Source organism: Oreochromis niloticus, linkage group LG5 (assembly GCF_001858045.2).
Source record: "Oreochromis niloticus isolate F11D_XX linkage group LG5, O_niloticus_UMD_NMBU, whole genome shotgun sequence".
Lineage (NCBI taxonomy): Eukaryota > Metazoa > Chordata > Actinopteri > Cichliformes > Cichlidae > Oreochromis > Oreochromis niloticus.
In genome coordinates, this window is record NC_031970.2 from 17,161,461 (window position 1) to 17,302,331 (window position 140,871).

General features: G+C 39.9%; 11 protein-coding genes across 24 annotated transcripts in view; 4 read left to right on the top strand and 7 right to left on the bottom strand.

Annotated features, from left to right (window-relative positions):
* The first annotated feature begins 3,170 nt into the window (after positions 1–3,170).
* On the top strand, positions 3,171–49,553 carry sema3fa (sema domain, immunoglobulin domain (Ig), short basic domain, secreted, (semaphorin) 3Fa). The gene is made up of 19 exons (XM_005453518.4): positions 3,171–3,500; positions 4,911–5,064; positions 30,418–30,578; positions 30,664–30,726; positions 32,990–33,109; positions 34,487–34,576; positions 35,564–35,657; positions 36,949–37,068; positions 38,432–38,571; positions 39,561–39,675; positions 44,164–44,233; positions 45,061–45,205; positions 45,298–45,520; positions 45,812–45,900; positions 46,034–46,075; positions 46,498–46,655; positions 46,836–46,897; positions 47,003–47,136; positions 47,226–49,553. Exons 1-19 carry the CDS (start codon positions 3,297–3,299, stop codon positions 47,652–47,654), a joined length of 2,613 nt encoding a protein of 870 aa, XP_005453575.1. The 5' UTR covers positions 3,171–3,296; the 3' UTR covers positions 47,655–49,553.
* A 1,984-nt stretch (positions 49,554–51,537) lies between these two features.
* Positions 51,538–55,323, top strand: gnat1 (guanine nucleotide binding protein (G protein), alpha transducing activity polypeptide 1). Its single transcript, XM_003448327.2, has 9 exons — positions 51,538–51,804; positions 52,842–52,884; positions 52,974–53,115; positions 53,211–53,368; positions 53,469–53,597; positions 53,704–53,833; positions 53,924–54,077; positions 54,162–54,378; positions 54,475–55,323. Exons 1-8 carry the CDS (start codon positions 51,699–51,701, stop codon positions 54,350–54,352), a joined length of 1,053 nt encoding a protein of 350 aa, XP_003448375.1. The 5' UTR covers positions 51,538–51,698; the 3' UTR covers positions 54,353–54,378; positions 54,475–55,323.
* Positions 55,324–57,521: 2,198 nt separating this feature from the next.
* edem1 (ER degradation enhancer, mannosidase alpha-like 1) lies at positions 57,522–68,741 on the bottom strand. Its single transcript, XM_003448326.4, has 12 exons — positions 68,131–68,741; positions 64,776–64,848; positions 63,997–64,100; positions 63,636–63,807; positions 63,303–63,486; positions 62,992–63,166; positions 62,447–62,567; positions 61,743–61,913; positions 61,579–61,652; positions 61,341–61,437; positions 59,035–59,220; positions 57,522–58,944 (listed from the first exon to the last, which is right to left on the bottom strand). The coding sequence occupies exons 1-12, from the start codon at positions 68,592–68,594 to the stop codon at positions 58,855–58,857; spliced, it is 1,911 nt and encodes a 636-aa protein (XP_003448374.1). The 5' UTR covers positions 68,595–68,741; the 3' UTR covers positions 57,522–58,854.
* Positions 68,742–74,048: 5,307 nt separating this feature from the next.
* arl8ba (ADP-ribosylation factor-like 8Ba) lies at positions 74,049–79,644 on the bottom strand. The gene is made up of 7 exons (XM_003448325.5): positions 79,387–79,644; positions 76,218–76,298; positions 76,045–76,118; positions 75,857–75,950; positions 75,660–75,727; positions 75,091–75,161; positions 74,049–75,000 (listed from the first exon to the last, which is right to left on the bottom strand). Exons 1-7 carry the CDS (start codon positions 79,507–79,509, stop codon positions 74,951–74,953), a joined length of 561 nt encoding a protein of 186 aa, XP_003448373.1. The 5' UTR covers positions 79,510–79,644; the 3' UTR covers positions 74,049–74,950.
* Positions 79,645–80,157: 513 nt separating this feature from the next.
* Positions 80,158–85,686, bottom strand: tnfrsf18 (tumor necrosis factor receptor superfamily, member 18). 2 transcript variants are annotated; one of them, XM_005453517.4, is made up of 7 exons: positions 85,387–85,671; positions 85,067–85,189; positions 84,840–84,971; positions 84,216–84,324; positions 84,057–84,127; positions 83,777–83,899; positions 80,158–80,785 (listed from the first exon to the last, which is right to left on the bottom strand). In XM_005453517.4, exons 1-7 carry the CDS (start codon positions 85,517–85,519, stop codon positions 80,649–80,651), a joined length of 828 nt encoding a protein of 275 aa, XP_005453574.2. In that variant the 5' UTR covers positions 85,520–85,671; the 3' UTR covers positions 80,158–80,648. The 2 variants fall into 2 exon arrangements, with proteins under 2 accessions (XP_005453574.2, XP_019214771.2); XM_019359226.2 differs by lacking the exon at positions 83,777–83,899 and having other exon boundaries at positions 85,387–85,686.
* Positions 85,687–91,783: 6,097 nt separating this feature from the next.
* si:ch73-361p23.3 (tumor necrosis factor receptor superfamily member 4) lies at positions 91,784–108,047 on the bottom strand. 10 transcript variants are annotated; one of them, XR_003220114.1, is made up of 9 exons: positions 103,093–103,246; positions 102,493–102,570; positions 102,264–102,353; positions 102,021–102,131; positions 94,838–94,969; positions 94,680–94,749; positions 94,320–94,564; positions 94,136–94,240; positions 91,784–93,767 (listed from the first exon to the last, which is right to left on the bottom strand). XR_003220114.1 is itself a non-coding variant. In XM_019359231.2 (9 exons), the coding sequence occupies exons 4-9, from the start codon at positions 102,111–102,113 to the stop codon at positions 93,682–93,684; spliced, it is 720 nt and encodes a 239-aa protein (XP_019214776.1). In that variant the 5' UTR covers positions 102,114–102,131; positions 102,264–102,353; positions 102,493–102,570; positions 107,991–108,047; the 3' UTR covers positions 91,784–93,681. The 10 variants fall into 10 exon arrangements, 7 of the variants coding, with proteins under 7 accessions (XP_019214776.1, XP_019214775.1, XP_019214777.1 ...); XM_019359231.2 differs by lacking the exon at positions 103,093–103,246 and adding an exon at positions 107,991–108,047 and having other exon boundaries at positions 102,032–102,131; XM_019359230.2 differs by having other exon boundaries at positions 102,032–102,131; positions 103,093–103,251.
* Positions 108,048–111,445: 3,398 nt separating this feature from the next.
* ddi2 (DNA-damage inducible protein 2) lies at positions 111,446–121,824 on the top strand. 2 transcript variants are annotated; one of them, XM_013273268.3, is made up of 10 exons: positions 111,446–111,582; positions 111,737–111,908; positions 113,547–113,676; positions 113,848–114,114; positions 114,200–114,326; positions 114,502–114,629; positions 115,313–115,441; positions 115,821–115,924; positions 116,130–116,322; positions 119,233–121,824. In XM_013273268.3, exons 2-10 carry the CDS (start codon positions 111,771–111,773, stop codon positions 120,729–120,731), a joined length of 2,715 nt encoding a protein of 904 aa, XP_013128722.1. In that variant the 5' UTR covers positions 111,446–111,582; positions 111,737–111,770; the 3' UTR covers positions 120,732–121,824. The 2 variants fall into 2 exon arrangements, with proteins under 2 accessions (XP_013128722.1, XP_025763008.1); XM_025907223.1 differs by lacking the exon at positions 111,446–111,582 and adding an exon at positions 118,827–118,875 and having other exon boundaries at positions 111,771–111,908; positions 119,233–119,326.
* A 441-nt stretch (positions 121,825–122,265) lies between these two features.
* On the top strand, positions 122,266–127,071 carry si:ch73-15b2.5 (rho guanine nucleotide exchange factor 19). The gene is made up of 12 exons (XM_005453514.4): positions 122,266–122,597; positions 122,878–123,048; positions 123,125–123,189; positions 123,306–123,580; positions 125,001–125,161; positions 125,250–125,402; positions 125,485–125,614; positions 125,693–125,767; positions 125,996–126,088; positions 126,175–126,323; positions 126,480–126,644; positions 126,734–127,071. The coding sequence occupies exons 1-12, from the start codon at positions 122,467–122,469 to the stop codon at positions 126,777–126,779; spliced, it is 1,614 nt and encodes a 537-aa protein (XP_005453571.1). The 5' UTR covers positions 122,266–122,466; the 3' UTR covers positions 126,780–127,071.
* Positions 127,072–127,195: 124 nt separating this feature from the next.
* Positions 127,196–129,878, bottom strand: cplane2 (ciliogenesis and planar polarity effector 2). 2 transcript variants are annotated; one of them, XM_003448392.4, is made up of 5 exons: positions 129,516–129,878; positions 128,287–128,439; positions 128,003–128,127; positions 127,765–127,904; positions 127,196–127,567 (listed from the first exon to the last, which is right to left on the bottom strand). In XM_003448392.4, exons 1-5 carry the CDS (start codon positions 129,625–129,627, stop codon positions 127,345–127,347), a joined length of 753 nt encoding a protein of 250 aa, XP_003448440.1. In that variant the 5' UTR covers positions 129,628–129,878; the 3' UTR covers positions 127,196–127,344. The 2 variants fall into 2 exon arrangements, with proteins under 2 accessions (XP_003448440.1, XP_005453570.1); XM_005453513.4 differs by lacking the exon at positions 129,516–129,878 and adding an exon at positions 128,941–129,077.
* Positions 129,879–130,243: 365 nt separating this feature from the next.
* LOC100705503 (heat shock protein beta-7-like) lies at positions 130,244–131,165 on the bottom strand. Its single transcript, XM_003448324.1, has 3 exons — positions 131,070–131,165; positions 130,772–130,905; positions 130,244–130,422 (listed from the first exon to the last, which is right to left on the bottom strand). Exons 1-3 carry the CDS (start codon positions 131,146–131,148, stop codon positions 130,288–130,290), a joined length of 348 nt encoding a protein of 115 aa, XP_003448372.1. The 5' UTR covers positions 131,149–131,165; the 3' UTR covers positions 130,244–130,287.
* A 2,393-nt stretch (positions 131,166–133,558) lies between these two features.
* epha2a (eph receptor A2 a) overlaps positions 133,559–140,871 on the bottom strand; it is a 13,043-nt gene continuing 5,730 nt past the window's right edge. The window contains exons 4-17 of one of the 2 annotated variants that reach the window (XM_003448391.5): positions 139,767–139,922; positions 139,333–139,665; positions 138,811–138,938; positions 138,508–138,685; positions 138,288–138,390; positions 137,963–138,015; positions 137,748–137,873; positions 137,461–137,646; positions 137,312–137,373; positions 136,697–136,906; positions 136,368–136,517; positions 135,929–136,122; positions 134,914–135,069; positions 133,559–134,379 (exon numbers count right to left, since the gene is read on the bottom strand). In XM_003448391.5, coding sequence (XP_003448439.1) covers positions 134,271–134,379; positions 134,914–135,069; positions 135,929–136,122; positions 136,368–136,517; positions 136,697–136,906; positions 137,312–137,373; positions 137,461–137,646; positions 137,748–137,873; positions 137,963–138,015; positions 138,288–138,390; positions 138,508–138,685; positions 138,811–138,938; positions 139,333–139,665; positions 139,767–139,922 — 2,144 coding nt within the window. In that variant the 3' untranslated portion in view covers positions 133,559–134,270. Of the gene's footprint in view, positions 134,380–134,913; positions 135,070–135,928; positions 136,123–136,367; positions 136,518–136,696; positions 136,907–137,311; positions 137,647–137,747; positions 137,874–137,962; positions 138,016–138,287; positions 138,391–138,507; positions 138,686–138,810; positions 138,939–139,332; positions 139,666–139,766; positions 139,923–140,871 lie in introns of both variants that reach the window. The other variant, XM_005453512.4, reaches the window with a different exon arrangement.

The window sequence follows — 140,871 nt, forward strand, 5'->3', positions numbered from 1 at the left end:
TCCCGGTGAGGTGGAGGGATGAGTACATGTTCCCTCATTAAATTCTACACAATCGATGCATCCCTCAGAGTGTGCCGAGGGCCAGTCTCCGTGTCTTCGGCTGCGCGTGTGTGTATTGCTAGGATAGGGTTAACGGTCAATTGTGTGAGGATATGCGGCACACACATCTGTCTGTGCCATTTAGACGTGTGAGTGTGTGTGTGGTGTAAATGCAGATGTGCACAGCAGTGTGGGGCTGCACTTGTTTCTTCACCTCATCAGTAATGAACAGCTGTTAATTTGCCGAAGCCAGAGGACCGAGGTTGAGGTTGTCGCGGCCTGTTAATAATTACTTTTCATGAATGATGAAGTCATTGGTGGCAAAAGGTTAGAGGAAGAATTCAGTAAATATAATGAAACTCATATTAGAAAATGACCTCTGCTCTCATGCTGTCTGGATTTCTAGTCTCTACGGGCACCTGTTTCCATTAAAACCTCCACTGTAAATGTTAATGTAGTTTCAGTTTCTTTTCCTGCTATTTATCATAATTTTGCAGTGGATAAATAAATGCACAGTGTTTTGTTATTAAAAACAAAAAGCTCAGAGAACCCTGAAAGAGTGATAGCATTAATCTATGCAGTGTTGCTTTCATGTCCTCCAGGAAAATGACAACATTTTTAAATAGATGTGTGTGTTCAACTCAGTGTCAGAGTGAAGAGCGGCAAAATTAGCGTTTGCTGTTATTGTTCTTTAACAGGGATATTTAAAAAAACAGCCAACAAGTGAAGTGATGTAATAGCTGTAACAAAACTTCTTAAGAGTTTCCCACAGTGCAGCATTCAAATTCACATTATTAAACCTGGTTTCTCCCCATGCTGAACAAAAGACTTTTAACATCTCATTTCAGAAAGCCCCTCTAAGTGTTTCACTTCTGCGGTCTGGCACCTAATGCTGATGTTTGGTTTCAACTTTGTCGCATTTTACTCCTCAGATAGCTGCAACAGAAAACTGGATGAAAAACTGGAAAGCATGAGGGACTTTTCATGAAGGCGGGCGCTGCTCAAAGCCAGGATTCAATAATTGCTTTCTTCTTGTCTCACGCATGTGACAGATGGTGAGGCCACCAGAGGCCTGAAGATGGGAATAATGTTGTTGATTAAAAAGAAATATAGGAAACAACATGCAGCTGTTGGCTTTAGGACAGAAGAGTAAAGAAAGAACAAAAAGAGAAAAAAATAGTAGATCAATTTGGGAATAAAAGACAAAAGTAGTAATGACACAATTAAACTTGGCTGGGCCACACACATTTCACTGGAGGTCGTTTGAACTTCTTATATGTGAGCCTTAGAGAAAGTTTTTTTTTTCCTACTGATTTATTCAAAGTGGGTCTTATGGGAGTTGAAGTTTTCTTCCAGATATCTATAAAAGTTGTTATTTATTTGGTGTCTCCAGCCTTCAAACACAAATAGCCACCTGTACATGTTAAGCTGTGGGCTTCACTGTGTTATATCCGTGAGAACGAGAGTCTGATGGTCTTTCAAGACTGCACAAGATTCAGACGGACTGAAACGTATCAGTATCACCCACCCTATGCGCACAAGCTCGTGAGTGTGGGGGTAATTGTTTCTCAGAGCTTTTTGCACATATCAGGGGAAATTTAACACTTCTAATGGCAAATGCTGATGCAGAGCACTCCTTTCTCTGCTTTGAGCATCAAAGCCAAGAGGCACACTATGAAGCCTCTTTTGCATAGCCTGATGCAGTGATTGTCTTTCCAAGACATCTTTCAGAGGACGGAAAACTCAAAAATCTCACCCAGAGAGTCAGTGTAGTTTTTTGAGGTTTTTTTTTAAAAATGGAAATATTTTATCATCCTTACATCGTATTAATATGTTAACAAACACATAGCAAATGACAAGCCAAGTCTAGAGCTGTAACTAAATGAAAACTGACGTTTTGTACCCTCTATGTTCCTGTATTATTCTACAGCGACTGCTCTGTCAAGCAATTGCAATATCCCTAACATTGCATGAAACCTAAGCTACTGCATGTAGCATTTATGGAATAATAAGCATGTACACTGGGCATCAGCTGCATTGTGTGTTGACTGAATAAGAAGCAAAATAAGCCAGTGTGATCAGGGTGGGAGATCAAGTGAGATTAAAAGATTTAAGGCTCCATTTGCCCATGAATATCTGATGCCTGTCTGAGGCGAGAGCCAGGGATCCACTGTCAGGTCGCCAAGGTGTTTGGGGAAATCTACCTCATCTGCATCTGGCCACAGTTTCTCATGTGAATAATGTGAGCAATGCTCTCATCTCAACTGTTCTGTTTCTTTCTTATCTGCCTGAGTCAAAATAGCAAGTGAGTGATTCATGCGGCATTCAAAAAGAGGAAGTCCCATTCCGTACAACGACACTGCCAGGACAAGACAACTGGACACGCAGGATGTGCAGTACTATAGCTCTAAAGAGCTGTGTGACTATGATTGCTGCAGTTTGGACAGCCCATTCATACAGTCGTCATCACATTATCACAGGTTCCCTGCATTCAGTGTTAAATTCTATATGTGCTTATTATTATGAAATCAAGTCTTGTGGTGTTGAATTAGAATTATTAAGCTAGTGTGAGAGCTTCAAAGGAACTTTTGTTTTCGTTTTGATCTACCGCAAACTTTAACTTAATTTTCCCTGTTGTCACACAGATAAATGCTTACAGATATGAAAACACTGAGTGAACTTTGTGAATAAAACTAAATCTCACTAGGTCGTGAACTCAGCATTATTCATGCTCTATTATTAACACTTAAAATTCCAGAAGATTCTGAATATATGGAAAATGTGATATGTTTATTACAGGCAGTGGGAATGCAGATGTTCCCTGATGCAAGTCATTGAAGGTAAAAACTGATTCTTCTGTGAGGCTTCGTCAGTGGTTGTGACAGTTGTAGCAGAGGATGCGCGACAACTCTTCTATGCAATGTTGAAAGTAACATGAAAACTCACTAACTTGTAGGCGTCATGCTTTCTTTTGAGTAAGTTTACCATTGTAGCCACCTGGAGTGTATGAAGGTGCAGAGCAGAGACGTTTTCTCTTCAATTTTGAGCAGGGACGACGCACACGGATGCTAAAGGTAGGTTCCCTCCCCCATGGGTGTGTCCACAGCCGGGAGACCTCAGCTTATCCACCTGCAAAAGCCGCTTCCCGGCACTACACACTTGAGCGCCGCTGCGCACGGTCGAAGCTCTTCCCTACTTCGCACCAGGAACAATTCTTTCTTGGTCACCTTCTTGACTGGAAAATACAGATTCTGTTAATGCGATTTAGAGATCACTTCAAGTTAAAGCGGCCGCTTCAAGTTGATTTAAACCCAAGCTTTGTTTGGCTCTGGGATAATCGTGTGGGATCTGCGGCGGATACACTGATACTCCTGCCTGCGGACAGAGGAGCTCAAACAATCTGTGGATGGTTTTCAGTGCTGACCAGCTATATCATAATAGCCACTGGACGTCACCATAAGGTAGGTCATAATCTAAGTGCTTTTCAGCTACATGACAAGTTAAAGTAAGTATTTATTATGTGACAGATGCGCTCTTAAATCAATAGGAAGCCACATTTAATGGAATCGAGTAAGAAGAATGTCACCGCTACATGTGCAAGATAGAATCTGTAATAAATAGAAGATGTATTTAAAATGTCTGTAAAATAAATTTGTCTTGAATATTAGAAATGGTTCGTGTTTAGCAGCACAAGCTTGCGCATATTTATATTTTGGTGTGGCTCTCCGGCGCATGTGGGAGGTCGTTTTTAATGAGCGATACTCTGAAATACTGTTTTGAAATATTGCAACAGCCAAGAGCAGAGAGTGTTTAATCGCCAGTGCGAGTTTCTTTTAAAGACCTTAAAAGTTCTGACTTCGTGTGATGTCGTACCTTCAGAGGAAACGTATGTGCAGTTCTCAGCGGATTCTTTTTGACCGCTTACAATCCCCGTTAACGTTATAAATGACACGTGGTTCATGTTCGTGTCCTCATAACTCAAAAGCCAAGTCAGCCTTTATTTTGGTTAACGGTCGGCTTTGGAGTTCTGCCTTCGGGGCTTAATGTGGAACTTGATCTTAAACCCTGACTGACAGTTTGACCTCATGCTCGGATCCGCGCTTACAACATCTGTGGCATGCGCAGACAATTACAGCAAAACACCTTCGCTAAAATTGTTTTTTTTTTTTTATTGTTTCCAAATCTGGCGCTTCAGATGCCATTTCTCATGACTTTTTGCGCTGGCGTTACGCGCATTTGTGCCACCTGGTCCACACGCGGATACCTCTTCAGATTCTTTTATGAGGACATTATCTTCAGCTCTCTTTGTGGCGGATAACAGCATGTTGATGCGCTTTGTGATTTAATCTGTGAGCACTGCCGGTGCGCGCCAGGCGTAAGGGGGCAGCTCCGTGTACAACCGGTGAAACGAAACTCTCGTTGTAAAATAGTAGTTACAGTTTTTAAACTCTTAAACGTTTATTTTTACGCACGTTTCATTGCACTGTTTCGAAAAGTGAAGATCTGCAGAGAGTGGCGAGGGGCGGGCAGCGGTATTTGCAGCTGGAAGGAGATTCCATCCTATTCCCAGCTTAATAACATGAAATGGTCAAGTTGCGATTCCACATAGGCAACCAATTTGAAAAGAAAAAAAACTACATTAATTCCTATCCATTTTTTTTTTTTTTTTTTGCCATGTATCTCACTCATTGCTTTGTGTTCTGTGTGGTCTGACTTTAATGAAGGCAAAAGTAGCTGCATAATGCAGCAATGATTGCAAGGAAACAACCAAATTACTTTAGTTTAGTAACTACGAGTTGGTTACTGTACGAGTTTTGTGAATTGAAAGGGCTTTGCTCATTGTTTGATGGTCATCCCTGTCTGTCCCTCAGCTCCTGGATTCTCCTTTGTCCCTGTTAACAAACAGAGGAACAATGTTGTGGGACAAACTGTGCTGGTTGCTGGCCCTACTAGCTTTATCATCTGGGGGGCTGCCCCCTCCCAGCGAGCCCCTGTCTGCTCCCAGAATTTTCCTGTCCTTCAAAGGTAAGACATTCAAAATAATGCTGTGTCTGTGACCTAGTTGGTGTAGTTCTGTGTTTCTCTTGAGACATGCAGATTTGATTGCCACTTCGGTCAGCACTCTTTGATTTCTTGGGTTAACTGCTGGCACTGACTGAATTCAGGTCTTGGCAAGCCTGGCGTTTGTCCCTTCAGTGGTTAACACTGAGTTTGATTGTGTGATTGTGTGAGAGAGGCTTGATGAGCGGGATGAGGAGATGCGCTGCTGATTGTCCTGACTATTCAGGGTAAGAGAATATGTCTTCATCCAATCGCCTGGATGCAGTTTGTTCCCTAAACAGGCCTTTGTGTGACCTCGGCTCTCTTCTGAAATCAAGTCAGATTTAACACTTGGCTGAGCACAAACTCAGGGTACACATCCAGCATGTTATGAATGTTAGCCAGTGCCACATGAGACCCTGTGTGTGTTGATCTGTCCCGTTAAAAGGCCTCAGTGGCAGTGTGTCGAGTGCTTTGTCATTCCATTGTTGGAATAGTCATTGCATCCATAACTGTTCTTGACAGGTTATAGTACTTGTCCCTAAAAACACTTTAATAATTCTCAGATGAGTTCAGATCCTGGTCGGTTTGTCAGATTACTGCACTTCAAATCTCATCTTTGTATTAGAAATTTGCCTAAATGTGATCATCTAGATTTCATTTTCCTGAAAATCAAATCACAGATATCTCAGATAAATACCTTATGTTACATGTCAAGTGTTTTTACAGCACTCTGTCAAAAAATGGTCAGTGTAGGTAGTCCTGGATTATCGGTTTATTGTGTTTGCTTCAATTTCAGTTGTGTTACTTGATATTGCAATCTTTATGCTAAGCTGATTTTAAAAAGCTCCAGGGGCTTTTCCAATTCTCGGGTTTTTCTCTTCAGATATTTTGTTTATCTGTTTGTTTTTCTTCATCCCTCGAATCCCATCTCCTTCTCTTTGTCTTTAATCAAGTTGGATTTCACACACTAATGGTCGCACATTTACTTGGTAGAAAAGAGTTCATTTATTTTCCACTTCTTTTAATGAGTTCCTTTTTGTTTTTAATTAGTTTTCGAGGTTACTTTATGCCTCACAGGGCAACTTCAGATAACTGAAGACTAGAAATGCACCTAAGCTCTGCATTCCCTAATTGTATTGGTTTTGCACAGTACCGCTGGGAATACTTGTGTAATGTGCTTTTATTAATGTTTTTTTTAACTCGTCAGTGTATCACACTAGTGCTACCATGCAAATATGTTCACTTTAAATATTCTCCATATGATAACATCCAGCTATTTTAACAAGCATCTCAATTTTGGAGTTAAAATAAAACAAAGAGATACTAATGTAGGCTGCAAGTGTTCCCAGCTGTTTTTTTGTACTACAATGCTGAATTTGCTCATTATGACCCAGCTTCACATATTTATCCACAAAGGTTAGACAGTATCGCTTTCTACTGATTATTTGCATTTTGTGAAGAGAAGATTTTGCTGCGTTTGGCTAAAATCCAAGTTTGTTACAAAAAAACTCCACAGTTTGTCTTTGCCTTTCAAATGTTTGCTCCCTATCAAAGCAAAAGACTGTGGGCCATACACATAGCTACACACAGTTGTGCATAATAAATATTACAATGAGATACACATACAGCTTTAGTACTGCGTTTTATCCATTTACTTACTTTCCTTCAAACCCATTCTACATGCACTTCTACATATACTTTATTAATGATGAAATTTAACTGTCTTTTATATTGAGATGTTTGCATGTCGATTCTCTTGGGACTGCAAAGAAAAAAAGTCCTACACTATTACTGCCTGACTCTGGGCTTTTTTACTCGACCTTCTAATTTTTAATTTTGTTTTTTTGTGTTGTTTTGTTTTTTTTAACTGTATGGATTGGTTCATAATTTCACTTTCGCTCTCTCCGTCACATAAAATAAACAAAGGTTTGCGGTGTAAACCACCACTATGAACCTAAGCTGATAATTCTGACTAAAGCAGCTACTGAGTATGTTAGGGCAGGCTGAGTTATTAACTGTGATAAGGGCCAAGTGTGCAAACAGAGGCTAAGACCAAAGGAATGTCCATTCAAAGCAGAACATCAACCCAGACTTCAAAAGAGCTGACAAACACATGCAGACACACACACAGCATGCATCACTCTGTCAAGCCGCACATAAAGTCCCCCTGGATCCTGTACTCTCCTTGTAACTGTAAAAAACATGTGAAGTTTTAATACTCTCATCTAATGATAGTACAAAAAAAAGTCACATTTATGCAGTTATGTACATGCATTCTTTGTCATAAAGACTGAGCGAGGCTGGGTTAAATCAGCTGCTGAGAACTCCTATATTTACTTTTAAACAAGGCCTATAATCACGTGCTATTTTAGTGTGCATGGCTCTGAGAGGTTGTGACCCTGCAAACAGAAGCCAGTCACACCCGAGGTTAACTGCCCTCAAACTGTGGGAGAATGGCACCATATTAACAAGTAATAGCTTGTTAGGCTAATCCTCAGGCACATTTGAAAATGTTTAACTTTGTTTTTCTTCAGCCTCTGAACACCTGGGTGCAAGGTTACTTCTGAGAAGAAAGCAGCAGAGAAACAAAGACGAAGCCAGGCGGTCCTGTAATTGGACTAACTCTCGGGGACAGTCCTAATGTGGCTTCAGTCTTTGTACTCTCCCTCCCAAACAGACTTTTTGTCCCATCTAATGAGTCGATGATTGTCACGCCTGAACAAAGACTTCACTATCTGCTCATCTCTCCCAGCAGTTTTCAGAGTGAAGATCAGAAATACTGGCATGTCCCTCATGTCTTTAATCTATGGATAATTGGAATTTTGCTGCTTGTTCTATTTCTGACTACACAAATGGAGTCCTTTCACTGACTCTTGTGACTATAGGTACATTTATATAGTACATGTCAAGAAAAATTTGTCCTACATACATTATCATGACATTCCTCTTTAAGACAATGGCATCTTTTTGACTCCTGTGTTTCAAGTAAGCATTTTAATAATAACCCTTGCTTCACCATGAGATACCACATCCTTTTCAACAGATTATCAAAGGGACACTAATGAAACCCTTTTCCCCTTGCACCTCTTCCAACCTGCTTGCTTCTTATGTAATTTTGACACTGGAGACAGAGCTAAGAGCCTCGGCCAAACCTGCCTGCAATCAAGTCTTAGCAATCAATGAGCTGCTAAAAGCTTATCCACAGCTAACCTGCATGCTTGCACATGATCCTTGGTTGCTCAGGGTGGATATTAAGCCTGGGAATATGTTTTTGCCTGATTCATTTCAGTAGATGTTTAAAAAAAGCACGTGCAACCTCCTTCAATTGTCTTGTTCGGTCTCCTTTAATCAAACGCAAAGAGGCTGCACCAAACCACCGTGTTATACTAGCAAATCACCGGGGAGATGGCAAATGCATTCAGCCAGCGAGTTTATAATTCTAAATCTTCTTGCTGTTCAGCTACAAAACTAATGCCTTTAATTAGCTTTCTCATCAGATCACATTGCACATTACATTGGATGTTATTGTATTACATGCAGCATCAACGGAGATGTTAAACATAATTGATCACACAGAGAAGCGTACAGTGTACATTACCACAATACAATCATTAATTTAGCATTGAATAAATAAAGTGGGCATGATTATCAGTGATAGTGAGGGGTGCTTATGTTATTGCTTTTCCTAGTGATGAATTATTTTGTGTGTGGAGCTATCTTACTCGCCTAAAGGTGGAGGGAGCTGAGAGTGTTGCACTAAAGGGATAATTCAATTGATCTGAATGTGAAAGTTTTGTACAGAATCTTTAGTTCAGTGTGCTGCTCCAGGGTGACTCACCTGGTTTGTTGTTTCACTCTTTCAGATAGTTTTAAGTATTCACATCCTTTGAACCAGAAAAGTTTTACGCTTTCCTTCTACATTTTTTTTTTTGCCCAATATAATGAATAAGTGAAAATTTAGAATTAAATCATTTGTATTTTTAAAGATAAGTGAAAATATTAGGCAATGTTGAAATTGCGAAGCTGATTAATGCTTTTGGAAAGAAAGTGCAAATAGAAGCAACATTTTTGTCAAGCAACTGATGTTTGTTTTTGAGACACTAACTTGTAGTAGAAGAAGAGGAAGTAGTTTTTGACAAACACAAATACACTTTTTGTCCCAACTAAAGTTCACCGTGGAGCATTTACGCTGCTCTAATAGTATACAGCGTTATCAAATTCAACCCTGTGTGCAACTCTGCCTTCCAGCTGTGCATGTTTGCTTCTTTCCCAGCACAACGTCACTGGTACCTGAGGTTAACACGCTTAGCACAACCCTTCACTTCCCCAGCCAACATGAAAGCAAATTCTGAGAGAAGATGGAGGATGGAGGGTTCAGGGCTTTTTTTTTTTTTTTTTATAAATGTCCCAAATTCATATTACTATTTAGTTAGCTGAACTACTCTAATACACTCCACTCACTTTATGCATCCATGCAAGACTGCACCTGTTGGCAGTTTGTAGTCTTAAACTGGTTTTTCCTAGTATCTCCATTACAGAATGTCATGGTATCAAAGAATGTTTCCAGAATGTAATATGTGCTGACTGTGGCACGCAAGCCCTCAGCAATTATTACTACACTTTGCTACTTTCTCTCAAGAGACGATGTTTGTGGAGGAGGGGAGGGATGTGCATCCCAGCAACCTCTGCTCTGCAGGATACATTCTGTCAAACTATGATTATTCAGGAGAGAAAAACAGAAGGCGACAGCTCCAGTGCTAAATATAGTGTCCTTCCTGTCGGTTTCTTTCTCTTTTTATCTTCCTCTCCTCCTCTGCCTCGTCATCCTCCTCCTCTGCCTTTACTCTACACTCACACCCTCTCTCTACTTGCCTGTTGATAAGACTGGCAGTGTGAGCAGCGGGAGGAGATCACCCCATGTGCAACCCACAGCAGGGGCATGCCGTTTTAGCACATGCAAAAACGCAAAAAAGGGGCAGCTGTTTTGCCCAGACTTTACTTAAGAAGAAGCTACAACGGTGAGCCAGCAAGTGAATGTGTAAGTGGGGAGTGGGTGGACATCTGAAGGCTAAAGAAGGTTTCACGTACCAGCTCAACTAACATGCAGTAAGTGCTGAAGCTTGAAAGGAAATTATATGTGTGCATTATGTAGCCCTTTTATAGTAATTTTCACTCTGTAAATTACTGGCTCCCCACTCTTTAATGATGCCACAGAGACTAATACACACACACATCATTGCTCTCAATGAAAGGCACCGCATTGAAAACATTTTCCCTCAATTTAAATATTTCTTCTGAGCGAGCATGCAGAACCCCCTGTCCCCCTGTGGTGATAAAAATGCTCAACATTCAAATGAAACTGTAATCACCCTGCTATTTATGATTCCTACTTTTAGGCATTTTAATCATAGTTTTAATTATTTGTAGAGGGGAGGAGCAGATATGATCATCTAGTTCCATCAGGATAAGCTTTTAGAGCAGATGCGACTAAAAATGAACATGCAGGGCACCCGGGCTATATCTCTATGGTGTTTTTGATCACAGTTGAAACTTTTTGAGTTACCGACTTGAGTTTTGCTATAGGTGCAGACAATGCCCTCCCTAACTATAAATTCACATATCTTAACCTCAATTTGGGTCTATCTATTTTCACTCCCTACGTCTGGGTTTTGTTTACTTTTCCCTCCCCTTCACCTTGCACTGACAGCTTTATGACGATGAAAATTTGTGCTTTGATAAATGTATGTTTTTGTGTGCATGTGCAAAGTTTTCTCTCTCTAAAACTGGTGACCCACAAAGTACACGTTAGACTATATTATAGTTAGAACTACATTGTAGGAGAGAGGCCTCGAGTTTAGGATTTTTTTTATTAACACTGTTGGCATTTTCATTGTTTTCTTTTAAAAAGAATCGCTCAGTTTGACCAGTAAAAAGTTTTATGGCAGCTTTATGAAAGGTTTATACATCTAATATCAACATGTATTTATTATATTAGATGCAATAGTTTGGTTAGTGTCTGTGTGCTACAGCTGATTGGTGCAAAATTGATACCATGATGAATTCAAGTTGCCCAGATTTTAGTCTTTCCACTAGACAATATTGACCTGACTGCAACACTAATTTAAATTGCAAAACTGGTATCATCATACTATGAATCATAATCATTAGCTTTTGCACAATATCACTTTTGTACACATTCAACCTTTAAGCTTCGTGTTTGGATATTTCTAACTAAAGATGCTCCATGGCTGATGTACTTAACTTGTTCGGCATGCAGGGGATGCATTAACAGCCGTTACAGTTTCGTGAGTTGTGTAAAGGGGGCAACACTCAGCAGGGACAGAAAGACAGTCACACTATGATGGATGCACCTCCATGTGGACGGATGCGTAGGGGAGTGATAGAAAGTCTGAGCATGTGTACATCCTGGTGTTTGTGTTTCAGGTCCCTGCTGCACTCTCTTTTTTTTTAATCGAAAAAGTGGCAGACAAGATAAAAATAGATGTCAGACATATGCTTTTTTACTCCTTCATGTCAGAGAGACATATTGAAGAAAATTAGTTATTGTAGCCTTTGTAAGGGATAGTTCAATAATAAGTCGATAATTCTTGAGGTGTGATTTTAATCCTTATTAAAGGCAGATTATTTAGCAGGCTGTGATGAAACTCACCACCTGCAGAAGGGGCAGGAGGGCGAGGGAACGGAGGAGGAAGAGTGCTTAGAGATGGAGTTAGAGAGGATGCTGCAGTTTTCTTAAGATTCAGAGTGACAGGGAGGAATGGGAGAGTCTTCTAATATTCATTTTAAGTCCATGCGGTTATGTCTGCATTGTTTGTTTGTGTGTGCATGTGTGTGTGTGTGCATATGTGTGTGTGGGTGCTCACATGCTTGCAGAGCTTCCTCTGTAAAGAGCTGCTATCTATGACACCGCTTTGGTTTGGTTGCCATAGCAGCATCTACCTGTCACTCCTCACAAACTGAATCGGGTTCAAATGATTCTCTCCACAGAGATGAGGTGGGATGCAATCACAGCTTTGTGCTTATTTCCCCAGATGTCTGCTGTCTCGTCTACTCTCAGGCAACCCTGAGGTAAAGCAGCAGCATCAAGTCTTCAAGGCTCAGTTAAGACAAATGAGACAATACATTTGTTAAAACAATAGACTTTGATGAGGTTGTGGTGTGATCTTCTGGAAAAATGGAGAGTTGGGCAGCGAATAAATTAAGGATTTAGTTCTGTGCGGAGGCTCCACCGGGACTAGACTTGCTCTCCAGATGTGACTGAGGTGTGGGAGTCTTCACGGGTTCACAACTCAGACTGAAATTAAGGAGACAGGGGGTCAAGGGCACCTTTCTACTTGTTTATCTTAGACAGCTATCATTCATTTTTATTTGTCTGTCAGTGTTTGGGTCTAGTTACTGCAGTGCCAGTGACCTCATTCCTATGGTGCCCATTTTGAAAATATTAGATGGTATACTTTTCAGGTTACATACATTACTGTCTTATATGGCTATATATGTATGTGTCTGTGTTACTAAATATAAACTACCTTGAATAGCAACGTAATGTTGCTTCATTTTTACTTTGGAAGGCTTTCAAACATTTAATATCCATCCATTCATTTTCTCTCGCTTATCCAATTCAGGGTTGTGGTGGGGGTGGAGCCTATTCCAGCTGTCACAAAGCAATGGGCGGGGTACAGCTTGGGCAGGTCAACAGTCTGCTGCAGGGCTAACTGAGAAAGACAAGCATTCACTTTCACATTGACACCTAATTCAGAATCACAAATTAACCTAACATGCATGTGTTTGGGCTGTGGGAGGTTGATAGAGTGCCCAGAGGGAGCCCAAAGAGGCCCTGGGAGAACAAGCAAACTCCACACAGGAAGACCTGAGTAACCATAGATCTGATGAATAGTTTTTCCAGTACAAATAACACATAAATTAAGCCTTTCAGATGTGAGTGAAATTTCCCCAAACTTATTATCACTTGAATTAGAAATTGGCAACTTCAATGTATCCCAAGCAATCATTAATCAACCAAAAATACTAAACTTTTGCTAAAAGAAGCGTTCCAAGTGCAAGGATTTGTGGTTGTTCTCGCTTTTATCAATAGTATCGGTTATGGCTGAAACAGTAATATTTATAATCAGAACATATTTTCTCCAAAATCACTATCCAGTGTTTTGTTTGAGACGTGTACATTTATCTGCATAGTACATTCTGCAGGCAACATTTATAATCGGCTAGATTGGTCAAGCAACACTTCCACTGTGCTGTTTGTCGAGTGTTCAAACCATTGCAACTTACAGAAAGGATTGATCTATATGGATTAGAAGACATAAAATCTTGGAGTCTTCATCCTTTTGGGGGGCTTTTCCTGTCAGCCTGGTCCTATCTGCAATAACAGGTCTGTTTGAGAGTGACTTTGCATTAGAAGCGATGATGTGCAGAAGAGTTATCAGTGGTATCATGTGTCTAAGAGGATTTTCTGCAGCTGCATCACTCTAGCATCATCTGAATCTGACTTGAACTGTGATAGGCTCGGTTCCTGTGAACAGGTACGGATATGTTCAACTTTAATTAAATCCAGTTAAAAAAGAAAAACTTTAAAACTTCATTTAAGTACATAACAGATATCAGTATGTATAACACAGCACTGTAGTTGCATACACAAGATAGTGACAAATAAAAGTTGAAAAGCTGAAATACTAAAATCAAAAAGTATAAAGCACATAATAACGACTGTAAATGCTATAAAAGCCTTTTGAACTTGCCTTGCTCCAACTCAGATATCTAGGAGGACATACAGAATGACAGAGAATGTCAGATAAGGGTTGAGAGAGAAATGAGGATTGTTGGGAAGACAGGCTGAGAGGAGGAAAAGGTGAAGGGAGCACCAGAGCTGATTCAGAGAAGGCTCTAAGAGTGCTAATGGACTACAGGGCATCAGTGTCAGGTTTGCTATCTCAGCCCGAGCAGAGTGGATAAATGGAGGGATTTGAGAATGAAAAGGAGGAGAGGAGCGTGGGTGCGCAAAAGGCATACTCGGGTCGAATTTTGTGTCTGCTTCCCATTAGTTGTATATGAGTGTTGGATGAGATGGTTTACTTCAGCTTGTGCCTTCATGGACAGCCTCCACAGGTCAGTCCTGTGCCAATGCCCTGGCTGTAACCTTGTGCTGCAAAGCCTAATGTTGGAATCCATAAAAACTGCTGTGTGTTTATTCACATGCACATATTGTCATACAGATTGGCTTAGGAGTGCTCTAAGAAATCTGGACTAAAGCCCCAAGTGTGTCACACATCTCTTCACCAGCAACACAAAATGTTTTGAAAGCAAAGTACAAACTTGTACAAATATTTCACAACCATCACACATCGCCAAGTTGGTTTTATGGGAAATGCTTGCTTTCCTAAGTGATGGGCCAAAGCTGACTTTGGGGAGAAAGCCGAATAACATCAAATACCTGTAATCGTATGATTATTATTTTTTTTATTTTTTGCAGGTGTGGGAGATGTAGTCTGTTAAAGTCTCTGAGTATACGCACTGGATAACTACCAAGTAGCTGTCTATGTGATTGCGGCAGAAATGAGGCCTATGGTTGAGTCTGACCATGAGTCTGTGGGAGGCTGCAGCAGTCTCACTATTGGATTAAAAAAAGCAAGAACATTCCTCCTCCTCCTCCTGCCTCCTGTCAGAGTTGTATTTCATCATTTAGTTACTAACCTCTCCCTTCATATGCTCTACATACATTCTCTCTGCATGATGCATAACTGGTGAAAACCGAGCCTCTGTCAGATGCTAACATCATTACCGAACCCACCTTCAAAGTTTGAGATGTAAATGCTCAGTAAATAGCAAAGCTTTCCTTGTCAGATTGATTTCGCTTGAATCGGATTTGTATTTCCTATATTCCATTAGCTGCTTTGGCTTCAGGCAAGGAATGACTGAGTTTCAAGGTCAGAGCTTTGAGTGAGATCACGCTTGTGTGGCCGAGAACCCCCTGAACCCATTTAGTCCTGGAAGAGCAACAGAGAGGAACTGGGCACAATAGGAAGGGCAGAATGGGGTAGAACATGAGTTTTCCAAGCTGTGTTTTCTGGGTTTATACACTGATGTGCTTCCTGATAATGTGCTGATTGTGGACGGGAGGATATGGCCTCTCATCCGTAATCATTGTAGCGGTTGCATTGACGCGATGCCAAGATTTTTCTCCATGCCTGCCCTATTTACGCCCCTTTGCCTCTAGCTTTGTTAGTCAGCCCTGTTCTCAGGAACCTTCTCTAGGTGTCCTTAATGGTATGTTGGCAGTGTTGTTCATGGTGTATGCGCCATATGTGTGTGCCTGTGTTACTGCATACATATGTATGAATGAGAAATGGGAGTAAGGGCCTCCTATGTTGCTGTTGTTATTGTTGTTGTTGGTGTCGACGCCTCACTCATCCCCGTGAATGGACTGCTTGGTCTCAATAGAAGAGGGGCGTTCATGTGGGTTGGGTCCATCATTCATTTACTTCATTCATGTCCCCAGGGAGGCAGAGGGGGAGTGGCATACAATATTGGCATGGCATTAACTCTCAAAGCATCTCTGTCTGTCCTTTGCCTCCCTCTGCTCACTCTCCCTCTGCCTCTCATCATTCTCATCTCTCACTTTTTCTCCTCTTGGCACAAATGGCAAAACAGTCATTACTCAAAGCTTGGCTATGATCCTGGGCTTTCATGTTCTGTAGGATTTCATGTTAGATGGATTGATGCTCCTCTGGATCTTGTGCTTCACCACACTACAATGATGGAAGACCACAGACAGCCTTTCAGGAACCTTAGAAGAGGCAGCACCTCTTGGCACAAACACAGAGGCACGAACTATTTTCCATGGCTGACAGATTTAGTTTTAATGTGGTCAGTTCAGCTGAGAATCAGACAGAGGAAACAAAAAGTATGATCTCCAATCCAAATGACGCTTCGTTCAAGTGTTATCGTATTTAGAAAGCATGAGATGCTTAGAATTCATTCGCCTGTGGCTCTGATTACACGAGTGCCATTAACAAACAGGATTGGTGCACAGTGTGAAATTTACCATTTCACTACCGTGGCGAGATTACACCGTCCTATTAAACCTTCTGTTCATGAGTATTCACAAATCATTGCAAGACATTATGAGCAAATTAGACCCTAAAAGCAACAGGATCCGTGTTTGCTTTTCAACATTTTTTTAATCTCCTATACTACAATGCATGGTTTGGTTTTTAACTGAATTATGTTTATTTTTGTAGTGAAAACTAAATGGTAAATAGATACTGGCGCTTATATAGTACTTTTCTGCTCAATTTAAGCTCTCAAAATGATTTGTTACTATAAGCCTCATGCAGACACACATTCTATGCTTTTTTTCACTACCTTCAATTTTTTTAACCTAACATTCACAGACTTACTGAATCCAGAGTTGCCCATGATGAATCCACGTCTTGCCCACAGATACTTTGACATGCAAGTTGAAGGATCTAACCACCGACCTTTTGATTAGTAGACGATCCACTCTACATCCCGAGTCACAACTGCCCCAAAACTACTGCTGTATGTGTAGTCAAGCTGATAGCCAAAATGTTGCAAGTGTAGCACATGGCAGCAGCAGATCCCTGGGTTGAAAACTTGCTGTCTTGCTCTTTTCCTCAGCGCCTGTCCTTTCGAAATAAAGGCTCAAATACCCCACAAAATTACAGTGCGTCAGTTCCACAGAGGAGCCCAGTATTTTTACAAACACACAGGGTTGTCCAACAGGAAGTTAAGCCTAGTGGGTGTTGTTGACAGCAAAATGAAATTTCTGTGTAGTAGACAAGATATAAATAATACAGTATGGAGTGCCTGAGAAGTGTAATTTTTCCCTTAGGATGATGTTATGTTATAGCTTCCTCATGCTCCAGTGCTTCAAGGATTTTAAGTGTTAAGATTGCTTAATATAACCTGAGTGAGTTATTTTTTTTATCTGAAAGTGATAATGTTTTGTAAAGGTTATCTCAACGCTAAAGGTAATTGGAAAGGTCATTGGAAAAAAAGCACTAAGAATATTTCCTCAGTTATGAAAACACATAAATTGTTAAGATAAGAATGTAGCTGCGGGGATTATGTATTGCCTCGCCTACCAAATATGAGATAAACTGCGCAGCATACACTTATTGCATCGCAGTAGTCTCTTGACAGCCTATTTTCAGATTCAGTTTAAATATCTTTGTTGCAAAATATTTTTCTATTGCAGGACCCAGTTGCATGACAATCAAAAGACTATTCCTCAGCTCTCCCAGCTCTATCATGTGTGAGTGCTGCGAATGATTCACTAGTTCTTCAGATGATCATAACCAGACTGCTGGAAAAGCTACAAGAGAAAATATGGCAAGCTGCAAACAAACAAATCCCAGGCACAGAAAAAAAAGAAAGAAATTTGTCTGCCGTTCAGATCTGATGAATGAAAAAATGATAACGAAGACAGGAGATGGGAGTGTGAGTGGGTGAGAGGGGCCACTCATAAAGGAAAAAAGTCTCTCTCCATTCCTGATGTAGAATAGTCTGTGTTTGGGTTCCTTATCAGTGCAGAGCGGATGGCTAAGCACTGATTTATGACAAGGTATGACAGTGCTAGATAAGAGCATTTTTAGCCTCTATGTGTCTGTGCAATCATTGGCCTCTTTCAGCACCCCATGCAAGGAGGGATGGAGGGTGACTGTGACCAGCATTTCCCACTGTCACGCAAGGTGCCTCCTTCCAACTGATAAGCGCCCTACCTTCCTCTCATTCTGTGTTGCTCTTCGTGTTTCGCTATCTGTCGTCATCGTTCTCCTATCAAAACATGTGCTTCCAGCTAATACTTTCTTTTGTTAAACATGATGGATTTAAAAGTGCAGACGTATGTATGCTGCGACATATGAGTCTAAACCCAAATAGCTACGAACCACTGAATTTTAAAGCACAATGTAATGTGCTGGTGGAGGCTTAACTGTCAGGACTGCTTAACTGCTGAAAAGGTCATTTCAACATTTCTTATCTACCTCCACTGCATACTAAATCTCACAGAGCAGAACTGCCAACAATAACATACCAGAAAATTCTTCACCATTTTCTGATCCGTTGCATCCAGAGTTTTGTTCCACATGGTGTATGTAATTGATAAAGCTTGCAGTTTGAACACGGGCCAATCTCACTTGCCCATTTCATGCCTGGAGTGCAGTAATTGCTGCACGGCATTGACACGAAGGTCTTATGTGACAGGCCTTGATGTGGGCTGTGTAGGGCAGACAAGTTATCTTGTATCTGTTTTTTCTATGATTTTATCCATCTGTTCTCCATTCCTCACTTTGAACTCTGCCAATTTTGATACCTCTGCCTCTTATATCTGCGAAAAATCTCACCATTCAGTATCGCAGTTTCACTTGGGAAACTTCGAATGAATTTGAACCTAACCATAGCTATTCACACATTGTTTGAGCTCTGTTCTTAAACAGACACCCCCTGGATGCTGACCCTCGTGGTCATGGGTGGGAAAAAAGGCCACAAGGGTCACAAGGTAGGATGTCCCAGCTGTCTATCAAACATAAAAGCTGCCAAATTACCAAGTACTGGTGTTTTAAAATTTCAGAGTGTGTGCGCCAGTCCGCAAGAGAAGCAGAAAGGATCGTGAATTACACAGACAGACAGTAATCTATAGGTCTGTCAGCCTGTCACTCAGCCTGACCTTGGATAGCTTTACTTTAATTGCAGGGTGGTATGAGAGAGTGGGGCCCACCTTCAGCAGAAAATTCACTTTATCCATTAAAGATATAATGGCTGCCGACGTGTTTCGTCTTGAAAGACATTTTCTGCTTTTTAACCTGCTGGAATGTAAATGATCATTTTTAGCCTGTAATTATTTTCTGCAAGGCCCCTTCATTTTTAAATAATCCAGGTCTTTCACTTCAGAGCTTAATATTTCTGTAGTCACATGTGGAAGTTGATACTGCTTGTCAGAAAAAGGTAAAACTAAAGCTTATGGCATTGAAATTCACTGTTTGTCTGTGAGATTATAGTTCCACCTGTAGTCCCTGCTGCAACTGTGAGATGTATTTTTGCACTTTAAAGTTAGGATTAGCTCTCCTGTCACTGTGTCATTATATTGTCTTTGCAGAGACCCTTTGTAAACCACGGATGCAAAACAAGCGTGCATTAATAGATCTCAAAGATATCCCGAAATCGAGTTATTTCTAAACCTTCTGTGGTTCTACGTTTCTTTCAGTCACCCCTCCCCCCCTTTCTGCTCCTACTCCCCTCTCCCCAACTCCCACATTCTTACTATAGCCTATGTCCATCATACAGGCGCTAAGAAAATATGAATACCCCTGACTGATGGTCATCATTTCCCACTTTGTTTTCCCCACTCATCTCCTCCTATTTATGCCAGATAGACTGACAGACAGCAAGTAGACAGTTAACATGGATGCTCTTTCACTCACAGCACCCAGTCAGCTAATTCTCACCAGTTGGCCTTCCCTACTTTCTTTTCTTCCCGCAGCTCTCACCAAACTTTCCCGCTGATCTCATTCAATGTCAGAATCAAACCCCCGTGTGCACGCATGTGTTTGTGTTGATGTGAGCCTGCATTGAATCTCTCTAATGCTTGCAAATGTACTAAAATCCAAAAAGGGTTAGTGTTTAAAGGGTGACGAACAAAAGATGATTGATGAAAGGAGGCAGTGGGATGCTAGACTCAGTGATAACTGCTGTTGTCTGTAGACAGAATATAAGTTTGTCTGAAGTGTCAGTCCTTGCATAAAAGCCACAAAACATAAAAGAATCACAAAAGTGAAGGCTGCTGGACTTGGTAGACACACAGAATCAGACGCACAGAGATATAGTTGCTGCCTCATTTTGGTCTTTTTCTCAGGGGGATTTAGTTATAGGAGATATTTGGTGTAAGCAGCTTAAATCAAAGAAATGAAACGCTTTAAAACAACATCTGGCATTAGTGGGGCTCAACTACTCTCGCCTCGGCCATAAGAAGAAGCATAATATTGGTTCTGGGCTGCTCCTGAGTAAGAGAAGCTCGGGTATTACCTATAAAAACTTTTCAGGGAATATATGTGTATGTTTGAGTATATGTTCAACTTTCAAGAGAATTTTTGCAGGTTAATTAGCTTTTTTTAGCCAGTTTTGTTGTTTCAGTACTTGGAGGCAGAGTTTTGTTTTTGTTTGTTTTCTTGCCTCTGAATGTAATTATCTTTACAGTCATCTTGTGGGATCAATGCCATTGATCTGCTGGTTGACCAGTGCACAGTCTGGCCTCTAATGGAGTGGATTACTGGAGGAATGTTATATTTGATTCGTCTGGGAAAGATCATCTCTTGAGGGAGTGTTTTGAAGAATCTTGACCTTCAGTCAATAATTGCTTGTAGTGGCAGCCCATAAATATTTATATTTATGGGAATATCTTTGTAATATATCTCAATGTAAATAAATGATCATTTATCAATGTACTCCAATTCTAAATGAGACATGAATGTCAACCGAATTCTAGGACAATGCAGCTATTATCTGCTGAAATAACTATTAGAGAAAAATTCAGGAAGATCCCCAGATGTCACTGGTGCTCATCCTCTTGGGGATGTGTGGAAATTTCTAGAAAATTCAAGGAGTATTTCATCCAAAGTTGATATATTTCATGCTGAAAGTGACTGGCCAATAGAATACCATTGCCATACCCAATGCCATTCTGCTACTGTCAAATAAATGTTGTCAGTAGTCTGTCAAGAATGTGACAGTGCAACAGATGGTGCAGGAAACATTTGGAATTATATTTCCTTTAATTGGGCCCTTTAAGCTGCCTTCAAAAGGACACTGAGGTCTTATGGGCTTCCATGCCTGCTTCTGTCATTGCACCAAGGCGTAACTCTACAGTTTCTGAGAACAAAGCCTGTCAGACAACTGAGGAGGTCCAAACTACAGCAGCCCATCGGACAACCACACCACACTGCTCAACAACCAGCCGCATGATTGTCGAGAATTATCTGGTTGTCTTTTGCCTGTCATGCAGCATTAGTGCACAAGGCTTAACTGGGGATCTGTGGTGACACGTACCTGGTCGGGGGTAACCCCGCTATTGTGTAGCTGTGACGTGGGGTCAAGTGGATGTATGCAGCAGCAGGGTATGCGGCATAATGTCAACTGAGCTGACTCAGATGGGCTTCTGGCACTTCCACATCAGTGGGTTGTAGAATGATACAACAGAGATTTTGGTGGCCTTGAAGCTTAGCCTGTCTGATCATTGGGGTGTAATGGCAGTGTTATGTTAATATTACAAAGCTTCACTGATCATCTTATTTTACACAATAAAATATCATAGTTGGTAAGCAGCAATAAAAATAAATTTTATGTTCTTTTTTCTTTTTTTCTTTTGTTTTTATAATAAATTTTCTCAAAACTTGTTCAAAAGGCCTGCTCTTATTAGACATGCCACTTGAGAACCCTCTTTATTCATCTACTTTAAATGGGTGAAGAACAAGAGTGACAGCAGGAGCAAAATACATCTTCACTGAACACATTTCCCGCATTTCTCTACCTTTTCCACCTGCGGCATGCTGGGTGCCAAAGAAAAGAGAAAAAGACTCGGCAGAAAAAAGGCATTTGTTATCTCAGTGGGCTGGTATGCAGACAGAGGCTAGTGGATACTAGCAGGATCAGACAAGCCAAAGAATATGAGGTGTCTGAGGAAGCTTGTTGATAAATGAAAATGGCGTTAAGCAGGCATGATTTAATGTAAATAGGGGTGGTATAGCTGCTATAATATTTGCTAGAGCTGTATGCATATATCTTTAAAGAATTCCCACATTGTTCCGAGTGGTGGGCAAGGCTGATGGAAATGTTTAGTGTGAAGAAATTGTTGCTGGATAGGAAAGTGATAAATGATCTTGAGATATTTGTTTACATGTCGCTCCTCTCTGGGAAAGGATTTGGTTTCATATTGTAAATTAAAGGAATGATTCAAAAGTCATTTTCTTAAAAATATGAATTTAAAAATTCATTTGTTTTGATCCCAGCTGATATAAATTATTGAATTGTTTATTGGCTTATCTGGACTTGAATTAAGAGTTTTTCTAATTAGACAATACTACAATGCTTGATTAATGCACAAAACCATTTTTTCAGATTTGGAATGATAGTTGTGGTGTTACAAAAGACCGTCAGTTCAGAACCTCAAATAAGCAGTGGTTTCCTGTGACCCCCAAATCTGTCTGACCACCTTCCTCTGTGGACTGTGTGGTTTTTAAACAATGCAACACTATTTTCTCCATTCCCCCTGAGAGACAAGAGTCCCAATTTCTACAGCTACTAGACATTTTTGTCACTTACAATAAACCTTTAGGAGGATTTGCTGAAAAAAACGTATGCCTCCACCTTCCCACATATGGCTGCCTGTGGAGTGAACTGGATTTCCAGAAGAGAAGAAGAATAAAGTCTCCAGTTTCTGTCCAAGATATTAGAGTTGGACTACATCAGACTGCGTGACCAGTTCCTCTGATGAGGCTGATATCAAGGACCATCACACCAAGGGATTGTTCACCAATACACTGTTTAAGCCATAGTTTCTTAGATGCAAAATAAATAAATAAAGGAAATGCTAAAATGAGTCTCCATAAACAAAAACGTAAACACAGACTTTACCTGGGCAATGAAGGAATACACTGATCTGTTGACCTTATGTTGCCACAACAGCTGTGATGTGTCCAAACCCGTAGGAGGGTCTTGCACTTTGACGCTGGCAGTGAATCTTTTTGCTCCTTCGAGTTGTGAGTTAGGGCCTCCATGGATCATTCTTGTTCAGGTGCATCTCGTGGTCAATCAGATAGGGATCTCGGGAGCTTGGAGGCCTGTCTGCCATAAAGGAGTGTGTTTATTTTGCATCAGTGTTTACGTGGGTGATACCTACCTAGAAGTAGACCCCACATGAATGCCAGGACCCAAAGGTTCCCATCAGAACATTGCATGCAAGATGATTAATGTTAATCACTTCTAAGCTATTCACTTAGCCGTCAGTGTTTTTGTTGTTGTGGCTGATCTCTGTGTATTTGTGCTGTTTGTATATTGTTGATGAAGATCGTACTTGCTCATTACTTTGTTGACTTTTAAGTCTCTCTTCCGTCTCTTGTTTTTAACTAACCTGGCAGCTGAGGTCCTAATCAGTGTTTGTGTGTAGCTGGGCAGACAATCAGGGTGTTTTCGTCCTCACTCCAACTCATGATTAGAATTGAAGAGCCTCAGTGTGCCTTTGTGAGCTTTGTTTTTGGCCCTCAAGCAGCTCTAGAGGAGTCTCAGCCTCTCTGCCTTGGCCGTACAGAGGAGCTTTCATAGAGTTTGACTCAGAGTTTCTATGGCTCTCTCCTGCCTGCTTTGATAAATGGAAGTTCTTAGGTTCGCTGTCAGCCTCCTCTACCCTCGGGACTCCTCCTTCCATTCTCACTCCTCTACCGCAACATTTGCTGTTGTGGGTGAAAAATCACCATAGGGAATAGAGTAGATTCTCAGTGCTTGACTGAGAGTGGAACACCCAGAGAAGGTAGAGGTGGCAGTTGTCCCCAGTAGACCCTGAGTCAACACTTGCTGCTAATGGTCTCTCTAAATTTACCTTCTAATTACCCTCCTCTTATTGCCCCCAGCTAACAGCATACTGGCAATGACCTTGCAACACAAGGAAGCCAAAAGACATGCTGGAAATTACACTTTGTTCAGTTCTGGCTAAAGTCAGCAGGAAGAGAACCGCTCCACTGACAACTTGGCTTGAGAAAGATGCAAATTTTCCTAATCAAATCAAGAATCAGGAAAAAACTATAAATAGGAATGAGAAGATTCCTTTGAGAGATCTTTATACATCTGGCTCTGTGTTAGTGCAGCTGACAAAGAGGGAGAGTATTTATTCTAAGTGCCAGGCCAAAGGTCAGCAGGGGAGAGGAGGATTTTTCACTCATTCACACCCGCTCTGTCTCATTATTCAGCCCTCTCCATAATCCTTCTAAACTAGGTTGTCACCACTGACCACTGCCGCCATCCCGACCAGCCCGCTGCAAGCGATGGCACAGCTACAACAACAAACAGCTTCATCACAGCATAAACACCATCCCAGCCATACGTATACACAAACATTTGTGCCTACAGCAGCCAGCCACAAGAGCGCACAATGCTATGGCATAAAACCGAAACCAAAGTAAGGAACAACCACTCATTTTCTTTAAAATCTAGAGATTAGCGTTATAGAGGAAGAGAGACAGCCAGATCTGAAGTGCAGACCCTTAAGGTGTAGCAGCTCAGCACAAATATGAATCTTTTGTTTTTTGGCTAGAAGCAGACTTTTTGTCAACCAACATTTTGAAATCGAGAGGTTTTCTGCTGTAGTTGGCTAATATCCATTCATCTTTCTGCTAGACTAAACTAAGAAAGCCAGACACTACTGATATAATCGCAGGGTTTTCTGTTCTCAACTAATCAATTAATAAACCTATAATGAATAATTCTTGACAAAATTGTGCCCTCCCCCATTCAGACTTTTCAATATCCCACCTCTCACCGGTCCCATCCTCTTTAAGCGCCCCACCCAAACGTCATCATGACCACCCAGCTCTGCTGAATGTAAGGAGGCCACTGTGAGCTTTCACCACAGAACCCTCATGTCCTTTAACCTTTCACCCTCACCTCTGCTGAGGACAGCTGTCTGTGGCACTGTGTACAGAGAGAAAAGCCAGCATTCTGGGCCGTGAACCGCCTCGAGTGTTTGCATTGGTTCTTTAAATATGTTTAAATCAAAACCCTTGCACTGTGTTTAAAAAAAGCCTGAAGTTTCTTTTTGCTTTTTGACCTTTTGTAAAAAAAAAAAAAAAAAAAAAAAATCAACAGTAATAACTGATTAATGTTTGTTGTTCTGTCTGAAGGTTCAAAAGCCATAAGGCAAGTCAATCCTCTTCAGTCTCTGGATGTAGTTGCTCTTGTTTCTGATCACGTCATATAGAGATCATATATTGCAACTTTAACAAAGGTCAGGTTTGTGGGCCAGATACAGAGAAACTGCATGACCTTTGCTGTCAGCTGAACCAGGGATCTTCTTCTCCCATGTGCTTTAATTAACCTTTTCTGTCATCTGTAACAGCAGAAATAGATTTGTTATAATCTCTCATTTCCACTCAGGAAGTGAACTTAAATCAATCTTTCCCTGCCTTCGATTTGTGCAGTGGGAGACAGGTGTCTCTGATTTGATGTGAGGATCAGAGAGCTCTACCTCTTTCTCTGTGAGCACACACACACACACACACCTACACACACACACACACACTAATACCGTGTATCAGTAGCAGACAAGCATGAAGAGCATCTGAGTGACAGCATCCGGAAGCTCTAAGATAAGATGTAATCTGGTGCCAATTATTTCTCCTTGACAGGCGCAGGTAAGCAGCAATCAGCTCCAGTGACATGTGTTGTGAGTCAATAGACCTTACCCCAAAGGGTGGTGAGAGGCTGATTATGAGGTTCTGAACTGAGGCAAACACGAAAGACAAACACCGAGTCGGGTTGAGCTGATAAGCATTCCCACCGCTGTTCAGATGCTCTTTTATCCCCAATGACCTCTCCATTCTTTGCTAACACACAAAGATACACTGGCCCCAGACATTCAATATTCACTTGAGAGATGCACTGAATGAAAGAAAGTCCTAGACTGCATGCATCTTCAAGCAGATTAAAGTCTTTGAACCTAAATGGCAAGTGTGTCAGTGTTTTCCAAAGAAACTCGGCTAATCCACAGCAAATTTTTATTTATTTTAGAACTAGATATTTTTTTTAAAGGTAAGTTTGCTCAAAAAATATTGACACTCCTTCTATCATATCTGTGTGTCACACGGGCAGCAGATGAGTTTAGCTTAGTGAAACGGCCTGAATTCCAGTATGTTTATAATGTGGCTATAAGCTCACAAATAAACATGCTGTCGTTGTTTGTTTAATTTGTGCTCAAACAGCAACACAGAATTTTTTTGTTTTCCTGGAAGTTGTTTGCTATAATTTGATGTCGAGTAGTGGCTATGTACAGTGTATTCCTCCTTTTAAAACCACTTTTTGTTTATACGGCGATAAGGTGAAGTGAGTATATGTGGACATTTAGTGGTACATCGTGTTGTCATCTTCTCCTAAATGTGGTAGCTCTTGGATGCCTTATGGGAATTTCCTCAGATTTAGCATAAACATCCACTTGGACTCAAAGATGAAGAAATCATAATTTGGTGGTCAAAGGTCGGTATGACTTCATAGTATGTGATTGGCTTGTGCTAAATTTACACAAATATAAAAAGGTTGCAAAAAAAAGTTGGCTTAAACAAAAAAAAGTTGCATCCAATGTTCAAAGGTCATGTCTTAACAAAATTTAAGACATGGTTGAGATTTACAACCACACCACACTAATTCTAGTGGAACATTTGACGGTCACAGACTAGCTAGTTTCCTTGCTTGCAGTCATTATGCTTAATTACTATCACCACACTTAACAAATGCTTACCAATGAAGCTGATCATCCTATTGGGACTCTAAACAGATAAAAGTGAAAGAGCGTAGCCTTGCACAACTTGGATTGTCGATATGGTTACAGCAAAGCAAGTTCAGCTGTTTATAGGGGATTAATTACAGCGCTAGTCAAGGAAGTTTTACAGACAGTCTTATATATAAAGTTACTTTTAGGGACACATCCTTGCATGCTTGGCTGCAGACAAGCTGCAACAAGGTAGAACCACACCTTTACTTTTGGAGAATGTGAACATAAGTAAATTTGGAAATTTAGACCACATGCCGGGAATGCCTGGGCAGGTATGCGGGATTTTCTGTTGCCTGCTACCTCGTACTAAGTGCAGATTGATTGTGAGGAAGGGGCTTAAGCTGAAAGAGGCATTAAAGAAGCAGTAGTGGTGTCTGTGTGGTACGTGTTGCATTATCTCTTTATAGATACAAAACAGGGGTCATTTATGTCCTTTTGAGGGTTGATCCAGGAACAACACACCATGGTACAAATCCTGGCCTATAAAAATATAAAGTATATAAAAGCCTATATACCTTAGCTTCAGAGCAGAGCAGAGGGATCACATCAGTAGGTGACTAACTAAAGGTTGACTAGCCTGTGTTATTCGCATTTCTGCAGAGTCAATTGAGTTTTGTTCAACAAACTGAAGACAATTAGAGAAAGGTCATAGAGAAAGAAAAAGACAATGTTGTTCTGCCTGCCTGACTGTCTGGTAGTGATTACAAAGACCTTGCTGGGAAGTTGGGTGATATACACGAGGTTCTGTGGTCTTTTAAAAAACCGCAGGACCTGGTGCACTATCATTGCACTTGTGCCCTATCATTGCTGAATGTACCAGCTGGTGGTAAATTCAGCCATTTAAGTCCATGTTAAATGTCTGTTTTTGGTTGTTTTTTGGAGCGTTTTTCTTTGCTTCAAAGGACCATTTAGTCTGAGCTCCTTAACACACAGGAATGCTTTTTGAGAAGATGAATTTGTGCTGACAATAGAGTGTATGTGTGGTTCGAGGTGGACTGTTACCATACTTCACCACTAATCTCACCACACCTCAGGCATTATTTCAAGGTAAATGTGTTTTAGCGTGTCTCACCTTGCAGGGATGTAATGTTTCTTCTTTGTGAAAGCTTGCCACGTCATTTGCACCGACTAAAATGTCAGGATGAGAGGAGCCAGTATGATTTAGAAATCTGACAGGCATCGTATTTTGAGTTGAGCTGAGTTCATTCACAAGCTCAAAAGAGAGAAACAAAATAAACATGACGACGTTAAACTGATCTACTGAACTGGCCATTATCACAAAAGGTAATCACGTATTGCTTTGAACATAATTCTCATATTTTCAAGTCAAACAGATCATGGAGTTTTACTAACGGAGTTCAGATTGTGTGATATCTTGAACCCACCTTGTGTGCTGTCCTAATTGTTGTTAAGGGTTTTAAATTGATGTCATATACTTTACCCCATAGTTTAGCACAATAACTGAGATATGCCAGAATTTAAAAAAGAGAATACTGTAATTTAAGAGTGTTTTAGGCCTGCGAGTTTTAACTTCATGCAATATAGATATCTTATATCTAATTTCCAAGAGTTTATTATTACAAAAGAAGTGATTTCATCCACCATTTCAATCTGAAGGAGCTGTAGTTCTTATGTAGACAAACATCCACAGCACATGGAATGAGTCTGATGTGCTGTAGATGTTGGGAAATTCATGCTGGTGATGTGTGAATGACATATAATCTTGGACAGGTACGTCAGTTAATATCTGTTAAATCATGGTTCCCATATTAATACCTGTTCAGTTTTCCCAGTGCAGCTTTTTTAGTATACAATTGACTGGTCATTTTCCCCACATCTGGATTAATTAGGTCACTTCTGACAGGATGAAATTTGATTTGCTTTGGGGTGAAACACATCGATCCAGTGATCCTGGATGGGAGATTCACAAGAGAGAAAGATGACAGGCTGTCAGATACTTGAAGCTGGTTGCTATTAACAGGTGATATGTTTAGTCGAATGTTTACTTGTAATGTAGTAGGTTGTCTGTCTGTCTGCCCGTCTAGTCTAGTTTGCAGTGACCTAACTGTCTGATTTATTGCAGCCGGTCCTCTCCCTTTCTGATGCCCGTGCGTGTAGATCTGAGTGCAGAGGTGATAAATGTGGGGTCACGGCTGAAGTTCCAGTATCGTTTGACTGCTGGGCTTGCCACAGCAGATAACAGGCTGTGTTTAGTTGACTAGCAGACGAGGATGGAAGATGTTTATAGAACAAGTCTGGTGCTTGACTGTCTTAGGATGCTATCTATGTGTTTGTGAGTGCGACTTTTGCATGAATACAGTAATCCTGGATTACACATGGCAGTGTTTCCTGGAAACCCTCAAATACACTGAAAAAATCAAACCTCAGAAAATATTCTTCTTATTTCTGATTTAATGCTTTTTCAGGATTCGGGGAACAGAATAGACTTAAAAATAAAATCCCTGACGTGTAATTTCACCACAGCATGGCGAAATTGCATATCGGGGTTACTATTAAACTGTTTAATGTGTTTGGAGGCATCTTATGAGAATTACACGGGTGACAGGCACGTCTGTTTCTGTTTACTACCTGCGTACCATGATGCTGCACCGTGACTGCAGCATTTCACAGTTTCTGAAGGAGCTCAGCAAACCAACAGCGAAGAAGCTCTCTAGGAGAGGATTCATGTCAGTATTTCCACATGTCCCGTGCAGGTGGAGAACTTCATGCTGTCTTTTATTTCCCTAAGTAAGACTTTCTTCCTCGGTCGGGTTAAGGAAAGTCGTTATAGCTGCCATATGGAGTCTTTTTCATCTCCAGTGACTCTTAGATTTGGCTACACAGAGCATAAGAGCATTTGTACGGTCCCATTAAAGTGGAACCTGAACAGGCCTTCCATGGGATCCTTGGGCTTTCTCTACAAACAGAACGGCACAAATGCAATCTCAGCTTTCCCAAGCAAAGTCTGAAAGACAAGAGAAACAGATACACTTATCAGAGGTGCTCCAAAGATAATAAGAGGACCGGGGGAGAAATCTGCTTTTTGTACAGCAGCACTGAAACTCACATTTTCACACCACTGAGCCTCCCCGTGCAGTGTGTGAGCCATCAGTTTCATTTCAAAATAGATTTAACAGCGATATGGAGGAAAGTATGCTGCGGTGTTTTGCTTCCCAGGGAGCACATCGGTTCATTCGTGGCTAATTCACCAGGGGAGATTGTTACAAAGTCTATCATCCCCTTCACAGCTTGTTAGAACTGAGGTTCAGACTCCATGGCCCTGAATATTATCAACCATGTGGCCTGTTGTAATAAACAGCGTGGTATTTGACTTCTTACTGTTCCCATAACTTGTGACTGATCTTTTGCGTCTCTGTTGCCATTCATTTAGGATTCCCGTGAGTTATTTTTTGTCTGCTTGCTTTAGTCAAGCCCGCCATACCCATATTTAGTCTGACCATAACCCCATTATGGCAGGATGTAATTGGGGGGTAAAAACATAATCTGTAAATTAATCTAGGATAGTTTGATGGTAGGCTTGGCATCATTAGTATGTTGCCATGTCTTTAACAATAGCATACTTTGTGTGTTTGTGTGTATGTGTGCCAGAAAAAGGCAGCCTACACACAATTCCTGAGACTATGTCTGTGGTTTGGGTTTTCCAGTTTTATTGTGTGTTTTTCTACTACAGTAATTGCAGGTTCAGTATGAACAAAAACATTTATTTTTGCACTTTTTTTGCCCCTTTATAGAGCTGAAGTCTACCGGCACTGCTCACCACTTCTCCTTTTTGCTGAATTCAACCGACTATCGGATCCTTCGCATGGACGAGGACCATGACCGCATGTATGTGGGCAGCAAAGATTATATACTCTCTCTGGATCTACATGACATCAACAAGGAGCCTCTCATAGTAAGAAAGTTTCTACATAAACACTGAACTGCCCAAGCTCGGCATGGGTTTACAGCTAACCAGCTTGTGTATTTTTCACTGTCAGATCCACTGGCCTGTTGCCCCCCAAAGGAAGACTGAATGTGTTTTGTCAGGGAAAGACATCAATGTAAGTATTTAAAAGAAAAAGCAATTCTGACGAATCAAAAATCCCAAACATTTTCTGGTTTCATTTATAAAAACTTACTATTGTTAATTGATTTTCATCTAAATACTTAATTTTTGGTTGTTGCAAGTTTTCAAATCAATCATTAGCGCGGAAGGCACACTAGCGTAGTATAAGTGATAGCTTCTGGAGACACCATGCTACAATTATCCTTATAATGCATTTAATGTGGTTATTCAGTAGCACTCAGATTTCAGCTGGACTTCAACCTGAAATTTAAAAAGTGTCTAAAACTAAAAGAAATTCAGATCCTACACTCAGTTTATAAAGATAGCTGTACGGGTATCACACTTTGTTTCCAGGGTTACCCCTGTTCAAATTTAACAGTGTGTTTTAATCCTGTCTTTTTTGGTGATGCTCCCGATTTTAATGTTGGACTGGGGTTAACAGAGGACATTTTCAAGCTCCTCCAAATGTGTGACTAGTTATGAAGCTCTTATTTACTGCCTCTGAATCCCTGATAGCTAATTGCATACAGATGCCACCAATTTAGCTGAAGCAGGAACTTGAATCTTGCAAAAAAATAGCCATCCTTCAATGCACCAGTCTAGAAATGCCAAATTATTATTATTATTATTATCCTTTCTTTCCACACCGTAATCATTTTACCTTTTGTTGTTCAGACAAGCTTCCAAAATGAATCGGTCACTGGAAGCCTCAGACCCGTATGAAGTCTTAAAAGGGTTCAGAGACATTCAGACATCTCCTTGCACCTCCTGTGCAGCCCCCACAACGCAGGGATGGAAACTCATCATTGAAATTCATTTAAAAACCAGATTCCTCTCCTTTGATTTCGTTCACACGTTGCTCCTCCTCCTACCCTCAAACACACACATATGCACTTGTTTTATCCATGCTAGGGGTGAGAGACGGCACAGTCAGTGTGCACCAACAGTTTGATGAGGCTGTGGATAATAATCCTTCTCTTCCTGCTGGTATAAAGCTCAGGCAGCTGTTTATCCTACTAGAATGTTCATTTATGCACGTCTGGTGACCCACGCCTCCCAGCGCCTCTGGCTACATTGGCCTACGTATGTTCATATGCGCCTGTATCAGCGTCTGTGTATGTGTGTGAGGGGATGGGTTCGAAATTTCATCAGTAGAATAAGAGAATAAGAGATAAGACCGGCTACTGCAAGACATCGCAGCAGTCTTGGCCGCTCTTTAGTGAATGACAAATGATGACAATTCAGAAGCAATTCAGAGGGGATGTTGGTTCAGGCAGGAGGTCAAAGGCAATCAGCCCCACTGTGCTCTCTGTGGGGGAGCACAACTGTGCCCTGAATGATACACACAGGCCCACATGCGTAAACACACACGCGCACAAAAACACATCCTCTGAAACCTCTGACTTGTGCATCTGTCATGCTGTTAAAATCTGCCAAAATGGCTCATCCCCCATCCTGCATACAATCTTTTTTATCTACTTGGTTCATCCTTTCTTTTTCACCAGCTGTCACTAGCAGAAAACATGACAGACAAATCTGAACAGAGCTTATCGGCTTGAACATTTCTGTAGTTCGAATTTTGATTTGGTGGATTGTGACCAGGAAGGCAGACAGCTGGTCAGGCAAACAGATTGGAAAAAAACCTAGAAAGCACAGAGCTGTGCTCACTGAGAGCACCTCTTTGTCTTTAGTCCAAAAAAGGAAAACATTGGCATTGCTTGAATTTCGCCACTAAGAAATTAAAATTCTAAATTCAGGCCCATCAGTGTTGAGCTTTTCACATTTTTGGCTTTATGGTTTGTCTAAAAAAACAAGAAAAGTTAATTGGATTTCAAAACCTTTTCATTTATTCCCATTTTTTCATTCAAGCACTCTTATTTGCTCTAACCAAAATCTTTCCCATTTGTCAAATTTGACAGAACACTGAATTGGGTTTAACCTCAATCCCTGAAGCAACCACACTTAACATCTCAGAGGCGCTGCTTTCCTTGGTTTCAGCCACACACTTAAATGGTGTTTGGAAACATTTTCCCTGTGAGAGTGTGGTCCGATTGGAAGCTAGAGCCAGCCTGACACAGAGAGCGGAACAGCGCTGCCAAACAAAAGCCAGCCAGCAGAGGAAGTGATAGATGTGATGTTTTGAAGGCAGACAGAGGAGTTATTAACCACCAATAGGGCACTATATATTAAGCATCTCCCTTTATCTACTGCATTTTCATTATCTCGTGCTGTCTGTGTTTTGTTTTGCTGTGTCTCAGGGGGAATGTGGTAACTTCATCCGTCTGATTGAGCCCTGGAACCGGACCCACCTGTATGTGTGTGGGACAGGCGCCTACAACCCCATCTGCACCTATGTCGACCGAGGACGCAGGTCACAGGTAACCAAAGACACAGCCAGGCATCCATGGAGACATTTTGACCTCTACTCTCTCGCTCTTAAAGAACCATATCAGTCGATCAGTCTCAGGTCAGAGACGCTCCTCCTGCTCTCGCGCTTTAGTTTCATGGTCTTTGCTTCTCTTCCATCATTTTCTGCGTATTAGTTTTCATCGATTTGCACTCTTTCACGGTCTGGAGGACTCAAAGAAAAAAGCTCATGGTTAGTCCTCTTCAGATCACCATTAATATTACAAACTTGAAGTTAGTAAGGCAGCTAAGTGCTGCTGCGTAGGGGCCATTGAGGCTATAAGCTTCTCTTGCCATTGTGAATATCATGATGACACTATATCTATAGAAAATACCTCTGCTTGTGGTCCTCCATCCCCACCCTCACCTCTTTATACACAGCGGCCCTGTGGCCTGTCTTGCTGTCTTGCTGAAAACCTCTGAAAGGCAATCATTACTGATGGAGCCTCTCATCCATCATCAGCCTTGTAGCTCACCCCTCCCTCTGTCCCTTCCTCCATCCCTCCCTCACTCGATGGCCACGCAGAGCTGCGGCAGCTGTCTACCCAGTTATAGTCGACACACTTGCATTCACCGCTCTGCCTGTTTAGTCTCACTGTTCAAATGGAGGGTTTCAGATTTCAATGTAAAGGTCAGTCTGTCTGTTGTCATTCAGTTTCTCCCCTAAGGCCCAAACGCTATGTTACTTCACACTGTAAAGATTTTTCTCAGTAACAGTAGATGTAAACAAAAACCAGTTGTTCAGAAATTCTTCCCCGTCTTATACAAAGGGCTTCACACCTTTTTTAATCCCCAGTTCATGCCCAAACTTTGTTTCGTAACTGCAAACGTTTTCCTTTAACTGCATCAGCATTTGTGACTTTTTGAGGCTGCTTCACAGCTTTCTCTGCAGCCTGACGAGCTCCACATCAAAAAGTGTAAAAAACCCTGAACATTTAGTTTGGTTGCTAATAACAGTTATACCGTGGACATGCGTACACATATTTTCTCATATGTTGATGTGATTATATTCAGTGTATATGTTGTTTGCTATTTAATGTGTTCTGTATAACCTGCATGCTTTACAGCTGCGTTTGCATGTCTCTGAGTCTAATCGCACATGGGTATCAAATGATCACTGCCACTCATCAGGCTCTCTTCGATCACCTTTGACCTCCACTTTGACCCACTCACATTTGTATTTCCATCTTTAAGAGCTACTTTTCTTTCATTCGACTTCTTTTGTCCAATCCTTTTTGCTCTGACATATTTACTCTTCTTTTTATGTCATGGTCGGCATCAGTTGACTTTAATCTGGGATGTTGTACATCGGTAATGAGATGGCCATTGTGCCATGTCTCTGTTTTTAGGGGTTCCACTACCAACAGGCATCCCAATCTGGAGGGAGAACAAGTCGAGCAGCAGACTACAGCGCTACATCACAGCCTTTGGAGGCGAAGGTGGGCTGAAAGTTTTGTAGAGTTTTATGCCCACCTGGAGTACTTTTTTATTACAGTTGGGGGAAATAATACGGGGAAAGCATAACTACAAAGAGATTTCTTCTTTTAAATATCTTGGGTTATCGAGGCAGCTTGCTGAACTACTGAGCCTCCAATCAACTCTGCTTTCAAAACTGAACTGTGAGAACAAAAACGTTCTGCATCCTGTTAATGACTAGTATTTTTTTTCAGACCTTTATCTGCAGTATTAAGCAGCAAATGTACACAAACAAAACATGCGGGAAAAAAATGCTCATTTTTCACTAAAGTTTTCAGACAAATGCACAAAATCGTTGACCCAAACCACGGTTGTCATCTTCGTTGATTTACACAAATGGTAGCGTTTTCATCACCACACACATATTTATGAGTCATACTGTATCTTGTTACTAAAGAACAATATCCAAGCTCAGGTTACAAACACAGCTTCACATCTTTTTTTTCCTTACATATTTCCTACCTGTCAGACATCATCAGTGAGCTTTGAAGTGCCTGAATAACCTCCATGTAGACACGTACCCAGTGTTGACACAGATGTTACAACATGTCCTCTTGCACTGTGGAATAATGAATTCTTGTTTGAGCCACTAACATGAGAAGCATGGTGGATGAGTTTTGAACTGCTGTCAGCGTTTTCCTCCACCTCGCCATCGACTGATAACCGCTTTTGTGCACTATTTGTTCCCATTAGCAGAGCCATTTAAGCTGCCTATAGGGTCACCACTCACACTTAATCATTATTACCAACTTAACCAACTGATCACATTAGTTTGATGATGCCTTTGCCTTTTTTTTCAACTTCTAAGTCTTCCAAAGTAAATGATATAGCCAAACTGCCCCCCCCCCCCCCCCCCCCCCCCTCAACACACACACGCACTCAAAGTTCCTTAAACATAATAAATCTGTTACCATGTGGTTAATGTTTTTCTTCACCTTTTACCATTACAGGAATACATTTTCCGCCTTGAACCTGGTAAAGTGGATTCTGGGAAAGGAAAATGTCCCTTTGACCCTAAGCTGAACAGCGTCTCGGCTTTGATCAGTAAGTATCAGCTTTTGTTTTTCCTTCCAACGACGTGTGCAGGCGTGAAAGACATAAAAGATCTGCAGTTTGTGTTTGGTTTGTATTGCTGAATGGGACTGCTGGTGATCACTTTGACACTGCAGCGCTGTGTTACTGAATTTAAAGGAGACTTTTGACGGTTGTGCATGATGATAAACTCTTCTTTTAATTAGTTAATTGTTCATTTAAAAAAAAGGGCAAATAAAGAGAGCTTTCGGATTTTTTTCTTTAAATTGTGTTGAAGTTAACCAGTATTTCAAAACTAAACACTGAAAGTCGATAAATGATCACATGTACACAAGTAAATTAATTTACTGATAACCATCTCAGTCATTAGTCAGTCAGCTGTTTCAAGTCTAAGCAGGTCTGCAGATACGTCAGTGTGGTCATTTAGCTGGTCAGATGGACGTGTGCGCTCTCATGTCACTGGGTGGTCTTTTGTTATCAGCTGCTTACAGGTGGTTAGACATGGCTCCAGGTCAGTGACCTCCTGCCCTGTGTGTGTGCATGTGCTCAAGCGTGCATACGTATGCGTGAAGGACTAAGGCGGAGAGCGTCTCTCTCTCTTTTGCTGTGCCATGTCAGCTCAGTTACAGCTGACCCAAGCAAAACTGTAACACCAAAAAAATCATCTAAATGTCGTCTCACATAGTTGGCAGGGCAGAGGCATACCGCACTGACACAACAGGAAGGTGGAATTTCCCTGGTGCAAGATTTAGGATTTTTTTTACACTACTGTTTCACAAGCTATGCCTCCACTTCGCTCCTCATAAGGTTCACAGTATAGAAAGCAAATGCTCCGAGTTTCTGCTTTTTTTTTTCTAGGTGCTGCACAGAAAGTTTCTGTTTACGCCAAACATGTCAAACCTGACTGGCTTTCCTTGATCTCTAACCTATACGCCATGAATCTGTCTGATGTGAAGCTGACTTTGTAATTGCAGCTGTTCTATCAAATTACACTGATTAGCCCAATAAGCACGAGTACAGTAATTATGAGAATAGCATTTTTGTCTGAAGCGTGACACAGACACCTGTGAGCTGAGTTTAATCAGACTGAACGTGTTTTAATTTGGCACTGTCCTGAGTTAAAATTCCTGCCTTTGAATGGCCACAGCTGCCGTGCGTGCTATCAGTCAGATGCTGGTGAAATCTAGAGGGATGGCGTCACTTTTTAATGAAGTTCTGGCATGGTAGATAGCATGTTCTGTATAACATGAAAATGTTTTCATCCATCATGCCTTCACCTTGGCATTTCATCTGTGATTGACAGATGGAGAGCTGTATGCAGGAGTGTACATTGATTTCATGGGAACAGACTCGGCGATCTTCCGTACACTGGGGAAGCAGACAGCCATGAGGACTGATCAGTACAACTCCAGATGGTTGAATGGTAATGTCTCAACTCACAGCTTGTTCTGCATCCAGGATTTACTTCCTTGACTCATTTTGCTGTAGACCAGTTTTTATTTACTCCTCAGTTTCTTAAGATCATTACTGTAATGTTTTAGGTTACCAAGTTAAGCCTTGGGGTTAAATACCATCCTGCAGATAGTCAAATCCTATATGTCTTTTCAGAAAGTTTGCTTTCCAGTCAGTTTCAGTTGACTCAGTGATCAATTGACTCAAAGCATGCCATTCACTACACTAACTGTTCACTGCATGCCTGCGGAGTCTGACAACAGGGTCAATAGTGTAGTTGCAGGAGAAAATTAGCGCAAGTCAATAATGACTCAGAGTAGCCTTTGCTTTGTGAATGAACTGTGATTGGCTCAGTGACATAAATGCTGTTCGAGAGCTTTCATTTGATATGGCCAAATCAGTCACAGCATCCCCCCCACCCCCCCGAATCCTGCAGGCTCCCAGATTTTCCTCTGACCCTGTTGCCCTGACAACAATCCCCTGGCAGTGGTTCACTGAATCGGGACACCTGAGTCCTGCTAATCAGCCATGTGAGATGTCACAGATATCCCCCTCCCCATTACATGGTTCCTGGTTATCCCCCCTCCGCTTGGTTTGGTTTGTCCTCATTTGGGACCCTGGTCTGTCACAGTGGGGAGGGGCACTCTGTGTTGCGTGTCCAGTGTTGACCCAGTGAATCAGCCAGCGGGAGCACACTGTGATGCCATATTGAGCATTGTCACTAGGAAGAAATAAAGGGGCAAGTTTAGAGTGTCAAAGTGCTGTTTAGTCTTTAGGCTGCTGTTATTTTGCCCATAACAGTATTAATAAAAATAAATAAATAAAAGCATTTTATTTCAAAGGGTTAAGATGCTAAATGAAACAAGATTTTCAAGATCTCGAGTATTTTTCTTTTTCTTGATAATTGACAGTTTTCCTTGTTTATCTTAAAACAATGGTCAGGTACCCATGTGTAAACTAAAGAATACAAAGTCAACATACAGCCATGGTCAGAGGCAATTTTGTGTGTGTTCAGGATGTCCCTCTTCTTTTCTCTTGAATGCTATTAGGAAGCTTTTTGACATTTGGCACAAAGGTTCACGAGGACCGAAGGAACAACTGATTTGATTTGGTGGTCAAAGGTCACTGTGACCTCACACGGCACGTTTGGCCACAACTCTAAAATCCGCACGTGATTTCACAAAATGTTTAATGGGAGGCTACTTTCAGTGTGACATTAGGACATTTTGAAAAACACTTTTGTGGCTGTAAAGAGGTTTTAAATATGTTGTCTGCACACGTAATGTATTTTCCAAGACTCCCATTGAACATTTTCTTTCCTTTTTTGTCTACAGATCCCACATTTGTTCATGCACACCTCATTCCAGACAGTGCTGAAAAGAATGACGATAAACTCTACTTCTTCTTCCGCGAGAAAGCATCTGAGATGGGCCAGAGTCCCATGACGCAGTCCAGGATAGGGCGGATCTGCCTGGTGAGTTATCACACCAGTCATCAAATTTAATGTTTATGTGTCTCCGTAATGGTTAGTTATCCTCTGCTGGCAGTTTGAGGCCCATAAAGGAAGTCCCCCATGATCATCAGAAACTGTTTTCTGACTAATAATTACTATGTACAACAGAGTGATGCTTAGCAAAGTATTTGTCATTTGCCTCAAAGGCTAAGTTTGAGATCCTTTATTTCTTTTCCTCAGGGTGAAAGGTTTGAAGAGCAGGGTTGACTTTAATCCACGTCTGTAGGCATACAGAGACATCTTTGCAAAGCCTGTGTTTAATTAGCATTGTAGTGTTGTAGACACACAAACAATTGAGCTGTGTTCAAAACTTTCAAAGCATCTGCACGTAGACTTCAGAAAAATGCCTCTCTGAAGGGTTCTGTGTTTGCAAGCTGCATCCCTTAAGTGTGTAATTCAAAAGAGATGAAAAAACAAGACAGTCTAGCTGTTCTAGGAGGCTTAGAGCTAAATGCTACTTTCAGCATCCTTACAGTCTCACAGTGGTTGGTTATTTTTTCTCTAAAAAGTTGCTGTGTTTTTCTCACATCTTGTGTGTTAACAGTCTTGAATATTTTAAAGGTTAAATAAAGTATATATCCTCCAAAAAGATTAAAGTCAAGTTTCTGGACAATATTAATTTAATATTTAAAAGCTCACAAGAAACTTGGAAACCTTTTTTTTTCCTTGTAACTGTCAGTAGATAAAAACTAACATTAAATTTTATTCTTCTAACCCACAAATCATTCTGACTGTGAAATGCGCTGATTTCATGTATCATCCCAGTTCTTTACCTCAGTAGCAAAGGTTTTCTGACCGCCTTGTGAAGACTGGCCAAGCTAAAACATAAAGTCTTTATTTATACAGACCAGTTGTTCCAAACAGCTGTTGGTCAGATATTGCTCAAGCTCATCCCGTTGAGTAATTTTTGGACAGTGTGAGAATGACTCCTGTGTGTCTCTGCTTTTCAGAACGATGACGGTGGACACTGCTGTCTGGTGAACAAGTGGAGCACATTTCTAAAGGCTCGTCTCATCTGCTCAGTGCCCGGAGCTGATGGCATTGAGACACACTTTGATGAACTAAGTAAGTTGAATTATTTCCCAGCATCCCTGACCCTTTTAGAGCTTCTATAATGCTCCCTTTCATCTCTGAATTTACCGCATCGCATCACCGGTAGTCACTCTAAACCTAAAATTTAAGTTTGCATATTTAAAAGAGAAATGAACCATTTTCTTTCAAAACGTGTTGCATGTTGCATTTTACAGCTCAGTTAACACAAGTCAGGGACCGTATAGTGCATTTGGTAGGAGTTAATGTAAAGCACATAATGAATGCATCGCTGACCTCACAGAAAACCTGGCAGATGGAAAGTGAGAATTCTTAAATGGCTGCGTAACCGCGACTATTCAAAACAAGGCCCTGCAGATGGACTTGTTGTTGACAGATTCCGTATCAACAACTTCATCATTTGTAGAGTTCTCTTCACATTTGCTTTGCATACTTTCTCCATGATGTTAATCCACATGTACTCGGCATTTGGTGCGGTGCGTGTGGGCCAGCAGCTTACTGTACTGTAGCCCAGGCGACACACATCCAACAGCATTTAGCACATCTCTTCTTACGTGCTGCAATAGCAGGAAGAATCCCCGTGAAGCTGCAGCTTTAGATTAAGGTATCACTGACTCATACATGTTAATCTTGACATGTATATTCCTTTGAACCTCTTGTAAAGTAGGTGTCATCCTAAAAAGGTAATGTCCATAATGTCAGAATGTAATCGGCCTGCTTTCAAGCACCATCAGTGTCTCACAGCCTTGTTTTTAGAAAAAGGAACCATATAGACACACATACAGAGTAATCAAAGTAATGAGCAGCAGAAATCAGTCCAGCACATTGTGGATCATCACAGCCTCACATGACTGACGGGATTAAGGAGGGATTTGTAGTATCCTTAACATTGTAATGACAGGTGGAATGAGCAGCACTTACATTTTATTTTACTACATTGACTAGCTTCTGCTTGCTGGGAACTTATTTTCACAGTAATGAAAAACATATTTCACTACAGTGCAAAAACAAATTCTATAATCGCCTTTATGCCATGTGTGCATACAGTCTGAATTGCCTTGTGAGTGCCCCCAGTGAAACAGGAAGTTCTGATAGTCCAAGTTTGCACCTATCCAATATTATTACTAAGTAGGTACAAACTACAGACTGTTTTTGCCAGGCCTGCTGTTCGCTTAGCTTATGTATGAAAACACAGACATGTATGTTAATTTATAATTTATCAAGAGATGACAAAAATTCCTGTTCATAAACATGGAAAAAAAATGGACAATAAGGACATATATTTATTGTTCTTCTTCTTTGTGAGCTACATATTATAAATTACAGGCACTATTAACATCATGTTTGTGGAACACTTATTTACAGATATGCATCGCAACACATCCCAGTGACCCGCAAAGTGCCACTGCACTAAAAAGTTAAGCAAAATGTACACATACACATAATGTGCATGTAATGTGCCATGCGTTTTAGGATTAGCTACTACACATAATGTATATAATTTGTAAGGACTGCTGTGTCCTAAATACCTAGACAGATGTTGATAACCCTGGTACCCTAGATAGTTTATAAAGTTTCATGGAAATCGATTAATGAGATATGCTCATACATTATGATCATTATAGTAAGATTATTATTACTATTATTACCTGATACAGTACTTAAAATGAATTTACAGAAAACCCTGAATAACCAACTCTTTAAAGTGTCTTTTAGTACAGTGCTGAACAAGGCAAAACAACACTTAGAATTTTAAGCCTTAACTCAATTATACAGCTTTCCCTGCAGTTGTGATAAGGGAAAATGCCAAAACATTTAGCAGTAGATGTGTTTATTTATGTCTTAGAGTTGTGCAATTTGACATGGGGGTCTATAGGGATTGATTATCTGTTTTAGCTTCCCTTTCAGGAACGCCAGTTTTTGGAACGTAGCATTGGCTTCAAACTTTAAGCACCAGAGGGTGCATTTTCTGTAACCAATTACAACTCAGATAATGGCCTTGATGTGTAAAGTCTGCAGGCTTGCGTTCAGCAACATAAAGCACCACCAACAAAACACCCTTCTTCATGCCTGAGTCTTTCAAAACCCGGCTTTGTACACCGTTTGAACTGATTATATTTGTACTTTGCCTGAGTTCAACATCTAAGCCGGTCCACGGTAAATTTTGACAGTAGTATTAAACATTTCATCCAGCGACGGTGCAGGTATGAGCTGAATCTATAGTAGGCCTATCTTGTGCGGTGATGAGGCTTTGCAGATGTTAGTTGTGTGTTAAGAGCACTCAGTGTCTGTGACAGAAAAGCACTCTTTTGTCAGTGTTGCTGTACTTTTAGCGGTCCATCCACTGTACGGCATGTCAGTTGTAGCCTCGGTGCAGATGAGCACTCGTGATGAGGTCATTCTGAGTCCTGAGGTGCAATGTAACATCCCACAGCTCTGTGGTCGCTCTTCCCACAACCACAGACAGTCTGGTAAAAATGTATTCTGTCTCCAGTCCTGCTGGTCCTGATGGAGCCCAGCAGAGGCATCGGAGTGGTTGTATGAGGACTCGGGGGAGAGAGTGGAGTAGATTCAGATGGTGAGGCTAACAGAAGAGAAAGCTTTCAGTGTTTTGCCGAGAGGAGGGAGAAGAGGAATATAAAAGCAGAGAGAAAGAGGCACATAGACATGAGTGATGAAAAATGTCTGCCAGACAAAAAGGAGAATTAATTTGTGACCTATAAGGTTTTATTGCCTTTTTCCAAAATGTAATTATGGAGAGAAATATTCTTTTTTGTTTTCTTCAGTTAAATCTATTTTTTTTTAGTGACTGAACTCCATAAAACAACCTCACTCTTCATGTATTTTTTTGGAGGAGGGGGAGGGTGGTTGTTTTTAAATTTCCCCAGCAATCATTTCGACTGGACATTCTAAGAACACATTTTAGGTGCACATCTTTCAGAGTGGGTATTAGGGAGATAATAATATACAATCTGTCTTTATTTGACAGTCTTTCTTCCCCACAGTGACTGTTTACTGAGTGCATAATTCACCTGCACTTTTATTTTTACTGCACAGCACCTTATTTAGCCCAGCCCTTTGTGTTCTTTCTGCGCTTACAGCAATTAAAGATGTTTCTCTGCTAATGTGATGCTGAGAGCGCCTCAGAGACTCTGTCTGATCTGACACATCAGAAACAAAAGTTTGAATTATGCAACTTGTTCCAGTTCGTCGCCGATTTATGACTTTTCTCTTTTTTACTGCACTCGTTCTATAGCCAGGAGGTCTGTCAAACTGGCGTCGGACGGGTTATGAATTTCTGCAGTGTTTGCCAAAAGTTAATTTTTTGCTTAAGTGGGGAGCCATTACCTGTCATTTTCATACCTTGGCATGTAAGGAGATTTTTTTTTATGTTTGAAAAGATTTTAAACTCCTGATCAAAAGGGAGTTTGTTTATTAAGGAGCTCTGCAGAGTCAGGAATGATGTTTTTATGCAAGCCATGTGGATTTAAGCTTCTTCTTGTTTATCCAATGCACGCTGAGTAAAGTTGAGGGTACAGAGATTAAAGCGTGTGTTATTACATTTCACCTTCAGTTCCACATGCATAACTTTCTTTTCGCTCTTTAAAATGCTGCTTCTTACTTTCAGTCAGTTGATATTTGAGCGAGAAATCTGAGCAGGCGGATCCACACTCTTATTGTTGCTTGTTTTCAGCTTTTCAGATAACTATGGGTTATAAAAAGAAAGGCTAGGATTTCATGGCTATTCACTGAAATTGGTATTTTCTAAAGACTTTTGACTATAGGGTATTTTTTTGTCCAAGGCCTTTTCAAACAAGTGATTTGAGAACTTGTTTCTTCTTTTCCATTGATGAAAAACCATGAAATGGAACTGGGTGTTTTCCTGCTCTACCTGTCTGCATTAAATTTATTTCAGTTTTCCTTCTTATTGTTTTTCCTTGCACTTTTCTCTAATGAAACCATCAGAGGATATGTAGGGCTCAAAACCGCCTCAGTCCCACAGTCACTGGATCCATATGGCTCCTATTAAAGCCATGTTTCACCCGAGATCTCTATTTCACATATATTCCCTGCTGAGGCTCAGGAACTGTAGTTTCAGCTTTGGAAGAGTTTAGATTCAGGATTTCATTGAGACTCTCATAACCGCAATTCATGATGAGCTCACAACGAAGGAAGAAACAGTCTCAGTGTCACAAGTATCATTACTTTGGGTTAGTTAGGTTCATTTTAACAGTTTTATTTTTTTCAGATTTAAACAGGTCAGAGTAGGGAGGAGTATCACAGGAGTAAAATTGTGCATTTGCACTCATTACATGGCCATTTTGTGCATAGTGGTTCTGTCTACTTTTCATGTATTTTTGCCAGCAAACCTGCAGAATGTCTACTAATGCGATATCATTTAACTGTTGCAATCGACTTAGGGATCCAAGTACTTCGTCATGCACTGCCTGTTATGGTTTATGACTCTGACTAATTGCTATAAATCTTTTCATTATCTCGTAGGAGACGTGTATATCCAGCCAACTCAAGACACAAAGAATCCTGTCATCTATGGCGTCTTCTCAGTTTCAGGGTAAGCGTGTGATGGCTTTTTCAAACTCTCTAACTTTGATGCAGTTTTGGATAGAAAGTGTGTTTTGGTTCCCTCCTGTGGTTTTTATTCCTTTTCGCTGAGCCCGAAGGTTGTCTGCTCTGTCTGATGTTGAAATGCGGCGTTGCATTTGTGTGGGCCGTCACATTCAGGATGCAAAGACGAGACAGAAAGTGAATGTGGAGCCCAGAGGGAGTAGCATTCCTCTGGGAGGCTGACTGAGCCTATAAGTTCCTCAGAGGTCAGGTTTGATAGCAGGTTGTCATTCAGCACACAGCATTAAAATTCAAGTCAACCAACCAGACGTGTAAACTGAGATTCTGACGGCACACAAAGCAGGAGGAGGTGCGCGCAGAGTCATAATAAACATGTCCTGATTAATGTATTTGAGAAACAAATACTGTTATTGTTTCCATCTTCTCTTTAGGCATCAGGCATGTTTAAACCCAGCTGATAAAAACACATGTGGTGCTAATGACAGGGGCCCATGACAGAAGTTACAAACATAGTACACCCACCACACAGCGGCGAGAGCCTGTACTCTGGCGATTCTCTGCAGTATGTGGGTGTTTGTATGTCAGTGTGTCAGACAGCTTGACTCTACTTGAGTCAGTTTGAGTGTGTGTTTGTGCGTCATAATGTTTCAGTGTGTTCCTGTAAGTATGTGAGTACGTGGGAAGGAAGTAGATTCTAGCAGCCACGGAGAGCTATCGCACTAATTATCCCAGGGAGTGAGAAAATCTGAATTCTCGAGCTGCTGTCTTTATGTGTTCACCTTTTTTTCTTCTTTTCCTCCTGCCCTCCTCCAGATCTGTGTTTAAAGGCTCGGCAGTGTGTGTGTACTCTATGGCTGACATCCGGATGGTCTTTAATGGGCCATTTGCCCATAAGGAAGGCCCTAACTATCAATGGGTGCCATACACTGGGAAAATACCCTACCCTCGACCTGGCACTGTGAGTTAAAACATATAATATATATGTTACTAGAACCATGAATAAGATAAACAAGTAAATTGCTCAACAGAAATTTTTTGTTTTCTTACTAGTGTCCTGGAGGCACTTTTACCCCCAACCTGAAATCCACAAAGGATTACCCAGATGAGGTTATCAACTTCATGAGAAACCACCCCACTATGTACAACGCTGTATACCCAGTGCACAAGCGCCCCCTGGTGGTCAGAACCAACGTGGACTACGAGTTCACCACAATTGCCGTCGATCAAGTGACAGCTGCTGATGGGAGCTACGAGGTGCTATTCTTGGGCACAGGTAAGTGTTTTAAGAACAAAACTGGGCATTGTCTGATGATTGCACAGTAATCTTACACTCATATCATTGTGCACTGTTAAGTTCTGTGGCCTTGGCTTTATCTGGGAGGTTTGCACGCACATGTTGAAACAATCTGTCTCTTAAACATTAATGAGTCATAGTGTGGGTTTCCAAAAACCAGTTCTCTGTTGCACATATTTTAGAATAACAATGAAGAAACCAAGGTCAAGGTATTAATAGCCAAATAAATCAACAGAGCTCAGCCAAAGTTACTTCTTCCCACTCTTTCAGATCGAGGCACAGTCCAGAAAGTGATTGTCCTGCCAAGAGATGACTTGCAGACCGAGGAGCTGGTGTTAGAGGAAGTGGAGGTGTTCAAGGTCAGTCTTGCAGCCTTAGTCACTTTGCTACTAATCTTTTTGCCCTACTCTACATTTATATATGCCATGTTTGTAATCTGTGATACAAAATAACAAATCCAGCGTTCACATTCTTTTAATTATGTCACTTCAGGTTCCCACTCCAATCACTACTATGAAGATTTCATCAAAAAGGGTAAGTTAGTGTAATTTGATTCAGACCAAATAGTTCAGCTAACAGCAATCAGACAGGAACACAGTCATCAAATTCAATCTAAGAAAAAAATGCATGATTAAATACAAAACATTGTAGTACACAACCAAGACCTGATATCCAACTATACATTTTGTGTAATTTGGTGCAGCTTATACTGAAAACAGACACAGGACTCGAGGGTAGCTTAGAGTATAGCCTAACCCGGAGCCTTCTTATGTCAGTTTGAGGATGATGAAGAAACTCAACGCAAGTAGCTTCAATCAATTATTCATTCTTTAAATATAAATCTATAATTCTTCCTTGAAGCATTAGAGATGTCCAGAATTGTAAAATAAATGGCCTTTGCTCTAAAGTATGTTGCTGTTTTAATTTCTAATTTGTATTTATTTTTCTTTTAACAGCAACAGTTGTATGTCGGATCAGTCCTGGGTGTGACCCACTTGGCTCTCCATCGATGCGATGTGTACGGGGAGGTCTGCGCTGACTGCTGTCTCGCCAGGGACCCGTACTGTGCCTGGGATGGCAAATCCTGCTCCAGATATTCTGCCTCACAGAAGAGGTGAGGGTCAGGATTGTGTAGACAGGGAATATATAAATGCAGCAGACGAAGTGCAGCAACAAAGTATTTGCACTTCATTACTTCCCATCTCTGCAGTTGGAGTATTTATGCAGATGTCTTATTTTTCAAGTGTGTTTCAGTTAAATTTTATATCTGTGGCTTTTGATTTGACCCCTCTAGGCGGAGTCGTCGGCAAGATGTGAAGTATGGAAATCCTATCCGCCAGTGCAGAGGTTATAGCAGTGAGTGTCGCGTTGTACTAAGACTATAGAATACACCAGCATTTTTTCACTCCAGAGCTATCTCACAAATAAAATTGCAACTGTACATCATGTGTTGTTTTGTAGCCAATAAGAACCCTCTGGAGACAGTTCAGTACGGGGTGGAGGGAAGCACTACATTCTTGGAGTGCCAGGCCAGGTCTCCTCATATGTCTCTCAAGTGGCATGTGCAGAAGGAAAACAGTGACCGCAGGAAAGAGGTGAGTATAGCTCTTATATTAAACCTTCTATAATCTTTGTTTATTTTTTTTTTAACTTAAAATCTTTACTGGCCTTCTGTTTGTCCCAGATTCGCTCAGAGGGTCGCATGCTGAAAACAGATCAAGGACTTCTGATCCGCTCTCTACAGTCCTCTGACGGCGGCATCTACCAGTGTACGTCCACAGAGAAAAACTTCAAGCACACTCTTGTGAAACTGCAACTGGTGGTCCTTTCTAGTCGCACAGTCAACAACATTTTGGTGGAGACAGGCAGCCCGGCTCTTCCTCCGCTTCAGTCCAGTGCCTGGACTCCAAGTGCCAGTCAGTATAAGGACCTGCTAACTATCCTCAGCCAGCCAGAGATGGGGCTGATCAACCAGTACTGCCAGGATTACTGGCAACTGGGAGACAGCAGCTTCGGGAACAACAAAGGCAAAAGCCTGAAAGAGCTGAAAGAACAAAAGAAACCTCGTAACCGCCGGCATCATGAAGAGCAGACAACTCCAGCTGAGACATGAGAAGCTTGATGTACATCGTATTCAAACAACCCCCTGTCTACCTTTACACACAACCTCCTAAACATTGCAACCCTCCATTTAGGGGAATGACTCCAGTCAGATAGAAAACTCAAATTCTCATCAAAGACAAGACAGAAACTGCAGAAACACAACGCAACAGCATCAAACAGTTTCTATGTAACTGCTGGGGATGGGGGGGAGGGGGAAATACACAATATTTATTGTAGGTTGTAAAAAGTAATTATTTGTACCTATCTAGCAACCCTGTTTTTTGTGAATAGATCAATCTGTGCAAATATTGTGGTTATTATATTATTATTATTAGTGTTATTGTTTATTAAGATGTGTTATTTTGTTGAGAATATCTTTATGTTTGGTGTTTTTAAGAAACAGCGACACTAAACCCAGACATTGGGAGTATCCATACATGGACAAGAACTGATGGACATGTATTCAGAAACTGCTAAGTGGAGACCATGTTGGATCCTTTGACTGCTGGCAGTATTCAGTGTCTAAGCTGAAAGAGGAGTCGGGATGTCCGCGAACGTCTCGTAAATCTCTGAACTTCTTCACCAGATCTATGTACTGTATATTGGACAGTTTGTTTTGTTTTTTTACTGCAAAGTACAAGCTGTTGACAGAAAAAACAATGAAAATGGCATTTCACAGGACATGCACGGATAATGGAAATGCCCAGAGACTGCAGCTGTGACATCACGGTCGTACAGTTATATGTGAATGAAGAGCCCTCTGTGGCAGGTAGAACGTCTTTCCTTTCACGATGTGGTCCATTTGGGCCTCAAGTAGAGCTGTTACTCATCTTCTTCCAAAATCGTTGCTGCCAAGTGTTTGTTTTGTTTATATGTGAATATCACATCTCAGTGTCGTATCCTTAACGTGATCTTTGTGATAAGCTGTTTTCTTTTGGGGGGGAAAGAGTCTTTTAATGACACAAAAGCTGATAACATAACATTGCCTTCTCTTTTCTCTCTTTGGGAAAAGATATTCCAGCAGGCAGCTATGTGTGAGTTTGTAACAGTTTGTGATTATAAAATGAACAAAGCACCTTCTGTTGTTGAACTGGTCATTTCAAAAATATTAAATACTTCCCCAATATCTGTGGCATTTTACATAGTGTATTCATATAAGGCAAAGCATTCAGTTTGTAGGCTTAACAATTTCTTTTTAGCTCTCTTAATCCATTCCTGACATTTCTATGCTCAATATCAGTTCTCACTAGGTGAATATGTAAAAATGTAATCGGTCTACAAAAACTGGGCTGATGTTCAGAGCTTTGGAGAGTAATGTTTCCGATTAGGGATGTGCTTAATGTATCAACTACTTACCAACAACGATGTTTGCCAGTATGGTTCCGCCACAGACGTCATATAAAAGCACGAAAAAGATTAAATTCTACAAGGTGTCACAAATACAAACACTAGCAAAGCTGATTGCCACCAAACCTGAAGAGAAACCTTTCCCAAAATCTTTAGAAGGTGGCTTTTCATTGTGCATGACATGTACAGTGTATGTATGTGGTATTTGTCTAAAATTCTACATTGCTGTGGATGTCAGTGAATGTCTTTCTTGTTGTGGGAATATGGAAATGTTATGGATGTGGTCACACCTTTTTATGGTGGGAAAGTCTGGAAGGCAAGATTGTGATTTTTATTCTCTCTCTCTCTCTCTCTCTCTCTCTCTCTCTCTCTCTCTCTCTCTCTCTCTCTTCCTATTCTCTTTTGCTCTCAAAAAAATCAGAAAAGCAAATGATTTGCAGACTTTGAGGTAAAGTTATGTATGCACAGTTGGTGTTATTGTAATGACTTGTAAAAAATTATTACCTTTTCTTCCTTATCATTGTTGCTGACTAATAAATTAAAGCTCTATATTTTATAATAACACATGTTCTCTTCTGTTTGCCAATGTTGGCACATAGTACGATATGCTTCCTACCATGCAGGCACTTCTTTCTTCCTAACAGCCTTACAACCATACGTAAGTAAATACAGATGTGGTTGGCACTGTTCTAAAACAATCTCAAAAAGCCCCATGCTCCTTACACTTCAATCATAGTAGCACCAAAAAACGTCTGCACTGGCTTTCCCACCTACTCTGTTACTTTTCAAATGAGTGAAAGTTTTTACTTTAATAGCAGATAATGCCTGGTTCTGCTGTAAAGATCTAGTGGAAATGGTAGTATGAAGAGCTAACCACGCAGTACAAATACTCAGTGAAGTTGTAAAATTAGCAGATAAGTAGACCAACAGCAACATGCTGAAAACACTTCTGAAGATAGCCTTGTAATAGGCCTATACTGTGAGTGTTTGAGAGCTTAGACTATGATATTATATCAGGGACAGCATTGGCAGTCATTGGAACATGAATACATTAATTTTGTGTCACTTTACCTAAAATGTTTCCATAATCTAAACGAGAGAGATAAAAGACCCAAGCTTGAAGCAAGTTTGTGTTGTACCTTGTATCTTGCAACTAATCAAGATCATGTGTCTTTTTTTCCATTTGCAATCTGAGTCCATATGCATGAATACAATGTCAGTCTCTTACTGCCCAAACAAAACAAAAGCTGTATGGATAGCTTAACCACAGTGCCGGTAGCTATTTTCCTAAAAGAGGGAAAAGACCCCCCCAAAAAAAGTTAATAAGGCCAAATTGACCATGTTAACATGGCTAAATGCACTGGGTTAGTGCTCTGGGACTGAGTGATAGATATTTCCATTAACACAATAGTTAACAGGTGTACCTAATAAAGTAGTGGTCAATGTATATCAATAATATTAATCATATTAATAAATAGTACTTTATTTAAGCGTGGTAGTTGATCAGGTATCTTATTCTTTTTATTAATCTTGTGCACTCTTTAGTCAATTAATATAAATTTTGGTAACTAGTATCTGTGGGTGGCAAATAAACCCAACGGAGTAAAAAGTACAAGGATTACTCTAAAATGCTGCAAACCCGAAGTGTAAAGTGGCTAAAAATGTAAAGAAGTGATTAATAAATTTCACTTACCGGTATACTAAAGTAGAGCTCTTGAGTAAATTATCTCATTGTGCTGATTTGCTACAGTGTATTCATTCACAGTGAGTTTATTGTTTTGAGCTCCTCATAAGAGCACAGTAAGATTGCTTTATTGAATTTTTAAGGAAAATGTATTTCATCCGTAACACATCAGTGCACATGCTGTACATACAAGCATGCATAGACAACTGAACGTGAGTAGATTAGGATCCTTAACCAGCTTCAGATTGAGGTCAATGAGATCTGTCGGGTGAAACCCTAAAGCCCTTTAAGCACTTCAGAACTCACCCTTCAGTCTGTAGTATGTAATAAGAAATGTCAGTATTTCATATTTGGACCTGGAGCTGAGCGTCTGGTTGTGTATTTAATTGGCTAATTGATTAAATACAATTGTGTCTTTGTTTGTCTGTTTAAAAACAAATTACAAAACCTTTATCTATCTTTAGTCCCTTAAAAGCACTAAGCACACAACATGCAAACATACACTCATTATCTTCCCAGATTTAATAATTTAACTTACTGCTAATGTGGAATGGATTTCGTTTGGTTAACCAAAACTGCACTTATATAAAACACCTAGCATCACAAATATTTAGCCTCACATGGTCCTGTTTGAAGGCACCTAAAAACAACACAGAGAGATAAGCACTTGAGCCGCTGTTCATCTTCCGCTGAGCACAGCAAAATCCCCATAAAGGTTAGATAGGTTAGATCCTACACTGATGTATGCCCGAGTCTTCCCCTGCACCTTTCGCTCTGCCCTAAAAGCACTCCTGTCCTTGTGCTCTATTGGTCACCACTGATCAGGTGGGTAGAGGATGCCCAAAATCCTTTCCTAAGTCAGGAAAATGCTCAAACATTCTCCAGTGTTTGCAGCACGCAGTTGACTCATCAGCTGCACAGTTGAAGGCTCCGGTCACATTGTTGACGAGCAGCTAGGACCTGCCTCCATTTTTCTTGGCACTTGGCCTTTGAGCAAAGGGGGCCCAAGCCGGGTAAAGTAGGATGGGAGCTGGAGCCAGCGCTGAGGAAAAACGCTCCAGGGAGCTGGAGAAGAAACTGAAGGAGGATGCCGACAAGGATGCAAGAACTGTCAAGCTGCTGCTGCTAGGTAAAGACAGGAGAGCTGGTAGAGCCAAATGGCTAAGACGCATTAGTAGAAAACAACAATATCTGGTTATACATATCTAAGGGCCCATGCTGATGATAATTAGAGCACTTTTAATTCTAATTAAAGTGTAGGAGAGACATTGTATTGCACAGAAGTTCTGGCTGTAGCATGTTCTGTTCGCAAACTTGAGTTTGCAAAGAAAAAACATACAAAACTCCCTTTTTTCTTGACGCAATTTTTTTCATATACTTGATGTCAAATAATCATACAAATAAAGTAGAAGTACTGCTATGGATAGATCTTATTTACCCAAAAACCCTTAAAAACTTACCAAATTGCCTAATTTTAAAACAACTTAAGTGCGTTGATAAGAAGTTACATGTCTGTGTCATGTAAAGGCTTAATCACCTGTGTCCCTAAATTGCTAAGACACCTTGATAATCACTCAAGCCGATCCTCTGTTAATCCTGAAACAACAGGTCCTTCAGCACAAAGGGCTTAACCGTGAAGGACACAGATACCACAAAACCCAAACACAGCCTGTGGCTGTAGCCCTCAAATATATATTAAAATACACTTTATGCAATGTGTCGATAAATCAATGAGAAATGTGCTTGTAAAAAGTCATGTCTGTGAAGATTTACAGTTTTAGATAGATCAGTAGCTTAACCAGTAATTTCATACGCCACACTGTGTTTTGCTGTATAAAGAAATACTGAATTTTTAAGGAAAATCACTCAGTATTACAGTCAGGTATATTTATCTGACAAATAGTCGTGGATATTGTGTGATTTATAGCTTTTTTTGTGTCCTCTAGTAATGTAGGTCAGGGATAAGAAAAGATTAGACCTGAAGTAAGAAGTCCTTTATCTGATAAAAACCATAAGGTCTTCTGTAATTAACACAAAAACACAAAATTAGCACAAAAATAAGGTCAAAATTAAACACTTATCTTTCCCTAGATCCTTAAACATGATTAAAGCATTTTTATAAACATGTCATTTAAACAATTTAATTCTTGTTCTTCTTCCATACAGGTGCTGGAGAATCAGGCAAAAGCACTATTGTCAAACAGATGAAGTAAGCTGACTTTGCATCTGAGCAGTGCTGACCTTCTTTTAGAGTTGACTGTAGATTGCATTTTTTTAATGCTACATTTTTCTCACCAGAATTATCCACAAAGATGGTTACTCGCTTGAAGAATGCTTGGAGTTTATTACCATCATCTACAGCAACACCCTGCAGTCCATCATGGCCATTGTGAAGGCCATGAACACGCTCAATATCAACTACGGGCACTCTGATCAGCAGGTAACCACTGCTGACACTCATTTCCACATACATACGAAGCTAAACAGATTTCATGTTCCTGATAGCTCACTAAACGCACGCATGCCTCCGTGCAGGATGATGCCAGGAAACTCATGCATCTTGCAGACACCATTGAGGAAGGCACCATGCCTAAAGAAATGTCAGATATCATTCTGCGTCTGTGGAAAGATTCTGGCATACAGGCATGCTTTGACAGAGCTTCAGAGTACCAACTCAACGACTCTGCTGGATAGTAAGAAATCACATTTACTCAGGTTTAACATTGCTACATTATTCTAATCTCTTGTATCAGGATGTGTCATTGATTGATTCCCTTTTTCTCCCCCCGGCAGCTATCTGAATGACTTGGAGCGACTGATCCAACCAGGCTACGTGCCCACTGAGCAGGATGTGCTGCGATCAAGAGTGAAGACCACTGGTATCATCGAAACTCAGTTTTCTTTCAAAGATCTCAATTTCAGGTGAGCCGGAGCAATGTTTATCAAGAGAATAAGACAAACAAATCAGCCGCTGGGCTTCCTGTGTGCACGGTGGCAAACAAGGCAACATGCTCCTCTTCCCGTGCAGAATGTTTGATGTGGGTGGTCAGAGGTCAGAGAGGAAGAAGTGGATCCATTGTTTCGAAGGCGTGACCTGTATCATCTTCATTGCCGCTCTGAGCGCCTATGACATGGTCCTGGTGGAGGATGATGAAGTGGTATGACAAGTTAAACTATATACTTGATATTCTTTTATTAGGGTCCATATTTTTGGAAAGTCTCTTCACTGGGATTTTTTTTTCTCCCAGAATCGCATGCACGAGAGTCTGCACTTATTTAACAGTATCTGCAACCACCGCTACTTCGCCACCACCTCCATCGTACTCTTCCTCAACAAGAAAGACGTGTTCGTTGAGAAGATCAAGAAAGCACATCTCAGCATGTGTTTCCCTGAATATGATGGTGAGATAATCATTTCAAATACATATTTAAGATAGTGGCAAGCTAAATGAAAGCAAAACTTTATAATTACACTTTCTCGCCCAGGCCCCAATACCTATGAGGATGCTGGTAACTATATCAAAATGCAGTTCTTGGACCTGAACCTCCGCAGAGACGTCAAAGAAATCTACTCTCACATGACGTGCGCTACCGACACAGAGAACGTCAAGTTTGTGTTCGATGCCGTAACCGACATCATCATCAAAGAAAACCTGAAGGATTGCGGTCTCTTCTAAAAAAACACGCAGAAAACCAGATGAAGGTGAGCAAAGTAGAAAAATTATTTTAAAGATAATTAAGATGAACTGTTGTCATCGGTCACTATGGTTCACTCCTGTTTATTTTTATTTTTTTACAGGGTGCTGGTGCAGCCCTATCACATTTCACAGATCCTTTTCTCAATTCAAACTGAGGCCTGAAGATGAAAACTGCCCCTGCAAGCAGCCATCCTCAAATCAGCGAATGCAAAAAATAAAAATCTATTTCTTGTGTTCAAAATTAAGTTCTAGCTTTGACCAAGGACTTCTTTTCAGATAGCTCCAAATTCAGAAACTTCTGTGCAGATTTCAGATGAGTTGAATTTTAGTTCATCTAACTTTTCTCTCAAGTCTCTTGAACTGGTCTTTGGGGGGGGCATGCAGTGTGTAGTTAAAACATCAGGAGCTTCTGTCAGCAAACAGTGATTTTTTTCTCATGTAATGTGAAAACATTTCCAGCTAATGCATTGTCTCTGTGTTACGGTAAGTGATCAGTGTATGGCCAAAAGGGCAAAGAAGATGACCTAACCACCTGCATATGCACTTCAGCCTCTGTTAGATATTTTAACAGAACCTTTCACTAGAAACGGCTTTTATGTACAAACACAATACAGCAGTTTGTAACATAACTCGAGCATGTCACAAATTGAACTTTTCATGAAAGTGTTAGGAAATCTAACTCTTTACAATAGTTGAAAATGGCCAGTGTATATACTTAAGCAGATTTCTATTGGACAGTTAATTAAGTATGGCGACACCATGTTGATGATATGTAACAAAGTCGAGGGATAGATTTGTCAAAGATTTGTTTAAGTTAATTAAAACTCTGGGCCTTTGAGCCAACAATTCTGTACAGAAACCACTAATTGTATTCCTTGATCAAAGTTATTAAAGCTTCTGTAGAAAACTCAGTACTTCTCAGTCTTTCACAAATTAAAAGCAACTCTGCAGTGTTGTGTTTAGAATCTCACATTTATTATTTTCACTGAATATTTCCCTTAAATCATTGAAACGTGGCATTTTTACAAGTGACCGCCTTTAGTTTTTCATAAACGTTCAAAGAACAGCTCTGCGTTGAAGATTCTTTGCCTCCCTGTAGAGACTCAAGACGAATGTATAACACAAGACTTGGATTTTTAAACAAATATTTTAAAGGGGTTTTATTTAAAAAAAAAAAAAAAAAAAATACAGTAACTATTCAGCAGTTACATTTTTTTATACGTAGATTTTCAGAATCTCAAAATAGAATAATTGACTGACAACTCCATGTCCAAATGAAGCTTGTTGCTTTGTCAAATTAAGCAGAGAGACCTGAACTTGAGTCCAGGGGTTGAAATTGCATTTCATATATTTTCAGTGGAAATCTCAAAATTAGGTCCAAAGGGATCACAATGTAAGTCAAGAAGGTCATTATTAGGCGGAAAATACAAAATAAATGTCTCACTATCTTCATCAGCAGAAAAAAGATCTAAAATGTATTAGAAAACAATTAAAAGTCCAAAAATTTCAGCCATCACCTCTGCTCGAGAACTCAAAAACAGAAAGACAAGATTAGACGTTGCCAGAAAACCTCTTACAGAGCCTGCACAGACAAAAGGTCATAATTTGAAGCCCACCACATGATGAGTCAAACACAGTGGAGGCAATACTATGGTACATGCATGTCTGCCAGTGGAATCGAGATCAGACAGTGCTTCACAGTGAAAATAGGTACTGACCCAAAACATACCGCAGAAGCAAGACAAGAATTTCCCAATGCAAACAAATGAAATCAGTCACAAGATCTCAACCAAATGCAGCATGTTTTTCAGTTACCGAAGGCCAAACTGAAGGTAGAAAGTCCAGCAAACAAGCTGAAGAACTCCATGGGTTTGAGCCTGAAAAAAAAAGTTACTTAAAATCATCCTTGTAGCAATAAAAACTGTTTTCGTTGCAAAGTAGTTAATACTATACGTTGCAAAACCCATTAAATTAAAGCTGAAGGTTCTGCACTTCAATCACATTAAGATTGTATGACTTAAAACCCACTGTGATGGTTTATCCTCCTGAGAACCAGCCTGTTCATTTATGTCCTCTGTGGACATTTGTTTTTGGTCTACATCTTTTGACCCTACTAAGTCCTGACCTCAAAAGAGGACATCTGGGGGTTTCCATTGATATCTCATGTGTTTGGGTGGCCCTTTTTAGCTCCAAAGAGGAAGGAAATCACAAAAGAAGTTCAATGGGAAGATTCCTTTTTCCTCGATTCTCAAGCGTTTACAGAGGCAAAAAGAAAAAAAGTGTCATCATCTTGATCCTGTTTGATGACAGTGATCATCTCTTCTGCCCAAAGGGGCAACCAATCAGGAGAAAGTTAGCTTAAAGAACGGGAGAAGGGAGCTAAAAGAGCTTGTTTCAGAAAGAGGAGGAGCTGAGGGCCTGAACCAAAGCCATTTGATAAATATTGTTTTAAACTGTGAAAAATGCAAAATAACTCTATTAGAGTTAATTAATAAAAATAAGGAGCTGGAAATGAGACTAATAGATCCCCTTTAATGTGTCAGAGCCACAAACGGACTAAACAGACTGTTTTCATTTTGATTAAACAAATTATGTGCTGAGCAGGAAGCTTCAGTGTACTTGAGAATGTAATTTTTTCTCCTTGGACAGAGCAAAGGAAACATTTTCCCTCTGCAAACTTAGGATAATTGCTCAAAGAAACAGTACAGTGGCCTCTTTTAGCAGATTTATGAATGTTCATTTAACTCCTTGGAAGAAAATAAATGTGTATATTTCCTACAACTATTACTTTGAAGTGATTGGGGTAATTTCCTTTAGAGAACTTAAATATCACTGATATAGTGCAGCACATTATCAAAGAACATGAATAGCCATCTCCTACAAATAAAACATTTATAATGTGATGTAATTGTGTAATGCACTCACTACAGTCAATATACAGTCAGGATGTTTGGCAAAAGTGGAAGAAAAAATCTGTACACGAATAAAACATCACAGCTAATTTAAAAAAAACCCCCCAACATCCTCTGTTTATATTTGTGGAAGAAAATCAGTTTTCACAGTATAACTGTACTTCAGTGTAGCCACTCTGTGACCTCGGACAAGCAATTTGTAACATTTGCAAGAAAACTAGCACCATCTCGAGATATTGTAGGCAACGTTTCAAAAAGTTTTATTTCTTATGAAAGCATTCATTGATTATGTGTTTATTTTAAACCCTGAGTTCTCACCACGTGGTAATCATCCTGATAACACAAATTAAATTGCAGGAAAGTCTGTATACTGACCGTGTCTGACAGAAAACTGATGAAAAATCAATTTGCACTTCTTGAAAATTAACTATCATTGGGAAAAAAAAACAATGCATTTTATGGCTTTTTTTACATCTAAAAAAAGAGCTTCATGTTATAATCAGTGTAAAACTGTACATACACATGGAATGACTCTTTTTGCAAAACATAACAGTGGCCTTTTTTTCAGCCATGTTATTCACAAAATTATCATATGCACTTCACAGCATCCAGAGAAACGAAGACAAATTGAAGGCACTTTAAAGAGTCGTCATTAATCTCCCGCTCATACAGTTGTGGCACAGCTCTGTTCTTTGTAAGACATTGAGTAGCTAGACGCCTGAGAGATCAATGTTTAGCTCAATACTAATCAGAAATTAATTAACAGCTAACAAGCAGGAGGCAGTTTACCTTTATGTTGTCTGTAACTCCCTGGATACTGAGGTTTGATGTGATGTGCAAAACACAACTAAGACAGAAGACAGTTTAAAATCCTTGCAATATGGCTAGTGCGGTTTAAGAAAAAAAATATTCATAGTGGCAATAGTTTCGGCTCTTTTGCAAACCAGCCTCAGGTGTACAAAAAGAACGACATTCCTATGAGCACGATCTAACGCAGCCTGTGGATTTGACAGTTCGTACCTGTTATTATCATCTGTTAATATACAGCCCTTATGTAGAAGCACTGATCTAGTGTGAATCACCTGCACGGAGGCACCAAATCATCATGTTTAGAGAGACTTTTTGTTGAGTGTTTTTATAGGCTATGCATTTTCATGTGTGGCTAGATGGCACTGTTCCCATTAACACAGCATTATGATTCCCAGCTCAGCTGAGAATTCAAATGTGCATACACAAACATAATCACACACATTCATACCTGAACAGACATTTTTTTTGTTCCATAAGAACACAACAGTTATTCACCACTTTCACAATGATTTGCCTGCCAAAATGCAACGAAGGATGAATCCTCATCTTCCCACAGAAAAAGTCTGGCAACATTTTCATCCACCAAAACAGGAAAAAAAGCTCAAACTTAATTTAATCAAATTGCTTTCTCAGGATTACTTTAGTGTGAGTTTCCCAAGCAGCAGAACAGACAGGAAGAGGATTTTAACCAACAAGTGGTCAGTTCATCTGTGCAATGAAGGCCTGCTCCTGCCAATGTCATCACATCCATCCCATCACTCAAAAAAGTCCAACCATGTGATCTATTTGCCTCATGTAGACGCTCTTTAATGGGAGAGTGTACCGTCGCTCCTCTGGGATCCTGTTACACTGCAGAGAGTTTAAAAAAGAAAACAATTACTATTGAAATATTTGTAATGTGAGAACAGTGACCTAGATTCAACAGGAAGATGGCCTTACATTGCTGATGTTTCTTGGAGCAGGCTGGTTGACTGGCTCGCTTTCTGCCAGTGCTCCCTCCTCACATGGAAAGTCGTCATTCCATTGTTTCTCCCTGAAGCGTTTGTCTATAGGCACAACATGACCCTCGGTTGTGAAGATGTACTTGTTATCGGATTTGTGAAGTGGGTTGTCTTCATCAAACAGCTGCAACGCATAGGAGAGGATTTTATTTACACAGTATGAAGACAGGTAGGACATCAGTGAGCCTGAATTCTACTCTACTAACACCTGGCTCGTGCCTCATGGAAACCTCAGTGGTTTTGGTCCCCACAGTTAATATGTCCATTCAGTACTTACCCGTTTAAACAGCATAACAAAGATGATGCTTTGAAACTGGGCATGGTCGTTTTGGGCAGCATGTGGGTCCCAGCTGCCTGCAAGTCCACATCTCAGCTAATTCAAGTCAGTGAACTGGACGTCAGTGACATTTTTGTTCTTGGGGCCATCTGGAGCATTTTAATTTTCTTTGTATCACAAAAAGATGTGGCTCACAGAGGAGTTTATACTCTAGTCTATACTCCAGTTCTTGTAAGTACAATGATAGTATTTCAAGCTTTCTGCTTACAAGGAGCAGCCAATCAAAAGAGAGGGCGAATGGAGCTAAAATAACCTTTTTAAGACAAATGATAAAGACATACATTGACTGTCTACTGCTGTCATATCATGTTATCATTTCCATTAAAGACATTGCTCTATATCTGAGAAGGCAGATTTAATTTGTGATTTAATCAGGCAAATTACACATTGTACTCTTAGATGCCTTATCTTATTCTTTTAGCTTCTCCACTTATGAGTCATCACAACAGATCATCTGCCTCGATCTCACCCTATGCCCAGTATAATTAATCCTTTGTCCCACTAACCCTCTTCAGATGCTCCTTCACTACATACATGAATCTTCTCTGTGATCCTTCTCTTTTGCTTGGCGGCTCCATATTCAACATCCCTTATCCTACATATCCACTATTTCTCCTCTCCACATGTCCAGACCATCTCACCCTTGCCTCTCTAACTTTGTCTAAAATGCTGCTCCCCACACAACCCTCCCCATTCATCCAGGCTTGGAACAGCACTTTGAGTACACTGGCTTAGAAAATAAATCCTTTAGCCACGTAAGAGGACAGTAAATCACTGCATGTGGTCATGGTATGTGAAAGCAGGAAAGTTTGACAAAGAGGATTTGAAATGCTGAGACAAACTGATCATTAAGTGGAATATGATAGCAGGCCAGGGCAGGCAGGCAGTACACCTTAGGATCAGGAGGGCATACACACACAACCTCAGGGGGCCACAAGCTACAGGTGATTTAGACTTGTGCGTTACATTTTGAAGAGTCTGTGACATAAACTACCCAAGTGGCTGACGCTGTTGCCAGCATTCATGATTGCGTGTGTGTTATACATTAATGACCTTGTGGTTGTCTCCTGGAGTTTTATATGCACTGCCAGCCACAACAGAGACAAGTAAAATCCTGCGACTTTTTCCCTTCTGCGTCCTTACTCTTTGTTGTGGTCAGTGGGTTTTTGGTTTTTTGTGTGTGTCTTTTCGGGTGCAAACATACTTGCCCCTGAAGTTTTTCCACTTATCTGTACATTCCCAATAGGTTCAGCAATGTCCCTCCAGGAATTTGCTGACATCTTTAAGTATTTATATATTGAGGCGATTGTTATTATTCTCTCAATGATAAATTCAACTGTGGTAAAACAGTAGTTGAAACTCTATGAAGGAATCGACTGTATTGAAAAAGTTAATCGCAATACTTGCACAATGTGTCAACATGACATGTAAGCTACATTTCCAGGTATGTGCACATTAGGTCACGTTACAGGGTTTAAGAGGGATTTGCGGCTATGATGTACCTATGGTGTGGATTCAGTGCAGAAATCTAAAGCAACTGGTAGTGTACTCCCACTGCCAGTCCAAAGCCGGGAAAAATGGGAGGGCTGCATCAGGAAGGGCATCCGGTATTAAACCTGTGCCAAATCAAACATGCGGATCCACCCTGTGTAGCGCCCTCTAGGGAAATAAGGGAGCAGCCAAAAGTACCACACACGTCCTAAGATAATAATGGTCAAAATGAGAAACTCGAGGGTTCAAAGCAAGAGTTCACAAACCAGTGGTTGATGTTGCAATTTGTAGAAGATGATATTTGATCTCTTGCAATAACTTGGATAAAGTTCTATCTCGACTATACACTGCGGTCATATAATTTTATAGCCATATAAGACATAGCTTTCTCTCTGAATGGTCAAGCTGCAACTTACCAGATAAAGATATTTGCATGTCTCGCTGAGGAAAAAGCTCTCCATGCGATCCTCTTTGGATTTATCCACAACATGATGGAGAGTTGCATACCCACATCTGCAAAGAACACAACTCAGCTCAGCCAAAAGCAAACACAGAAGAGCTTTAACAAGCTCAAAAAGAGTAAACAGTGTATTTTTTTATTTATTTTTTTTATTTCTTGGACAAAAGCATCTACAACTTTAAACTTAATCTCACCTGACTTTGGCATTTTTCTCAAGGCTCTGTAGAATATCCATTCCAACATGCAGATAGAAAGGATTTTTGGTTGCCTGCAGAGGTTAAAAAAGAAGACTTGTATGAGAGATAACAGTCACTGACAGCAGCACCAAACGCTGCGGAACAAAGACCAGGATTGTTACCTGGTACAGCAGGTAAGTAGATTCGACTAGTTCTGGTCTTAAAGGGTAGAAAAGCACATCAGGAGCCTGCAGCTGCCAGTTGTATCTCTCTGGCAGAGCTCCAAAGCGCTTCCAGATGGCATAGTAGAAGGCATGCAGGCAAATGGCATCATCTACATCACCATTCAGCACCTATGAGGCAGAAGTAGAGCTTTAATTTAGATTAACAAAACAATGTATACATGAGTCTGTTTACAGTACACTATTTTTTAGATTGTTATCAATATTTGGGGAATTTAAAACATTAGATATATAAGCTGATAATTTTTGTCTTTTAGACACACAAAACATAAAGATTCTAGACTTCTAGAGAAATTTCTAGACAAATCTAGAGAAGATGAGAAGAAGACTGAATTTCCCTAACATGTGCTATGTGTAGTTATTTGTGAGTCTTTATTAATATAACATGACAATGCAGTTTAAAATAATCTTGTTATTACTGACTCAGAGAGGATTAGTTGGCAGGCAGGTTGCAAAGTGCCCTCTGGTGGACAAACCATGCAACATCAACACTCATAACATGGTTAAAGACCTTTTTTTTTTTAAACATTTTTAATTTTCATTTAAGAACTGTTTTAAACGCCAATGCATAGAGATCAGGAAACAGACAATATAGGCCGATATCTCGGTCAGGTTCTACTCACAGCTTCCACTATAATCCTCACCTGAAGGCCAGGAAAGAACGCCTGAAGTGAGTCAATCCAGGTGTTCATTATCTCACCACTGAACATGTTCACATTAACATAGAGAGGTGGGTCACCTTCTCCTTCATTGCATGACTCTCTCCTGGAAAAAAAAACAAAAAAAACACAGAAATAATATGTAATACTACTCCCTATGCCTCTAAATAAAATCACAGTGAAATTGTTAGATATACGCTGCAAAGAGATTTTAATCATAAAGACAAAAACACAACTTCAGATCCTTAAGAGGTGTTTATCGGTGTTTACTGATGAGGAATAAAGGGCTGATGTGTATCTCTGTTAAGTCTCATGACAGCGTTAAGTTTCAGAATCTAGTTTTCCTTCCTTCCTGAAGTATCCTTTAGTAAGAAACTAAAACTAAAAACCATCAGCAGTTTTATTTCCTCTTTGCTTGTTTAATCCCACAGTGACTGATTGACGTAGCTGTGATTCATTTCACATTTCATTTGCAACCCAGTGAAGCTGTGCAATGCTGCTGTGTCACATTTCTTTAGTGCTGAACTCACCCTCGTCTCATGTGATTCTGGATGCTTTCATAAGCAGCTGTAAACATCCGATAGTCCTCTTTTTCTCCAAAGAGGATGTACGACTTAAACAAGTACTCATAGAAGGAGTCCATACCAGCTCCAAGACCACTCTGCTTGCCAACCCACTGGCCTGTTTGGATATTAACTACATTGCCTAAAAAGAAAAAAATTAAGTCTTGTATTCAAATCGTGTGACCATATTATTTCACCAAATAAACAAAAAAAGAATGAAAAAACAAAGAGAAAGCTGGCAGGGGAAGTCTTTACACTGTACTAAACATCATACATACCCAACAGACCAGTTTCGTTGCTCCTCAGGTTCCACAGGGCTCTAACAGCTCGTCTAGCTACCCACTCAAATGTCGAATCTCCAATTAAGCGGCTCAAAATTCCAAACTCCACCAGCAAGGACCCGGCTCCTGCAGTGCAGGTCTCATTCACACTGTCAAGGGGAACTCCGTTCTTCAGGTTCACCTGCGATAAAGATACAAACAAATCAAGTCTAGTGCATTTACAGTTTGATCAACGACAATTTCTGCTCACATGATAACTACAGTGTGTGCTGCAAAGCGAGATTGAGATAATATATACCTCTAATTTGTGGTCACAACAGTCTCACTCACCCTGGGGTAGGGAATGCCTGTGCTGGTGTTCTCAAAGGCTGGCAGCAAACGCACCGCCAAGTCATGAGCCAAATGTAGCAGCTCATTATCGTAACCTTCAAAGCCCACATTGCCAAAAGGATGTTTTGGGTCAGTCAGCAGAATGTGTGCTGAAATAAGGCTTCCCAATATCCTTGAGTTTAAAAAGAAAGAAAGAAATATAACACCGGAGTTCTACACATAACCAGATATTTAAAAGCTTATCGAAAGCAATTATCATGATAAGGGTTACATAAGTCATCATATCAAATGTTTTGCTTTAAAAATGTGTACACTGACATATTTTGATTCCTACAGACTCCGAAAATAGTGACATATGTACCTGATGTTTGCCTCAAAAACTTGCACAGTTGAGTCCTTGTCAAAAGATACAGTATCTATAACCAGTTTGACGGCTCTCTGAAACTCTGACACGTTGCCGAGCACCTGGTGAGAAAAACCACATACTGTATAACCACAGTAAATCAACAATCAGCTGTCAGTTTTAAGACTGACATGGTAACACTCGCACCTGGCTTCATGCAGGGGAACTTATAAGCTTGGCAGAAAACCCACAGCTTACAGAGGAAGTGCTAACCACCGTTGTTCTGAATGTAGTGCAGAGCAGAGAAACTCATATTCATTTTGAATTACGCTACTGATTGGAAAAAAAATACGACAGCGCCTTGGATTAAACCAGAAGCTCCCAGTATGAGAGACTGGAGAAACTGGCTAAAGACTGTCTTTGTTATGGGAAGAAGATTTAAAAAAAAAAAAATCACTGCAAGACTAAATAATTGTTTTGCATTAATGATAAAATGTTCTTTAAATTATATAAATGGGAAGTGACAGCAGTTTAAATAAAAAAAAAAGAGAGATTTAATTGATGTTTAAAACAAAGAAATGCCAAAACTGGAATTGAAGGCTGATTTAAGGAATGTTTTCAGGTGAAGATATATGAACGTCTTCACTTTATTCATGTTTGATCTGGTATTATGTCTAAAATATAAAACTAAGAGAAAAAAATAAAAAAAGGAAACGGAAAACCGACAACTCACAGAGGAAGTACTAGTCACCATTGCTTTAATGCAGTGCAAGCAGGGCAGTAAATAAACAACCTACCAACAGAGTGTCCAAGGTGTCAATGAGAGTAAGGGAATAGTTCCCCAAGACATCATTTATGTTGATATTTGATCTGAAATAAAAAAAGTGAAACAGACTGTGGTTTCACACACAAGTGGGAGACATACATTATACTGATCTCAAAACATAAAGCGTATTTTAAATCCAACAACAGTGATATTCACAGTTTTATTACTCCATATGAGAATAAGCCTTCCCATTAATTAAGGCTTTTTCTCCTGATCTGATAACAGAAACAGTGTAGGACTAATAAGAGAGTATTAAAACAAACTAAAACCGATCTGGAGAAAAGATTATCAATCCTCATGAATAGTTATTTATCAGTGCAGGCTAAAACGACAACTCACAATTATTAATTATAAAATAATTTGCAGATTGTCATTGATCATTTTCGTGTCATGAAAAGGAACTAGCCATTAAAAATTATAAAATCCCTTCTTGTCTTAGAAAACACTTGAGAAGATAAGTCCCCCAACCCCCATTTTTCTTAATGTTAGTGATAAATCGCAAAATAACTTTTTCTAATACAACTGGCAGATTGAGGAAATCTATTCTGCTTTGAACCATAAAGCTCTTGAACGCATCGCAGAAGAGCAAAGGAGCCAGAGACGCTGACTTACCAGCATAACTTTCTGCATCAGATAGTCCTAATATTGGTTATATCAGCGCTATGCACAGACACATTTACACTTTCTTTTTGTCCAGTTTTCTGACAGTTTTCTTTACAGTGGTAATAATTCTTGCATTGTGAATACATCCTGTAATGTTTTTGAATGGGGATCACCCTTTGCACTACCTGCACTTTAGCATACCTCACACATCATACTAGCAGCATATCTTACAACAGGGACATTTGGTGGCTTTTGTATTTGATGTTGTGTCAAATGCAAGCTACTAGATGTCAAAATTTTCTTTGGGAACAATGAAGTATCTACGTATCTATCTGCGTGTTGTTCCATCTGAAGGAAAAACCTGTTGCAGAGTTTGAAAAGCATTGTTTCTTTTAAAGGGACTGAAGGGAAAGCTGATGGATAACACTGCTGACTCAGCAGCGGCAGTTATTATCACAACTGCATGGATCAGTAAGTAAGTGCTAAAATGGCCTGCCTGCAGCCTGGCCCTGTCACACAGGGAAAAGCTTTGCCACTTAATAAAACATCTACAATGAATCCTATATCAAGCTAGAACGGGAAAAATCTTGCATTTTAAAAATGCCACCAGTTGAGCTCCCTCATGTCACATATGTTTGCCTAGCTTTATTTAAAGAAGAGGTGTTACCAAACTCTGTTAACCTTGTTTCTGTGCCAAAAAGATTTTTCAGTTTGACCATTAATGTTTTATCATTGTATCATTTTCAATTAAACAAAGTTCAAATGATTTAGCAAAACTATAGTGGGCTTTGGAGGTTTTTGCTGAAATTTCCTAAACATATCCTAAATATCCTAAATATATTCCTAAACATTCTTTGATTTCTCCAGTGCCTTCAACACTATTCTTCCCAAGGTCTTGAAGGACAAGCTGGAGAACTCAGGAGTGGACCATCACCTCACTACCTGGATTTTGGACTACCTCACCGACCGACCACAGTATGTGAGGACTCAGGGCTGTGTGTCGGACAGGGTCGTCTGCAGCACGGGGGCCCCACAGGGAACGGTTCTGGCTCCGTTCCTCTTCACCATCTACACTGCAGACTTCTCCCACAACTCCACCCAGTGCTTCCTGCAGAAGTTCTCTGATGACTCTGCAATAGTCGGCCTCATCACTGATGGGGACGACAAGGAGTACAGAGGACTGACTCAAGACTTTGTGGACTGGTGCCAGCTGAACTACCTCCAGATCAACGCCAGTAAAACCAAGGAGCTGGTGGTAGACTTCCGCAGGCACAAGCATCCTCCACTGCAACCACTGAACATCCAAGGTATGGACATCGAGGCTGTGGACAGCTACAGGTACCTTGGTGTTCATCTGAACAACAAACTGGACTGGACTCATAACTCAGACGCCCTCTACAGGAAAGGGCAGAGCAGGCTGTACCTGCTGCAGAGACTCAGGTCGTTTGGAGTGGAGGGCCCACTCCTGAAGACCTTCTATGACTCTGTGGTGGCCTCAGCCATCTTTTACAGTGTGGTCTGCTGGGGTGGCAGCATCTCTGCCAGGGACAGGAAGAGACTGAACAGGCTGATCAGAAGGGCCAGCTCTGTTCTAGGATGCCCTCTGGACCCAGTGGAGGTGGTGAGTGACAGGAGTATGGTGGCTAAGCTGTCATCCCTGATGGACAACATCTCCCACCCCATGCAGGAGACTGTGACAGCACTGAGCAGCTCCTTCAGTGGCAGGCTGCGGCACCCACGGTGCGGGACGGAGAGACTTTGCAGGTCTTTCCTCCCCACTGCTGTCAGACTCCACAACAAAGACTTCAACTGATCTAACACACACATGTGCAATAACACTAAGTGCAATACTCTTTTTCTGAAAAAGTTGTATTTTTTACTCAGTTGTATAAAGCATTTGCATTCTATTTTTATCCTATTGTATATTTTATTCTACTGTATATAGTATTTTATTTTATTCTATTCTTTACAGTTGTGTACAGTATTCTTATTTCTATTCTATTCTATTCTTATTGTATTCTAATTTTGCTATATAACTTTTGCACTGTCCACTTCCTGCTGTGACAAAACAAATTTCCCACGTGTGGGACTAATAAAGGTTATCTTATCTTATCTTATCTTATATCAGACTCAGTTTGGGGGGGAAACAAGACTGTAGACTAAATCTCTCCAGGATCTGGAGGCTTTGTCAGAAAACAAACAAGTATACATCACCCAGACTTGGAAATAACAATGACCGAAACAAACATGATAGTAAAATAATTGTTTCCCTCTCTTTTTCTTAAACTAGACATTTGCTTTAGATCATCTGATTTCATAATTTTTGAATGAATTATGAAGAAAAATTGCCTATACTTCACAGAAACCCACGGGATCCCTGTCAAGACTCTTTAAGCTTGGAAAGTACAGGACTGTTCAGTGGGAGTCATCTAACCAAGGCTGGCATTGCCACAAAACTATAGGAATTATGTAAACCCTTTCTATTTAGTGCAAACATGGTATGAACTCTCCTCCGGTTCCCATTAGTAAACCCTGACCTGTCTTTGAGTGATCACCGGTGGGCAGCAGAGAGAGCAGCGACATTTTACTAGAAGCCAATTTGATTACAACTGCATGCAAACTACAATGTGCAGAAGACAGTTAAGATAACTGAGCGCCTGGAAGCGTGAACTGGAAGCAGGTCCAGTCAGTTCAGGTAATCGGGGCAACAGTGAATGACTCACGGGTTTTGCACGTCTGGACCCCTCCCTTCACAGTCAATGGGATTCAGCTCGTCCTCGGGAAAGGCATATTTCATATAATTGTCATATCCGAAGTAGAACATTTCTTTGGCCATGTCTTTCATTTTGGCCTTTAGTGTGTCCGGGAAAGAGCTGTATCTCCGCACGTACTCGTCCTTGTTGCCATCGAAGAAGCTCAGGTAGGACCTCTTGGGGGACTCCTCTCCCGCCGACGCACAGGTGGTCTCCGTCTCTTCATATCTGGGGCCGTGTATTCGTTGAGACCACGAGTTATCTCTCGGCTCGGTCTCCTTTTCCTCCCTGAACAGCAAGTCCAGTTTGTGCAAATTGAAACCGAGATGGAAGTTGAACCCCCAGCTAGGTCCCAGTCCGAAAGCTAGCCACAGCATGCAGCTGAGGGACAGTCTCAATACGACAAGACCAACAAGTATTGACCTCCATTGCATCTTTACCCCGCGTCGGTCTTGAAACGCATAGTTTAAGTCCACATACCTCTGAGGGATGACCGACTGTCAACCCCGCCGTTTGTCCGGCTGAACTACAGGCAAGAAGGGGTTGTGGAAGTGAGTCCGCCTCGCATTTCCTGTCAACAAACCAGCTCCTCCCACATCCTGATAGGTGATTGGTGTCGTCATTTGCAGCGAGGGCGGGCTCTACTAGTGATTGGTCATAGAGATGTCAATCTCGACGGTGCGTTTCGTGGCATTCCAGATTTGTGCGCCAATAAGAAAGAGCCACAAGAGTGAAACTTTTAGTTTTCAAAACGAGAAATTATTTACATTTCGAAAGATGTAAAGTTGGAAAGGTCAGTTAAATGTAAATGTACTTAAAAAAAGGTAAAAAATGAATATTTTGTTCTATATCTTTAAACGCTTTCAAAGAGCCCAAGAATTAATGCGCTATTTTTATTGGTTAAGAATCCATCAATTAGAACATTATCGTAATTAAACGGTAAAAAATAAAGCTGTTTTGACTTATCCGCTGAAGACGAGCTGCAGAGCAACATTAATACTGAGTAATTACTATATGCATACAACCATACATATGCACGGCTTGGACTGTATGTAGGAGCTTGTACCTGATTTTACTGTATCACTACACTGAGTGAGTATGTTGACCTGTAAACTCCACCAAGGCTCACCTAATATAGATCTGATCACAGGTATAATCGGTTAGGTAATTGATAACAGCTGTGTGGAGCTTTTTGGTATATGTAGTCATGGTAAAAAAGAAAGTATATCCTGAAGTTTTACATATTAGAACATAACAATAATAATGATAACAACAACAACAACAACAATAATAATAATAATAATAACAATAATAATAATGATAATGAAAACCTGTTCCTTAGCAGTTCTTTAAACTCGGTCAATACAACCTCAGATGAATTTCAAAACATGCAATATTACACCATGTCCTTATTTATTTCACAAAAACTAAGCCAAAATGCAGAAGCAGTGTGTGAAAAAATAAATAAATACACCCTTACTGCTTCCATAGGAATTAAGAGAGAAAGTATCAACAAGGTGCTCATAATCAAATGCACTTGCTTAAGTGATCATTAGAAAGTGTGACCACCTCTACGAAAGCAAAGGTTTTCAATTAATTTCAATTCAATTTTATTTATATAGCGCCAAATCACAACAACAGTCACCTTGAGGCGCTTTATATTGTACAGTAGATCCTACAATAATAGATACAGAGAAAAATCCAACAATCATATGACCCCCTATGAGCAAGCACTTTGGCGACAGTGGGAAGGAAAAACTCCCTTTTAACAGGAAGAAACCTCCGGCAGAACCAGACTCAGGGAGGGGCGGCCATCTGCTGCGACCGGTTGGAGTGAGAGAAGGAAAACAGGATAAAGACATGCTGTGGATAAGAGAGACAGAGATTAATAACAGATATGATTCAATGCAGAGAGGTTTATTAACACATAGTGAGTGAGAAAGGTGACTGGAAAGGAAAAACTCAATGCATCATGGGAATCCCCCGGCAGCCTACGTCTATTGCAGCATAACTAAGGGAGGATTCAGGGTCACCTGGTCCAGCCCTAACTATATGCTTTAGCAAAAAGGAAAGTTTTAAGCCTAATCTTAAAAGTAGAGATAGTGTCTGTCTCCTGAATTCAAACTGGAAGCTGGTTCCACAGAAGAGGGGCCTGAAAACTGAAGGCTCTCCCTCCCATTCTACTTTTAAATACTTTAGGAACAACAAGTAGGCCTGCAGTGCGAGTGATATGGTACTGCAAGGTCATTAAGATAAGATGGGGCCTGATTTTTTAAGACCTTGTATGTGAGGAGCAGGATTTTGAATTCAATTCTGGATTTAACAGGAAGCCAATGAAGGGAAGCCAAAACAGGAGAAATATGCTCTCTCTTTCTAGTCCCTGTCAGGACTCTTGCTGCAGCATTTTGGACTAATTGAAGGCTTTTCAGGGAGTTTTTAGGACTTCCTGATAATAATGAATTACAGTAGTCCAGCCTAGAAGTAATAAATGCATGAACTAGTTTTTCAGCGTCACTCTGAGACAGGATATTTCTAATTTTAGAGATGTTGCATAAATGGAAGAAAGCAGTCTTAAATATTTGTTTAATATGTGCATTGAAGGACATGTCCTGGTCAAAAATGACTCCAAGGTTCCTCACAGTGTTACTGGAGGCCAAGGTAATGCCATCCAGAGTAAGAATCTGGTTAGATACCATATTTTTAAGATTTTCAGGGCCGAGTACAATAACCTCAGTTTTATCTGAATTAAGAAGCAGAAAGTTAGCGGCCATCCAGGTCTTTATGTCTTTAAGACATTGCTGCAGTTTAACTAATTGGTGTGTGTTATCTGGCTTGATGGACAAATAGAGTTGGGTGTCATCAGCATAGCAGTGAAAATGTATACTATGTCTACTGCCTAAGGGAAGCATGTATAATGTAAACAGAATTGGTCCAAGCACTGAACCCTGTGGAACACCATAGTTGACCTTAGTGTGTGAAGACGACTCTCCATTTACATGAACAAATTGGAGTCTATTGGATAGATATGATACAAACCACTGCAGTGCAGTACCTGTAATACCTACAGCGTGCTCTAATCGCTCTAATAGGATATTATGGTCAACAGTATCGAACGCTGCACTGAGGTCTAGCAGGACAAGCACAGAAACGAGTCCACTGTCAGAGGCCATAAGAAGATCATTTGTAACCTTCACTAAAGCTGTTTCTGTGCTGTGATGAGCTCTGAAACCTGACTGAAACTCTTCAAATAAGTCATTCCTCTGCAGATGATCTGTTAGCTGTTTGACTACTACTCTTTCAAGGATTTTAGATATGAAAGGAAGGCTGGAGATTGGCCTATAATTAGCTAAGAGAGCTGGGTCTAGAGATGGCTTTTTAAGTAAAGGTTTAATTAGAACCAGCTTGAAGGCCTGTGGTACATAGCCAATTATTAGAAATGGGTTGATCAGATTTAAGATTGAAGCATTAATTAATGGCAGGACTTCTTTGAGCAGTTTTGTAGGAATGGGGTCTAAAAGACACGTTGATGGTTTGGAAGAAGTAATTATTGAAGTTAACTCAGAAAGATCAATTTGAGAAAAAGAGTCTAAATGAATATCAGTGGTACTGAAAGTAGCTGTTGATAATGTTACATCTGTGGGATGATTATGGGTAATTTTTCTCTAATGATTAAAATTTTATTTGTGAAGAAGTTCCAGAAGTCATTACTAGTTAACGTTAAAGGAATGGTTGGCTCAACAGTGCTCTGACTTTTTGTCAGCCTGGCTACAGTGCTGAAGAGAAACCTGGGGTTGTTCTTATTTTCTTCAATCAGTGAAAAGTAGTAAGATGTTCTGGCTTTGCAGAGGGCTTTCTTATAAAGCAATAAACTATTTCTCCAGGCTAACTGATGATCTTCTAAATTTGTGAAACACCATTTCCTCTCCAGCTTACGAGTCATCTGCTTTAGGCTACGTGTTTTTGAATTATACCACGGAGTCAAGTACTTCTGATTTGAGGCCTTAGTTTTTACCGGAGCTACAGTATCCAGAGTCGTACGTGGTGAGGAGGCAAAATTATTAACAAGATAATCGCCCTCTGTTGGAGTAGCGTTCAGATAGCTGCTCTGCTCAATGTTGGTACAAGGCATTGAAGATGATAACAGTGGGTGGATTATATTCTTAAACTTAGTTACAGCACTTTCAGAAAGACATCTACTGTGATAAAGTCTACTCTCCACTGCTGTGTAATCAATTATTGTAAATGTAAATGTTATCAGGAAACGATCAGACAGCAGAGGGTTTTCAGGAAGCACTGTTAAATGTTTAGTTTCTATGCCATATGTTAAAACAAGATCTAGAGTGTGGTTAAAGTGGTGGGTTCTTCTATATTTTGAGAGAAGCCAATTGAGTCTAATAACAGATTAAATGCCATGTTGAGGCTGTCATTCTTAGCATCTACATGGATGTTAAAATCACCCACAATAATTATTTTATATGAGCTGAGCACTAAATCAGATAAAAAAGTCTGAGAAATCAGACAGAAACTCTGTGTAAGGCCCAGGTGGACGATAGATGATAAAAAAATAAGACTGGTTTCTGAGTTTTACAGCTGGGGTGGACAAGGCTAAGCATCAGGATTTCAAATGAATTAAAAGTCTGTCTTGGTCTTTCTGATTAATAGGCTGGTGTGAAAAATTGCTGCCATACCACCCCCTCGGCCTGTGATTCAAGGTTTCTGGTAGTTAGATTGACTCGGGGTTTTGGCAAGTACATTGATTGATTTGGCAGATTTTAACAAACATAAAGAAATTAATCAACAATAATGTTAAAGAAGTAATTGTTGCTGAAGATCATTTCCAAATAATCTCAAATTCATCGTTCTATATTGCTAACTTTACCAGGAGTGGACATCCCAGCAAATTCACCCAATGGTCAAATGATGTAACGCCAAGAGAAACTGCAAAATACACCTCAGACTCTACAGTACTCAGTATGTCAAATATAAAAGTTCATGACCGTACATTTAAAAAAAAGACAGAACAAATAAGGTTTGTTTATAAGGGTTCCCATGACTAAGGTTTGCAACGTTACAGCTGAACAAAACACAGGATTTCTAAAACAATGTCCTTCAGACAGATAAGACCAACATGGAAATGTTGGCCCTGCACAGCACTACGTTTGACAAAAGTCAAATACCCTACACCAACTGCCAAACACAGTGGTGGCAGGTGATAACTTGAAATTGTTGTGCAGCCACAGGATCTGGGAACGTATTCTCTGAGTCAACCATGATCTCTTCATTACTCTAAAGTATTTTAAAGTCAGATGTGAAGTCAGCAGTCTTACAGGTAAGACTTGGCTGAAACTGGGTCATGCGACAGCAGCAAACCTACAACAGTGGCGCTGAAAAAGGATCAAGGTGTTGCAATGGGACCTTAAGAGATTTGTACATAAGCACATGCAGGCAAACCTTAATAAAGAAATAAAAACCCACAACGATGATGAAGTCACAGAAAATAGTTACTTCAAGCTAATATTTTAAAGTTGTTCTACAAGCTGCTGAATCATGGCGTGTAATTAGTTTTCACACTCCTTCTGCATTTCGGCTTAGTTTTTGTTAAATAAATAATGACACAGTGCAACATGTCATGTTTTGTAGTTCATCTGAGGTTGTATTGACCTCATTTTAAGACCTGCTAAGGAGATTATTTTTATCCTGTCCTGATACATAAGTTCTTTCCACTGAAAGAGGGCGCACCTTCTTTTCACCATGACTGTAGCACTTCAGACAAAAGAACATATTTATGTTTTCCCCCACCCCCATACAGTGACTGTTGTTTTGATGGATACATTCTGTTCAACTAGGTAGAATATCACACCAAAGGACAAGGGAAAAACAAAACAGTGTTTAAATTAAAAAGCATGCCTTTTTTTATTCCTAGAATACAGTGAAGTGGTGTTTTTATGATGTTACTGTAGGCACACCTTGCATGCTGCTTTGCTTCAGAGAAGAGACACTGCACAAGGCACTTTAAATCCTGCCTCTCTCTCAGCTTTGAGGCAGCACAAAAGGACATTGTTCCACTGAGGCTAATTACAAATAGAGGCCAATATGAACCACACAACCCCATACAGTGTTGCTTTTAGTACATTCAGAACTTTAAATAGAATCATATATTCATACACACACATCCCACATCAGTAAAAATCATACTAGCTTGATATTTGTACAGACCTGCTTCAACTGACTCGCTTAATGCACATTTTCTAAAACAACTGGCATGTCTTTGAAAGGAGAAAACCTGATCAAGGGAAGGCTGACAGTCAAGATGATCACAGAGCCGAGCTAGGCAGAAAGAGGAAAACCTGTGTGTTCACATCAGCTGTTTTAAGCATCATATCTGACTGTCTGAAGAACAACATCATACTGTGAGATCTGTTGAACTGAATAAACCCTCCTAGAAGAAGGTGATGTTACAGCAACAAGGGTAACAAACTACCTGGCAGCATCAATTGTGTAATGCCTGAAGACACAAAAAGGTAGCTCAAAAATAGTTTCTCACTCCCGATTAAAGTACAGCTTTACAAGATGTATAATGCCAATTTCTTCAGAATTGTTGTAGTGCATTGTTGGGATTTGTTTAAGAATCAAAAAAAAGGTAAAATGCCAAAAAAAAAAAGTCACACAAGCAAAACAGTACAGCACGGTGAAGTGCAGGTGAAGATACGACTGTACATCATTGCAGAGTGATGAGGATGTGACATGACGGTAACATGGCAATAACAGCTGGAAAACAACTTGGCTTTTTTCAGCTCCTGCGTGACTTTGAGTGCTGGATGAGCCATTGAAGTGTGATATCTGCAAATAAATAAATAAAAATATGCAGGGTCAGATTTAGCACTGCAACAAAGAAATCAAACGATTGTAAGAAATAATGCCACAACTTACCAATGTTGTCTTTCTCTTTGCAGGAAATAGAGTAACAGCATATCTCCCTGTCCTGGATAGCTGACAGATTCCTAGAAAGGTAAAGAATAATATATATATGTAAGATAAGCTTGAAATAATCCCCTTATGCTTATGGACAAAGTTTATTGTAGTGAGCTGAAGCTAAAAAAAACACCCACCCCTACATTTTAAGACAATTTAATTTAAAGTAAAGGTCCATAGAGCAGATTTATTTCCCTTTCACCAGTCAGCCATACAAGCCCTGCAATGGCCCTAAAAAACCCCCAGGGGGCGTCCTCACCACAGTTTGAAAATGATTGCGTTAAAGTAGTACTAGTACCAGTCTCAGCACATGTTTGACAACTTGACAGCAGAGGGAACAAGTAAACTTATAGCTGGATATAAATAAAGACAGTTCCCCTTTACAGAGAGATATACATGAGGAAAGGATCCTAATGGTTCTTTGAAAAACAAAACATGATGAGACAAACTGCGAACGCTTCTGATAGAAAGAACCTACAACACATTGATGAAAAGTTGAAATGCCTTCAAGATTTTTCCAAACTTACATTTTCTCAATGAGCTGCTTCTCATCTAGTGCAGTGGGGAGATCCCTTTTGTTACCCAGTACCAAAACCTAAAAAGGGGCAAGTTAAATTTGAACTCTGAAACTCCAGTGGAGTAATCAAGAGAAGTCACACACAGATCTCTGTTACTACTTCTGAAATCACACAGATATCTAAATTGGTTTAAGTGGAACACTTACGGGAATTCCTTGCAACTGAGGTTTGTCTAATAAATTATGAAGCTCATTTCTCGATGCCTCCACCTTTTCTCGATCTGCTGCGTCAACCATGTACCTTGACAAGATCAAAATCAAAATTAGTCATCATTGACAACAATAGTGTTTGCTTTATGACACAAAAGGTATGAAAGGCAATCGAGGATACTCACACAATTGCATTAACTCCCCGACAGTACCGCTCCCACATGCTCCTGAACCTCGGCTGCCCTCCTATATCCCAGATCTACAGAATTAAGACCAAACCTTTAGATATTTTTTCCTAAAACCACTCTGGGGATGTTTTTCATTTTATCAGTTGTGACAGATTAGATTAAAACTGAACCTTGATCGTGACATTTCCTTTAGTGACCTTCCTCATGTTGAACCCGACTGTAGGAATCATATCTTCACTGAAATGCCCAGACTGAAAGGAAAGACAAGTATATGATTTATTAAAAGAAAAAAAAAAGGCATTTCAAATGCACATTTTGCAACATCTGCACTATATAATCAAGTATAACAGCGTAACTGGTCACTCACATACATACTTTATGTGTGCTGCACTAACTTCCCAAAAAAACAGGAGTCATATACATCAAGCTGTGTGCTTTTAAGAAATGCATAGCAACATGCTGCATGGGAATACACCCTGCGATTACAAATGAAGTGGCAGTTCTAAGAAACGTTTATAAGTTTTTACATTTAAAATTCAAGTGGCCTTTAACAAGCAATTTATAACTTATGGTAGCTTATGAAAGCGGGACTGACATAACGCCATAACCGCAGCTGAAGATTCATTCATGAGGAATAATCCAATCGCAAAAGTGTTTTCACTGAGTCTTTACTGCAGAGGAGGAAGGGACTATAAAAAGTAAAACATTCAAAGTTGACTCTAATTTGAGTATCATAAAAGAAAAAAAATAAACAGAGTGAATCATTTTAGTGAAATGACAATAAAATCAAATGTCTGGGTTTATTTGTGAATGGGCTTTTGCGAATGCTTTGTGTAAGGTTCAGTGGAAAGAAAAATGTGTCTGTGTATGAAAAATCAGTGGAATTTCCCTTTTAAGTTCGCAAGCTGCAGATATCCTTCTCCATGCTTTGTAAACCTGCACTGCCGGGTGCATGAACATTTCACAGCACATGACTCGCCAGAGTCACCTGACAAAGCTAAGTGGAAATGAGTGCAACGGTCTTATGACTGAGAAAGGCGGAACCACCCCTGCATAGCTACTCATGCACTCTATTGTCAATGTCTGGTAGGGTATTTTTTTCATTTACTCAGCGTAAAGGAAGGGGAAGAGTACTTTCCAACCCCAAAAACCTTGATATCACCAGATAAATGTGGGCGCCAAAAATATTTCTATAGAGATGTTGTGTTCTCGGCAGTAAATGCCTGATAAAAATCTGCTTTTTTCAGCTCATCAAGATTGACAGCTGCCTGAAAAAGAACTTACACCCATGCAGCACGCATATATATATATAACCTCAGCACAATTCAGTGTTTCTTTAAAGTGTTTCAACTGTGCAAGTTGGAGTCCTTAGAAAGAATTACTTTTACTTTAACCTAATTTAAAAAATATATTCTTTTTTTTTTTTTTAAAAAAACAACTTTGACAACTTCCAGTAGCTGAGTGTTTGCCTAACAAAAAGGACCAACACCTAAATATATACTGTTTAAAACTGAGCTCACATAATAGTAGAATACCAATGTTGAATTAGTGGCCAGAGCAAATAAATGATTGAGAATTTTTTTGAAAGCAGAGGTTGTACATCATCAATACACTGACTGTCACCTAGTAAAACTGATTAAAAACATAAAAATACACCAGCCAGAAACCAGAATGCCAAGTTTTGCAGAGGAAGTGCACACTTATTTTTAACTCTGGCAGCGTAGATAAAACATCTCAAGCGCACGAACATTTTTAAAAGAGCTTCCTCTAACATCCCGGTAACATATCTCTTCGAAAATTGATTACTCATCCATACTTCGGATGACAACTGTTACATACACACACACAAGATGCACATTAGAGAAAAGTACAGAATGAATGAATCATGACTGATCTGAAGCTATTTAATTTTAAGGCTGCACCAATCAGACCTTGCCTGCGCCAGATACATTTAATCTGATTGGTTATCTGACAGCTGATGGAGTAAAAGGCATGCCTGCAACCTGTTGTCACCCTCACTAGGGCCCCCATATGTGAAACTAAAACAACCAAAGGTTTGGGGGAAAAAAAGAAGAAGCCTATTTTAGCAATAATAGGGCAACCTGGATTGCCCCACCAGTCTTTGAGAAATAACTGCAAAGTTGCATGAGAAACCAACACCCCTACCAAGAAGCTACAGTCTGCTTTTGTGTTTTTGTGTCTTTTTCACATAAGTGCAGAAATGTCTTCTCCTTGTGTTTACGTGTGCTTGACTTAAGTGCAGTGTTAATCTAGTCCCCTTTTTAGATGTGTCATGGAAATCTGACACTGCTTTATAATCTCACATTTAAGCATTAATACTACAGAAACTGAGAAGCTGACTTTTCTAAATACAAGAAAACAAATATAAAAAATAAAGAAGATAACCCACCCAGACTCTGCTAGTTGTCCTCATGATTTTTTCTGTGTATTTAGTTTAAAGTGGAAACCAGTCGTGCAAAAAAGTGATCATCTGCCAAAAAGTGATTTGTGTTTATGTTTTTATGTGCAATATATTTGCTTAGATTGGTAAAAAGGCTGGAGTCGAGATCACTGCTTGCAGAAAATGCTATGTTATAGATGAAAAACAAAGTTATTGTGGTACATTTATCAATCCCCTCTTGGAAACATCTCAATTAAAAAGCCATTTTAATCTCTAAGACTTTTGACCTGCATAAATAACGGCCATATAAAAGTCTGTGACTGCATCTTCTACCTTGATGCAAGAATGTGGTTTCTGGCTGAAAGAACTTGACAAGAGAGAGTTTTGAGAAATGCCTCACAAATCATAGGCCAACAATTCATTTACATCAGTTTAAACACTGGCAATCATTTTTTTGGCAGATGACCACCTTTGAAAGTACACCTGCATAACACTGGTGCAGGGGACCTGTACTACAATGACACACGTTCATATGACCATAAGTGATCCTTCCAGTTTGGCTGCACCACTGTCAACAGTTACTGTCAGCGTGTTATTACCTTTACTTCCTGGTGACTAAAGCACCCCAGACAGCTTTTAACTCCTTGGTGTAAAACGATGTCAAATACTGTTTTTGAGCTTTGGAGTTTAGACCATAACACTGCCTCTTACTAGCCGGTAAGCTGCAAAATTAAACAGCTAAACAAAAAACAGCAACTCCTCTTGACTGCGGCTCTGTTTTATGGATGCTGGCTCCACCAACAGAGTAAAGCAACCCCGAGAGAACCGGACAGTGTTTAGCCCACTTCTAGCTTAGTAACCTCTATGCAATTATGCGAGCTAAGGCTGTTAGCCGTATCCTAGCAAGGCGGCTAGTAGCAGAGCAGCTGGAGACTTACAGCGATCACGTTTACAAATGTTGTTTTCCCCGAGTACTGCAGGCCGACCAGCGTCAACTCCATCTCCTCCTTCCAAAACAGAGACTTGATCCAGTCCAAAAGCCGGTTTATTAGTGCCAGCATCTTGAGGTCGGTGGTCAGCGCTCCCCTGGTGGTGTACCTGTTTCGTCTCCCTCCCTGTCAGATGTGGCGTTTTTCCAGTAGGGAAGGGAAGAGGGACAAAAGCAGCTGTCATATGACCGCTCAGCCAAAACGTGCCCACCAGCGCCCCCGCAGGGACGCAGAGGAAGTGCACCCTTTGTGGAACCCCCCCCCCCTGTTTGCGTTCTTTTTGTTGATAAGAACTTTTTTATGAACAGAAAAACAACTGCCACACGTTTATTATAGCATATCCTGGCCTGCACGTCACAGCAACACTACAAAAAACCACTGCCACTGAAGGTGAGACATTATTATTTATTATTGCATTTATAGTTTTTTGCCATTACATTTTTATCACATCACATTTTTAAAAGTCATTATAACAGAAAAAAATATTTAAAAAAATAATTTATATTTATAAATGAGTCATTATGCAGTTACAAAAGAAATATATATTTATAAAAGAAACAATCATGTGTTGTTGCAATTAATAAATATCCAGTTAGAGCTTGACTGTTAGAGAAAGCTTTTGACAAACTTTAACAATGTTTTTAAAAGCAGTTCTTGTAATGACAAAATGTGTACAGATTTTTCATTAATCATCTGATAGATAAAGAAAAGAAAAAAGACTAAAACCACTTAATTTATTCTGATTACAATTGATCTGTTTTGCTATACTACAGAAACAAAATAAATTAACTCTACCTACCTAAAACATTCCCAACAGTGTGTTTATTTGCAGTATAATAAGCATTAAAAACTTGTGTAGCTCATCTAAAACTCATGCCAGAAGGGCACAAACTGCAAGGCCGACCTCAGAGACAAACACCTGTGTTACACACCAAACTGCAATACTCCTGAATATTCAGCAAGAAACCATCTATTTTGAGTATAGACTTGAGATAAAATCACTACCACATCAAAGTGAGGTTTTAAATATGAATTCATTCATATTTAAGTGTGTTTCTGCTTAGGTCATGCTAAAGATCAAAAGGGATCATCAAACCTGTTCTTCAAATGTTTTTCACTTTCCCTCCTAGATCCTGTGCACTGATGTCAAGCGAGATATTTTACACCTTTAATTTTTAGCATAGTGGCTGTAATTGAACAGAGTTATAATATCATCTTAAAATAATGCTTTCCAGTTCACAACTGTGACTTTCCTTGGATCCATCCTGGACAAACTGAAGCCCGCTCTCTTCCTTTGGTAGGTGAAAGTCACTGATGTTAGTAGGGACAGCCAGCATGGGTTTGTGGTCTAAATCAGGGAGAGAATTATTACCATCAATGTTTTAGTTGAAATATGACATTATTTCCTTGCTGCACACCTACACATTCGATAATAAACATCACACATTTCATTGCTGCCACCCCCATTTTCCACTTCACTTTCTATTAGCAGGAAGTCACAGGAGTTTTCTGATTTGTTTACCTCAAATGATCCTTCACAACTATGCTCAATAGCACCGAAATGCAACATTTTAGGGGAACAGAGGCAGATTTATCATAAACATTTCACTCCTGTGAAACAGAAACATCAGACAGGAGTCGATCCAAAGAAGAAGGTGCTGCTGCACGTAAAAACAATTGTTCATTAATTACTTTCCATGTAACTAAAGTATAATACATTGAACTCCATCCAATGCCTTACAGATGTTCTATAGTGCAATATGTTTTAGACAAATAAGTGGTATAACCTTAATCACTTTTCACAGTGACTCTCACGTGCGGTTTCATATTTTGAGAAATGGGAGCAAGATAAGCAGACTTTTATTTTTATTTTTAACAGAAGGACATCATGGCTAGAGTTTGATTATCCATCAGCTTTGTAACTGTATGAAAGGTTTTATCACGATGTGCTCACCTTTTTTTCAAAGTTAGGCTAGTTATGTGATTTTTAAGATCAACCTTTAATTATTATTAACTTAAAGAGAGGTTTGGTTTTTTTAATATTCCCAAGCCAGACTTAAAACATGTCCAGTTTGATTGAGTTTTTTGCCCTGTAGTGGACACCATGCACTCAAGGGTTTAAATGTCTTTAATGTAAAACACAACTAATAGATCCATCCATCCATTTTTCCTCTTGCTTATCCAAGAAGAGGGCATAGCTAACAGATATATTTATAAAAACTTCCCACTTTATAAACTGCATTAATGCAACTGTTAATTTTTTGCTACAGAATTTTTGTATTTATGTGTTTGACTAAATCTGCCTTAGAGGATTTTGAAAAAAAAGAAGAGGAAAAAGAAGTGACACGTGTGCACATTGAAACCGAAGTATGCACATGCTTGCATAGGTACACACACTATAACACCAGTTTCCGCTCCCTCACAAAATAACACCAATACAACCACAATCCTACAAATGCACAAACAAACAGACACATAAACAGGCGTAGTAGTAACCTACTTTAGCAAGCATAAAATCATCACATAATTTGCCTGATTACATCCTGATTCTGCTCTTATAGGCTATCAAATTATAATTGTATTCCAATGTGAATCAATATTTTTTTAGTAAAGTGATATATAGTGCAGTGATGTTCATAATATCACTGCTACTCAAAGTATTCCCTGCAGTAATGCTAATCAGAGCCATGTTCATGTTTTTTTGTTTTTGTTTTGTTTTTTTTTTGTGGTGCAACAAAAGGTTTTGATTGATATTCCAGAAGGTGACAGCCATATTTCCACTACAATCACCTATTTTAGTTTTATGTAGAGTTGGATGTCTCAAGACCGGTCTTGGTCTCGACACCGGTCTCGAGACCACTTTTACGTGGTCTTGGTCTTGTCTTGGTCTCGACGGACTTTGGTCTTGGTCTTGTCTTGGTCTCGGATCCCTCGGTCTTGTCTTGGTCTTGCTGTCTCGGTCTTGCTGTCTCAGATCGACATAATGGTCAGGAGATTTGGAGTCAACAGTATCCATGATACACAACGTAATGTTCGATAATATGTCATGCGCAAAAGCATCAGCTCAAAGAGCCGTGCTTAGAGAGTGCTTTGTAGTGAATCAGAAGAGTCGACTCCCATTGAGCAAGAGCCAGCTCCTCACTTAATTTCCTTTTGCTGCTCAGCTCTCACACAGTGGCTCAGCTATGCTCCAATCCCTCCATATTGTGGCCAATCACATGCGAGGATATAGGATAATATCATTATGTGAAAAACAGAGAGGGTGAAAGACGCGACAGTCAAGTGGAGCGTGCGTCTGTCTGCTGTCTCTAATGAGTGAGACAGTAGACAACGGTGAGGAGGGCTGTGTGAGTGCATCGCAAAAACACATAAATATGCCTGACACCCATAAACGAAGCAGCATCTGGCTGCAGTTTAAAGACTTTTTTGTCTCGGTCTCGGTCTTGGTCTCGTCTCGACTTTGTCTTGGTCTTGACTCGGTCTGTCTTGGTCTTGGTCTCGATACCCTCTGGTCTTGGTCTTGGTTTAGGCGGTCTTGACTACAAGTCTAGTTTTATGATGTGATATTTAAAGGTATGACATTTTAAAAAAAGAAAAGAAGAAAAGACAGTGTTGTTATATAAAAAGAGTGCTCAGAAGATTACTCCATACTAGCACAGAGTGATCTCCTGAGCATTCTTCTTATATATATATAGGTTGCATTTGTGGTTGATATATATTCCACAGCATAATCTGTAGACAGACAAGAATTGAAACCACAGCATTAATCACAATATTTCATCTTTTGCTAGTTCTGTTAAAAGCTTCTCTCAACTTACGCTGACATGTCTGGCATTTTTCACATCTATCAAAGATGTTGAGAAGTTGTGAGAAATGTCCCTCTGGACAGGCTTTGCAGGCAAATATTGAAGTGTCCACTATAGTGTCCAGTAACTGACTACTATAGTAGCTGTAGTGCATAAAGTTCTATAGCCAACTGCCACCGTGGGAATTTAGATTAGTCCTTTTGCAGTTAAGTAGCAACATAAAGTACAAAAGAACTGTTATTGTACTGATTAATTTAGATCTCTCATCCGATGATCAGCATTTGAATCTTCCTTTTTTTTCTACTGTTGATACATCACAAAAACATTCATGAAAATAATTCTGGGAAGTTCCCATTATGATGGTGTTTTTAAAAGGAGCAGTAGCATTAATATTTAGGTTGAGTCACATCAATTTCTTCTGTTAATGAATGTTTATTTTGATTGTTTAAATGTCACATGTGGTTTTCTGAATGAAATTTCACCATGCCAGTGATTCCACTTTGACATACTGATATGATTTTCCATGAACTTACTTGCTGTGTGAATCCTTAGGTACTTTATACATGTGTAGGACATGAACAGAAAGAGGCTGAGAGAGAGCAAAATGACACTAATGCCAAGGATCACATGAATGAAGGTTCCATCGTCTTTGGGCTCTGGTGAAAAGTCAAATCATAGTTAAGTTTCTTGTACACGTATTCACCTGCAGCATATTGTCACTATGTTTTGTTGTAGCGTATCACAAGTGTTACATGCTGAGGAATCAACAAATTACAGCCTGTGTCAATAAAATATGTGACTATGTGTACGTACCGGGTCTGTCACAAATGGAGTTGTGTGTCCTGTTCCCTGAAAACTTTTCAGGAAATCCCAGCACGCTGCACCTGTTTAGCACAAAGCTTTTACATCACTGGCATGTTCACGACTTCTTTTACTTAACGCTGTGGCAGAACCTGTTAAAATCGAGCTTACTGTGTCAGTGGTGTGCAGCCATTCTTTTGCACATCGAAATATTCCTTTTCGCCACATATGGCCTCACACTCATACGAATATTCTATCACCCTTGCATTCGAGGAGACGACTGGAACGAAAGAAAGAAATACTATTTCAGTACACATGAAAGATACTTTGGAGGGGATATTTGTGGTTACAGGGTGACTGATTTTGTCAGCTGTGGGGGTCCTGTGACTTATCGTCAGTTTCAGCTGTGAGGTCAAACATGAGTCAAGTGATGTCACACAGGTTTTATGAGTTTATATCTAATGACCTATAGTAAGGACTGCAACTTAAGACAAAACCTTTGCTAAACACTCTTGACATTATGACCAGCTCCTCCTTTACCCACTCATGAATCGCCTGATCAGTAGGCTCAGGTTGAACAGCAGACATGGAATAAAATTACAAATTTAAAAAATTCTTTCACATGGATCTGTTTTAAATAGCATGTAATGATAAAAATGTCTTGACTTTTAAACATCCACAATTACACAGATGCAAAACGGTGATTGGTATATACACTGCAATAGTCTAACCAGTTTTTGTGGCAGTATATATATTTTATTTGCAGCTGTAAAAACTCAAAATGTCCATTCTTACCTGTCCTTTTCAGTCTCTCTCCTGTGACGCATTTGTCTTCCACACAAGTCGAACAGATGCTGTTGGAGCACAGGAAACCATCGGCACAACTACAGGTTGCGTTTGTGGTTGATTTACATTTCACAGCATAATCTGTAGACAGACAAGAATTGAAACCACAGAATTCAACGCAATATTTTATCTTTTACTAGTTCTGGTAAATGCCTTCTCAGCTTCTCTCAACTTACGCTGACATGTCTGGCATTTTTCACATCTGTCAAAGATGTTATGAAGTTGTGAGAAATGTCCCTCTGGACAGGCTTTGCAGGCAGTTTGTTGGCTCTCAGAGCAAAATTCTTCTACATAAGTGCCTTTAAAACCAGGAACAAGTTAAAATCAGCGACTTTCAGTATTTTTCACAGAATCTTGAACAAAACAGTTCAGCTTAACCACATAATCTGATAATTACATCAAACAGATCACTACTGTAATAATCAGATCAAACTAATCAAAACATTAGATTAAAAGACACTCATCTTATTTTTTAGAAGGTTAATTTTTTTTTTACCTGGGGGACACATGTCACAGCACCGTCCATTTATCTTAGTCTGTTGATTACCACAGCTTTTAACGCATCCTATAGTCCAAAAAGTCAGCACAAATAATGGTATAAGTGCCATGGAGAGGTTCAGGTGAATCATTGTGTCCAGTGCTCTGCATGCGCTTATAGGTTTTTATATCGGTGGCTGACGTCAGCATGACAGAGTGTGACTGTGTAGTCAGGAAGTGAAAGACCACTAGTAAATATAGAGCTCTTCATGAACACGCTAAACTGAAAAAAAAATTAGCTTAGTTCAGCTTTTTTTTAACTGCTGTAAATTTACCAGATGACTTGCTATTATATTTTATTTTATTGTATAATTGAACTGGGTAAAGCTGTACTTCTAAGCTTATCTACAGTGAAGCTGTTTGATTTATCCAAAGCAGACAACATTTAATGCTTGTTGTCACCACTAATTTATATCTTTCCTCTAAGAGACTTTCCTGTAAAAGCATGTGTCGGAGGAGCTAGTTTTCGAACACATGCAAGAACATCTCAAACACTCCTGAAATAATGTCACACTCTCACAAATGACAGGTGACAAATTTCATGTGACAGCCTCTTTTTGTTTATGACAGCTTCTTTCCTAGATTCCACTCCTCTGTGGTGCTCACTATGGCTGTACAATATACCTGTTTATTAGGTATACCTGTTCAGTAGCTTGATAATGCAAATATCTAATCAGCCAATTAAATGGCAGCAACTCAATGTTGATATGTAGACATGGTCAAGAAAACCTGCTGAAGTTTAAATCAAGCACCAGAATGTGTGAGAAAGGTGACTTAACATCCGGGGTCTGACAGGCTGGTCTGGGTATTTCAGAAACTTCTGATCTGCTAGAATTTTCCACACAGCCATTTATAGGGTTGACAGATTAAAAACGATAATTGCTCGTTACACCCAAAATAAGAGCAACTCTGAAAGCACAACACATCAATTTTTGGACTATAGCAGCAGAAGACTACACCACATGCTACTCTTCTTAAGAACAGAGGCTACAGTTCACGGGGGTTCACAAAAATCAGACCTGGTCTGATGAGACTTGATTCCTTCTGCAATGTTCAAATGGTACAGTCAGAATTCAGTGTAAACAACGTGAAAGGAACTATTCTGTCTTGTATCTACAGGTCAGGCTGGTGGTTATGCGATGTTTTGGGGATTATGCTCATGGCACACTTTGAGCCAAATACCAACTGAGCATAGTTTAAATGCCACAGCCATAGTGTTGCTGCCTTTATAACCAGAGTGTACCCATCTTCTGCTGGCTGCATCCTACGAGATGATTCGCCATGTCACAAAGCTCAGTTCATCTTAATCTAGTTTCTTGAGCATGACAATGAGTTTATTGTACCTTTGGGATATGGTGGAACAGAATTTATATTATGGATGTTCAGCTGACAAATCTGCAGTAACCATGCTGCCAGGAGGTTTTCCACAGTCCTTCACTGTGGGGCCAGGCAACATGTGCACTGGAACCTGAACATGTGGAGGAGCAATATGTTTAGCAATGAGTCCAGATTTTGTCTGTGGAAACTGTCTTGTACCATCAAAATGTACAGAAGAACACTATGTTCTTTGTGCACAGATAAAGTTTCCTGTTAGGTTTTTTTTTGTGTGTGTGTGTGGGGGGGGGGAGATCACACTGATGATGTAGAAAGGAAGATGATGATGATGTAGAAATCTTTAAAAAATAACTCACAAAAACTATATACTTGGCTTTATAGGTATAAAGTACAGAGCTGTGTTGCTTTCCTTTGTGTTTTCTCTCCGAAGGTGTTCATTAATTTTGTTTATTTAGTTTTTTTTCCTATAGTATTTATCTAATGCTAATACATTTTACTGGATAAGATGTATGTGTCTTTAGTACTATGCAAAGCCATACAATGGTATGGCTTGTAGACTAGAAGTCTATGAAGGTCTGCCACTTAACATCAGAGGCTGAAACCTCAGATTGCTGTCTGTGGGTATGTTTCCTGTCGTTTTTAGTGTGGTTGAAACACTCAAGTGATCTGCACATCATATCTTCCACTTCCACTTCAACTGGTCATTCTAGCACAATGGTTATTGAATTTTAACGATTTAAACTTCAAATATACACTACCGGTCAAAAGTTTTAGAACGCCCCAATGTTTCCAGTTTTGGTTCAGGGTGCCTCTCACTCTGTCACCGACCCGGTATCCAGCAAAAAGGCCACAGGCCATCACACTTCCTCCTCCATCTTTGACAGTTGATGCCACACGCAGTGCAACCATCCTTTCACCTACTTGACGGCATACAAAGATCCTGCTTGATGAACCGAAGATTTCAAATTTTGATTCACCAGTCCATAATACCTTCTTCCCATCTTCAGTAGTCCAGTGGTGGCGTTTCATGGCCCATGCGAGTCTCTTTGTCTTATTCTGACGCTTTCTTGTTGCAACTCGTCCTGTCAAACCTGCAGCTCCAAGTCTTCACAGTTGAAACTGAGACTTGCTTACTACGACTAGTTTTGGTCAACTTACTTGAAAATAGTTATTAGTAACTAATTACTGATTACTTCTCCAAAAACGTAATCCCGTTACTTTACTGATCACTTATTTTCAAAAGTATTTAGTTACTTTATTGCTTAATTACTTTTTAAAAAGTATATGCAACATTCTCTGACTGGAAAAAATTTGTTTAACATTTAAACCTATTTTCTACCAAGTCCTGTTGTTCTTAAATCTTTTTTCACCTGTTTAGCAGGAGTGGGGCCGGTGGAGGTTTGCCCTGTGCCGCAGCAGGTAATGTCAGTGGGGGGATCCAGAGGTTTCTCTGTGAATTTCACATTCCCGTGGCAGCGTGCAAGGTACTGTCTCAGATTTGAAGTTTAATCTTTCACTGTAGAAAAAAGTTTGTTCCCACGCTGAGTGTACAGCAGACGCTAATATTTTTGTCACCTTTTACAGAATCAAACTCAAAGTAATGTCAGTACTTCCAAGCTTTAAACGCTGCATGGTCGTACTCTCTCCCGCACTCCATATTATCTGTAGTTGCTCTATATACGTCTGGTGCTACCACGGACGTCGCACGCTCATACATCATTGTCATGAGGCGCTCTCACAAACAACATCACAGTTTAGTAACGCAGTAATGCAGCGTGCTTACAGGAAAGTAACAGTAATCGAATTACTTTTTTGCAATAGTAATCCCTTACTTTACTCGTTACTTGGAAAAAGTAGACGGATTGCAGTAACACATTACTTTCGACGCATTACTGACCATCTCTGACTACAACCAATATTAATCTGTGCTTAAGGCTGTTATCGTGTGAGCCGCCTATTAGGCAAGATGGTAACTCTCAGAAGCTTGTTCTCTGATTCAGTTGTGGTTTGGGGTCTGCCAGACCGCTTCCTGTTAGAGTTTACCCCAGTTTCTGAGTGCCTTTTTTTAATAAAGGAAACCATACTAACTGACACTTGAAGGGTTATGACGGTCTGTCTCTCTCTTGTTAATTGCCTTTTTCTAGCATACCCTGGTGATTCAGCTGATCAGGAGGGTATGGTACCACAATGTGTTCCAACACTGCTTTTATACATTTGGAACACCTGTTGGAATTAGTAGCACCAGCTTTCAAGGCTTAATCAACCTCCATTGCTGCAGAACAGCTTTAAATTGTTAACCCATTTTGTGTTCCCTGAAAAAGGCCTTTTTGTATAATTCTGAAATATACATTACTTTTCAGTTTTGGGTAACCTTACCCTTTTTTCTTATCTCTGCCAGTTCATCATTTACCATTTTTATCATTTCAAGCTAATCATCTTTTTTGTGCAATTTTGCATGCTTTTTTTTTTTTGCAGCACATTGTGTTCTGTGTCCTTATTGGCTGTAGACCATTGTCAATCAGTCTCCTCTGTGCCACGTCTCCTGTACAGTACAGAATGCGTTCAGCTTGTCAGATTTACATAAATCTTCGATCACTAGCAGTGTGACTCTGAAGTGCTGTACTGTATGGTTGTAAGTTTTCTCCCCAACAAACACAACAATGTGGACGAAAGGTTTTGCACCATCAAAGGCACCTGCGGTAGCACCAAAAGGCAGAGGAAGATGCTACCATCGCACAAAAAGTTGGACTTCTGGACATGCCAAAAGAAGGTAGAAGTTACCGTATTTTTCGGATTATAAGGCGCATTAAGCGAAACAAAACAGTCAGATAAGTCAAACTTTACTCAACTCATTCTTCTTGCTTCCTCTACTTCCGTACCATTGATTCATTAATGTAGAATTATCTCGCAGCTGCTCTATTCCCATGTTTTGGACCTGAAAACAGGGTTTGATCTTTGGTTTCATTCTATAATACTGGACTTTTTTTTTCTATGAAGGTTTGAACTTTGAGAGTGTTTAAACAAGAGAGAAAAGTGTGAAACTGTTCATGCCTCCCTGAGAAAAGTGTATAAAGTGTGTAGTCAGGGGTTTAACAGCCTTAAAACATCTATAATAATTGTAAAAAATAAAACTGGCTACTTCGCGGATTTTACCTATCGCGGGTTATTTTTGGAACGTAGCTCCTGCCATAAACGAGCAACCACTGTAATGATATGGAAACTTTGGCAGGAAAAAGCTATTTTTTACTTTTCTGATCCTCAAGAATTTACAGTGACTCCAAAACAAACTGAAGAGTTTCTTACAAGTGTACTAACTTAAATTGTATATATAATACAAAGCAACTACCAGAAGCAATAACAATATTTTATAGTTTTGTGCCTGGAAATCCCACAGCCCACAATGAGTGAGTATGATAATCCCTGCTGAAACCCAAAGGTGACCTCAGTGAACTCAAAAAAGTATGGAATGACTAAAGATTTGCATGGTATGTACAGAAGAACAAACGTGTGATTTTGTGCAGGGTTATTTTGTAGCCTATGTACATGTTGCAGGAGCACACAGTGCAAATGCATGATGATGTGAAGGTTTTACTGTCGTTCTGTGACCTTTTGGTGACAGTACTTTAGGTTGCTTTTGTTGATGGGGAATTTCCTGGCAAATCAAGAAGGTGCTTAAATTTTGTTAAATGAGCCACTTCATTTATTGTAATTAGAAGGCCAAAACGCCATACATGTGGCTTTCTCTAATCGGAGGATTTTTTTCCCCTTTGTTTAACATTAGGCATCGCGTTGCTGCAGTAGTTACTGTGGTTTAGAAAAAGCACCTGAATGGGTTTTCTCCTGGCACTCTAGCTTCCCCCCCAAAGTCCAGCGACGTGACTGTCTCTCTCAGCTGGCCTTGTAAACACGCTGACTATCAATTTATGTCACTCAGGATAGGCTGGAGCACCTGGAGCACTCAATCCAAAAATGGATGAGTGGTTAAGAAAATGGATGAAATAATAAAAATAATATATATATATCTGTCATAATTATATTATGGCCTTGCTGTTGCTTACCTTGATTATATATAAGTAATGTAGAAAGATGTGAGTGAATTTCCCCCGCTTGATAAGTTAGTTTGCACAGTGGCTGAATAATAATTTTTTACTGACTAAAATTTTGACCATATTTGCTTTCGGTGTCATTTGCATTGACATTCTGTGTTGTTTTTCATTTTGCAGAAGCTATGGAAGTACATCAGAAATGATCAGATTTAGTCATAAGAAGTTATTAATTAATATCTGACACCCCTGTGCAAAACTGCCACCTACTTATACCACATGACGTGTGCCCTCGTATCATAAAAAAAAAGAAACTACAGACATTTACTTCCGTCACTGACAGACAAACCAAACCACATGGTTCCATGTATGAAACCTTCAGGATGTGACGTTAGCATATGCGTGCTCACTACGCAGTAGACAGTAGCTACTAGTACTGTCACACTATATAGCCACAAAGGGCGGCAGTGACGCTGTACAAATCAGGATTCCCCTTCACAAGTAGAGCACAGAAGTGCCACCTACTTTGTGGGTGAAAGGAGCATGGTCTGTAACAGAGCCTTCCAACTGATAAACTTTATGAATGGTGCTGTCGGAACATTTGATGCTAATGAATAGAAACGGCATGGTTTCAATCAAAATAATAACACGGTTACAGTATTTACTTCTCTTAGGCTGTTCTCTAAGGAGTATACCTAACTCCACTGATTTTATACATATAGGTCAAAAAGCTACACGTGTTTTTTGACTGGAGTAAAAGTAATGTGAAACTGCTCACGTCGTCCTTAAGTTATGTCACTTACGTCACACTAAAAGTTCAAGATGAAAGAAAATGTGATCAAGACATTGACCTAAGCAGCCCACTTTGGGTCTGCTGCTCAGGGTGACATTAGCTGAACTGTTCACAGTGTCGTTAATGTGTTAATGGGTTTTTGACATTACAGGATGTACAAATTCAGTACCTGTAGGTCAGCTGTATCCATTTAGATCATTTAATTTTATACTGCCTATCATAAAAAAGATACAAAACAATACAAAAACCATTACTTACATTATAAACATAGCATCAAAGTAAAGTGAATATAGAAGCCAAGATACATTTTTACAAAAAAGACATTTTCTTTTCTTGACACCAAAAAAACACAGAATAATATATGTTATATTTCAGAAAAAATAGTCCAACATAAACATTAGGCTACTATGAGTTTGCTGCAATAAGGGCTAAATGTCAAGCAAATGCAAATACTACTCAGAAAAGCATGTACGGTTTCGCAGAATTTGCACACATAGAATTACAGAGATTGCCGAGTTAAAAAGCTAACAAATACAAATAATAATAAAAACAAAAGGGCATATATTGTATGTACAGCATACAGCATGAAGTATAGCATGCAAGCTGCTGTACTTCAAAACCAGACGAAAAGGTTGTTTCAGGTGCTGTATTTTTCTTTGAAGCCACACACCTACTTCCTACATCTCTGACATTTACTGAAAGCAAACTACCTGCAGGGACTGTTTCCAGTATGTGTGTACTCTCTATAAGTCATATTTGCGTTTTACAAAAAGCAGCTACAACAGTAAAATGTTGCCTACTCACAGGTATATGAGGATTAATGTAACACATAATAATACACAAACTAATAAACACTTTACTAAGTAATCTTTACTAAATAAGAAAGTTTACTTCTTGTGAGTTATACTTAAATAAATGCTCAATTTAATATTAAGTTAAGGTTGGACTGTTATATAGGTGTTTATACTTAAATAATGGATCTGAAAACTTGATATACTTCTGTCTTTATTTAAATCACTTTCCTTGGGAAGATTTTCTCCCCAACAAACACAACAATGTCGACGAAAGGTTTTAAGGTTTTTATGGAAAAAGGTTTTGCTTTTTCCATATTCGGTTCTTCACAAAGAGTCAACCAGGCAGACAAAGCATTAACTGAAATTTATGAATGTGTGTGTCTGGTTTCTGGTGCAAAACATAAGTGAGGAGAAGTATGAGGACGCTTTCATAACTCCTCTGACTATGTGATCCGAGAAACATCTCCAATGAGGTATAAACAACATGAAAGTCCTCACATTTACAACATCAGTCTTTCCAAAGGCCAAAATGAAAACATGAGAGGATGTATGTCTCAGTGGGGAAAAAGAGCCACATTTAGGTGCCCGGGGGAACTCCGCCAAACCCACACATCACTGAAAGCATGTTTGTTTTCACAGACCTGCTAATTTGAACAGAGCTGAGTAATCAAAAACTGAGAAACAATGGGCAGAAAGACTTCATGCAAAAATTAAAGTAGTTTATAATATTCTGGATCAGTGGTATTGATTGTAATGGTCTTACTGGGTATTTCTCAGGCTTGTCACAAGCCCCAGTTAGTCGCATTAACTTATGTGATGTCATATATATCTTGAAAAAAAAAACATTTCACAGAGGCATTTGGTGGCATGATTGCTCAGGTCACTGTGCAAAAATCTGCATATAGAAAATGTTGATCAATACTAACATTACACAGATTTCTTTGACCAACATAATAGTATTAATAAAAATAATATTATGGTCAATTTACAACAGTTCAAGTAGGGAAAACTATTGTTTACTACTTAAACTGTTTCACAGTTTAAAAAGTGAGGTAAGAGGCTTACAATATGTTTGTGATAATTCACGATTCTACTAAAACAGAACAAACAAAAGTCAAATATTGACTTGAAAATACACCTGTAACAATACAGATAGTAAATAGTTTGATGATGTATTTCTAATATAAAAGCAACACCGTAAGGAAAAATACTGATATAACGATTACCTGAGTCAAAAGTTCAGCTGTGTATTTCATGCCTAAATGAAAAAAAAACAAACAAGTTTAACTTCAAGGTTCCATGTAGTCTGACTTGAGCGGGGTCTGGCTTTCATTACAGCTTTCCTCAACTGGCGTGCGACACAAGGAGTCCATTGCTGTAAACAAAAAATATATATTTTAGTTCAAAAAGCTTAATTAACTACCAATTAGTTAATTAATTCAATAATATTGTTCACAATAACTATTTCCCATTTGAAACAGCACAAATCTCAGAGTGTGTGAAGCATTCTGTGAAGAAATATTGCCCATTTTTCTAATAGTGGAAAAATATGATAAAGAAATAAATCTCTGACATTGGTAAGGATTTTCTCGGGGGATGTGGGCATATATCTTGATGCAAGAAGGTAAACTGTTGCTGCCCGTAGCTTCAAATTTTGGTGCGTCACTTTTCTCATTCAACTTCTCGACATGAAACCACCAAGACCTTTCTTATTGTCTGAAGTGTGAATCACTTGCCACATACGTTGTACTGTTTTTTGCTTGTGCCAGCAGTCAGTGATGTGCAGCTTGCAGGTCACAACAGTTAGTACAACTAGTCCGACAATTCCGAAAATAAGGAGGGCCATACCTGGTAAGACAAAATAAACCTGGTAAGTTTACTTAGCTTTACTTTTGATCTGAGGTTGCATGATAGGAAGATGGCTTACCAATGTGGTTGCCTGCATATACAGGAGGAATTGGAAGCACTTTCTTTGTGAAAGTGGCCACTCGTGGAGTAGTAGTAGTATCCGTCTCCTGAGTTGTGGCCCCCTCATGTGGACGTTGAGTTAAACTTTGAAGAGTAGTAATTGTTTTTGATGTGGGAGGTGTAGTGATACGAGTATTACTGTTTGGCTCATTACAGATGGCATCTGACGTTGCAGTTCCATTGATTTTCACTCCTGATGTACATCTAGAATGAAAGATAAATGACAAAGCTGTTAACAACAAGCGTCACGTCCAGACACTGTTGAAACAAAATTTTATCATATGTTGCATTAAAAGTACTAAAACACTAGAATACGTACTCTTTCCATTTTTTACAGTCTGAGTTTTCAGATGTAATGAAAAATCCTTCTTCACATTTTTGACATTCTCCTAGCAGGAAAAAAAGAATAACATAATAAAAGGCTGATTTCTTTAGTGTGTATGGTAAATGATCCAATATTATGATCCAGTCTTGTACCTCCTGTTTGTTTAAATCCCTCGGCACATTGGCAGATGGAATAATCACTGTCCCGTGGAACAAAGTCTTTACGGCACTCACATTTTGTGTTTGTGAATTTGGTACAATCCTGTTTAATGACACTACCATCATCTGCAATAAATAAATAAACAAAGAATGTTCTTACTCCTGGTGTCATAATTTGAGTGTGAACTACATGTTTTGTCTCCATTAACAGAGCTGGTTTATCATCAGGTGCTCACATTGCAGTTGTGTTTCTAATAAGTTACAAAAGCTTCAACACTTACTAGACTCACACCTTGTACATGGTTTACAATGTTTTTTTGTATTTTCTTGATCCTGGTAATAGTCTGCTGGGCACTCGTCGCAGGTCTTTCCATTACGGGATACTTTTTCACCTTAAAGGATTTCACAGTGTACAAAGAAAGGACACAGTTTAATTATACAGTGATGACTATACTTTCAAAATAAAATTTAAAAAGTGAAAAATTGAATTTTACAGCATTATACAGAGTCAGTAAAATGATAAAAGGCATACTTTACCTCTGTTGCATGTCAAACCAGCAACATGTTGGTTAAAAATCAAAGTAAGTATGAGGACTTGGAGCACAGCCATATTCAGTTCTTCAGTGCTGAGAAATGCCACTATTTCCTGTGTGACACACAGCATAAGAATGCGACCAAAAGAGAGACGTCACCTGCATAACCTATTTATATGGGAAAACCCACGCCTAGGTTTTTAGACTTTACTGATAAAAGAGTTACAATTACAAGTTTGCTGACTATCCTGTCTATGTTACTACAAATTGTAATGTTTTATTAATATTTATTTAAAAAAAACTTAAATTGAAACACATATTTTACATCTATGACATGTCAGTAATAACATAGTTTCTAACAGGTATTCTAAGATACTAAATATAGTGTCTAATTTTTTAACATTGGATTAATTAATTATGCAAGTCAACAACTTAAAGAGCCATCATACTTAAAATTCACCCTATATATCTACAACTTGAATATTGATAATAATACAATTCTGTACAATTCAGTACATAAGTAGTAAGATGTTTTACTAACTTGAACACAGGTAAAAATATTTTCGATCCATATAAAGTATGATGGAAAAAAACATCTTTTAAACTGAAATAGAGCTTTGAGGGTATTTTTAGCATGTTTATTAACCTTTTTCTGGGCTTTTTTTCTTTGTTCAGGAAAAAAGGTACTGGTACTGTGGTTGAGCTATCGGAAACAGTTAGCTATGTATCTTTGTTTTGTATAGGCAGTAAGAAGTTGACATTGTATTATGGCGTATGGACTCAAATGGCAAATGGAAAAACCACATATTCTTGATTAGTGCAAGATACAAGATACAACCACTCATGCTTCTCTCTTCTTGAAAACGGATGTTGAAAAAAAACAACCCCCGCTCCTGTTTTATCACTCTCTGTTAGATTATGAACATTTCTTAGGTAAGGCAACCCAAAATTAATATGTTTATATTCCAATGATTCAAGAGTTTAAAAAACTAAAGATATAAAACATAACAAACTGTGCTGTCTTTACTGCTCACTTTGCCTATTGTTTGTCTCTCTTTAACACAGAGCCCAACTGGTAACATATGATGACAAAACTAGTTACACTCACTGGTCATTTTGAAAAGTACACCTATTCAACTACTTCTTAAAGCAGCTACCTCACAAGCCATAGTCAAGACAACCTGCTGTATTTAAAATGTTCAAACTGAGCATTGGGATGGAAAAGAAAGGCAACATAAGTAACTTTAAACATGCCAGACGGGCTGATCTGAGTATGTCAGAAACTGCTGATCTAATGGGATTTTCCCACCTAACCATCTCAAGAGTTTACAGAGAATAGTCTGATAAGAAAATATCTATTGAACAGCAGTTATCTGTATGAAAATGCCTTATTGAAGTCAGAGGTCTGCTTCAAGCTGAAAGGAAAACAATAGGAACAACATAAACATTAGCAACATCAAAGGTATGCAAAAGAGCATCTCTGAATGTAGAACTCACTGAACAATGAAGCAGATGGTCTCCCCCCAGATTGTACAGTGTCACACTGTCAGCTAAGAACAAGAAACTGAGGCTACAATTGACACAGGATTCGAAAAAAGATAGGAAACACATTAGAAAAACTCACTTGCTGGATGAGTCTCAGTTTCTGCTGCAACATTCTGATGCTAGAGTCAAACTTTGAACAGCATGAAAGCATGGATCCATCCTGTCTAGCTGAGCATGATTTAAACACCACAGCCTACTGGAACATTGTTGCTGACCATGTCTTTACCTTGTGATCATATGATCACAGTCTGCCCATCTTGCTCACAGACATTAAAGAGATAATGGAAAAATAAGAAATTATTGTTATCTGGCTGCATGGATAGATGGAGCTGGGTATCATGTGCATACCGATCAAAATGTATGTTGAATGATACTGTCCAAGGGAGCACGTAAAATGTAAAAAGAACTGGTTCGAGCACTGAACCCAGTGGAACTTCAAATTTGACCTCAGTGTGTGAAGACAACTCCCCAATTAAAATTAAAAAGCAATGTCTCTTTTCAGAAATCAAAATTTTTTCCCTGTGAGCTGTTTTATATTGATATGATTTTCTTTTTTTACCAAAATGCTCTACATCCATTGAACAAAGAAAGCACTCATACAGATAAGAGTACAACTCAGGGTACACCATTGATTGTAAATCCTGTCAGTGGCACTAGCCTCTTGTAACTCTTGACATGGGTCAATGAACAATTTGCATGATCATGATGCATTTGCATCATGAAAGACTAAATGATTCCTACCTGAAACAGCTCACACAGCCATGTTTGCAGATTACTGACTTCTAGAAAGAGATAAGTTTCCAGTTGAATACCATAAGGCAAAAGCCAGTTAGTTGTTCCATTATCTACACTGTGGACCTTTGTTGCTCTCAAGGTTAACAGTTCTGCAGCCTCTATCTCCAAAACTGAGTAAATAATAATGAAATAACCTTAGATAGATAAATAGCCTACAAAGCAGTGGAAAAATATGTGCACTGTTTGTGCCGTGAAGTGTCCCTTGAACACACTTCCTACTGAATTCTCTCTTAAGATGAAACATATGTGGAATATATATGCTGTTTCTGAAGACACGGCAGAGAGTATCTGTTGAATTTTGCAGAAGACACAAAGCTATCAGTGCAACCAGGTATGAAGATTATCACGTATAAGCTACCTTTGTGCAGAATTTTCAGCCTCAGTTTCAAAAAACGAAACAGTTATCGTACATCTTTGAGTAATCAAGAATTCTCAACTCTGAATGCTGTGAGTAAAATCTAGATACATGAGTAAAAACCTCTAGAATGCCTGTAAATGTTGTAAACTGAAAATAGTCATCATGTTTGGTGTGACTATGAACACCAAAATAACAAAATCAGTTTACAGTTGGTTTGTCCTCTCTGCACGTCAGCGACAAAATTAACACTATTGCTGTTTGTTAAAACTCTTAAAACTCTGCTTTCATTTGTGCACTTTTATAATTGCTCAAAGCTTTGTATAGTTGACACAGTGTGTGAGGGACTGAGCTGGTTAAGCACGAGGACACACTGAGTATTTAGAAAAAAGTGGTCTTTATTTACCCCCCAAAATGCAAAAATATACTAAATAAACTTGCAATACAGTGCCCATAAAAGAGATCAAATGACTAGAACTAAACACAAGTAAAAACAGCAACTTAAAATATCTCCATCTTAAGACCAAGTTGACACATGAGGGGAACACAAATACTAGCAAATTAACCAACACCAAGCAAACAAAGCAACACTTCACTTCAAATGGCACCATGCCCCTCCCCTGTTTTAAATGCATTTTAGAACGGCACGCATCAACACCACATATGAGCAGGTAGAGTGAGGTATGGGGTCTTCACACACCCCCGTTCTCTATTGTGGTGCCTGGACCAGGGAGTATACAGTATGTATGGGGAGTGTGAGTGTGTGTACTGGCTTCACTTCTGTGTGTCTCCATGTCAGGTGAGTACTGAGTATTTGTGCATGTGTGCATGAGGGTGGGAATGTGTGTGTATGTTTGTATTTGTATGTACCTGTTTGTATATACTGGCTCACTCCTGTGGCTGCTTGGTGCGGCCTGGCCCTCCTGGCTCTGTCGGGCCCCTTCTGGGGTGTGAAGGGCCCTCGGATCCTGGGTCTCTGGGCCCGGGGCTCGGTCTGATCTTGTGCAGCTGGCTGCCAGTGGAGCCTGCAGGCTCAGTGCTGCAGCCCCTGTGACTTCTGCACCATGGCTGCTGGGTGACCCCCATCCGGGGCACTCCTCCTTTTCTAGGTGGGTGACGTGACTGCCCCTCTGGTGGTAATCCTTGCTCGTGGCCCGGATCTCCTCCATCCCTGCTTCATGTCCTGGGGGGCAGGGCTATGGCTCCTAGCACCCACTACCCACATAGCAAAATTGGTATGGCCCGGATCTGGCCCACACAATGTGCTTACACATGGCCCACATACCGCAAAGAATGACAGCCCTTTGGTGGCCCAGTTCTGGTTTGTCAGAGGTGGCCCACACATGGGCTAGACAAGGCCAGTTGCAGGCACACTGGTGGTCCTCTGCTGGCCCATGCGTGGAGCACCTCTGGCAAACCTGGTCTGGGCCACCAAAGGGCCGTCATTCTTTGCAGTATGTGGGCCATGTGTAAGTTGTGTGCAGCCACGGGCCAGTTGCAGACACACTACTGGCCCTGTGCTGGACCAGAATAGTTTCAGCTCTTGCCCCAGATGTCAGCCTAATGTGTACCTTAATCAAGCTGTGTAATAACAACATGTGCTGGAACATAATAGTGCAAAAGTAACATAACAGTAAGCCCTCACTAGGTTTTGGATAAAGTGTACAATCACAAACCTGTCAAACCTGCATTTGAAACGTCATCTACCTTAGCAGATTAGTATTGCAACATGGCATTTGGGTCTTCTAACTAAAATAGAAAAATAGGAACATAAATAGTGCCATCATTCCCAGTCCTGGCCCACATCTGGTTGACATACACCCTGCCATGACACCAGTCAGTCAGAAGTGCAAGCTTGATGCCGGATCCGGGCCAGACCTGTGTTCTATGAACCTGGGCCATATAAACCAAACCACGATCCAGCCAGATATGGCATGCCATCACATAAACAGTGCCATCTACACTAGGCCTGGCCCATATCTGGATACCACTTGGGTATTAGACACTTACATGGAGAAATCTTATGAATACAAATGTGCTCACACACACAGGTTTTACACATAAGTGTTCACACAGATGTACAAACAGGTACCCACAGACACACACTATCTCGCTTGGTTGCTGCCTCTAAACATATCATGTATTGTACAGCTAACATTAAATTTTTATTAATTACTGTTACTCATGCCCATATTGGTTGTTGCTGTGTTGTTTTCTTTTTGCTTGTTCTTTTTCAATCTGCTTCCTTCTTCTCCTCTATTTTTCTTTCCCTCTCAGTCTGTTAACTCTCTTCCGAACTTCTCTTTCCTTCTTCTTTCTCTGTCTGTCCATTCTGATTAATAACTTAAATAAAAATAAAAACAATTATAATAATGATAAAATAAAATATGACAATCAATTGAAGCAGTATAGCAAAAGCTGTAATGGTCCACTTGGGAAACTTAATCTGTTGGGCATTTTTCTTGACCTTCAGAGAATAATTCTGATTGCTACAATGCCAGACAACACAGGCAAAAAAAAAAAAGTTTTAAAAAAACCCAACAGAAGACTAAGCAAGTTGACAATTTATAAATCAAAAAAAGGCAAAAGGCACAACACTAAAAGTTAATTACATATTTATTGCCACTGATGAAAGAGCTGCACTTGGCCCAATCAGCACTTCCCATATATAACACAGCCGCATCCTAGAGCACATCTTTTGCCCAACTTCAGAGTTGTGTGGCTGCAGGCGCATTAATAGGATATAATGTTTTGGTGATACAGATAATACACAAGATGTTTTAAATGTCTCTACTTTTACAGATTCATATGTTTCAAAAAATCTTTAAAAAAGATAACTGTAAAATACTTTTAATTACTAAACCACAGTAGCAGTAGTGGCAATTGTATACATGTAATGAATATGAGTGCTGTATATACATCTAAGTTATCGTGGATTGCTCGTGTAAACAAATTTGGGACAAATTCCAGTTATAAGTATTCAGTTTCCTTCCTCCCTGATTGTCAGAGTGACAAAAGCCTTTTAAAGATTACAAATTTGAAATTCCTAAATAATGAGCCATACCTAGTAAGACAAAAAAAGTCAGCTACAGTTTACATAGCTTCTTTTTTTAAATCTGCGCCTTCATCTCAGAAACAATGGAAAATGAAGGCTGTGCCAAAATAATTTGGATTTCTTTGTACAAGTGGCTACTTGTGGAGGAGAGCTAACAGATCTAGTATCCATTTCCTGAGTTTTGGCCTCCCACTGTGGACGTTGAGTTATTAAACTTTGAAGAGTAGTAATTGTTTTTGATGTGGGAGGTGTAGTGGTATGAGTATTACTGTTTGGCTCATTACAGATGGCATCTGACGTTGCAGTTCCATTGATTTTCACTCCTGATGTACATCTAGAATGAAAGATAAATGACAAAGCTGTTAACAACAAGCGTCACGTCCAGACACTGTTGAAACAAAATTTTATCATATGTTGCATTAAAAGTACTAAAACACTAGAATACGTACTCTTTCCATTTTTTACAGTCTGAGTTTTCAGATGTAATGAAAAATCCTTCTTCACATTTTTGACATTCTCCTAGCAGGAAAAAAAGAATAACATAATAAAAGGCTGATTTCTTTAGTGTGTATGGTAAATGATCCAATATTATGATCCAGTCTTGTACCTCCTGTTTGTTTAAATCCCTCGGCACATTGGCAGATGGAAGACTCACTGTCCCGTGGAACAAAGTCTTTACGGCACTCACATTTTGTGTTTGTGAATTTGGTACAAAGCTGTTTAATGACACTACCATGATCTGCAATAAATAAATAAACAAAGAATGTTCTTACTCCTGGTGTCATAATTTGAGTGTGAACTACATGTTTTGTCTCCATTAACAGAGCTGGTTTATCATCAGGTGCTCACATTGCAGTTGTGTTTCTAATAAGTTACAAAAGCTTCAACACTTACTAGACTCACACCTTGTACATGGTTTACAATGATTTTTTGTATTTTCTTGATCCTGGTAATAGCCTGCTGGGCACTCTTCACACTTATTTCCATTACGGGATACTTTTTGACCTTAAAGGATTTCACAATGTACAAAGAAAGGACACAGTTTAATTATACAGTGATGACTATACTTGAAATAGTGAAAAACTGATTTTTAAAGCATTATACAGAGTCAGTAAAATGATAGAAGGCACACTTTACCTTTTCAAACCAGCAACATGTTGGTTAAAAATCAAAATAAGTATGATGAGTTGGACGACAATCATATTCACTTCTTCAATGCAATGCTTCCTATGTGACAAATAGAATAAGATTAAGACAAAGAGAAACACCACATGACTGAGTTTAAATTGGACACTCCACACAAATAAGACAGCTACATTTATCACTCATAACTTTGGAACCAACATTTTCTTGTTATTGAAAATACCTGACAATAAAAGAGTTCCTTCTCTGAGGGAAATTTCCAGAAAATTGCTGAATCTATGTCCCAAAGAATTAAACAGTTCTGAAGGCAAAAGAAAGAGCAAAGGGTACAGTCAGAGGGGTACAGTCAGAGGCTAGCTCCACGCCGATGCTAGTTAAGCTAGATCCTCTGAAACTAAGTTTAGTCACATGTAGAACCCAGGATGCCCTCTGACACTCTCCCCTGTTACCTCAATACTGCAAACCACCAAATCAAAAATATGAACTCAGTTTCATTGAACTCTGTTTCCCAATTCCCACCATCTGCCAGTACTAACTCTGTCTTTCCCTCTCTGCAGACAGCCCCATAGTAAAATCATGACATAAATAAAGAACATTAAACCAAAATACAAAGAATCTGAAGTCAGACACAATTTCCAAACCAAAAATTAACAACCCAAGCTCACACAGCCAGCATAAACCCATCACAAATTCTCACAGGAATTTCACAAATAACTTGGCCCTTACAAAAAAAAAGAGAACTGATGTGTTTATCTGCACAAATAAAATAAGGGATTAATTTCAGATATAGAAAAGAGAACAACAAAAAGCAGCAATCCCCTACCAGCACTCTTCTTTGTTCCTTGTTGACAACAACTGAGGAGACAGGGGTGTGCAGGTTTCTCTCTCTCAATAAATAATCCTGTGGTGAGGGGGGTGGATGTCTCTCTTGCAACAATAATTGGTCATCTAGCGAGAGCGAATGAGAGTATGCCAACTGCTACATTCTCAATTTTTCTCTAGCTTTAAACATTCATGCTATAAACCTTATTTCTGTAACAACTGACACGTACAACGGGGATGTGTCGGGGAATTTTCTGTAAAAGAAAAGGTCTGCAGCACGGTCAGCTGTGGTCAAGCTATTTTATTACTGCATGTATGCAGGAGAGCGAACACACACACATCAAAACATCACAGGTCTAAGTTATGAGCGCACTCCTTTATGCATTCCAAGGAAGAGGGAGGAAGTTACAAACTGATCATACCACACATCACTCGCCTCACTACCTAACAGAACAATGGGTATGCGGTTTTGTGCCCTTGGCGTTATCAGCACCTGTAAAGGGAGTTGTCTTCGGCAACTGCTGAGGCTGAAATAAGTTCATCTAGTTTTAGAAATTTTCATTGAACCATCCATTACAGTGTCACAACTAAGCATATGCATAACCACTTAAATACTTTAAATGAGATGTAATAGAAATTTCCTATTACAGATGTTAAAGGGACAGTTCACCTCAAAACTAAATATACATATTTATCATCTGGCCTTTAGTGTTTATCCATCTGGACTGTTTCGGTTTTATTCGATCATGTCTGAAGATATCTGCTGTACATATGTCTATTTTGTGTTGATTATTGTGGAAAAAATCAGGATTTGATATGTGGAACTCAAAGTGGCAAACAAGTTCATTTACAAAAATTAAAAAGGAATCTTTTTTCAGAAAAATAAATAAATCCTCCTTGTGAGCAGTTTTATATCGTAAGGATTTTTCGTTCTACCAAACTGCTGTACATCCACTGAACAAAAAAAAAAGCATGCAGACAGATAACATTACAACTCAAGGGACACTACTGATCGTAAATGCTGTCAGCGGCACTAGCCTCTTGTAAGTCTCGACATGGGTCAATGACAACATTTTTCAGTAAACGAGGAAATGATTCCCACATGAAACAGCTCACACAGCCACATTTGTGGGTTCCTGACTTCTAGAGCGACATATGATAAGTTTCCAGTTACCATAAGGCAAACGCATTAGTCATTCCATTGTGTACCTTTGTTGCCGTCGAGGTAAACAATTCTGCAGCCTCTATCTCCAAAACTGAGTAAATAATGACATGATAGAAAAACAACACTGCAGGCCAAAATATGTACACTGGACTGTGCCGTGAAGCTAACACTGCAGCCAGAGACAGATATCATCATATATGAGCCAGCGAAACATAAAAAAAGGTTATCATTAGTCTTTGAGTAATCAAGACTTCTCAACTCTGAATGCTGTGAGTAAAATCTAGATACATGAGTAAAAACCTCTAGATTGCCTGTAAATGTTGTAAACTGAAAACACTTATTCATCATGTTTGGTGTGACTGTGAACACCAACATAACAAAATCAGTGCATGTGATGCTTTGTCCTCTCTGCACATCAGTGACAAAACTATTACAAAATCGATTAACGACACTATTAATCTACACTATGAAAAAGTTTGTTTGAAAGTCTTCTGTTTTCATTTGCGCACTTTAATCACTGCTGAAAGCTTTGTTTAGCTGACATAGTGTAACTGATCACAGGAACTGATCATAGCTGCTTAGTCTATAACCTCCGCAGTTGTATATGGCAAAAAAAGTTGTCAACCACTGAGATGGGGAAGGGGTTTGCCGTACATTAACTCAAGCAGTTCCCATGTAGCCTTATGTGAAATGGAGCGCATGCCTCTCAGAACCTGCAAAACTATGCAAACATCACAGCAACACCTCTCCCTATACATGCTTCCAGTAACAACTGCTTCAGTTATCAAAAATAAAAATCACATTGGGCAAAATTAGTGAAGAGTTATAAACTTTAAACCAAAACAAACATGTTTAAAGAAGTGAAAAGATGATGAGGAACTGATGCTTATAGGTGACTTATTTCAATCAGCAGAAGCCTGAAAAATAAAAGATTCTTTGTCAACTTCTTTAGATACAAAGGGACTTTAAAGATGAACAGGAAGCTGAGGCTCCAGTTCAGGCTCACCAAAATTGGAAAAAAAGATGGAAACGCATTAGAAAAACTTGCTTACTGGACGAGTCTCGATTTCTGCTGGAACATTCTGATGGTAGATACAGACCTTGGCATGAACATGAAAGCATGGATCCATAGTGTCTTACTGAGCATGTTTTAAACACCGCAGCCTACCTAAACATTGTTGCTGGCCATGTCTATCCCTTTATGATCACAGTCTGCCCATCTTGCTTACGGACATTAAAGATATAATGAAAAAATAAGAACTTATGTGTTTATCTACACACATAAAACCAGAGATTCCTTTCCATATGGAGAAGAAAACAACAAAAAGCAGAGATCTTCTGCCAGCATTCCCCTTCACTTTCCTTTCTTGATTACAAGTGAAGGGAAAGACATGTGTGGCTCTCTCTCAACAATATTAAGTCATCTAGTGAGTAAGAGAGAGACAGAAAGAGAGTGAGAGAGGTGTTAAGGAACTCAAAATGCCAAAAAACAAATTTTAAAAAGTCAATTCAGTTTTACTTATATAGCACCAAATCCTAATAGCAGTCATATTCTGAGATTTTGGGCCAAGTACGATAACGTCAGTTTTATCTTAATTTAGAAGAAGGGAATTAGAGGTCATACAGGTCTCTGTGTCTTCGAGACATTCCTGCAGTTTGACTAATTGTTATGTGTTATCTGGCTGCATGGATAGATGGAGCTGGGTATCATGTGCATACCAATCAAAATGTATGTTGAATGATACTGTCCAAGGGAAGCACGTAAAATGTAAAAAGAACTGGTTCGAGCACTGAACCCAGTGGAACTTCCTATTTGACCTCAGTGTGTCATGACAGCTCCTCAATTAAATTTAAAAAGCAATGTCTCTTTTCAGAAATAAAAAAAACCCTCCTTGTCAGCAGTTTTACATTGTAATGAATTTCTTTCTAGGAAGCACTCAGACAGGTAAGATTACAAATGAGGGTACACCACTGATCAGAAATCCTGTCTGCGACACTAGCCTCTTGTAACTCTTGACATGGATCAATGAATAATTTCATCTGCACTGTGAAATGATTCCCATAAGAAACAGCTCACACAGCCATGTTTGCAGATTACTGACTTCTAGAAAGAGATAAGTTTCCAGTTGAATACCATAAGGTAAAAGCCAGTTAGTCGTTCCATTGTCTACACTGTGTACCTTTGTTGCCCTCAAGGTAAACAGTTCTGCAGCCTCTATCTGCAAAACAGAGTAAATAATGATGAAATAACCTGGATAGATAAACAACATTGCAGGCCAAAGGGAGAACATGTACACTGGACTGTGCCATGAAGTGTCCCTTGAACACACCTTCTACTGAATTGTCTCATAGGATGAACCATGTGTGAGATATATGCTGTTTCTGAAGACACGGCAGAGAGTATTAGTTGCATTTTTCAGAAAACACAACGTAAAGCTAACACTGCAGCCAGAGACAGAACTCATCATATATGAGCCAGCGAAACATAAAAAAAGGTTATCATAAGTCTTTGAGTAATCAAGACTTCTCAACTCTGAATGCTGTGAGTAAAATCTAGATACATGAGTAAAAACCTCTAGATTGCCTGTAAATGTTGTAAACTGAAAACACTTATTCATCATGTTTGGTGTGACTGTGAACACCAACATAACAAAATCAGTGCATGTGATGCTTTGTCCTCTCTGCACATCAGTGACAAAACTATTACAAAATCGATTAACGACACTATTAATCTACACTATGAAAAAGTTTGTTTGAAAGTCTTCTGTTTTCATTTGTGCACTTTAATCACTGCTGAAAGCTTTGTTTAGCTGACATAGTGTAACTGATCACAGGAACTGATCATAGCTTCTTAGTCTATAACCTCCGCAGTTGTATATGGCAAAAAAAGTTGTCAACCACTGAGATGGGGAAGGGGTTTGCCGTACATTAACACAAGCAGTTCCCATGTAGCCTTATGTGAAATGGAGAGCATGCCTCTCAGAACCTGCAAAACTATGCAAACATCACAGCAACACCTCTCCCTATACATGCTTCCAGTTACAACTGCTTCAGTTATCAAAAATAAAAATAACATTACAAATCACAGGCTTCAAAATTAGTGAAGAGTTATAAACTTTAAACCAAATCAAACATGTTTGAAGAAGTGAAAAGATGATGAGGAACTGATGCTTATAGGTGACTTATTTCAATCAGCAGAAGCCTGAAAAATAAAAGATCCTTTGTCAACTTCTTTAGATACAAAGGGACTTTAAAGAGGAACTGATCAGAGCTTCATAGTGAGTAACATGAAACAGAAGTTGTTTTAGACTTTCAGGATAGTCAGAGTAGACATTCAAAGATAAATCAATTTGCGGTGAGAGCTTTTGTAATTGTACGTGCCAGAAAAGGTTTGGCAACCACTAAGTCAGATTAGACTTACATGTGAAATCCTTACCTTGTACCACTTAAAAGCTATGGTTCTCAGAACCTGAGACTTAGATAAACATCAAATAGAACAACACCCCACAAGGTACAAGTTTTCAGTACATTATACAGAGCAGATAACCTGAAGTGACATCTAAATCATTCATCACTATGCTCAAATATGCCATTTTGAAAACACATAGCAGTTACATTAATGGACATCCACTCATACATTATAGGTTATGGGGTACCTATGAACAAAAACAGAGCACATTTAAAGTAATAATATCAATGAAAGCCATAGGTTAATGTTGCGAAATCAGTTTTACCCTAGTTCTTTTATTCGTCGAGGGATCCAGAAAATGGCACCGGAACTCAGTAGTCAAAATCTTTATTCATCTTCATTTAATCATGCACTTCTAGAAGGGAAGACGAGGCCGGTGTCCCTCTGAAACAATCTTCACCTCTTTGTTAGTTACACCCAGCTTTATAGGAGCGACCCCATCATAAATCCCCCACAATGTGCTGCAAACTCTGTGTCTGTGTCTATGTGCACGAGCACGTGAGTGCCTGTGTGTGCGCGTACCCACTGTCAGGGTTTCTGGGTCGTTGACCCAGTATTCTTAGTTCATGTTCACTGTTTATATTCTGTCTGTTCCACTTCCTGTTTTATTGTGTTAACCTTGGTCCATGTGCATTATGTTCAGTCCTCTTCCCATTTATCATTAGTTCATTATGTTCAGCTGTGTACTCACCAGTTTCTAATCACTCCTCACTTAGCCTGTGTATTTATGTTCCTCAGTTCAACCAGTCCAGTGTCGTGTCATTGATGTTCTGGTGATGTTATGTTGTCGTTTACGCCTACGTTCAGTCAGTCAGCCAGCCAGCCAGCCAGCCATTCGGCCTTTCAGTCAGTCCTTCAGTCAGTCGTCCAGCCAGCCAGCCATTTCCTACCTCTGTTCTGTTTGTTCATTCCATCGGCAATAAATACCAACCTTCACCTACCTACCTGTGAGTCCAGCGTTTGGGTCCTCCTTCTCTCATCCACGACACAGATCCTGACACTCACGTGTCTATGTGAGTGCACGTGAGTGAGTGTGCATGTGGATGTGTGAGTATATCAGTTAAAACACTGTGGGTATGTGTCTCTTCCTAGGGGCCATAAATACCATCTCCCCTCCAGACCACAGTTATCAAGTTACAATATTGAGACCCCCACACAGGTATCCTCTGGGGAATTTCCACTCAGCATTAACTCCTCTTTGTCTTACTTTCACAGTTCAACTGGGGAGGGTCTCCTAAGATCTACTCCTAAGTTCATGACACAGTCAGGCCTTTATTTATATCCAGGGCAGTGTCAGTGTCTCTACCATAATTCTACATTCTATCTTAACACATTTCTAAACTCTAAAGCAAACTAAACATTCCTACATGTCTAAACTCTAAAATAAGCTAAACATTTCTACATTAAAAATGAAGGCCATGAAAGCCATTTTCTTTTTCTCCTTTTCATTGGCTGTTCCACATCTAACCAGCCCATATAAGCTTCTGCACCTTTGGTTGCACCAAGCAGATCACGCCTCTGCACCAGAATGTGCAGAACAAGTGTTTTTTTCTTGCAATAGAGGCAACATTTGCCTGGAATTAGATACAGGATAGATGTGGTTAGAAAAGCCTTTTATGTACTGTGGGTGTGCAAAGAAGAAAAACTCAAAATGAAAAAAAACCCGAAGGAAACTGACACCACAGTAAAGGCATGAACTTTTGATAAAAAGCGTGCTCCACAGAAGCAATTTTATTTAATGTTGTGCATTACCGTGGCAACTCCTACTTTACTCCAGTCATTTTTTCCCTTTCCATCCAAAAAAAGTCTAAACTCTTCCGCCATACAGCAAGTCCTCATAACCGGTTTCATATCACTGCTTCTCCTGTCAGTACTTCTATAGTAACTGTGTTGAAACTCAGTGGCTATTATTCATTATTAATTCATATTCATATTTAAAATAAATTAAATGCATTTTTTCCCTTTCACAGTTTGTGCAGTACCAGAAATGAATTCTCTTTAGTATCTTTTGGCTTAACCCCATTTTACCTGTTTTGAAACTATTTCCTTCCTGTTTTACTAACCTTAAATTCTTTACAACTTTGCATGTAACCCTCAAACAACCATGAAATGTGGTGGTTCACATAAAAAATCAACCATGAGAACCACATAATATTCTACATGTACACGTACACATTTTTTTTACTGTTTATTAGTATATTTTTTTCCCCCTGGTTGATACTAAATAATTTTTTGGTGGAGAAAGAAAGTACACAAAGCATTTTTAAATGTCTACAGGACCTATGCACATTCAGATGGTGTAAAATAAAATAGAGAGAAATAAAGGACAAGTTGTGTCCTGTATATAGTGGACCTAAGTTATCTTTAAGCACATTGTTTGTGTAAACAAATTTAGGACAAAATCTAGTCATAAGTATTCACTTTTATTTCTGTCTTATTGTCAGAGACAGGTAAGGCCTATAAAAATGAGAAATTTAACATATATAATATTGCATTTTATTTTCAAAACAGTAAAACTTCAGAACTGCTGATGAAGCTTTAGATACTAGCTTTAGAAGTGAATGAATGAAATGAATGATAAAACACTTTCATTCTTGAGATTAGATCAGATTACTGATTTAATGTACATGTAACAGAAACACAATATAATACACTACATTACAATAGAGCAGCTGAGTAACTGCACTTGGGTGTATTTGTACATGTGGAACATATGCCTGTAGTGCGAAAGTGACTGTTGTTGTCATGCTGATCAGTCAGTCAGTTCTCCCTTGACTGAAAACAGCTTCAATGCTACATTGAAGCTGTTTTCAAATCTCCTTGTTAATGATGAGGTGGACCTGACGACAGCATCTTAGTGGGTGGGAAGTGTCCTAGATGATCCTGGCTGCTCTGCTGAGGCAGTGAGAGCTGAAAGGCTCTTCCAAAGAGGCAAGTTTTTTTAGTTTGTTTGTTTTCTGGGCAGAGTTTACGATCCTCCAAAGGGCTTTCCTGTTCACGTCTGAGTTGCTGGCGTACCACACACTTTTGATGAAGCTGCTGGAAAAACATGGCAGCAGCTTCTCCTCATAACTCAGGAATTAGAGTCTCTGATGTGCCTTTTTGACTGCTGCTGCTCCAATACGTATACTCACAAACTTAAAGACAATAATAATAGTAATAAGATTATAAGAAAAAATAAGATAATAAGAAAGTCACATGGGAAACTGTCATAATAATAATTATTATTATTATTATAACAATTATTATTATTATCATTACTATTATTATTATCATCATCATCACAGGGTAAAATATTGTGTTATTTAAAGTGTTATTTGTTGTTTTTCTTACAAATAAAAATAGTGCAGGTTACAATAAATAAACAACACAGTTAAAATAAAAGTGCCGTGGACACTTACACTGTAAGACAGTGTAATACAGGGACTACTCACGTTTACGAATAAAACACCATATTTCTGTCATTTTCTTAAGGATGTAGGATTGTACATACAATCAATATCAGACTCCACCAACAAAAAGGCTCTCAAAACAATATATATGTGTGAATTTTTGCGTGTATTCATTTTTTATTTTTTTTTTACCTCTGGTTTTGTGTGTTCAAGTTCTGTTCTTTTGTATTCTTCATCTGTCTGTGTGTTGTATACTCATTGTTTGTCCAATAAAGTTCATTAAAAAAAATACAGAGACCACTCACGACCGCGGATGCAAGCTGCCGTCAAAACGACAGAAGAAGAAGAAGAATTACGCACGACCGTAAATTCTGTATTGCGACATGCCGGAAAACGGGTTGAATGAGATGCAATACTTGTTTGGCTCTTGTTAAAAGAGAAACTGTGACATCAGGCGTCTTACCAGTAAGTGCAAAGCAGTCACTCTCTTTTCATGTAACTACTTTCGCTTTTGACGCAATTTCTACAGAAAGTCAGCTTAATTAAGAGGGGGGAAATCCACAAATTAATTGGGGTTCCCTGTGAGAAAGTACACCACACTAAACGCATTCTATTGCAGCGGACTTGTCCACAGATCCTGCCCCAAAAAAGCGATGCTGGTCACCGTTTTCTGCGCGCCGAGGGATCGCCCAGAAACTACCTTCGCCCTCGATGTGTCCCCAGAGCTGGAACTGAGAGACTTCGTAGCACTTTGTGAGCTGGAATCAGGAATCCCAGCAGGGGAAATCCAGGCAAGACCCGTGCTACATGTAGCAACGGAGCTAACGTAGCTAGCAGCTAAGCTAGCTAGCTGGGTTGCTAGCATGAATCGGACTTTTGCTGTTTTGATGGACGAAGTGTTACGAAACCTGCGTTGTTATCCACAACAGACATGTTTCCAGAATTATGTATCCCACGTCTAAAGTGTGTGTGGCCTTAACCTAAGCAAAAGTGAGCACACTGGCAAACTAAGGAAGCTAATAGTTGTCCGGGTAATTAATGGTTGGAGAAGATTAATTCAGGGTGAAGGTTAGTGAGTTTTGTACGCCTGGTAGCCCGAGATATAAGGCTAACGTTATCTGGGCTGAAGGAAGAACCCCAAACTATTGATAACTTCCATATATTTTACTGCGTGACGAGCTTCGGGTTTCAGCACGCTATAAAGGGGATAATAGAGTTAGTGCAGCAGTGGTATACAGTAATAACGCGAAAAGTAAAACTACTCGCCAGAGCCTTTAATTCTGGCAGATTTAGAAAGTTTTAAACACATTTAATAGATGCATCCGTATTTTATGTTAGATTGGAAGAAAAATAGACTCTAAACTTGACTGTAGATCAAACAGTTAAATGCAAAGTGAAAAATAATATAAAATTTAAGAAGTAATATTTATAGTAATGAAAATAAGTGTTTGTTTCAGGCCTGAATCAGTTTCTTCTGCTGGCTTCAAAATATATATAACATTTCGTTTACACACTTTGGTCTGCACAAAGTGTTTGTGGGTAAACTGGAAACAGAAAGTGAGGATGAGGAATAGGGTCGTTCCTTGTTAGCTCAATGGATACAAATAGATAAAACAACAGAAACATGTTGTGGTGTCTGGGGTAGAGATGGCACGATATCACTTTTTTATGTCCGATACCGATACGTAATATCAGATCGGTCCATCTCTAGTCTGGGGAATATCACACTGAAGTTGGGTGAAAATGTGTGTTTTCACATTTAAGCTTTAGTGGTTGGTATTGAAAATTTAATCAGCTGCTGTCTTGTTCTGGTTTCCATTCTAAAAATGATTAGATTTCAGTGGAATTTCCAGGCTAAATAAAAGTGGCAGTAGTAATAATAATATTATTTGTGACTATTTATCTGATTTGGAGGTTTTTTTTGTGATTTCTATATGAGGAGTTGGAAATAAAATATCAGTACCTGCAAAATTGTGGTTTTGACATGCCTCCAAAATATTTTAGGGACTTCAAACATACATCATTTGTTTTGAGCTATACTCATAGAGCCATACTACCATAATAGAAAAACATTCCTAACTTCATCCATTGAAACATTTTTCCCCATTTTGTCAAAACAATTGTACCAGAAATTTTATGTATGCATGTTGACACTATAAACAACATCTGCCACCACTATTTAATTAATTGAGTATATCAATTTATCAACAGAACAGACAGGCCAAACAATACTGTAGCATGGGCATGCACTAGGAAAAAAACAAAAGAAAAGAAAAATAAGCTATTGAAACAGATAAGAATCAAGAGAAATCTTTACACGTTATTCAAGTATGACCACCCATTTCTGCGTCAAATAAAATGTGAGCAAGAACTTGTGAATCTTATGCATGTTGATTTCATCTTATTTAGTGTTCTTTATTTTTGTACAGATCACATATGTTGAACAGCCCCTAAAAGACCTCACTCGTGCCTTGGGGACATACGGTGTAAAGGATGGAGACGTGGTGGTTCTCCGGCAAGCTGACAGAAGGCCACCAGCGGCTCAGCCCTCCTTCCCAGGTGATACACATGAAAACTAATAAACAAATGTCGTTTATGTATGTATTTTAATCAGGGAAATGTTTAATCTGAATCTTATTGATGTTGGATGAGTTACGAGAGACGTGACATAATAATAATGTCGTTATGCAGTACGCTAATCTTCTACCCTTTACCCTTTCTTTTATTTAGGTCTGCCCCGTATTGACTTTCGTTCCATCACAGTCCCAGGCACCTCTTCTTCAGCCAATCAACGTGGTGCCGTACGACCACAGCAACCGGCTCCACCGCAGCGTGCCGCACAGCCTTCCACGCCAATGGCCTTTCGCGGGCCCTCTCCTCAGGGGCTGGACGACCCCGCCTTACTTCAACAGATGCTTTTATCGAATCCACACGAGCTATCGCTCCTCAAGGAGAGAAACCCGCCGCTCGCTGAGGCCCTGCTGAGCGGAGACTTAGGTGAACTAAAACAGAGTAATGGGTGTGCTTGTCGTCTTTTAATTCACAATGAATCGGCCATGTTAGCGTAATTGTGTTTCCTTAGAGCGTTTCACCAAAGTGCTGCTGGAGCAACAGCAGGATCGAGCCAAGAGGGAGCAGGAGAGAATCAGACTTTTGACTGCTGATCCTTTTGATTTGGAAGCCCAAGCAAAGATTGAAGAGGACATCAGGTAGGAAAAGACCTGAAAACTTTCAACATTAATCACTTAGAGACATTCACAACACATAATAATCCCCATCCTATGAGGCACAGCTTCACTTTCAACTGCCACTCGCATGTTTTGGTTTAATATTTATGAATTGTTTGTGATTTTTCTTTTACACTTACTGTTGAATTTATTTCAGGCAGCACAATGTGGAAGAAAACATGACCATAGCAATGGAGGAGGCCCCAGAAAGCTTTGGACAGGTGGTTATGCTGTACATTAACTGCAAAGTCAATGGCCACCCTGTGAAAGCTTTTGTTGACTCAGGTAATGAACATTAAATCCTGATACGAACAGTAGTGGGGCTGCACAATAAAATTACATTAAAAAAAAAATTAAAAGATTTTTGTTTTTATTTTTCTCCAATGTGAAAAAAATGCCAAATGATTTAAATTTGCTCTCTTTGAAAGGAATAAATCACATTATTTTGGGGGTGGTTTTTCAGGCATCAGTTAGAAAATATAAATTCTTTAACAATCTTAATGATATCCTACTGGTTTTAAAGTATCGTCAATCTTGCTTCATACTCTGAGGGTGAGGCTTTTTAATACCCCAAACGCCTCGCTGTCTGTGGCATCAGAGGGAGATGTGCCACTTAAAGGCGGAGGCTCGAGGCAGGACTGTATGAAAACAAACAAAATACCAGCCTAATACTTATCAGAGTGTGTGGGATTCTGTTTGTTTCTCACAGTCATTAAGGAAGTGTCTCGTGGTGCTGTTGTAGAGACTCCTCACCCAGTCTGGGTAGCAGTCTTGTCGGGCGGAGACAGGACTGTTATAGCAGCTTTCAGGTTTTTATAGGTGTGGATAGATTTAGGTGTGGAAAATAGGGTTGCAACCATGCAATATAGGCTGACAAATACAGGTGTGTAGTTGTGGTTTACATATGAGGTATCTTTAAACACATTTTGGTTTTAGTCTTCATTGATTTTTTTTTTTTCCACTTTTAGGAGCCCAGATGACCATCATGAGCCAAGCATGCGCAGAGCGCTGCAACATTATGCGACTGGTGGACAGACGCTGGGCCGGGATCGCCAAAGGAGTGGGCACGCAGAAGATCATTGGCAGAGTTCATTTGGGTTTGTGTCAAAAGTGTTTCTAGTATGAACAGTTTTACTTTTTATGCAAAACAGTCACAGACAGCATTTTGAGATGGCCAAGATCAGAACAATTACTGATTTACCTGCAGTCATATTTATGGTTTAAAATTAGTGTTTTCAGATGGTAATTTCATACTGAGATAACTCAATAGCACTAGTTTTATAATGTAATTAATCTACTTGACTTTCTAAAGTTATCCTCAATTTAGTTATTAGTAATACCTTTGCACAGAGAGAGGAAATGTTTGCCTGACTACCTTACTATGCCTTCTAATGCATCCAAATTTAAGTCTCTTCATCACATTTTCAGTGTGCTGATTCGTTTTTTTTCTTCCTTTTTTTGTTCATCAAAATCCAGCTCAGGTCCAGATAGAGGGAGACTTCCTTCCTTGTTCTTTCTCCATTTTAGAAGACCAGCCTATGGATATGCTGCTTGGCCTGGATATGTTGAAGAGACACCAGGTGTGAGCTCCTTTTATCTGAGCAGTGGTGTTTTCATGTGAAACGGGGAGCATGGGAGTTTTTGCCCTCGTGCACCAGTTTTTATTTAGTTACCTTCTTATTTTTGTCAGAAAAGAAATGTCGCTGACAAAAATGATTAGTCAACGACATTAACAGTGGAAAGTTTAGAAAAGCTTAGGATGATACATTTCTGTTTTTCTTGCAGTGTTCGATCGACCTGAAGAAGAGCGTCCTCCTGATCGGCACTACAGGCACAGAAACTCGCTTTCTGTCTGAGGCGGAGCTGCCAGAGTGTGCCCGACTAGCGTACGGCACAGAGGGGCGTGAAGATGCCCGCCCAGAGGAGCTGGCTGACAGAGAACTGGCAGAGGCGCTTCAGAGGTCCATACAGGAAAGCGGTAAGAAACCGTTTATGTGTGCACTTCAGGCTGTTTCTCATTGAGCTTTTTTCCAGCTCAGTTGGAACTACATTTGCATGTGCCACTTAAAGCTTCTTACTCTCAACTCCATTTATGCAGTCATCTAAATTCTCAGTCACATGATCACTTCATGTCATCACCTCAGCAAGTTAAATGTACCTCGGTATAAGACGACAAGAGGCAGTCAGGCAAATGAGAGCACATTTAAAACAGAAATAAGCTTTTTAGGCTTAAAACAAAACAAACTGATGAATGAAACAAAATGATTCAAACTATATATACATATATTTACCATTTATAAAGTTCACCATCCTTACTGTCCATACCGGGTCTATTGTGATCTAAAAATACCTCTTCAGATTAAGTTTTAGCGAATCATGTCCCTGAAAGTGCTTCCTCTTATAGTGAGTTCATATATGACAACTAAGATTTGTCTGATTATGATGTAGACTCCAGTGCAGATGGATATGAGGAGTGTGAGAACAGAACTTGAAACCTCCTACGCAGACAAACGGAAAAAAACATGTTGTGCCAACAGAAACGTAGGTGGGGATTTATATGAACGAGAATCTATCACAGACCAAGAAATAATAGATTCATAAACAGGATTAAATGTTGCCTTATCATCTCGTTATTGTTTAAAATCTCCAACAACATCTGTGTCTAACTAAAAGTTTTAAAAAGAGTCCTCTAATTGTGAAATAAAATCCATTTAATATACATATAAGAAAAGGTTTAGAGGAAATAGTGCCAGTAATAAACTGTATCAATTAAAAGACAGTTCAGTTTAATGGGGATTTCGCAACATAGCGTGCTTCGCTGGTGTGTGGACAATGGCCTAAAATGCCTGCAGTGTTGACATAACTAATAATAAAAGCAATCGCTCCCATTGAATTTGTACAGTTACTTAACTTCACTATGACAAAATGTTAGCATGGGAAACATCAGTTATGGTTAATGGTGGCTTGTTGGTCCCCTGTCGTCTCACTTTGTGGACAGTGTGAATTTGTCAACCACTTTAATGCTTGCCGTTGGTCTAGCAACAGACCCGTTTTACAAGCGCTCTTTTAAATTACCATAACTCTCTTACTGTTTGAGCTAGACACAAAATTCAAAGGGTTTTGGAAAGAAGAGAATATGAGCTTTGATTCGGTGTATCACAGTAGCACAAAGCATTCACAAGGTAGGCCTGTCTGAACACAGACGGAGAAATCGGCTCTATCTAGATGAAGATATTACAGTACAGTAGGGCTGCCACGATTAGTCGACTAGTCACGATTACGTCGACTATTAAAATCGTCGACGACTAATTTAATAGTCGACGCGTCGTTTGAAGCTTTGTAAGATCCCAAAAGACGCAGGAATAAGTAGTAGTATTTAAGAGTGTAATAACGGACTGAAACAGAAGATGGCAGCACTGCATGTACAAGGATGCCAGCTGCCGTTAAACCCCGAAGAAGAAGAAACTGTGTTCCAGAATTCATAGCGCGGCCCAGCGCAGTTGTCAACAATGGCGGCAGCTAGTTAGTTTTAATATTACAATTATTATTCTTTCTGGGTCACAAAATAAACGTTTAACATATTTTCAGGTGTACATTTTACGTCCAATGGATGCATGATCTGATTAGTCGACTAATCGCAAAAATAATCGGTGACTAGTCGACTATCAAAATAATCGTTTGTGGCAGCCCTACAGTACAGTAACTCCTTAACTGTGTTGAGCTAGAGAGAAAATTTAAATGGTTCCTGAAAGATGAGAATTGTTTTGTAATTTCACAATAGTCCAGGCGACATGTCTGATAGTTGTGTGATAAAAGGTTAAACTGTTCATCTTTAGCTATTCCAGCACCAAATAAATACTTTGGCATCACTATAGTGAAGTTTCTCCTTTAGGGTGTTGTAAGTTAGTGGATTATTACATGACAACATTTCTTGCCCAGCAACTTTTCTAATGTATAAACAGGTTCTTTTAAGAAAATATTGAAATATAAGAGTTTAATTTATTGGAATTACATCATTTTTTGACATCGCTCACTCCTACTTTAGAAAGTTACCAACACAGATACATTGTCAGTGGAAAGTGGCGCTTTTCCACCCATACAGGACTCTTCAGTTTCCCCTTAATACTCACATTATTATTTGTGCAAGAGGCCCATTAAGTCTTTGTTGTTGTTTCCAGTGATGCCCAGCAATGACTGGAGGTTATTAATGGACTTGAGTCAGGAGAGACAGTTTACTCAGCCCACAGTTTTAACTGCTGAATAACCCTTTAAATTGACGTTTAGTGACGGGGATGTACGCTGCAACCTCTTTGTCAGGACCTAGACCCGAGAATTTTTAAATTTATTTATTTATTTTTGGATGACACTTTTCACATCTGTGTGTGAAAAGGCCGATAGTTTGGTGCATGCCCTGTGTGTGACTGCTAACTTTCTCCGTCCCTTTGCATGATGTGTGTGGTGTGTGCCCTAACCCCTGAGCAGGACAGCACTGATGCATTTGGAGACAGCTGGAGAGGGCCCTACCAACCAGGTACTGCAAAATTCACAAGTCCATTGCCAGTGCTAAGTCCATTGCTATTTGTTTTTTTTATTTTGCTGTTATTTTGCTGCTGGGTCAGGTAATCAGTGTTGTACCTTTGTTGCTATTTACTGATGCATTTATTGTGATTATTTATATTTGATTGAATTAGAATAGGAAATGTATTCATTATAATTAATATTAATGAATAATGAATAAAGTATGTTAGTATAGAATGCATTGAAAAATTTCGGTAAGAAACTATGTATTTGTGTTTGGTTCTAAAGCTATTAAATTGACATTGTTCAAGTTACTATCCCACACTGGGGTTCACAGTTTAATTCCTAGGCATATTTTCTCTTATGATAGACACTGCAGATGGACAAACTACCTCACCGCAGCCCCAACCATTTTCATTACCCAAAACCTTAGGCCAAACATCGTCAGCCACCTCCCCTTCCCAAAGCCTCTCCTCTGATCAACCCCAGAACCCAACCCTGGATCGCTCTCAGTCTGCCCCTGCCGCCATGCAGCAGACCTCAGCACCAGGGCAGTGCCAGGATCGACCTGGCTTCCAGGAGCTTCCTCAGCCTTCATCCCCAGCAGAGGATGGAGCTTCTATACCTCACCATATCCACCCTGACCCTTTGCCTCTCCATAGCAACTCCGAGGTGCCCCCTCTAAGCAGTCCCTCAACAGATGTTGTGCGTTCGTGTACCCCTCCTGCAGACATGAACTCCGTATCCCAGGATCCAGGGGGAGAGCTACAGCCTGGAGCCATAAAGGGGGATGCTGAATCAGATGAGGTGGAGAACAGCTCCATGCTTCCCCATTCGGAGGAACTTTCCCCCATTCAGCCCATGGAGCAGGAGGTGACAGAGTGTGATACTGCTGTTACAACGGAAGTCGGTCCCAGGGAACCTGACTCAATTGAAATGGAGTCTCCCACTGCTTCTGACAGTGTGGTGTGCTCTGAGAGGGACCAGCCTGATGGAGAGCACTGCTCCAGCTCTGAAAGCATCCCCTCGTTGGCATCTGCCCTTAGGGAGCTCCATGAGCTGCTGGTATCCAACAACTGTGCTCAGTCACAAAATCGCAGCACCTCCTGCTCTCCTTCAAATCCATTCAGGCAGGACACAGACAACACGTCCCCCGAGCCGTGCACCTCAATCCCCGAAAATACCCAGCTTACCCCCTCTACTGCCATTACATCCGGTGCAGAACCAAGCGATGCCAAAGCCAACTATGCTGCTGCTGTGTCTGATGGGGAACCATCTAAGTGTCTTGAGCCCCACCACTCTGGCCAGGATGAACATCTGGGCGGTGATACAGCAGAGGCTGTGATTGGACAAGGACCACTAGAGTGTCCACATAGCTATGAGGAGAGGAGGGCAGACAGATGTGGGCAAGATGAGGTGAGTAACATCAGCTTTTCTCAGTCTGAGCCAGAGGTTCCTCTTGATCCCCCCGAGGATCTGGAGTTCAGGGAGCCTCCTGAGGGGCAGCATGGGAGAGGGGTCGCAGATGGACAAGCCTCTGGCACCAATACCCCAGACACCCTAGGCCTCCAAACTGAGCACACTTTCCTCAGCCCTATGTCAATGGCAGCGGACTCACCGGAGGAAGTTTCAAGCACCTTGTCCTCCTCAGTTCCTCCTCTGGCTCAGACTCCCCAGCCTTCATCTCCAGCCTCTCCTCTCCCTCCTCCACATCCCTTTATAGAACAGTTTCCAGCCGAGCACATCCAGAGAATCCAGGCAGCAGGCTTTTCTGCCAGGGAGGCTGCAGAGGCACTGGAACAAGCCCATGGGGTTGTGGAGCTAGCTCTGCTGGCACTTCTAGCCCGCAGTATCACTGTGCCCACCTAGACTCAAAACCAATCACGTGAGTCCCTGGCCTCCCAAATTAGCATCTGTCTTATTTGGAACCTTGTTACCAATCCAGATGTGTCAGTCCCCCTTTTTAGCAGGGACCACGTAAAAGCCACAGGGAAATGCTGTCTCTTGGTTTGTCGTACAGACTATCCGAGAAGGAACAGGACAACTGCTGATACTTTTCTGGCTAAAAAGAAATGTGAGGTGTGTTTGCATGCAGATGTTTTGGGTCCTCACCCACTTCATTGGTTTTTAGAGATTTGGTAACATAGAATGATTTTCTTCTCGTTTCATCGTCCAGCATTGATATATTATTAAATGCCCATTATTGATTACTGAACCATTAAACGTTATTGTAATTCCCCCTCTTTGACATGTCATAAAACTTCTCTTGTCTAATTTGTTAATCATCAATAAAAGAAAACAATCTCAGAGTGGAGTAGCATTACCTGCTACTCATACCACAGTAACTTTTGTTTGGTGAGCTTGAGATTGTTCAGCACAAATGTGGATATTTTAATGATTTTTTTTTTTTTTTTTTTTTGAATAAAACCTAATGCAACAACCCAATGATGGAAGAACTTTTGCAGTTAAGGAGGGTTGATCATTTTTGATCAAGTTTACAATTTCCATTGACGAGGGAAACCCAACATGTCAATGTTATCATCACTATAAAATAACAAGTGGGTTCGCCGAAGTACGATCATAAATGGGATTGATTGATTCAGTATGTTATTTACAGAAGGTATCTTGTACTGTATGTATCCACATTTTTCAACGCTTTGCCATGTCTAGATTACAAATCTGTTTGTAGCTCCCATTCAGGAAGTCTTTTATTTTGTGTAAGTTCTTCGTAGTGTGTGATCATGAGTTCAAACATCCATATTTTATTTTATAATCTGTTTAAAAAATTAAAAAATAAATAAAAAAAATGTAAGACATTTCATCAGTATGCCATCTATCGGGACTTTTAATGGCTTTATTTGAGTCATGTACATTATCCACAATGTTCAGGCAGATTGAATTATTTACTTTTATCTTGTATGGAATTTTAAATTGCAAATAAAATGAAACTAGTATTTGTAAAGACTTGTGTGGGTTTTAAGTCATTTTTTTTTTCAAACACATGTCAAGTATAGAAAATATGACTTTCATATCTTGCATTTAAAAAAGTATTCTCCATAATCTTAAATAAGCCATTTTTTAAATAGTCATCTTAAAGGATATGTGGTATCAAAATAATGATGTTGCCATGAGTTGGACTAATGTAAAATGTAAAAAAAAAAATAGCCCACTGCTCTTGTGTATGGAAGCTTGTTTGCACCACTGAAAAACATCCATAAGTTCAACCTACTAACTCAGACTTCTAAGAAAATAATGTGAAACTTTGAGTTACATTAAAATTTTGAGATAATAACCTCAAACTTTTGACTTACAGCTGTTTTTTGGGTTGGGTTTTTTTATTGTGGCAGAAACAAGCCTCCATAGGTTGTAAAAACCTGAAGGAGCATATAAAGAAACACACCTGCTTCTAGTTCTTTTTTGATTGCTGCTAAACGCTCAGACTGCAGGTAACTCAAACTGTGTAGTCTGATTGGCTGTGGGACACAGGAAGGATCCATCCACATCGGACAGGGTTTGGTAAAAGATCAGTTCCAGACTACAGCTGACACCCACAGTGAGAAAACCCATTACAAACATACACTAGAAGTCATCTACTGAGTAATTAATGTCTCAGTCACCAACCACAGAGGGGAGAGAGATGCTCTGTCAGGGCTTTTCTCTGGAAAGCAGCAGGGCAGAGCACACTGGAGGCCTTGATGGAGGCAGCGGGTCTTTAAACAAGCCTGAGAATTGCAGGTAAGGACCTCAGCCCCTAAAAGATGCCAATGGTTTTTAAAAACTTAAGGCTATAAACTACTTCATTATGACTAAATGCATCTCAATTTCAAATGCAGTGTAGTGAAGTATAGAGTCAAAATGAGTTTCCTGTTCAAATCTTTAAAGTTTTCATCATCTTAAGTTAAACTGATGCAATGGGGAACTGGCCCCACATGTGAGATTTTCTTTAACTTAAAATGAGTAAAAAAACAGGTGAGTCTTTTTATCCAGAACTATAAAATCTTTTATCCTATCATAGTTTTCCCTCAGATATATCTCCAGCTCTCAGATTGGTGGCTTTAAGGCGCACATGGGATTTGAAAAACAATCACTTCGCAGCGCCCAAATTGAAAATCTTCTTGCCACCTGGACTTCAGGAAGATAACTCAAACTCGTCCGCACAATGTGATCCAGATAAAAGCAAAGAAGGGTAAGATGAGGTGGGGATCTCTTAACTCTTAAAAATATTTATAGCTAACTGCATGTGGCCTTCTTAATAAATCCAGAGAAGAGAATGCGGTTGGGGAGGAATTGCGGAGTGAACGATTCCAGTCAAAGTACATTCATATTTGTAAGTTTAACCTTTCTTCTTAAGGGTATCATCATCACATTTAAATTTTAAAGCATAATTTTTGTAAAGCTGTGGGTTTTTTTTTGGGGGGGGGGTTTTCTCCTTTTGCTCTGCAGGCCCACTGTATCAGGATTACTGTCTGCAGACAATGAAAGATGATCTACACAGACTCAAAGACGGTTTGTTGTCTGAACTGATAACTCCCAAGTATCTGCAAAGCCTGCAGACACCGATGCCTCGTGCTGAAAGCCCTCAGCGAAGCACTCGTCATGCAACTCCTCGATCTCAGCCTATTAGGGTGACTCCATTTACACTCTGGCAAGACCTGGATGAGGTGAAGGCATCTGGTCTACTCAGCAGCTTGACAGCCAGAGAGATTCGCCTTCAAGAGGTGTGCAAAAATGTTAAAATAAAATTTTAAAAAAATTTAATGTAGACATGACATGATGCATTCAATTTAACTAAACTGGATGGTACATTATAATCACACTCATGAAGCAGAGCACAAGTGTTCACGCTCTTAGGATTTTTAATGAAGTTAAATATGCCTGCATCAAGTTTGTTCAATCGCAGCGTTTCAGTCTTTACCTGTATAGTGTATGTTTGACTGCAAATGTACAGTCCTGTAAAAAAGTAACTGATTAAGTAATTCCATTTGTGAAATCATGAATTGTGTTCACCACCCTTTTTGTGGAAACCTTAATTCAGTTTCATTGCCACACCTTAGACTTTATTACTGCCAGACCTGATGAATCGAGAAATTACTTAAAAACTGATTTACAGTGAAATAAGCTGAAAGAGCTCAAAAAGCAGCATGTCAGGCCACAAACTAAAGAAACCGACATCTGGAATGGATTACAAAGCCACTTCTAAGGGCTATGGGACTCCAGCAAATCACAGAGAGAGCCAATATCCATATATGGTAAAAACTTGGAGCAGTGGTGAACCTTCCCAGAAGTGGTCAACCTACCAAAATTACTCCAAGAACGCTTCAACTCCTCTAAGAGGCCACAAAAGAACCCAGAACATCTAAAGAACTGCGGGTTTCAATTGTCTCCTAAAAGGTCAATGTTCATGATTCAGCAATAAGAAAAAATGGGCAAAAATGGCATCCATGAAAGAATTCCAAGGCAAAAAAACACAGCTGATCCCCCAGAAAACACAAAGTCTCATCTCACATTTGCCAAAAACATTTCGATGATCCTCAAGGCTTTTGGGAAAATATCCTCTGGCAAAATGAGACAAAACCTGAACTTTTTAATTTGGGCATCTTCTGGAATAATTCCAAATTCATGAATTCTGAATTCACCCAGAAAATCCTGAAGGAGAATGTCCAGCCATCAGTTCCTGAAGCTCAAGTGCACTTAGATTAGAAAGAAAGAAGCATCAAATAAAGGTATGAAGTGGCGTAGTCAAAGTCGGGGCTTAAATCAGATTGAGATGCTTTGCAGTGACCTTAAACAGGCCACTCAAACTGGAAAACCAGAGTGGGCTCAATTAATCCACAGCAATGGTTAAGAAAAATTACCAGGAAATTAAAATGAGGGGAACTGCAAAAAGAGGTCCTCTTATAGGTATATTTTGGATTTTTAGGCAATTCCTTTCAGTTCATTTGAGTGCTTAAAAAAATATTGTGCTGATATCAGGATTTAATTGTACGGCAACAGGAGCTGCTCTTTCTGGTTTTCATGGAATTTGTTGACATGGTTGGTGTTTTGAAACACTGACTTGTACCTCCTTTGTAGATAAAGCTGTCTAAATTTTGTGTGACTGCCAGTAACCCCCCACCACCTCATTTTCTTCCTCTAAAGACCATGTTCGAGCTCATCGGCTCAGAAGCATCTTACCTAAGGAGCCTCGGCGTGGCCGTAAATCACTTTTATAAGTCACAGGAACTGAAGCAGACTCTGTCTCAAACAGAACATCACATTTTGTTTTCCAAAATTCAACACGTGATGGTGGCCAGTGAAAAGTGAGAGCTCCACACGTAGCACCTTGTTGTATATATGGGCAGGTCGTACTGATGTTTTAACTTAGTTGGGCTCCTGGTGTCTTTTTAGGTTTCTTACGGATTTGGAAAGCCGACTGGGAGAGAACGTGTTGATCTCTCAAGTTGGCGACGTCGTCCTCCAGCACTGCAAACATTTCCAGACTCTCTATGTGCCGTATGTGACGAATATGATGTACCAAGAGGCCCTTATCAATGAAAAGCAGTAAGTGTACGCTGTATTTCAGAATACAAATACATTCTCAACACCCCGCAATGCAAGCTCTGTCAAATGTTCCCTTTTCAAGGCAGCACAACAGAATTTTTCTGTATACCCTGAAGAAACTCGAGAGTGACCCAGTGTGTCAAAGGAAGACCCTCAAGTCCTTCCTCATCCTTCCATTCCAGAGAATTACTCGCATTAAGCTTCTGCTGGAGGTAAACTTCTGATGGGATTTGAACTGTTAAATAGATTTTTGCTCCATTAGCTAAAGTTTCTGTTTTCTTTCATTTCAGAGCATCCTGAAACTGACTGAGCCAGACTCTGACTCGGTTTCAAACCTCAAAAGAGCAATAGACGCCGTTCATGAGGTAATACTTCTCAAATCTGTACACTCATGCCAATACAGGAGCGAGAAAAGGATTCACTTTCCATTTTCTGTTACTTTATACTTAAACATGATAAAGATTTTTTTCTGCTTACCAATCTGAATGCAGTTTTTACTTGCAACAGAATTTCTGTACTTCAGTATTGACAGCTTTTTTATTTAAGTGAAAAATCTGCCTAATTCTTCTACAACTGCACTACTCTGACCCCAGATAGTGACAGAGTGTGACAAGGGGGTCCGAAAAATGAAACAGATTGAAGAGCTGGTCTGCCTCGAAATGCTGCTGGATTTTGGAAAAGTTAAGGTGATGACACAAATTTCTTAATAGACTACATACTGATCTTCTTTAACCTGCAGCAGTAATAGAGTGCGTCTCCTTCATCCATCCAGTCAGTTCCTCTGGTCACAAGCAAGCGTTTCCTGGTGCACCACGGAGCTCTGAAACAGCTGAACAAGGAGAGCACTTATAACTTAAGAATGTCATTCGTCGGCGTCTACCTCCACCTCTTCAATGACCTTTTGATCGTCTCTATGAAAAAGTATTTGACAAGCAATCCTAGCAATCAAACTATTTAGTCTCTGTACAGTCCAAGCTGCTGCAAGTCAACAAAAAATAGGATGTTTATGATCCACATTGGAAATGTGCTCCTAATCTTACCTTTTTTTTTTTTTTTTTTTTCCCTCATCCCTTTCAGAGATGAGCGCTTTAAAGTGAAGGATCATGCTCAATTCCCAGAACACGTGAGCGTTCAGCCTGTGAAGGCTGAAGTCCTGGGTCTGCCCTCATACTCCTTCCTGCTACATCTCTCTAAAACTCAAACAGGACCTCCAACTGCAATGATAATTGCTACAGACACAAGGCAAGAGTGGATGCAAGTCCTTACTGTAAGTGCTTACATCCACTGTTGGAGTCCCCCTCACCATCTGATGACCTTCTTTTAAATTACAGGTCGGAGAAAGAAGCATGGATGAAGGCGCTGTCATCAAGACACTGACCTTTCAGCAGCTTTTAGATTTTAAAGATGAAACTTGGCTACATGTAACTGACAACTGAAACGATGTTAACTTGTTCACTTTAAGGTTCATCAGTGGTTCAGTCTACACTTTGCACTGTTCTTGGTGAAGATGCACTCAGTGTGCTTTGTGTTCAAATGTCCACTAACCTCACGATGAGGTAGATCATCGCTACAGACGCTTTTTTTGTTTCTGACTTGCTTTAAAATAGCAATTAATTTTTAAGCAGTGTACTGTTTACTTTATAATTAATAATAAAATAGTCTAATTCACTTTCTGGAGTACAAGTGTGTAACACGACAATCAGACAAAATATTTAATATGCTCACCATGCCATACTGGCATTTTATATCCTCTCACCAAAAGATGTTTTGAGGTGATATTAATAATCCAAAACTTTTTCTTTTCAGATTTTTTATTTTTTTGTATTACTTTTTTAGAATACATAATTTGGAGCCAAGTAGTATAGGGTAATGTAGTATCATCATCTCAACATGAGCCCCATTCAGAGGTGAGCACCCTCATCTCTGGTTCAGTCCAGGCTGGTTAAAGCAGAGTCACTGTCTCCTGCTGAGAATGGTGGCTGGCTGAGCCAGCTGTAATGCAGTCCTGATGCCATAGGTTTTCTGCAAGGCAGTTGAGGAGTGAGGCTACGTCGCCCAGCCCGTCTGTGACCTCCCCGCCTGTACGCTGCACCGGGATACCCCATGTCTCCTGGAAGTCCCTTATATCTCTCTCTGCCACATCACAGTGCATGAAAAGGTCGAATCTGAAGAAAACATTAAGGATATGTTTATGTAATGAGTGTGTTTGTGCCACAGACTCGTCTTAGTGGTTTTTTTTGTTTTTTTGGCACTTCAAAGTTGCGCCTCCTGGTCTTGTAGAACCGCAGATGATCCCATAGAAAAGTGGATGATTACTTCTGATTGCCGTTTCCAACTATTTGTAAGGAAGATAAAAGGATACTTGGTGCCAACCACCATTTTCACAACACGCCTGACAGATGGCTCGGACCATTTGGCGAGCTGATTTGGCAGATCATCGAATGATGTCCTGTCTGTGAAGGAGAATAGTAAGAGGACCGCATCCACTTGCTCCTTACAGGACTGGAAGATAGAAAGGAGATCACACAAAACACAGGAATCAGATTTTTTTTTCCACATCTAGAATAATTGTTTTAGTCTTTGCTTTATCTCATTCATACTGGAAGCAAATGGTCAAATCTGCGTAAGGCGTTCTCTCCACAGTCCCACAGCTGAAAACGGAAGAAAAGCACTCTGCTGCTTTCTTTTAGCTTCACTGGCCAATACACCACTGTTGTCTCAATGCCTTAAGCAACAAAAGATGACAAGAGAGAATATTAGTGACATTGTCAACCTCTTAACTTTTTGAAACTTTGTAAACTACTTTTAAAAAGAGGCTCACACTTAGTTCTACATAATCTAGTTAAAAATCTGTGTTTTTACACCAGCAGTGTGAATGGCTTACCTGTGGTTTCATGGTGCATGCTGGGAATATTCATGCCTGCAAGACGTGCAGCAAGAGCAGTTTTCCCAACTCCGCTCTTACCAGAGATGAAGATCTTATAATGAACTGTGTCCACAGCTACATGTGGAGGCATCACTGGAGACTCCAAAAGGCCTGAAAAACACATTTTAAAAGGACCACTGAAAGAAACTGCACACCTGAGTCAGGATAATAGAATAGGATATAGGTTAATAGAATTTGTCTTTAAAAGCACCCTATTAACATCCAGTGAGTGACCGTGGAGGAAAGTCCAGCACTTTTGGTCATCTCTGGACATCAAGAAGTTCTTTCAAAGCAAACCAGAGGGTGGAGCATGTCCCCGACTACTTGTGCTACTTGTGGCCATATTTTGGCATCTCCATCACAAGTGACCCAGGAAGAATAGCAATGCTGCAGCTAATGGGGATCTTAGTAAAGTAAACTAAAGATGCCACTATGGCATCATTCTCTCCTGTTTATCTCCTTGCGTGTCATAAATCCATGATTTAAAATGCTGCCATGTCTTCTTAGCACACCCCAAGTGTTTCTTGTAATCTGCAAACATCATAATCCACAGTCTGTCCATCACCACTGCAAACAAGAAGAGGCCCAGAGATGATGTAATCCCAGCCCCACCTTAAGGCTTGTGGCTGTCTCTGTCCTCATAGGTACCCATACTGTCCATAGTTCATATTTCACACAGTCACACTGGTGCCTACTCAGCAGTGTATGCATAAAACCGCCAATTTGCCACAGCTGATTGTTCACCGAGAAATGGTGCAGCTAAAAATATCGTCCCCAATATGTTCTGATCCAAATTTTACAGCCTCGTGGGTTTGTTTTAATCTATTTATAAATTATTCTGGATTTTCCTCCTTCACAAGCAACAACAAATGGGGAGTTTGTAATTCATAAAAACCCTTATAATGTTGAGGTTTGAAATAAGAAATGCACATTTATTCCCTAGCTGCTACTTATGGCTGATTTCCAGTGGAACACAGACGCTGCCTACAAAGGGTTTTGCATCTGTCTGATGAGTGGCTGCACCTTAAGTAGTCTCAGTCGCAATAAATCAGCTGCAAGAAGAATTTGTGGTATTTCTGAATACTTTTACTTTTTTTTTTCTTTACATGAGTGCGTAAGGTCCTCTGGGGGAGAAAAAAAGAAATAACTGTCGTAATTTGGAACCATATCTATTTAACTGACATTACCAAAGTTCCTGCGTCTCTTCTTGTGGAGGATTTTGCTGAAATACTCTTTACTGTCTTTATATCGATGCCAGTCTGCGACTACGACTGATCCTGGAGGAGGAAACGTTGCCATGTCGGGTACAAAGCTACAGCATCACACAGAGCTCGGGTTTGTCGCTTAAAAAGGCCAAAAGTCGGTTCCCGTCTGGGGCAGAGGGTATTTTTTAAACGTTGTCTTGTTACAGACTTGAACTGCAGTAATAAAACATTTAAAGCATCCACATCAATCACAAAAACCCGTAAAGATAAATTATAACAACCGCTGTCGGCAAAATGTAAAAACTTCCGTAAACTAAAGCGTCCCTTGACAACCTATGTCGTCACTTCCCTCAAATTTTTGGTGTTGCCTTCAGGTTTACTCGTAAATACTCGTTACTACTGCCACTTTTTATTTGCTTTATTGCGTTGTAGATTAAATAATTCAAAGTAGTTTTTCGTTGGATATTTTACAGTTGATATTTTTTAATATGATAAAGGTACTTACTCTTATTTGCATTTATTTCAACAACTATATGTGTCGGTATATTTCCTTCCCATTTGAAAGTGAATGTCACATTCTAAAAAAACTTTCCCCCAGTGCTTTCCCCGGACACTTGAGGTCGCTAAACTCCATCGAACTCTATTTGTAAGTCAGTGTTGAGGTTACAGCAGGTAAAATACAACGGAGCAATGAAGACAGTTCAAATAAAACGAGGCTTGATGTGTTTTAATTGAAATGCACCGAAATTATACACTAACACACTCTGTGAGCCCTGACAGTCAGGAGCCCACTGCTCGCCATGGACGTGCTCACAGATATGGGGTCCACATCAGATGGCAGTTTGCACTGGTGGGAAAAAGTATTTGTGACTGTGCCATCTTCACCCAGCTGCACGGCAAAAACAGAGGTTATGAGAACAGAAAAAAGCAGGATGTTAAACCATCAAAGAAACCATCAAGCCATCAAATTCAAAGAAAACACTATAGAGACAGCAAAAGATATAAATCCAGATTTTAGGTCCTGAATCAAAAGTGTATCGTTTCACAAAAAAAGAAGACAAATATAGTTCTAAAATTTAACACACAATCAACAACTAAAGCCAGCGTATTGCTTTAATTTCATTTAAATAAATGAATAATATAACTGGTCAGTGATTCAGTAACTCAGGCCTTCAGTTAATCTGTAGTTATTGTTACAGATACATCTGATTTTACACCAGCCTGACTGTGGGGCTCACCTTCTCTGCATGCACCTCTATTAGGTTGTTGGAGGATGTAATGATGACATCCTCTGGAGAAAATTCACTCACATCAAGAGTGAACTGAAAAATGTCTCCAGTGATCTGCACCTTTCCCGTAGGCTGTAAATGATCTGAAATAGTCATTTATATAATAGAGATTGTAAAATAAGACCCTCAAATCCACAAAATTTGGATACATATTGATTTAGTTTTTTCTTCAGCTAATATGTTCCCTGCAGTGCTATAAATATATATATTTTTAAAGTATATCTGTGTGTGTTTTTGTCCAGCTGACCTGTAAATTTGTGTTCTCTGGTGCTGTGCTGATTTAGGGATCCTGAATCCTCAGAGAAATTGCTCCCACTTTTCTCCATAGTAAATTCTCCTTTGTCTGTCTGAAAACCTTTGCCATCATACACTGAGTCTTTTATAGGCTACTGGGAAATTGTGTGTACCACCGGGTGTGGCCGTGGCTGTGGTTTGGTCCCTTAATGATCCAGCTGGACTGGAACATGACACCGATTGTAGATATTTAATGTGTCAGAACTGTTGTTGAACTGTTGTCAAGGGGGTCTGACATTTTTAGCCGCACCCATGACTGGGGTCCATGTGAGTCTTTGTGTCTATATGTGAGAAAGGGGTGCGGAGATGTTTCTGTGTGAAGCAATATACTATAATTATAATAATTATCATTGTGTGAGCTGCCAGTCTTAACTTTAAGCCACAAAGGTCACGTTATCTTTTATAATTTATAATTTAACTGTGCTCTTTTTAAGGATGTGTAAGAGAGATTTGTCACAAAAGACCCAGTGTCAATGAGTTTCCAGTTAAACTGAGCAGAGGGGTGATTAATCACAGCTGTGGCATGAAGGAGCACAGTCATGAGTAGGTGTGACATTTTGCCGCACCTTGCCAAAGTAACGAAGCCTTATCAAGTCCATCTGGATGACAAACACGGCAAAACAAGCTCTGTGAGGCTGTACCGGCAATTGAAAAGCAAAACACACTGATAAAAGCTGGTTTGATCATCAACTAATTTATGGGTTCATATCATGTTGGGTCCATGTTGGGATGTTACTAAGATGTTACTAAGATGTTTCTGAGGCCTTTAGACAGGCCTAAGAAATACCCTGGTCTGAATATGTGTGCCTGTGCACTGCTCTGCTCTGAAATAATTAAGAACTAGGACAACTCAACCTGTCCCCACCACTATTTAATAAGACATTGCAATTTGTAAGCCACTATCTTTTACTTTTCTTCAATTTTTTAGTATGATTTCCATAATATAGTGAAGAAATTATGGTGTTGGATTGTTATAGCACTGTAAAAACTGAATAAGTCCATCACATCATGCCCTGTCACACTTGTGTGACATGTTATTACTGGGTGTAGTCTAGAAACGGAGCAATTATTAGCTGCAATGCATAATGATAATGCTTTTGCCTTTTGAAAAGAAGACTGAAGGTTTGATTCACACTCTCTGTTGTTGCAGAGCTAATGGAATAAGACAAATATGGACAAGTATGAAGTATCTTCTTTTAGCTGCTCCCTGTAAGGGTCACCACAGCGGCTCATCTGCCTGCATGTCACACCATGTCAGAGCCAAACCCTACATCGTAGCAGGCCTTAAATATGAAGTGTGTTTAATGTAAGCGCATCTGTAGCAGTGAATACATCTTAGATTGAACAGACAGCAGATTAGGATAGATTTCGATTAAGCTTTAGGTTTCCAGAAACAGATGATCACAACAAGTGGAGATTGAGATAGTATGGAAAAATCATTGCAATGGAGACAATGCTCAAGTTCAAAGAAAATTTCTGCATACTTTGCATAGAGAGGCACTATTATATGGACGACATGGTGGTGCAATGGTTAGTGCTGCCCCACACTGCAAGAAGGTTCTGGGTTTGAATCTTTTGGCCAACTGGGACCTCTTTTTGTGGAGTTTGCATGTTCTTCTTGTGCCTGCTTCTTCCCTAGAGTATGTGGTTTTAGATTGACTGTGAATGTCTGTCTGCTAGCCTTGTGATAGATTGGCGACCTGTTCTGGGTGTACCCCGCCTCTCACCCCATGACAGATGGCTTCCAGGTTGGTGAAGTGGACAAACAGTAGAAGACGGATGGATATTATATGAGATTCTAAATTAAACTTCCATAGAGACCCTCACAACACTTTAATAGCTTCTGTTTTCAGTTAAATATTTATCTATATATTTTTCAAAGTACAAGATAATCAAACAGATGACAACAAAATGAAATAAGGACGCATACAGTAATTATTTTGCCATTTCCTTTTCCCCTGTTGTCCTTGTGAAGGTCGGGTCAGAAGAGGTAAGTAATGTCCTGTTTATTGGTGTTTTAAATTAAAGATGTTTTTAAAACATGGCCTTTTACTTTTAGGTGTTAAGTATTAATGTCATTTAATATTTTCTTGTAACTACAAAGTACAGCTGAGGCTGATGGAGAGCTAACTTAATGATAGCAATAGTTGAAAGTTCAGCTGATGATCAAAGGCTACAAAGACTATGTGCATGGTCATCCATCCGGAAGTTATTGAAACCATCTGTCTGACCCACAAATGTCAACCTGCTTGTGGTGCTGGAAAAGAAAAAAAAAAAAGCAGGTGATTCATTGCCAGGGGACCACAGTCATTTGAATCAGCTTTCACACCAATCCATCCAGCTTGGTGTTGAGCTATTTTAGCGGACTGTCAAACTTGCCATCACTACAGCCATGAGTCTAAAAACCTGTTCACTGCTGTCCAGTACGAGAAAGAGATACAGTCACAAGGCAACTCTGATTTTATTTAAACATGAAATACACCACCTGTGCACAAGATCAGAGTTATCTGTCATGTAGCAATTGACATAAATACAAAATAAATAATAAATAAAAAAATGAGCATTTGTATTAAGACATAATGTAAACAAAACAAAGATGTGTGGTGTGAGACAGAGACCAACTAAAAAAAACAAACAAACCATAAGAATGTGATTCTTTGCCCTGAGAGGAATAACAATTCCTAATTTAAAAGAAAGTCTCACTGATCACAAGTAAACAAAACTAATTTAAGGATCCAGAATCACCGGCAGGATGCTGAGTGCTTCGAAGAAGTCGTTCTTTATCATTGAAGAGCCTTAGATATTTCAGTCTTTCAGGAAATGCAGGGCTGAGCATTCTCACATTATCCCACATTTGACCCTCATTTATATCATTTTATTTACTGCATTGCATAACTTGCTTATGTTCGAAATTATAAACACTTTTATATAAAGATAAATTACTTTTCTTTTATTAAGTACATAAATGTTCTCAGTTTGAGTCCTTTCTGAGGGTCCCTTTCAGTCATACCACACTGCACCACAGGGGGAAAAAAAAAAAAAAAAAGACACCCTGTAGTGTAGCTCAGTTTCAGCCCCTCCACTTCAGTCCTTGTCTTCCGTGAGTGAAATGGCATGGTCGGTCAGTGCACTTTGATTTAAAGGAATGCTTAGATCACACGGCGAACACGCTGAGGGAGCTCGTCTCGTCTTTCAGGCCCAGGATGCTGTATGCTATTCGCTTCATGTGACCGGGCAGCCTCACTCCGATGTTCCTGATGTCTCTGAAAATGACACATAAGTATCTTGTGAACACAGGATGGAAACGACAGAAAAAAACAGCAGAGCAGTGGTGTATGTGGACACATTTTCAGGGTGTTTTAACTCCTTTAAAGGCAAAGACAGTTCATATAGGTGGTTTAAGGGTAATATAAAAGTTGTACCTACACAAAAAAATATGTACAAATGAACCAAACCATTATTGTTTATTATTTCAAATGGGTTTAAAATGTTTTGGTTAAAGCGATGTTGTCATTAAATGGTTACTTAGGTTTATCTGACAGGGCTATGGGGCATATTTGAGAAAAAAAAAAAAAATGCCTGCGAGCCACTCATGCAGAAGTAACAGCAGCAGAGAATGAGTGGAATGACATGAGCGGCAGAGGCGGAGCTGAGTGCTCATGCATTTGCACGCTGGTTAACAAATGTTCAGGCCGACAGTCGAATACTTTCTCTGTGTCACTGAAAAAATGTGCCATGGTGCCGGATAAGTTAGTACAGCATGACGGAGGCTGCACCTGTGCCATGTGTGCACTTACTCATGTCTCAAAGCGAGCACCTGCTCCATGGTCGTTATCCCAGCGCGAGCGAAGCTTTCCTTGTACTGGCTCATTTTGATGGATTCCAGCCACTCGGCCACCGACCTGAACATGGTGCCGTCGCCACCGCTGGTGCTGGGCAGCCGGATGGAGACGCTGTGAGGAACAAAATGTAGTTGGATTACTCATCATTAACAGGGTGTTTATGTAAGCGGAGTACATGTGATGATGTTTGAACAGGAGACAACCTGCTTTACTGTTTTAAAGTCCACTTACAAGCTGTGAGTTGTGTAACTTTACAATCCACTACAGTCTCTTTATTCTCTCTAAATATGGCCTGTGATGATTTCTATATTAAACATAGGCCACAGTTTCAAATAACGTCCAACCAATCCCTCTGTGCTGAAAGTTCAGGCTCGTTTTCACCGAGTATTTTCCATTGACCTTTATACCAATTTCACTGATAGCAAATATCCTTAATGTGGTCACCTCAGGCACACTGCTTTGGCTTTGGCTGTTTAAGCACTAATTATGAGGGGCAGCCAATCAGAAGGAATCAGAAGAAAAGCTGGCTTGTTTAAGACAATAGGTGAACTGAGGATCTGCACTAAGGCCCAGTATAACATAATTGAGGATTATTTTGCACTGTGAGCAATTAAAAGCTACTAAAAACTATGAAGTTGGAAGTTAGCATAATCACTTTCTTTTAGACACTTTCCCCAAATGGTTTGAAGTTTTGGTGATGTAAAAACAAGATCAGTAGTTTTAAGAAGAACTACTTATCAGAAGAAAATAACTGGATAACAACCAGCAGAGACTCGGTGTTTCTTGCCAAGAAATAATTCCACACATGCATACACACACACAAAGGCACCTATCTGTATTTGTACAGATCAAATAAACAAGATGTAAAGCAACGTGTTACACTTCCCCCTGTTTTTGTTTAAAGATTTTTTTTTAAAAAACAAACAAACATGGATGGCACATTCCTCCCTGTTATTTATTGTGTTCATACCGTGGGTCAAAGTCTGCGATGGTCTTTAAGGATTCTGGGCTTTTGAGAAGTTTGTCCAGAAAGTTGACGATGTCTAAGAAGCGAGGTCGCTTTAAGCGTTCGTGCAGCCAACACTGGAGCATGAGCTGGTAGATAGTGGATGGGCAATCCATTGGAGCAGGAAGCCTGAAGTTCTCGTTGATAGCCTTCATGACCTGGGAAGGAGTGAAGGCAGTGGTTAGATTAATCATAGACCACTGCCTGCCATTGCTACAATAAACTGCTGAGCTCATATGTTGACATTAACAGTAGATTTGAAGAGGACGGTTGGAGACTACACTGGATGTCTGGCAACTTTCTATAACCGCATAGCTCACGCAGACTCTCACTGCTGATATACATTAAAGTTTGACCCTCACAGGCCAAAACAATCCCTCATCTCCACAAAAAGTGACAATACCTCGTGGTTGCTCATGTCCCAGTAGGGTCGTTCTCCAAATGCCATGACTTCCCACATGACAATACCAAAGCTCCACACGTCGCTGGCCGAGGTGAACTTCCTGTATGCGATGGCCTCTGGCGCAGTCCAGCGGATGGGGATTTTACCTCCCTGACAGAAAAAACCATTAACGAATCATATTTAATGGGTGAACAGAGTGGAAACAGAAGATGCTGACAGACTGGATACTTAAAAAGTGGAAATGCAGTTAACAATAGGGCATGTCTTACTAGACCAAAAAATCCAGTTTAACTCTCTTTTGCATTGTGAAATGTAGCTGTTAGACTTACTCTGGTTGTGTAGGTGCCCTCAGCATCATCTTCCAGCACACGTGACAATCCAAAGTCAGACACTTTACACTCCAGGTTGCCGTTGACCAGAACGTTTCTTGCTGCCAGGTCACGGTGGACATAGTTCATGTCAGAGAGGTATTTCATGCCAGCGGCTATTCCACGCAGCATTCCCACAAGTTGGTACGGGGGAATCTCTCCATCACGGCCCTAAAATAAACAAAAAATAATTGTGATATTATTTTTTCTTTGTCATTCTTGTTTTTACTGGGGAAATGTAGAGGAATGAAACAAAACGTGGAAAGAGTCTGATGATATAACATAAGAGCATAGATAAAAAATGTTGTAGCTTCATTTGTCTGTTTTTCTTTGTACTGTGTATGCTGTTTATACATTAGAGTGATTCAGGCTCAAGCCAAATTAATTATATAATTATAATATATATAGACATATATTAATTTAATGCAATATAACAAAGTTCAATTAATTTCAAGTTAAACACAGAAAGGGTGCCAGAAATGTTTATCTTAACCCTTAAGTATATTTTCTGAGAATAGAAAGATTAGGAAGTGATGATTAAATAATGACGCTATTTTTCCACTAACATGCACCTACCTTCAGATGTGTGTCGAGAGCTCCGTTCTCCATGTATTCAGTCACTATCATGGCATGTTTAACTGAGAATATAAAAAAATATATGTTTAATGGAGGAAATAAGTACAAGAAGTTAACAGATATGTCGGCTTTTGAGAACACTGACTCACATTTGGTGATAACTCCCTCCAGGTGGATGATATTTGGGTGTGAGAATTGACCCATGATGGTGGCCTCACTCAAGAAGTCCTGCCTCTGTTTCTCCGAGTAGCCTGGCTTGAGGGTCTTGATTGCTACAGGCACCTCGCCTCTCCCGGGAATCTTCATTACACCCCGAAACACTTCCCCAAACTCTCCTGATTGGCAGTCAAACAGCAGGTTGAAATGTTAGAAAGTCCGATCTGAGATTTCACGAAACTGAAGGAATGAAGGAGGAGATTTGAAAACACCTACTCACCTACACCGATGACTTTTTGTTTGCCGATCACACTGGGGTCAATTTCTGTGACAAACTTGTGGATGGCAATATTAGGGTCCTCATAGGTATGTGGATCAATGTACATCTTGAGAGGTTTATGTTGATCTGGTGAGAAGGTCATAATCAAAAAATAAGCCTACAGTTTCAATAGTCAGCCTACTTTCTGACTCTTACTGCAGCTGTGCTTTGCTAACCTGATGAAAAGTAGGGATCCTCGGGTCCTCCTCGTCTACGAGCGTTCAGTCTCCTGAGAGGAAAACAAGATTAATCACCAGAGGACTAGGCAGAATACAGACTGGCTTTTTTAACAATTGCAGGCCAGCTTGAGCTGACAAAGACAAAGGGTGTATTCAATAGCAGCACCAGCTATTACTCATAACCTCTCCCTGAGCTGTCACGCCAGAGTATCCTTCATTTACTTGAACTTGTGGCACATAATCACACAGTTTGCATGGCTGTAGATAATATTTATCTGAATGACACACATTGACCGTGGATATGAAGTGTACAGTTACCAACCGTTTACGCAGCAGCAGGCCAGCCACCACAACAAGCAGAATAACCGCTACTCCGAATACAGCTACCATCACCATGGTGGGCTTGTTCCCAAACTGAGGTGCAGCTGTATAAATGACAGAAATACAGACATGCATCAACTCAAGTAATTAAAATATAAGCATGTATAGAGAGATGTTTGAGAAACTGTTTTGGCTACTGCAGATTTTAAGGCTGCTGGTACCTAATGGAGAAGTAATAAACTCATGGTCGGCACTATAGCTGCCAGGGTTGCCTTCAGGGCCCAGAGCATGGACCCTGAATGTGTAAGTAGTGGCTGGGAGGAGACCATCAATCTGCACAAAGCTTTTGTCCAAAATTAGGACTTTGTAGGTGGTCACATCACCCTCGGTACTGTCGTCCTACAAATAAAAAAAAGAAAGAAAGGAAAAGGAAAATGGATTAGAATTTGAAATGAAAAAACAGTCTTGATTTTGAAGAAGGAGGGGGGAAAAAAAACAAAAGAGCCCAAAGCTCTCCATCGTACTTTTCTGCGGTACATAAGCTCATAGCGATGATTGATGTGGGCTGGAGGTCGGCGAGTAGGAGTCCAGGACAGAGACAGACTGGTGGGGCTGCGATCAGCCAGATGGATCTCCGTCACCTTGGGGGGATCTAACGGTTGGCGAGACAGAAAGCAAAATAATGGTTAGTGACTAATCATAGTCTTTGGAAAGGACATGTGGAGATGAAAGCCTCTGGGATTCAGTGGGTCAGACTGAAGTCCTCTCTCTGGAGTGAGTCTGTCTTTTGCAAAACCCTTTAATTTATAGCTCTGATATTACATGAAAATAGCTCCAAAGTTTGTCACTCTTTTAACCCTACTCTTCAGTTTAGGAACCTGGATACCCCTGCTCTCAGAAGATATATGGAAGATGACTTTATGGGAATAGGTCATTAATATTACAGAATGTCACATTGCAGTGTTTACCATACAACAGTGGTTGCCACACATACAGCCCCAAAACAATAATCATATAAAGCCAATGTTCGAAAAAGAAAAGCTCACCTGTGTAGTCCAGAGCAGTGGTGATGGTTGCAGTGGGCCTCTCGGCACTGAACTGCGACACGCCACTTTGAGCCTCTACAGTGAACGTGTAGTTCAGATGAGAGTCCAGGTCACTAACAACAACCGTTGGGTCCTGCAGGTTCGTAGGTCCTGGCTCAAAGCGGATCTTCTCGCCGCAGGGGATGCAAGAGGCCTCGTCACAGAGTTTGCACACCACACTGTACATAAGGTCACTGCGACCCCCAGTAACCAGTGGTGGGCTCCAGAACAGCTGCAACTTGCCCTCCCCTGGCAGAGTCATGGAGGTAAGGTCCCGAGGGGCACTAGGTGGAGCTAAGGAAATAAATAAATGACACAGAACAGTCAGAAAAATACTTGAAAGTGCTTTCCATGTGATAAAAGTAATTTTTGGGGGATCTGAGTCGGGGTCTTACCAGAGCAGGCCGATGTAGGAGGGTCTGAAGGAGCCCGGAAGAAACCTTCTTCACACAGACATTCACTAGCTCCGGAAGCAGAGGGCTTGGTGTTATCAGGACAAACCTGACATAAGTCGTTCGATACAGATGGCTTGAAGTACCCTGGTTTGCATGCTGTGTGCGAGAGAGAGGGGGAGAAGGTGTGTGTTGGTTTAAACATGACATATGAATCAGACAAACACAGGAAGGAATGACTGATCAAAATGCAAACAATAAAGCTCTCTCTGTGTTACCAGCCATTTCCACCCGACAGGAAGCATTTGTTGTGAGTAACCCATAATAACAGAGTCTTTGTACCCAGAGGAATGAATAGGGATTTCCCTGAAGATCTGCCTTCACTCGCCTGTTTTGCCTTGAGGCCTAATCTCAGGTCGCACTGCCAGTGTCAACCGGATGACAGCATTAAATCCATCAGGTGATCTGATCTTCCCTTCCCCTCTGAACCCCTGGCTCATATTCTCTGGCAGTTAACATTTACGGTCTTGCCAAAGGAAATGGCACATTGGACACTGGTGCAATGCTGTAGCGGGCATTTCGCCACATAGATAAACAGCCTTCCAGGGCATGAGAGGTTAACGAACATGCAGACAGGACAAAAATCAGAGCGCAGGGTTAGAACTGCAACTCCGTCTGAGGCTGATGTTTCCTCCCTTTCTTCCTTCCTTCCACTAACCCCCGACATCAGTCACAAATTACAGCGAGCCATTCTGAATCAGGAAAGAGGAAGAGCTGGACAGGAATAGGATTTTTTGCTGTTTTATGGATACAGATGCACATATTTTCTAACTGAGGTAAGCCCTCAGAGCACTGTTAGAAAAATAGAATTTATCCTATGAAAGAGCTCCTGTCTCTGGTTTGATTCTGCAGTCTCCCTGTGGTGCAGTCTTTCATCTGGCTCCTGTGCTGGTGGTCAAAAAAATAAATAAAAAAAATGAGTGAACCCTGATTTGAAGACACCAAAGCAGAAGGACCTTTGCACCCCAACTACTGTTGCACTGGAGGCGAAGGTGCAGGCTGAGATTGAGTAGGAGGGATAGAGATGAATGGGTAGAAGATGGGGGAT

Coding starts and splice junctions, on each gene's coding strand:
- sema3fa (XM_005453518.4), top strand. CDS start 3,297: ATGCGATTTAGAGATCACTTCAAGTTAAAGCGGCCGCTTCAAGTTGAT. Junction 33,110..34,486: donor ACCGAGGACGCAGGTCACAG/GTAACCAAAGAC, acceptor CTCTGTTTTTAG/GGGTTCCACTACCAACAGGC. Junction 39,676..44,163: donor GACACACTTTGATGAACTAA/GTAAGTTGAATT, acceptor ATTATCTCGTAG/GAGACGTGTATATCCAGCCA.
- gnat1 (XM_003448327.2), top strand. CDS start 51,699: ATGGGAGCTGGAGCCAGCGCTGAGGAAAAACGCTCCAGGGAGCTGGAG. Junction 53,116..53,210: donor ACGGGCACTCTGATCAGCAG/GTAACCACTGCT, acceptor GCCTCCGTGCAG/GATGATGCCAGGAAACTCAT. Junction 53,598..53,703: donor TTCAAAGATCTCAATTTCAG/GTGAGCCGGAGC, acceptor CTTCCCGTGCAG/AATGTTTGATGTGGGTGGTC.
- edem1 (XM_003448326.4), bottom strand. CDS start 68,594: ATGCAATGGAGGTCAATACTTGTTGGTCTTGTCGTATTGAGACTGTCC. Junction 64,101..64,775: donor ACACCTTGGACACTCTGTTG/GTAGGTTGTTTA, acceptor TTTTCTCACCAG/GTGCTCGGCAACGTGTCAGA. Junction 59,221..61,340: donor CATGCAAATATCTTTATCTG/GTAAGTTGCAGC, acceptor TATGCGTTGCAG/CTGTTTGATGAAGACAACCC.
- arl8ba (XM_003448325.5), bottom strand. CDS start 79,509: ATGCTGGCACTAATAAACCGGCTTTTGGACTGGATCAAGTCTCTGTTT. Junction 76,119..76,217: donor AAGGAAATGTCACGATCAAG/GTTCAGTTTTAA, acceptor TTAATTCTGTAG/ATCTGGGATATAGGAGGGCA. Junction 75,728..75,856: donor CTCAGTTGCAAGGAATTCCC/GTAAGTGTTCCA, acceptor GCCCCTTTTTAG/GTTTTGGTACTGGGTAACAA.
- tnfrsf18 (XM_005453517.4), bottom strand. CDS start 85,519: ATGATTCACCTGAACCTCTCCATGGCACTTATACCATTATTTGTGCTG. Junction 84,972..85,066: donor AAAATGCCAGACATGTCAGC/GTAAGTTGAGAG, acceptor GTCTGTCTACAG/ATTATGCTGTGAAATGTAAA. Junction 84,325..84,839: donor AGAGAGACTGAAAAGGACAG/GTAAGAATGGAC, acceptor CTTTCGTTCCAG/TCGTCTCCTCGAATGCAAGG.
- si:ch73-361p23.3 (XM_019359228.2), bottom strand. CDS start 95,507: ATGCTGTGTGTCACACAGGAAATAGTGGCATTTCTCAGCACTGAAGAA. Junction 95,236..95,380: donor TGGTTTGACATGCAACAGAG/GTAAAGTATGCC, acceptor AAATCCTTTAAG/GTGAAAAAGTATCCCGTAAT. Junction 93,768..94,135: donor CAAGCAAAAAACAGTACAAC/GTATGTGGCAAG, acceptor TTTTGTTTACAG/CAATGGACTCCTTGTGTCGC.
- ddi2 (XM_013273268.3), top strand. CDS start 111,771: ATGCTGGTCACCGTTTTCTGCGCGCCGAGGGATCGCCCAGAAACTACC. Junction 113,677..113,847: donor GGCTCAGCCCTCCTTCCCAG/GTGATACACATG, acceptor TCTTTTATTTAG/GTCTGCCCCGTATTGACTTT. Junction 115,925..116,129: donor ATATGTTGAAGAGACACCAG/GTGTGAGCTCCT, acceptor TTTTTCTTGCAG/TGTTCGATCGACCTGAAGAA.
- si:ch73-15b2.5 (XM_005453514.4), top strand. CDS start 122,467: ATGTCTCAGTCACCAACCACAGAGGGGAGAGAGATGCTCTGTCAGGGC. Junction 126,089..126,174: donor TGGATTTTGGAAAAGTTAAG/GTGATGACACAA, acceptor TCATCCATCCAG/TCAGTTCCTCTGGTCACAAG. Junction 126,324..126,479: donor TTGATCGTCTCTATGAAAAA/GTATTTGACAAG, acceptor CATCCCTTTCAG/AGATGAGCGCTTTAAAGTGA.
- cplane2 (XM_003448392.4), bottom strand. CDS start 129,627: ATGGCAACGTTTCCTCCTCCAGGATCAGTCGTAGTCGCAGACTGGCAT. Junction 128,440..129,515: donor GAAGAGACGCAGGAACTTTG/GTAATGTCAGTT, acceptor TGTGTTTTTCAG/GCCTTTTGGAGTCTCCAGTG. Junction 127,568..127,764: donor AAAATGGTGGTTGGCACCAA/GTATCCTTTTAT, acceptor TGTTTTCTTCAG/ATTCGACCTTTTCATGCACT.
- LOC100705503 (XM_003448324.1), bottom strand. CDS start 131,148: ATGGAGAAAAGTGGGAGCAATTTCTCTGAGGATTCAGGATCCCTAAAT. Junction 130,906..131,069: donor CAGAGAACACAAATTTACAG/GTCAGCTGGACA, acceptor TGACTATTTCAG/ATCATTTACAGCCTACGGGA. Junction 130,423..130,771: donor TAGAGGTGCATGCAGAGAAG/GTGAGCCCCACA, acceptor TTTGCCGTGCAG/CTGGGTGAAGATGGCACAGT.